We start from the raw sequence: 110,770 nt of genomic DNA, 5'->3' as shown, positions 1-110,770 counted from the left end.
GGGCAGCCTCCAGACCCTGCGCCCCCGGCTGGGCGCTTCCCCTCCCGGGCTCCAGCTGCGCTTGGGAAGCGCCGGCCAGGGGCACAGGGTCTGGGGGCTGCCCGGCAAACCGTGAAGCCAGTAGTGCTCGGGCAGCCCTTTCCGCATGGCTGGGAGTGGGAGGGAGGAGGGGGCGGAGTTAGGGCCGAGTTGGGGTGGAGAAGGGGCGGGGCTGGGGTGGGAAAGGGGCGGGGCCATGACCCCGTGGAGGGTCCTCTTTTTTTATTTGTTAAGTATGGTAACCCTACCTACCTACCTACCTAATATAATCAGAGAAAGGCATCATTTAGTTTCACATTTGTGTGTTCAATCCTCTCAGTTTCACTTTCCTTACTTTCAACTCCCAGAAATTATCCTCGCCTCATCATTATTTTTCTCACATTCAGCAACACAGCTCTGGGACCACAGGACCTGTGCAGCACCCCCACACCTGAGTCATGTGGGCTTGGGGGGAAAAGACACTGCAGGAAGGAACCAGCTTGGAGAGAGGTGGGGAGAGGAAAGGGAGGAGGCTGAGAAATTCTTAAGCCTGCAAGAGCAGATGCAGAAGTAGCTGGAACAGGGACTTGTGGACATGGATGTCAGAATCCTTTCTGCTTTCGGACTCTGCCTTTCAACTGCTTACTCCAACAACTGCTGCCCTCATTCTGTCTCTTCCGCCTGCCCTGAATGCTCCCCTCCCTGCCTTCGCCTGCCCACTGTGTTTCCATTTAGCTAATCCCATAACAATTCCCCCAAAGAATTAAACAACAACCCATCAGATCCCCACAAAACAATCTTGACACCAGCATGACATTTGCAAACCATCATTCTGCTTGTGTGTTCTGTCTTTTCCCCTAACCTTTGCCTGTGCTGTCAATTTAAACTGAAAACCCTTCAGGGCAGGGACTGTCTATTACACTGTACAGTGCCTAGCACAATGGGACCTTGTTCTCGGTTGCTCCCCAGACAGTATCATAATGCAAATAATAAATAGTTACTCACCCAAACAGTCCCTTTTAACTTGGATAAATTATTGTAGTTAGTGTTAAACAAGTTCCTCTTGCCCCAAAAGAGAAGTTTCTGAATTCAAGACATTAAATGGAAAGAAAATTAGAAAAAGCCACAAGTTTACATTACTAATTCCCTGTCTCAAAACAGCTTACAATAATAGGACAAACCTATTCTTGCTTTTATTAAAATATATTTAAATACAAGAAGGTCCATCCAAAACTCCAGAAGACCTCTGTCCTGCAAGTTATTGGTCAAAATCATAAAACTGCCTATAACACTGTATAGATAAAATTGTACTTCCGTGAATATACAAATCAAAAGTCAGATCTAAAGCAAACTAAACTTTCTAAAAAGAAACAGGAGTACTTGTGGCACCTTAGGGTATGTCTACACTATGAAATTAGGTCGAACTTATAGAAGCTGGTTTTATAGAAATCGGTTTTATACAGTCGATTGTGTGTCCCCCCACATAAAATGCTCTAAGTGTATTAAGTCGGCAGACCATGTCCATAGTACCGAGGATAGCATCGACTTCCAGAGCGTTGCACTGTGGGTAGCTATCCCACAGTTCCCGCAGTCTCCGCCGCCCATTGGAATTCTGGGTTGAGATCCCAATGCCTGATGATGCAAAAACAGTGTTGCGGGGGGTTCTGGGTACATGTCGTCAGGCCCTTCCCTCTCCGTCAGAGCAACGGCAGACAATCGATTCGCGCCTTTTTACCTGGGTTACCTGTGCAGACAACATACCACGGCAAGCATGGATCCCGCTCAGCTCACCGTCACCATATGTCATCTGGGTGCTGGCAGACATGGTACTGCATTGCTACACAGCAGCAGCTAATTGCCTTTTGGCAGTAGATGGTGCAGTATGGCTGGTAGCCGTCATCGGCTATCTGGGTGCTGGCAGACGTGGGGCTGCATTGCTATACAGCAGCAGCTCCTTGCCTTTTGGCAGTGGATGGTGTATTATGACTGGTATCCGTCCTCCTCGTACTCCTCAGTGAGTTCGGTCAGAGGCACTTGGGCAGACATGTTTTGTCTCCTGGAGACTCAGTCCTGCCGGCAGTCCTATTGAACCGTCTTGATGATGATGGCTAGCAGTATCTTCTGCCAAGCACCCAGAAGATGCCGATGGCTAACAGTCATGCTGCACCATCTGCTGCCAGCTTAAGATGTAAAAAATAGATGGACCAGAATTGTTCTGTATTCATTTGCTTCCCCCTCCCTCCGTGAAATCAACGGCCTGCTAAACCCAGGGTTTTGACTTCAATCTTGGGGGGGCCATTCTCTGCGACCAGTTGTTTGTGTTTCTCCCTGATGCACAGCCACCTTTGTTGATTTTAATTCCCTGTAAGCCATGTCCTCACTCGCCCCTCCCTCTCTTCCTCCCTCCTCCGTTAGACAATAGTTTCGCACCTTTTTTCAGCCCAGACACCATAGCACTGGAATCATGGAGCCCGCTCAGATCACCACGGCAATTATGAGCACTATGAACACCACGCGCATTGTCCTGGAGTATATGCAGAGCCAGAACATGCCAAAGCAAAACCAGGCTAGGAAGCAATTGCAGCGATTGCAGCGTGGTGATGAGAGTGATGAGGAAACTGACATGGACATAGACCTCTCACAAAGTACAGGCCCCAGCAATGTGCAAATCATGATGTTACTGGGGCAGGTTCATGCCGTGGAACACCAATTCTGGGCCCGGGAAACAAGCACAGACTGGTGGGACCGCATCGTGTTGCAGGTGTGGGACGATTCCCAGTGGCTGCGAAACTTTCGCATGCGTAAGGGCACTTTCATGGAACTTTGTGACTTGCTTTCCCCTGCCCTGAAGTGCCAGAATACCAGGATGAGAGCAGCCCTCACAGTTGAGAAGCGAATGGCGATAGCCTGTGGAACCTTACAATGCCAGACAGCTACCGGTCAGTCGGGAATCAATTTGGAGTGGGCAAATCTGATTACACGCAGCCAGACACCAGGGCAGTTAGAAGAGTACAGCAGGGCGTCTTGCGCATCAGAGAAGCTTTGAAAACCAGTTTTGTGACTGGCCAGGCTACGGTGTGAAACTTCTGTTTGTTTCTCCTTGATGAACCCTCCTCCCACCCCCCGGTTCACTCTACTTCCCTGTAAACTAACCACCCTCCCCTCCCCACTTCGAGCACCGCTTGCAGAGGCAATAAAGTCATTGTTATTTCACATTCATGCATTCTTTATTAATTCATTACACAACTAGAGGGATAATTGCCAAGGTAGCCCAGGAGGGGTGGGGGAGGAGGGAAGGAAAAGCACACACTGCAGATTAAAACTTTAAAATTTTAACACTTATTGAAGGCCAGCCTTCTGATGCTTGGGCAATCACCTGGGGTGGAGTGGCTGGGTGGCCGGAGGCCCCCCCACCGTGTTCTTGAGCATCTGGGTGAGGAGGCTATGGAACTTGGGGAGGAGGGCTGTTGGTTAGACAGGGGCTATAGCGGCAGTCTCTGCTCCTGCTGCCTTTCCTGCAGCTCAACCATACGCTGGAGCATTTCAGTTTGATGCTCCAGCAGCTGGAGCATCAACTCTTGCCTTCTGTCAGCAAGCTGACGCCACCTATCCTCTTCAGCCCGCCACTTGCTCTCTTCAGCCCGCGATTTAGCCCGCCACCTCTCCTCTCATTCATATTGTGCTTTTTTGCAATCTGACATTGACTGCCTCCACACATTCTGCTGTGCTCTGTCAGTGTGGGAGGACATCTGGAGCTCTGAGAACATATCATCCCGAGTCCACCGTTTTCTTCTTCTAATCTTCACTAGCCTCTGCGAAGGAGGAACATTTGCAGCTGGTGGAGGAGAAGGGAGAGGTAGTTAAAAACGACACATTTTAGAGAACAATGGGTACACTCTTTCACGTTAAATTTTGCTGTTCGCATTACACAGCACATGTGCTTTCGTTACAAGGTCGCTTTTTTCCTCTTATATTGAGGACCTGCCGGTTTGGTGTGAGAGATCACTCATGCAGTGCCAGGCAACAGAATTCGGCTTGCAGGCAGCCATGGTAAGCCACAGTCTTTTGGCTTTTTTAACCTTCATAACATGTGGGAATGATTTCAAACAGCAGCGCCCTCATTTCCCATACCAAGCACCCATTGGGTTGGCCATTTAAAATGGGTTTGCAATGTAAAAGGAGGGGCTGCGGTTTCCGGGTTAACATGCAGCACAAACCCAACTACCCCCCGTCCCCCACACACCCAATTCTCTGGGATGATCACTTCACCTCCCGCCCCACCATGTGGCTAACGGCGGGGAACATTTCTGTTCAGCCGAGCAGGAACGGGCACCTCTGAATGTCCCCTTAATAAAATCACCCCATTTCAACCAGGTGACCGTGAATGATATCACTCTCCTGAGGATAACAAAGAGAGATAAGGAATGGATGTTGTCTGCATGCCAGCAAACACCGGGACCATACGCTGCCATGCTTTGTTATGCAATAATTCCAGACTACGTGCTACTGGCCTGGCGTGGTAAAGTGTCCTACCATGGCGGACGGGATAAGGCATCCCTCCCCAGAAACCTTTTGCAAAGGCTTTGGGAGTACATGAAGGAGAGCTTTCTGGAGATGTCCCTGGAGGATTTCCGCTCCATCCCCATACACGTTAACAGACTTTTCCAGTAGCTGTACTGGCCGCGATTGCCAGGGCAAATTAACCATTAATCATTAAACACGCTTGCTTTTAAACCATGTGTAATATTTACAAAGGTACACTCACCAGAGGTCCCTTGTGCGCTGTCAGGGTCTGGGAGCATGCCTTGGGTGAGTTCGGGGGTTACTGGTTCCAGGTCCAGGGTGATAAACATATCCTGGCTGTTGGGGAAACCAGTTTCTCCGCTTCCTTGCTGTGAGCTATCTTCATTGTCTTCATCATCATCTTCCTCGTACCCCGAACCCGCTTCCCTGTGGTGTGATTCTCCATTGATGGAGTCAAAGCACACAGTTGGGGTAGTGGTGGCTGCACCCCCTAGAATGGCATGCAGCGCCGCGTAGAAGCGGTATGTTTGTGGCTCTGCCCCGGACCTTCCGTTTGCCTCTCTGGCTTTGTGGTAGGCTTGCCTTAGCTCCTTAATTTTCACGCGGCACTGCTGTGTGTCCCTGTTATGGTCTCTGTCCTTCATGGCCTTTGAGACTTTTTCTAATATTTTGCCATTTTGTTTACTGCTACAGAGTTCAGCTAGCACTGATTCATCTCCCCATATGGCAAGCAGATCCCCTACCTCCCGTTTGGTCCATGATGGAGCTCTTTTGCGATCCTGGGACTCCATCATGGTTACCGGTGCTGATGAGCTCTGCATGGTGTGACGGAGCAGGGAGCAGGGCAGATTTGACCTGGGAATGTTGCAGGGGGGTTGCAGTGGGGATGTGGGACTTCCCTTGAAGGAAGCTACCTGAGCTGTAACCTGAGCCAGGAACGGGGGTGGGGAGAATTAACACCTTCTGCCCGGGAGACTGAACAAAGGGGAGGAGCAGCGGGAGGAGTTGGGAGTTTAGTTTCGGTTGGGGCTGGGTGGTGCAGCGCAGGGAACCCCAAGCTGGGGTCCAAGCTCCCTGAACCTCCCCGAGGGACCTAATTGAGGGGGTCTGGTCGTACCTACACGCTCTGCTTGAGACTGTGTTCCTGTCCTTAAATAAACCTTCTGCTTTACTGGCTGGCTGAGAGTCACAGTGAATCTCGGGAAGAGGGGTGCAGGGCCCTAACTCCCCCACAATCCGCAACACATGGTCACCTGTGAGCTCCACGCTGGGCAAACAGGAAATTAAATTCAAAAGTTTGTGGGGCTTTTCCTGTCTACCTGGTCAGTGCATCTGAGTTGAGAGTGCTGTCCAGAGCAGTCACAATGAAGCACTGTGGGATAGCTCCCGGAGGCCAATAACGTCGAATTCCGTCCACACTACCCCAAATCCAACCCGCAAAGGCCAATTTCAGCGCTAATCCCCTCTTCGGAGGTGGAGTAAAGAAACCAGTTTAAAGGGCCCTTTAAGTAAAAAAAAAAAGGGCTTCGTCATGTGGCCGTGTCCAGGCTTAATTCGATTTAACGCTGCTAAATTCGACCTAAACTCGTAGTGTAGACCAGGCCTTAGAGACTAACAAATTTATTTGAGCATAAGCTTTCATGGGCTACAGCCCACTTCATCGGATGCTGTAGCCCACGAAAGCTTATGCTCAAATAAATTTGTTAGTCTCTAAGGTGCCACAAATACTCCTGTTCTTTTTACAGATACAGACGAACACAGCTGCTACTCTGAAACCTAAACTTTCTAAGGAACTGTGAATAACACAGGGAATAAGAGCATACAGTACATGCAATGCAAAACAAAAAAGCAGATCAAACTTGCAAAGGCAAACCACATTATCTAGAGTGAATGTCCTTAATCCTGGAAAATGAGATTTTCCTCAAATCTTACATGTGCTGGTTCAGCATCATAGAGGTGCAGCACAGATAAAAACCAAGCCCCAATCTTGCAATTAGAGCCATGAAGAAGAGTCCTTGTGCTCACACAGAGCCCCATTGACTTTGAGACCTAAGTTTGTATACAGATCCTGAGTCTTTCCAGGCAGTGGCATAGCCAGGTTCTAACATCAGGGGGAATGAACACATAAAAAAGGCACCACCTGACATATCAAATTACTAATTACATACTTTTAAATTTGTTATACATATTTATTTGGTACTTAAAATAAAAACACAAGAATTATATTATTTTACAAGTACGTGAGCCCACTTGACAAGTTTTATTGTCCTTGGGTCTGGCTTCCATCCCCTTTCCAACTGTTGCAGCTGTCTGGAGGTGCTTGCCTTTCACGCCTTCCTCATTCATTCAACAGGGCAATTGATTAAGGGGTGGGGGGAAATGTTAGTCTATTCTTAGCAAAGAGACATTTTTCTTCTATCTTATTCTACCCTTAGGGGCTATAACATTATACCAAGGGCAATGCAAAGTTTCTACATGAGGCTTTGATACAAAGTTTTCATATACCTGGGCTCACCAGTACAAGGTTTCTATATGAGGCTTTGATACAAAGTTTCATGAAAACAGAGGTCACACGTGGGTAGACCCACTACAAGGTTATAGGAAGAGGCACAATGTAAAGTCATATGAAAATTATCAGAGATTTATCTTGGGGAATCATGGATGGGGGTAGGGGGTGGGGCGGGCTGGCTGGCCCTGCTGCTCTCTTGTTCTACAGGAACAGAGGTGACTCTAGGTACCAGAGCCATCAATCCATCACCTCTCTCCAGTGCGCCATTTAGTCAAAAAAACAAAACAAAACAAAACACTTTAAATATCCCAAAGCTTGTGTTAGTTCATATTCCTGCGGTTGCCTGGTGTTGTTGTGTATAAACTTCCCCCATAAACACTCTATTCACAGTTCCCCAAAACTTAAGTGTGGCGGACGAAGTTCATAGGCCTCAAGCCTCATCCTAACTGCTTAAGCGAATGTCTTACAGGATACAGTCCTGTAGGTTACTTGCATTATCGCTAAATAAAATAAAAGGTAAAGCTAGCTCTGTGGGCTACAATGGTTTGAACCATCTACAAAAAAAATTCTAGTTTTTTATTCTTAGTTATAAGTTTTTATAGCAATTTCTATAGAAATCTATTTAATGTCTTCCCTGTATTGGTTTAATCCCTATTAAATTCTGAGACTTTTCCATAAGGAAGGAAGCAAATAAATGTCCTTTCAGCAACCACCCACACACCTAGTTTTTTCACAAGCTAAGGAGATTTTTTGGGGAACCCCTGTTTTGAAGTATTGGTAGCAAATCATTGCCTTGTAGCTTGCCTTGACGTTATCGAAATTGTGATAGAGGGAACTCTGACCCAGTTTCTGCAAATACACACATACATAACTTTGAACTCAATGGGACTCCTTACCTGTGTAAAATTAAACTTGTGTGTAAGTGTTTGCAGGTTCAGATCCTCTGGTAGCAGGGGCAGACTTTATTACTATGGAATACGTGCCAACTTCTGAAAGCTATGACACAGAACAAAGGTTGTTTGTGGGAGAGAACAGTGATCCACCACACAACTCAAATTTTGACCCAAGATTAGATTTGTAAAAACAAGGCCAGAAGAGAGATTTGGGATGCATTTTTCTGAGCATTCCAATGGAAACAGTTTGGGTTTTCAAACAAATAAAGGTTACTCTGCAGTGTTTGCAACCCAAACTTCACAGCCCTGCGAACCTGACTGTAAACAAAGGTGGAACTGACTTTATTTATTTCCCTTGTCAGCATTGAGAGAAATGCAAAAACCAAACAACAAAAATAGTGACAGGTGAAATGGATTTTTAAAAGGCTTTATGTTTCTAATATTCAATGTTCTTTCCTACCAGATTTCTGTTTTGTTTCCACCCGGCCGCACCCCTCCCTGCCTCTATTGGACCCCTCTCAAAATCCCTGCCCCTCTGCCCCGCCCCGACTCCGCCCCCTCCCTGCCTCTATTGGACCCCTCCCCAAATCCTCACCCTGGCCCCGCCTCTTCCCCAGCACGCTGCGTTCCCTTTCCTCCCTCCCAGGCTTGCCGCGAATCAGCTGTTTCGCGGCACAAGAGCTGTGAGCCAGGGGGAGAAGCAGAAGGCAGGGGGCCCTCAGGGGAGGAGGCGGAGGTGAGCTGGGCAGGGGGGTGGGGACTGGGGAGCTGGGCTACTGGTGGGTGCTCAGCACCCACCAATTTTTCCCCATGGGTGCTCGAGCCCCAGAGCACCCAGAGAGTCGGTGCCTAAGGTGCCACTTTTGAAGAATGTGGTCAGTGGGGGAGCAGCCACTCCCCCTGCTCCCCCCCAGCTATGCTTCTGTTTCCAGGACAGAAGGCTTGTCTTTCTGGTAACACACATCAGCTTGTAATGTATTACCTTTTCAGGAAAAAAAAATAAAAGGATGATGTGACATCAGAGAGCATCCCCCAAACATTCTCTATTGTGACTCTTAGGCCATGTCTACACTATGGGTGCTACAGTGCTGCAACTACACCACTGTAGTGCCATAGTGTAGATGCTTCCTACAGCAATGCAAAGGGTTTTTCCATCAATGTAGATAATCCACTTCCCAGGGCAGTGGTAGCTAGATTGACAGAGAAATTCTTCTGTCAATCTAGCCATGTCTATATTGGTGGGTAGATTAGCTTAACTATGATGTTAAGGGTGTGAATTTTTCACACCTCTGAATATTCTACCTCTGTCGACTTACAAGTTAACTGTAGATCAGGCCTTACTCTTTTATACCCTCTGCAACAAAAGACTGAGGCCTGGGCTGCACTTAAAATTTAGGCTGGCAGAGCAAGGCTGCTCAGGGTCTGAAAAATCCACACTTCTGAGTACCGTAGCTATGCAGAGTGCACCCCCGGTGTAGATGCAGCTAGGGCAATGGAAGAATGCTTTCATCGACCTAGTTACCATTGCTCAGGGAGGTAAAAACAGTCTCCAATTTGTTCCATCTTCATCATGCCAGCGCAACCCGAGAACTGAATGTTTATCTCAATGGTCAAAAGGTGAAGCATGAAGTAGAACTGGTCTATCTAGGTGTGACCTTAGACCACACACTGAGTTACCATGCTCACCTGAAGAAGACAGCAGCTAAAGTTACAATGTTCTTAGCAAACTGCAGGTTCATCATGAGGTGCTCGTGCTCCAACTGTGCAGACGTCAGCTCTTGCCACCATGTAATCGGTGGTGGAGTACTGTGCACCAGTTTGGAGTCGATCATCACACACCAAACTGGTGGATACGCAGTTTCATGCTGCCATGCGTATCATCTCCGGCACCCTGCATCCAACTCCACTCCCATGGCTTCCAGTTCTGAGCAATATTACTCCTCCTCATAACAGACGAGAGGATAAGAGCCAGGCAGGAAGGTGTGGGGAGCCACGGCGGACTCTCTATCTGCCTGTGGTGCAAGGGACCCGAGCAGCCCCTGGCCCGTGTCCCTGCTCCCAGGGCTCCCCGCCCGCCCGGGGCAGATGGAGGATCTGCGACTCCATGGCTCCTCACAGCTGCCCACGTAACTCTTACCATGGCCAGGCTGCAGCTCCAAGGCCCGCCCCGCTGGCCGGAGCCAGGTTGGGGAGAGCTGCACGGGCAGCTGTTGGGAGCCAGCATGGAGTTGCAGACCCTCCTCCTGCCCCGGGTGGCCGGAGAGTGGGGACATGGGCCGGGGATTGCTTTCAGCCCCCCACTCCCTGGGCAGGTGGAGTGTCCACCACAGCTCCGCACAGCTGCCCAGGCTCCCCGGCCAGGCTCCACACTGGCTTGGCCGTGGGGTGGGGCCTCGAGGGGAAGAGGAGGAGAAGGGGGCGCGGTCTGCCTGGGCGAAAAGTGGGAGGACCAGGCCCTTCCACTTTCAACAAGTAGGAGGGCTATGACCTGCTGGTTTCTGGCACCACTGGCCCGGGGCCCCGGCCACAGGGGAAGGAAGAGCCGCAGCACAGTGCAGTGGGTAGCAGGAGAGAGCCTGGGGGTGGAGTGTGGGTGGGGCCATGCAGGCAGTTTGGGTAGGCTGAGCATTCCCCTGACTTTGATGCCTGCTGCCCTGCCCAAAACTGGCTATCGACTTTTCATTAATTTACTTGTACTAGAAGAGGTAGTAGTACAACAACATTCATTCATTCAGACAAACTGCTCTGCATGGCCCCCTCTTGCCTGTGTACATAGGGGTGGTTCCTTGAATCCTCCTGAGAGATTTCGTTGAAACATTCATGGAGGTACTCTGCAGTCCTCTCCTGAAGGTTTCTAGGGATGGCAGCATTATTTCTTCCTCAAAGGTAGGACACTTTCCCACGTTAGTCAGCTGTAACTTCGGCAGGCACCATTGTAGTACACAGGCTAGCAGTATATGGGCCCAGGCACCTTCGGGATGCCAGCAGCAGCTGTGTTCTCTATGCCTCTGTTACACTCAGGAGTGAGATATCAGCTAAAATGACCACTGCCTGTGGAAAATGGTGCCAGTATTCAGTACCATTGCTCAGTACTCATAGTTGCATGCAACCGAGCAATTCCGTCCTCATCTCCCTTACTCCTGGTAGGCTATACTCACCATGAGACTGGTGCTGTGAGTGGGGCCATGCACAAGCACTCTGAAGCAGAAGTGTCAATAAGCATGTCTTATTTAAATCTTTAGGGGAGCAAGAGAGGGAAGCTCTGAATCTTAACTTTTACTTTCTGTTGTGACTATATTGACAATGCTACCTCTGTGTGTTTTATCTGCAGCTGCTGCTGTTGCGGCCTTAAGGGGTTCCCATTCCACACCTGTGGGAAGGGGAGTCAGATAAGGAGAAAAAAGATGACGACTCAGGATGACATGTTCAGTGCGATCCTGCAAGCCGGTGCTGCATCAGACTTGAGCATAGTGCCTGGAGGGTGAACACTGCAAACAGCCTGGAGAAGGAAAGAGCAAACAGAAGGACTAAGAATTTCAGCAGTAATAGGAGAGGGAGATGCACCAGGATGTTATGGGGCTTCTCCGGCAGCAAACACAGATGCTGCAGACTCTTGTGGACCTACATGTTCAACAGTTATAGGCTCGCTTCCCATAGCAGTCCATGGAGAACTTTATTACATCATCTCCCTAAAGCGCCCTCAACATTCATCGTGATATCAGGGGCCACATCTCTACCCCACCATTCCACCCCATGGGACATTAAGGACAATCACAGCTTCACAGGCACTGACCTGTGAAAGCCAGGGTTGCTATATGTGTAGGTAAAATGGCATGAATGTTTTTTCCCTTTGTTAAGGTCCGTCCCATTAATGTATTAAGTTTTTAATGTATTTGTTTTTAAACGGCACAAAGTTTTCTTTGCACTGGTATTGTTACTGAATACAATTCTATTATTTGGAAATTAATCTTTATTAGTTCACAGCATATGCTGTGGAGTGCCGAGCAGTTCTGAAAGCACCCACTTGTTACTTTACAGGTATGACACAACTCATATGACCAGTAACAGTGTAAAAATCCTAAATGTACAGCAAGCATCGAAAAATGCATAGGTGAATTAACAGCACTATATTTATAAGCGTACACCACATAATTCCTAACAGGCCCTAAAACAGCAGGGCCAGGTAGAGCACAGTACAACACAATACATTACTATGGCTTACCATTAAAGAGCTCTTTCAAAGCCTCGCTGAGCCGTATAGATCTGCGTTGAGCTTTTCTAATAGCCCTTGTGTCTGGCTGTTCAAACTCAGCAGTGAGCCGCTCTACCTCAACCATCCACCCTGGTGGCAACTTTTTCCCCTTTGCTTCACAAATATGCAGGACACAGCAGGAAGCTATAACCATTGGGATTTTTTTTTTAACTGAGATCCGTTCTTGTGAGTAAACAACATCAGTGTCCCTCCAATCCACAAAAGCACATTCAACTGTCATTCTGCACCTCCTGAGCTGGTAGTCGACTCTTTCCTTGGTGCTATTGAGGTGGTTGGTTTACAGCTTCATGAGCCGGGGGCAAGGGGTAGGCTGGGTCCTCCAGGATCACTACTAGCAATTCAACATCACCATAGCTAATTTGCCAGTTGGGCAAGAAAGTCTCTGTTTGTAGCTTTCTGAACAGTCCTGTGTTCTTAAAGATGCAAGCATCATTGACCTTCCCTGACCAGCCAAAATTGATGTCAGTGAAGTATCCCCAGCAATCCACCAATGCTTGCATAACCATACAAAAGTAGCCGTTTCTATTGATATACTCTGTGGCAAGGTGGTCTGGTACCAAAATAGGGATGTGTTTGCTGTCTATTGCTCCACCGCAGTTTGGGAACCCCACTGCTGAAAATCCATCCACTATGTCCTGCACATTGCTGAGTGTCACAGTCCTGCATAGCAGGAGATGATTAATGGCCCTGCACACTTGCATGACAACAGACTCCACAGTGGATTTTCCATCTCCAAAATGACTTCCCAATGATTGGTAGCAATCCGGCTCTGCGAGTTTCCACAGTGCAATTGCCACTAGCTTCTCTACTGCCAGTGCAACTCTCATTTTGGTGTCCCTGCACTGGAGGTCTGGGGCGCGCTCGGCACACACATCCAGAAATGGGACCTTGTACATTTGAAAGTTCTACAGCCAATGCTCCTCATCCCAAGCCTGTATTATGATGCAATCCCATGCAGATGCAGTGCTCCACCATCAGTAGCTGCTCTGTGAATGCCATCAACAACCTTGAATTGCTTCTTTCTATGTCCCTCAGCAATTTGTCCTCCAATAACTCATCATGTTCCCTGCTCATTCCGTTCTTCTTACAGCTCTGCCAATACTGGAGGAATGCGTGTCCTGTGCTTGTAATGCTTATGACAATAGTGGAGAGCTCCATGCAACTGTCAGAGATGACTGATAGTGAGGATGGCTACGTGGGTTTGTGGGATTTTTAAAAAAGGTCTGAAAAGTATGGGATATAAGTGACATTATGGGACGGAGACAGTTGCACGATGGGAGGTTAACCCCATGCTCCCAGTCACCCCTACACAACCCCTTTCTGCCCCACAATGCATTGCCAAAACTTTCCAAAAGACAGTGTGCTGGATGGTGTCAGGTTGCACACCGGGATACCTACCCATGGTGTACTGCACTGTGCATTGACACAAGCACTCCTGGTGAGTATGTGAAGCGCTGACACAAGAAGCCAAGTATGCATGAGTACAAGTGCTATACTAACTGTGGCAGTTTTATGCCAACATCACTTCATGTGGATCAAAGTTTGTAGTGTAAACATGGCCCCACTCCTACATATTTAAAAAGTTTAAGGTCAGGTCTACACAAAGTTAAGTCAACCCAGCTACGTCGCTCAGGGGTGTGAAAAATCCACACCACTGAGTGTTGCAGTTAAGCAGACCTAACCACCGGAGTAGACCAGTGCTAAGGGTACGTCTTCACTTAGACGGCAGGCAATTGATGTTCTGGGATCGATCCCGGAAGTGCTCGCCGTCGACGCCGGTACTCCAGCTCGCCGAGAGGGGTACGCGGCATCGACGGGGGAGCCTTCCTGCCGCGTCTGGACCCGCGGTAAGTTCGGACTAAGGTACTTAGAATTCAGCTACGTTATTAACGTAGCTGAATTTGCGTACCTTAGTCCGAAGTGGGGGCTTAGTGGGGACCAGGCCAAAGTCAATTGAAAGATTCTTCCGTTGACCTGGCAACCATCTCCTGAGGGAAGTGGATTAACTATAGTGATGGGAGAACCTCTCCTGTTGCAGAAGTGAGTGTCTACACTGAAGCGCTGCAGCTGTGCCACTGTAGCGTTTCAAATGTAGTTGAGCTCTAAGTTTATCGGATGCTGTTTATCATCCTCCACAGTTACTGTTGAAATAGAAAATATTTCTTTAATATTGTAAGACATGAATATGCCATGCCGCTTCTTTACAAATACAGGACAGAAATATTTATTGAACACTTGTCCATTTTACCATCCCTGCCTAGTACTGGGCCTAGATCATTGCGGGGTTCCTCTAGTCCTGTTAATTATCTGATCACACATTATTCCTCATCCCTTCTTCCTCTAACCCCCCCCTCCAACCCCCCCCTCCCATTATCCCCTGCCCCATTCCTGCCAACCCTTCCCCAAACCCCATCAACCCCTATAACTCCTCCTGCTTGTTCATCCTCTCCCCAAACTCTTCCATCCCCCCAACCCCCACCCAAGCCTTTCCATCCCTCCCACAATCCTCTCCCCAACCTCCTCCATTCCCCCATAAATAACCCCCTCCCCAACCCTCCTATCGCCCATAAATAACCCCCTCCCCAAAGTCCCTCCAAACACCCCCTCCCCATCCCCCTCTATCCTCCCCTAGACCCTTCTCCCCAAACCCCCGTGCCCCTCCCCAAATCCCTCTATCCCCCCAGACCACTCCCCAGCCCCTCACAACCCCTCCCCCAGCTCCTTCCCTCCTCTGGCGGCCCTCTCGGTCCCCTCAGGCGCGCTGCTCTCGGCACGGCACCCCGACAGCTCCCCGACCCCTCGTAGCCGGGCTATTCTCTCGGCGAATCCCCCTCCCGCCGCAGGCTATTCCCCTCCATCGCCCCCTCCCCCCGCCGCAGCGCTCCGGACCCAAGATGGCCGCCGTGTCAGTTTGGGGCTTCGCCGCCGTCCGGCCTCCGGCTCGCGGTTTGCGTCTCTCGCAGGCCCCGGTAAGTGGCGTCGTCTCGGCCGCTCTTGGCTCCGGTGCCCGGCGCCGAGGGGGCCGAGGGCAGGCGGCTGGCCGGGCCCTGCCGCCCCAGGGAGCGGGAGGCCCGTCGGGTGCTCCAGGCCCCGCGGCCTGTTCCGGCCCCGCCGCCGCTCTGCGCCAAGCCCGGGCCCGGCCGCCCCGGTCCCCTGCAGCGCGCTCGAGCCCAGCAACCGAGGAGGCGGCGCCCACGGGAGGCCGCGGATGAGGCCGGCGGCGCGGGCCGCGGCGCTCGGGCTGAGTCGGCCTCCGACTGCGGCTCCTGGTAGCGCGGCTCAGGCGGGCCCGGCGATGCGGGAACACCGGTCCGGGCCGGGCTGCCTATTCCCAGGGAGAGGCAGCGCGCTGCCCACTGGGGTGCCCTCTGCCGCTGGGGCCGGTGCCCCGATTCCCCGGGAGCGGAGTCCGTGCGCCCGAGCAGGGTCCAGGGGGTCCGGCCGGGGGCGCCATCCCGTGAGCTCTTCTGTGCTGTGGGCTATCCTATAGCACGGGTGGGGACCGGCTGTGACAGGTGCAGGGGTACTTGTCATGCAGCTGGAGAATGAGTGAGGGGCCATCACCCCAGTGTGACACCAGCCTCAGCCTGGCCTCGCTATTAAGAATGTTCTAGGACAGTGAAATGCCCTGATGGGAGATCGCAGGGTCCCCTTCCCCGGGGTCCAGGTATGGGGTGCCTCAGAGGCATTCCCTGTCGGTTATAGTTTAAATAGAAAGGTGCAGACAGATGTATGTGCGGTCATACCTACCCTTACGTCTGTTATAGTGGTAATACAACCCCTGTTTAAATACTGTTTTCCTTCTGTGTAGATTTTGTTTTAAGCAGAGGTTCTAAACTTCTACCTAATTATTAAACTTAAACCTGTATGTGGGGGACAGTGTAGATGATCTAAATTTCATGTTTTAAAATCCTTTGTTATTGGCAGATTCTCTAACAGTTACTAGAAAGCAGGATACCGGATGGAAGAGCTAGCGGTACTAGGTTAACTAACTTGGAACTTACAAAATTTCTCCTATAAAAATGGTGAAGATTTCAATAAACTGTCTACAACTCTTTGAATGTAAATGCAAGAGGCAAAATGTATCATCTGCCTGTGGCATTGGGAATCCTTTAGTTACTTTGTATTGAAGTTTCAGGCTAAGGCTATGTCTTCACTGCCAAATTAGGTGTGTTTATTGCATCAGGATAGCTGTCATGATGTAAAATTGTAATGGAGATAAGGCACCATGTAGTTTTTACCTTGATGTAGCTAACTGAGGTCAACCCTGTATCTCCCACCTGGGAGTTATGTTGGCTAGCTACATCCAGGCAGAAACTACAGTGCTTTGTCTCCAGTAGGATTTTACATTGTTAGCTGTCTCGATGTAAAATCCAAACTTTGTTTTTAAGTGAAGACATAGCATAAGTGTTACTTCAGCATTGTTACAAAATGTGCTTCAAAACTTCAGTGATAGATTAGAAGAACTTACAATATTCTTGTATATTTGTGACTATACAAACTAGAATGGGACACTTGTGACTTTCTTTGTGGGCGTGACTATTTTCTGATTTTCTTTCAGATTTAATGTTCCAGTTTTCCTGATGTGAGATTGGAAATCCAAAGTTGAGGTGAGATGTGCTGAGTTCTTTACAACTTTGTGAAAACCTTTCTCTGGAGCTGTTGATGGATTTATTGAAAGCATGAAGAAATTCCTAACAGAATATATCATTTTTCTACTTTCAGTTTAAAAATATTAATGTTTGAGAAACAGAGAGTAATTCAGCTCCAAAAACGTGTATGCTATGGTTAACTGGTTCCCATCCTCCAAAAATCTGTTTTCCCATGGTGTGAAGCTTATTCAGCATCGGGATAAAGGATAACGACTCTATGGATATACAGAATTCTTCACCATGGTAAAACTCGCTAACCCGCTGTATACGGAGTGGATTTTGGAGGCAATCAAAAAGGTGAAGAAGCAAAAACAACGCCCTTCAGAGGAGAGGATATGCAATGCAGTGTCTTCATCCCATGGTTTGGACCGTAAAACTGTTCTGGAACAACTAGAATTGAGTGTTAAAGATGGAACTATATTAAAAGTCTCCAACAAAGGTCTCAATTCCTACAAGGATCCTGATAATCCTGGGAGAATAGCACTTCCTAAACCTCGAAACCATGGAAAGTTGGATGGTAAACCAAACGTGGACTGGAATAAACTGATCAAACGGGCAATTGAGGGCTTGGCAGAGTCCAGTGGTTCATCCTTGAAGAATATTGAACGCTTTTTGAAAGGTCAGAAGGATGTGTCTGCATTGTTTGGAGGTAGTGGCACTTCCATCTTTCACCAGCAATTGCGACTGGCTGTCAAGCGTGCTGTTGGCCATGGCAGACTCCTTAAAGATGGACCTTTGTACCAACTCAACACTAAAGCAGCCATCAATGCTGATGGGAAAGAGAGTTGTGAGTCTCTTTCCTGTCTGCCTCCAGTGTCGCTCCTTCCTCATGAAAAGGATAAGGTAAGAGCCAAGTATACACCAACATTTCCTTGGAGCTGATGAAACATGGTGATACAGGCTCAAAATTTGAGGTCACTCTCTTTAATATGTAACTGGTAAGTTGAAAATGGGCAGGAGGCTTTGAGAAGTCTGCAGCAAATGAATAGTTCTGTTTCTTCCCAGTTTCTGAGCATAAGCAGAGAAAACCTCATGGTTGGTAATTTGTGCCTGCTGCTTGGAAACTGCAAATGACAAACTTCCCTCCCCAACATTCATGGTGTTGAATCAAGGGGTTGGTTGGAGACTCTCCAGAATATAAGGTTGTGTTTGTCTGATATGTTTAACTCCATTTATATCAACAGGAAAAACAGGGAATTATCCTCACATGCATTCAAATTGGATGGATTATAAAAAAGAAAAAAAAGTTCAAAGTTTTATTTTTTTCATTTAGCTACCAGCCCAATTCACTATTTCGGACCTATTATTTTATTATTTATGTGTATTCTGATAGCATCTAGAAGTCCTAATCAGCTATCTGAGCCCTATTGTGCTAAGTGTTTTCAACGCACGCACATAATGAATGACAGTTCTTGCCTCAAATAATTAAGTTTTAGCTTCTGAAAAGTCAACAGATGGATAGAGCAAATGGGGGAAGGGATGGACTACATGGAAGGTAATAGTGGAGTGAACACTTTTAATGTATCTTAATGAAACCAAGTTATTTATATTGTATCATAAAGAAACTCAGGTATAGACTCATTGTAAAATGAAACACTTATTTTCTGTGTTTTAGTGTCTCCTATTCTGTGCACATTTTTGGCCTGTTTCTTTCTATCCCTCTCCCTGTATAAGATTTTTGACCTCTCCAACTTCAAGTTGGAGTTGGCAGAGTGAAATTGACACCCAGTTCAGTTCTTTCTTGCCCCTGTTTTACCTCTGGGGATGTTATGTCAATGAGTTTGTTTTCAAGTAAAGACAAAAGTTGCCAACAAAGGGTCCCTTTGCACTGCAAGTCTCTAATGCCTTCTGCAACAGTGCTGAAAGTGACTTTGTCCCATCCACGCTACTGGCTAAATTTATTTTCAACTCTGATGGGGGGGAAGAGGGGGTCTTGTTGCTGACATCCTTTTGTTACTGATGAGAGCTCAGTGCCTCTCTAACCAGCTTCACACTCCAGGCAGGGTTCTTTCCTATGGTCTTTACAAGCTTTGAGGCATTGATGGCATTAGGAAGTTTCTTTTCTAAAATTTCCAACTACTGCTACCACTAGTAAAAATCCATCAATGACTGTACAGGTGAGAGCACTATTGTAAACAGAGCCCTGTTACTTTCAGCACTGTAGGACATAGACCTGCACTGAGTAGAATTAGAGAACAGTATACTTAATCCCTGTGGTTTCCTGGAGCTCTGGCTAGTCTAGTCTAAGCTAATGTTCTTACCACTAGTAAAGACTGGTCTACATTTTTTTTGTACTACTTTAACAATATCGGTTACTAAACCAAAATAGTTTCAGGAGTATGGAAACTGTGTGTACACAAGCAGTAAAACCAGTAGCAGCTGAACCGATAGTAGTAACAGTGGGGAAACTGTAGCACATCTTAGTGTCAACTGTCTGAGAGAGAATGTCTGGGCTCTGAAGCTGGTTGCGTATTAATACTGTGGCATCAGTATGATTCTTCAGTGGAATTATTCCATGGCAGTGTCTTAAAATGAGGTTGTCTAAATGCAGTGAAGGAAAATATGGAATACCACAAATCCTGTGTCTTATTTCTTATTTTTTTTTTGTCCCCCAAGTATATCCCCCAGTAAAACGTTAATGAAAATTTCAATAACGATGTTTAAAAATGCCCAACCCCCGCTAGAATTACAAACATGCACTTCCTTGTAACTGCTCAGATCTGGGATTTCTTCTGTAACCTTTGCATTGGAGCTATGACAGAAAGTTCATCTGGCCATGTACTGAAGAAAACTATAATGACTAATCCTGCTGACTTTAACCATGCTCCTTCTTGAACTCCACGATGTTTCTCTTCGAATACTCTTGGTGTACACTGCATAACTCATGCTGAGTTTCTAACTGGCTTCACTAGGGTCATTACTGCCTGTCAAGGTGTGTTGTCTTGTTAGCATGCCTTCAAAGTTCTGCCAGTTCTAATTGGTCTGCAAGTCATGACATAGTTAAAGCCACAGGCATTTGGGTAACTGGGAGGGATGTACTTGTGATGTGACAAAGGCAGGGCATCCAACTTTTTGTCTGATATAGTAACAGTTACAGTAGATGCCAGCATGGCAAACCTTAAATAAATGTATTTGAATGTTAAAGGTTGAGAAAGATACTCTTTGTTTCTGTTGCCCTTCTGTTTTAATTAATCTGATGTTTATTGTCAGCACTGGAGACTTTAGTTCCTTTATCCACAGAACAAATACAGTACGAGTAATGGTAGTGCAGCGTTCACCTCATAGCCTTTAACTTTGACATAGTGAGACCACTCAGGTTGAGAAGAGAGCTCAGTCTACATACCCAATTCAGGCCATGGATTTGCTGCTGAAACTATCAACAAGGTAGTTAATTACCCAGAGACCATAACTGAGACTATGTCGATGCTGCAATTAAAAACCCACGGCTGACCTGTGTCAGCTGACTTGGACTTGGACTCTGGGGCCATTTATTTGTGTGTAGATGTTTGGGCTCAGGCTGGAGCCTAAGCTCAGGGGTCCTGCGAGGGAGCATGGTCTCAGGGCCCAGGTTCCAACCCAAGCCCGAATATCTACGCTGCAATGTAGAATGGCTCCATAGCCCGAGCCTGAGTCAACTGACATGGGCCAGTCGTGGGTGTTTAATTTCAATGTATTCATACCCTTTGAGTGTGAAGAACTGTCTAGTAGGAAATGACCTGAGACACAGTTTATTTCCTTTGTAGACCATGTGTGGAATAGCCATTAGTTGGTGATAACTTTCACCCACTGCTGTTCTGGGCTGGATTTGAACTAGCAATCCAGATGTGAAAGGCTCAATATACTATAATTAATCCCCTGAGCTGTTCATCCCACCTATGTTTTTAGAAGAGTGATAATTGTATAATTCTAACATTTATTTGCAACAGATGAACCTCAGTCAGTCTAGAAAAACTATGAATAAAAGAGATCATTTGGGTTTCCCCACTACCACTTTCTCTTAACAGTTCATTGTATTTAAATAACTGTTAAAGGGGTGTTGCCAGTTTAAAGAATCATATGGTTCAAATTTAGGATCCTAAAGTAATGTTTAGTCATCTAAATAACGCTGGCCTGACTTCCAGAGATGCTGAGCAATAAGAGCTTCCTCTGAAGTCAGTAAACGCTGCAGGTACTCAGCATCTTTGATGAATGTGCCATACTTATTTAGTTGCTTAAATGTGGATTTAGGAGCCAAGTGTAGGCACTTGATTTAGAAAATTTTACCCAGGAATTTTTCAGTTAACTTCTTTGCTATACTATTGATAATGCTTTAAGTTAAAAACAGAACACTTGACAAATCTAATTTACATCTTATGCAATTTAGTATATGCATTTCTCTTAGCTTGAACAATGAAACTGAAAACCAAGTATCAATTGTCTAGAACTAGTTTCTATTCAATTTCACCTTCCGGTTTTCATGTTAAGTGCACAGTTATGTTTGGGTGGCAAACGCTCCGGGGGAATGTTTATTTAAAAATGTTTCTATTGACATGTAACGAAAACCTCTTTTTATAAAATATAATTTTTATGCCAAATTTTAGCAGTGTGTACTTTTAATACCACATGACAGCATTCAATGCAAGGAAAAATCCAAAACACAAACTTTGGCTTCAGAGATTAATGCAATAGAAACACCCTTCTAACTGCTAAGTCTGAAGTCTCCCAGAAACATTACCTAGATTTTGAAATGGGTTTTCGGTGCAGAATTCACCATTGAAGTTTGGTTATCTGTATATGATGATAGTTAATGATAGACACCTTTAAGTTCTAAAGTTCTGTGCTTGCCCTCATTTCTGTTCTCTGGTAGATGGAAAGAATTGTCTTTTTTGTTATTGTTCACTTCTCTATGCTTTAATCTGTAGCTTCTATTGGCCCTATTTTCTGTTGGGGTAGGCTTGTACGGTAAAGTGCAGAGAAAGGAATTTGGAGAGCAACAGGCTGAAATATTCTGGGATAACTGGAGCTTGGTTGAAATGGCAGTTTTAAGATTGTTTTAGTTATTACATTATGAGTTTCTGTCCTACCTGCTATTTCTTTACCTCATATCTGTGCAGTAATACTTTTATTTAGAATCATAGACTATCAGGGTTGGAAGGGACCTCAAGAGGTCATCTAGTCCAACCCCCTGCTCAAAGCAGGACCAATCCCAGACAGATTTTTGCCCCAATCCCTAAATGGCCCCCTCAAGGATTGAGTTTACAACCCTGGGTTTAGTAGGCCAATGCTCAAACCACTGAGCTATCCCTCCCCTTTGCTTAACTTCAGGTACAAAAGTTTGCAGTTGTCTAGCAATAAAGGTTAATTTCTCATAAGATTACTTGTGTTTGAACTCTGTGGTTTGTTTGATTGAATTGTGAAACGTAAACAGTAATTCATATCTAAGTAAGTTTGCATATATGAAGTATGTGTTATGTACAGTGTTTAATTCTGGGAAATTTCCTAGAGATGCACTAGCTTTTGGATGTTTGAAGAGGGAATTGCAGTATTTCAAAAGAGAGTCTTCCCTGGGTATTGAAAATCTGAAAATAAGCAACTTTGCATCAAAAAGTAGGGATTTCTAATTTTTCTTGCCAAGATACTGCATTGTATTCTAACAACCTGTTAAATCTGCACATCTGACTACAGGTTTCTGGTTTAAAGGCCCTTCATCAACTGATAACGTTTGTCACAGGAGACTGCTTATTATTAATTATTTATAGTGTGGTAGCTCCTGCAGGCCCAAGATTCACTGTGCTAGGCACTGTAAAAACACATAAATAAGGTCCCTTCTCCAAAAAGCTTACAATTTAAGCATAGAACAGTTGGTTACAACAAATATGGGGGGAAGCACAAGGTATCAGTAAGATTGTTCTGATCTATGTGATAAGCATCCTTCACAGCACACTAGCTACCTAGTCATAGCTGATAGACACTACTCTGTCCTAGCAACAGTGGGAGCAAAACGCTACATCCATAGTTCCAAGATCTCAAAACACATAGCAGACATATACTATCATGATTGAGCCTAACAGAAAGTGAAGCCTAGGCCTCTGTGAGGGCTGTTTGGGTACGTCTATACTTACCCACTGCTTCGGCGGCCAGAAATCGATCTTCTGGGATTGATTTATCGCGTCTTGTTTAGACACGATAAATCGATCCCGGAAGTGCTCGCCGGTAATCCTGCTCTGCGAGAGGAGTAGGTGGAGTCGACGGGGGAGCCTGCCTGCTGCGTGTGGACCCGCGGTAAGTACCTTTAAGTTCGAACTAAGATACTTAGACTTCAGCTACGTTATTCACGTAGCTGAAGTTGCGTATCTTAGTTCGAACTGGGGGCTTAGTGTGGACCAGGCCTTTGGCATGATCTGTAAGTTGCCTACTGTGTGATTGAGGGATTTGGGAGTAAGGATGGAGGTTGAACTAGTGCAGTGGTTTTCAACCCTTTTTCATTTGCAGACCCCTAAAAATTTCAAATGGAGATGCGGACCCTTCTGGAAATCTTAGACACAGTCTGCGGACTACCAGGGTCCATGGGCCACAGGTTGAAAACCACTGAGCTAGAGGGAATAATTGAACTATAGCTCAAACACAGTACCTGGTCTGCACAAGACTGCAGTCAGAAGCTAATAAGGGTGAGGGGAGAACAGTATATTGTGTATTGCATTACTTTATTAATGCAGTGTTAAGGATGCATAGTTTAAAAAAAGTCAAATGCAGAAGATAATCTTATTACAGCAACTATGAGTTGGCCACATAGCAAATGTTGCTTATTTTATTGTATTTACTAAACATAACAGAAATGTTTAACAAGCAACAGGAATCAAATGTACTCATCTCATATGCAACATGTCAGTTATTTTTGCTGTATGACCCTGATTTTAACTGTAACTTTAAGATTCTATTAATGTAGTTTTTTTTTCATTAATAAGATACAATATTCTACCCTAATGGTGCAAAATGTTGCAATACAATTGTAGGTGGTGCTGTGGACTGTTACTGTAAGTCTCTTTATGATCCAGTAGGTGTTATCCCTATTTTATAGACAGGTGAACTGATGCCCAGGGTTACACTGCACATTAGTGGCAAAGTTCCTATAGAACCCCGAAGTCCTGATTCCCAAAATTAAGGATTCTTCAAAAGTCATAAAGAAATCGCAGGCTGCCTTATTTTCAACCAGCATTACTATTCGACTTGACTGAATAATGTTTTCAAGGTTAACTTTTAACTTGTCCTGATGAATGATATTGCTTAGTGGAGGGAGTGTGTCCCCTGTCCTGATGGCCTGTGTTCAGGAATTAAACTGTACTATGAAATCACAGAATCATAGAAATGTAGGGGTAGAAGGGACCTTGAGAAGTCATCAAGTCCAGCCTCCTGTGCTATTGTAGGACCAAGAAAACCTAGACTGTTCTTGACAGTATTGTCCAATTGTCTTATAGTTAGAAAGGTCTGACCCAGTATGGCTGTCCTTATGTTCTTATGAGCAGTTAGAATGTAAGAATGGCCATACTGGGTCAGACCAATGGTCCGTCTAGCATAGTATCCTGTCTTCCAACAGTGGCCAATGCCAGATGCTTCAAAGGGAACAGGACAGTTATCAAGTGATTCATCCCCTATCTTCGGGTAGGTCTACACTTACCCGGTAGTTCGGCGGCGAGCGATCGAACTTCTGGGTTCAACTTATCGCATCTTGTCTGGACTCGATAAGTCGAACCCGGAAGTGCTCGCCGTCGACTGCGGTACTCCAGCTAGACGAGAGGAGTACCATGGAGTCGAGGGGGGAGCCTGCCTGCCGCGTGTGGACCAAGGTAAGTTCGAACTAAGGTACGCAACTTCAGCTACGTGAATAACGTAGCTGAAGTTCGAAGTACCTTTGTTCGAATTAGGGGGTTAGTGTAGACCTGGCCTTCCAGTCCCAGCATCTGGCAGTCATAGGCTTGGGGCACCCAGAGCATACAGTTACATACATCCCTGACCATCTTGACTAATAGCCATTGATGGACCTATCCTCCATGAATTTATCTAAATCTTTTTTGAGTCCAGTTATAGTTCTGGCCTTCACAACATCCCCTGGCAATGTGTTCCACAGGTTGACTGTGCGTTGTGTAAAGAGGTACTTCCTTTTGTTTGTCTTAAACCTGCTGCATGTTGTTTGCATTGGGCAACTTCTGGTTCTTGTGTTATGTAAAGGGGTAGATAGCACTTCCTTATTCACTTTCTCCACACCATTCATGATTTTATAGACCTCTATCATATCCCACCTTAATTGTGTGTTTTCCAAGCTGAACAGTCCCAGTCATATGGAAGCTATTCCATACCCTTAATAATTTTTGTTGCCCTTCTCTGTACCTCTTCCATTTCTAATATATGTTTTTGAGATGGGGTGACGAGAACCCACACAGTATTCAAAGTGTGGGCGTACCACGGATTTATATAGTGGCATTATATTTACTGTCTTATTATCTACCCCTTTCCTAATGGTTCCTAACATCATGTTACCTTTTTTGACTGCCACTGCACATTGAGCAGATGTTTGCAGAGACTTATTCACAATGACTCCAACATCTCTTTTTTAAGTCGTAACAGTTAATTTAGACCCCATAATGTTGTATATGTAATTGGGATTGTTTCCCAATATGTATTACTTTGAATTTATCAACCTATTAGTGAGAAAGCTTGGCATTTCCATCATGAATGAGAGTGGGACAGTCTTTTTAAAATAATCTGGAAGGATCTGTACCCCTTGTGTTAATTGATTCTCATTTCTACTTTCCTTGGAATTTTTATTATGTTAGTTAAAAGTAGAGAGGGCTGTGTTATTCTGCAAATATTTAAACACTGTCCTGCAGGAGATCTCCCTATAATCACAGAACTATTCAGAAGCAATTCTGGCACTGAAGAGTAGGAGAGTTTCTATCACCGAATAGTGTCATCGGAGAAGTGTTTACTTTAGTGCTGTAGTTATCTGTTTGCCATAAGGAACATAGCTGATATGGCTGTGCAAAATGTCTATATTTATTGCACTATAGGATTGTCACTTGATTGGAGAATATAATGGACACAGCATCCTTAAGGTCTTGTTCTTGTGGCTCTCCTGCCCCATCGCAAACAGCACAGAGGCAGCTCTAGGCCACTGTACTATGATTGTCAAAATTGAAGCTAAACTTCATTTATTCAAGAAGAAAATTCTCTTGTCAAAGACAGATATGCACGGTGGATGGTCTTGGGGGAGAGGGGACTTCATTAACATGATAACTAATGTTGCCCTTGCTGTACTGTAGAACCTTTTAAAATAAATGCCTAATCTGGGTCTTGAGGCACAAGTCCATTGCTAGTAAGTAAAGTTGTTTGTGGCTTGGTTTTCTGCTGGAGTCTGTGCACAAAGGATCTGCAGCAGCTAGAGTGATGTAATTAGACTCAGAGTCTAGTTGTGCTGGCATTGGCTCCCAGCTGGAGCAGGATTAGGATTTGCTCTGTTCCAGCTTGTTCCTTGGAAAGGGGAGACCGTTCTCCTCTGACAGGAAAGTCATGGCTTCTAACAGATGGCCTCCATCTGCACTATGTGTAATTCTGGAAATTCAAGTGTCATAAAATTACTCTGAACTTGATTTGCTTGATTTAATGAACAGGTGAAGCAGTTTCTAATAGCAAATGTGTCAGAAATGGACTCCGTTTTGGGGTTTCCTTGATAGTAACAGGAGACAATGCACTATGAGTGTAGCATAGTCTATGTGGGACTTTGTCAAAGGAAGTAGCTAACTCTAGAATATTGGTACTAAAAAAAACCACCAAAAGTTGGTGAGCCTGTGGAAAGACATTGGAGTGTTGTGGTGATACGGTTGTCTCAGCTGTGCACGTTAGAAAAACTGGGTTCTAAACAGAATATTCTGACACAATTTCAATAGGAGTTGAATACATGATACCGGTCTTTAATTAAATGAAATTGGTCCAGCATGTTGGCTGGAACCCTAGTGTTAGTACTTTCTGTCCAGGAGACTGTTGGCGGATGTGGAATGACACATCCCTGAAGTGCAGTTAATAAAGGAACCTTATTTATCAGAGAGCTTTAAAATATGGACAGACTGGGAGGGTGCATGCTGGAGTACGTTGCTAAGTACACAAGAGTTTGATTCTGGTGTTAAAGCTCTGTTATGTAAGGAGAACAAACAGCAGTGAGAATGACAGCAGGTCACTGACTCTCCTCCAGTTTCCTGGCTGAATTGGTGCACTGCTTTTGTTTTTCCACTCCCTGAATGTCGCTGCTGTGGTTGAAATAGCTGGTTAAGAATGGTTTAAACTTTGGATAAAATAATTGCCTACTAACCAAAAGAAAATTCTGAATTCCTATTAAAAAGAAATACTTGATATGCTAGCAATAGAAAATCTGGCAATACAAATCCTGTGTGTGACAGAAGACTGCTGATTCCTTTGACCTCTGCTCTCTCTGCAGAGACGGTAGGTGGGTGTGTATTGCTATTTGCATTTCCAAAGGATCATGAACTAAATTTGACCTGGAGAGCTGTTATAAGTAGTGTTAATCTCCATTCTGTTTTATTTAGCAGAGCGCTTTGTCCCTTTATTTTCCAAATCTGAGGACTACAGTGAGAATCCTATTCTCCTAAGGCAGGGGTCAGCAACCTTTCAGAAGTGCTGTGCCGAGTCTTCATTTATTCACTCTAATTTAAGGTTTCGCATGCCAGTAATACATTTTAACATTTTTAGAAGGTCTCTTTCTATAAGTCTTTAATATATAACTAAATTATTGTTGTATGTAAAGTAAATAAGGTTTTTAAAATGTTTAAGAAGCTTCATTTAAAATTAAATTAAAATGCACAGCCCGCGGACCGACGGCCAGGATCCAGGCAGGGTGTGCGCCACTGAAAATCAGCTCGTGTGCCACCTTCGGCATGCGTGCCATAGGTTGCCTACCCCTGTCCTAAGGGATCTTACAGAAAGGTGTTCACATATTCTGCGGAGCAGATGCCAGTACTGCTTCCCATATCAGGTGGGATACTGTAGGAATGGTGTTAGTTATGAAGCCTGTTCATTATCCAGAGATCCAGCAGTATTTAGGGACCCCTACCTCCATAATACAATAAAGCCTGTAGACTGCTTAAGAAGTTTCACTGTAGGTAGTGTAGGCAGTGTTAGATTACTACACATGTTGGAATTCTTCTGAATCACCTATGCTTTCTTAACTGTCCATACTCCCTTATCAGTTCAGCACATTTTTAAGAATTAATTGGACAGAACAAATTCCATATCTCATCGTACTGCTACGTACATAGAGTATTGTTACTTAAACGTGGGACTGGGAGTTTGGACTCTCCTGACTTGTTAGTTCCCTTGCTGAACCCTGGGCAATTTAATCCACCACTCTGTTTACTTATCTATAAATGGATATTGCTGAAAATTGCAGAGGTGCTACAAATCATAGGAAGGGTCACCCATTCTAACTCTTTGCCCTTGCTTTCTAGTGTTTGGTCTAGTCTGGTTTTAAAAGTCTCAAGTCTTTTGCACAGCACCAAGTGTTGAGGGTTGTGAACTTGTTTGTTGTGGGATTTTTTTCTTTTTTTCTGTGTTGGACATATTCATGAGGACTATGGCTCAAGGACATGAGACTCTGTTAAATCTTGCTGTGAAGGGAGGCCTTAGAAAGCTGTTTGTAGTGGCTTTTGGTAGAGAAGGGGTATATGCAGAGTTAGTTCATAGCATTGCATAATTAGGTAAACAGAGCTTAACTATAGTTGTGACGCTGGATCACATAGTTTCACCTGTGTGGTAGGGCTGAGTAAATTGGAAATAGAATTCTTGAGTTCAAATTTTTCACCAGGCAGTGAATTCTAATGTCTTTTTAATCCCTTTATAACCACTCTGTCTTTATGTCAGGCAGTGTTTTTGTGTAGGGCTCTGTATCATATTGGATGCTCCTGTGTTAATGGCAGTTCAGATTCAGACTCTGATCAAGGTGTTGTTTCTTACCTGTGACAGGAATGACTAATCATGGTGTGAAGCTCTAATAGTACCCAAAGCTAGAAAGAGTCACTTTGCTTGTGGAAATTATTTGTATAATGACTAGAAAAAAACTTGTTATTGTTAGAAACGATAAAAAGACATTTATTTACTGGTGTTCAGCAGGGATTGGGATTTGGAACCAACATAATTCTGCTGGTTTGGTTGGTGTATATCCCTATTATTGTTTGTATAAGGCTATGGACTCTTGGCGAAAAATCTCACTATCTGAAAAGGAGTGTTATGACCAGCTACAATTTTCAGACTCCTCGCACGTAAAGATGACACAATAGCTTTCCTGAAAAATTGGGAAAGTACCTGCAACAAGAGCAAGGCAGGGGATATTTGCAGAATGCTGCTTTGGGTAGAGAGAAACTTCATATCATTATCAGTAACTAGTATTGTTAGAGTCCTGAATCAAAGGGCCAGATATGATCTGCAGATTGGGCAACTCCATACTTCATTGGCTGATAACTTGAAGATGGAAAATTCTCCCAGGTGAATCTGACCTCTGCAAACAAAATGCCAGATTCTCAGAATTGAATCAAGGACATGCTGGTCCTGGGAGAAGTTCTGCTTGCATAAGCCTGGAATTTTCTCTTCTGTTAGGCATACTACTCTACAAGATTGTCAGCATTTGAGCAGATGTTTTATTGGTTCTGGAATGGTTCAAGAGATGTATCCAGAGCTATATAGTGCTGATGGTAATTTAGGAGTCCCAGTCATATGAGACAAAGGCCTATTATTAACAAGCGCTCCAAGCACCCTGCTTCATGTCGTGGGTTTAGAATTGGTGTGTTTCAAAGGTGAATTGCAAATGAAAAAAGATTTTCTATTTATTTAGATATTTATTTTGTCCCCATCATTATAGCATCTGAATATCTTTCATGCTATAAAGTTCCTTTGTGATGACTATCTAATAATTTTTTAATTTCAAAATAAAAATTTGTTTCTCTTTGTTATATGTTTGAAATTTCATCCCAACACCTTTTTTGCCATTTTTTCAGTTGGCTTTTCATATGATGACATAGCTGCCATGAGTTCAGCCTCAATGTACCGTGCTAAAATCTGAGCAATTAACTTCCCCATGTCACCTCAGCCCCACAAATATGGCAATCTTTCAGGTGTCCCCTCCAGTGTGACGTAAGCCCCTCTTCATAAAAATAAAAAGAGCAGATATTTGTATTTGTATTGTTCATCCTTTTAGCTTCAGATGCCTCTTACATTTCCATTAGGAGAAGGGATAAATTAAAAGAGCTTGTGTGACCATTGTTTTATTTTTCTATCGTCCTCTCTCCTTTTTCTTGTATGTAATCCCTGTCCTTGCTTCCTGCCTCTAAATTATTTTCGTTGTCCTTCTTTGGACCTCTACTTTTTCTGATGTAGCTCTTGAGATGAGGTGACCAAACTGTATTCAAGTTCAGGATGTGTTGTCTATTTGTATAATGCCATAAAGATAAATGTTGTATTTTCTTTTATCTTCTTTGTAGTGCAGTGTAATAATTTGTCCTCCATAAGAATGTCTGCGCTGCAGCTGGGAGAGTGCTTCCCAGGCCACGTAGACATATATGCGCTAGCTTTGCTCAAGTTTCTGTGCTGCTGCTTTTAGTATACTTTGTGGCATGGCTAGCTGCCTGAATGCAAGCCTGCCCAATACCCTAGAACCCTAGGTCTGTGCTCAGGTGACTAGGCTGTGTCATCACTAGGGCCCTATCAAATTCACGGCCATGAAAAACATGTCACGGACCGTGAAATCTGGTTTCCTCCCATTAAATCTGGTCTTTTTGTGTGCTTTTACCCTATACTATACAGATTTCATGGGGGAGACCAGCGTTTCTCAAATTGGGGGTCCTGACCCAAAAGGGAGTTGCAGTGGGGTAGTGGTATTGCCAGCCTTCTCCGCTGCCTTCAGAGTTGAGTGTCTGGAGAGCAGCGGTTGTTGGCTGGGCACCCAGCTCTGAAGGCGGCACCCTGCCAGCAGCAGCGCAGAAGTAAGGGTGGCAATACCATACCATGCCACGCTTACTTCTGTGCTGCTGCCTTCAGAGCTGGCCGGCCAGAGAGTGGCGGCTTCTGACTGAGGGCCCACCTCCGCAGGCAGCAGTGCAGAAGGTAAGGGTGGCATGGTATGGTATTACCACCCTTACTTCTGCACTGCTGCTGGCATTGGCTCTGCTTTCAGAGCTCGACTCCCCGCCAGCTGCCCAGCTCTGAAGGCAGCCCCACCGCCAACAGCAGCGCAGAAATAAGGATAGCAGTACTGCAATCCCCCCCCCCAAATAACAATGTGGAACCCCCCAACTCCTTTTTGGGTCAGGACCCCTACAATTGCAACGCTGTGAAATTTCAGATTTAAATAGCTGGAATCATGAATTTACTTCTCTGGTTCTAGTCTTTCCCCTCTTCTTGCAGTTGCTGTCACATGAGGCAGATTTTGGGTCAATTTGAGCAGCAAGTACCTTTTGAAATAGCTTTGAGTATTTTGAACCAGAATAAATGGGTTGTGGCTTAGTCCTATCTGGTAAATTTAATATAGCTGTTGCAGTTCTCTTAATAGTCACTATGTGGTATATTATACATTCTCTTACAAGAGCAATGTAAACACCTAAATGTATGTTTGTACAATGTGATTTCAGTACTTCTATTTCCCAACCACATGACTATGTTGGTCCTTCTTCTCCAAAGCAGCATTGTGTTCTAAACCTTCTGGTGTATGTGGACGTATATGCAGTAGAGGTGGTGCTGATATCTGATGAGCATCTGACAGCACTGAAATAGCCGTAGGAAGCATAGCACATTCAAGTTGTTGACCATGACTTGCACTGATCTTATGAGTCACTGATGTAACCCAGGTTTTTCTGTGGGGTTAGAGGATATATATTTTTTTTCTCCAAGAATTATGCGAGTTGCAAAACTGAGCAACTGGCAGAATGCAGTGTTTTTGTAGCCGTATTGGTCCCAGGATATTAGAGAAACAAAGTGGGGGAGGTAACACCTTCTTCAGGTCTGGAGAAGAGCTCTGTGTAAGCTCAAAAGCTTGTCTCTCTCATCAACAGAAGTTGTTCCAATAAAAGATGTTACCTTGCCCACCTTGTCTCACTGGCTGAAAACAGTCTTTTTAATTAAAGGCTTTTCTCCTTTCCATAGGCAGTTCTCTTCCTGCAGATGTTTTTAGAGGGGGTGCAGTCTCTGAATCTGTACAGCACATTGATTTTCTAGACATCCTTTGTATAGTAACAGCGTGTGCTGAGAGGTTGGCAGCCTATAAAACACTGTCACTCTCTCTCTCTCTGCCTCCCTCCCTCTCTGGATCTGATGACATTACACAGATAGATGTGCTTGCAAGAAAAACAGCAGAAGGAGTTGAATGTCTGCCAAAAATCTACAGCACTAAGCTGGCTGCTTCTCATCTTGTTTTCCCGGATCTCTTATTGTGTGCTTGTATTCTTCACTTGCCAGGATTTTCTTTGCTGAGCAAACAGACCAGCAGTGAGATCTCTCCATTCTTACAATTTTGCTTTCTCTGATACACGGATTCTCTCCCGAGGATCCCATCTCCATTCAGCCTTATTATAATTATCCTAATAATAAAAATGTTTGATAGGGTGGGATATTAAATACAAAATTGGAGCTGATTGGACATGTAAAAGTGTTTGCTTTTAGTGTCTTGTTTGAGTCTCAGAATTGATGAAAACAGGAAGTCTTCTAGTTGTGAAGGAAAAGATTTTTCTTTCTGTTCTCTTTGAAAGAGTGCTACATCTACAAAATCCCTTACAAGACTGCACAAGAAAGTGAAAGAATCAGTGATAAGAACAGCACAGAAGATCAAGTAAGAGATAACTCAGGTTTTTAATTGTACTGAGATTTCTTAAAATTCTCTTAGGATAAGTGAGTTCTGTGCGAACTCTCTGCAGGCATCAGCTGCATGAAATAGACCAATGCTTATTCCCAAAGGAAGTACCATAACGCTTTCGCCTGCTGTACTAGTGGGTTGCTTTAATAAATGGCATGGCATGGTTGCCAAATTGGATTATTCACAAAGGGCAGTGGCTGCTGCTTGAGCACAACTATCCTGAGTGAACTTGTTTTCAGTGGAGGGATATACACTTAGTTCCTCCACTTTAGGCTGCAGAAAAAAAATTGTATTTAAGGACAAAAAAATCCAACAATTTGCAAGCTAGTTAGTGCAACCAACTCTTAAGCTTTGCCAGTTCTCCTCCTGCCCTGTCCCAAACATGCGAGGAAGAGAGAGAGAAGGAAAGAGGAAAAACACATGTGACAGAAGCTTCATGTCACTTCATGCACCACTGGAAAGCATGCAGATACCCCTTGATAGGCATGGTATAAGAACTTGAATAGAGTAGCTGGAAATCTGACATGCATATTTTTATATGAAACAGAAACTGTTAATGAGACTGTCTGACACCATTCAAAAGTGAACTGCAAAACTAAATGAAAATTTAGTTAATATTTTAGGTTAGTTGTTGTGGAATGCCCCTTAAAATCTGATTAGTTGTATTTAGTACACATCTGGGATTCAATTTTTATTTTAGTTTTGCAGTTCATCTTTAATAACATGCTGGGTTGCTTCAGGCTGTCACCTTACACTATGTTTCATCTGTCTGAGAGTTCTTGTAGGAGATAAACAGAAGCATGTTGCATATGCACATTTTAATGGTAATGAGTGGTTTTAGATTCAGTTGTAATATAGGGGATAGCAAGATACTGTAGGAGAAAAGTTTGTCCTCTACATGAGGTTTGGCCCTTTTCAGCTTCTCAGGAAACTCCCGTTGTCTCTGCTCTCTGACAGAAAGTTTCACCTATATTTCATCCATGGATGAAATCCTCATTGAGGTCAATGGCAAAACTCCCGTTGACTGCAGTAGGGGCAGGATTTCACCCCAAAACTTCAGTATTCTGAAATATTTTAAAACAAAGTGGCTTCCTTGGCAGAGATAAAGGCAGGGTTACCAATCACTGAGAAGTGATCTCTGTAGATGGGTAAAGTATGAGAAAAGCACATGTAAAGTGGGAGTTCTCTTCTGTGGAGGTGATCTTGGAAGTTAGTTCCTTGGGAGGAGGATGCTGGGATAAACAATGTAAAGAAGTACACTCACTGCAACATGCCTCTCACATCCACCTGTTTAGTTAATTGGACCCTTGCTCATTAGATTGTACCTATCTTGTTTGCTCCTGCTTGCTTAGTGCGATAGTGTAGCCTGCTGACTCTAAATTCTTCAGTAACCACCCTCAATTTCTTATGGTCAACTGCACTAGATATCATGACATTTTGATAACTTCAAGTAAATTCAGAAACCGGTTTTTATTTAAAAATGAAAACAAATACTACAATCAATTTAGTATTCCATGTGTTTATTTTAATGTTAAATTAATCTCCGATCAGTTTTTATAATGTTTTTATGAATGTTTCCACCGTTGCCTCCAATATTCACTTGATGATGTGCCACTGGACTTCTATTGGCAACGTTCCTGGTAGGGGAAAGCAGTCAGGAAACACAGGAATTTGTCCGACGAAAGATGTAGCTTTTGGCTACTTGATAAAGTGCTAGTTGGGGACACTTTGAGAAGTGGCTTGGGATTTTAGCACTTAGAATGTGCTGGAGCTTCTTACACTGGAGAGGACATGCATATCCATCTTTCCTTGCCCTGGAGTAGGAGCATAGAGGACTAGAAACTTGAGTGGTGGCTTGAGCTATCTGCTCCTGAAACCCTTGGCATAAACCAACTATCCCCATGCCACTGTTGCATTCAGCAATGGTGGATAAACATTAACTGCTTGTTTCTGCTAAAATGATTGAACAGTGAAATAGCAATGATGGCCTTTAAACTGTCAATAGGTTTCAGCATAAAAACTATACTGAAATGAATTGGCACATTTCACCTGTCAGTGATTGCTTCAGACAGACTGTTTGCATACTTAGACTATGTCTACAGTTCAGCTTATGTCAGCAGAACTTATGTCATGCAGGGGTGTGAATAACCCCCCCCCCAAGTGACATAAGTTACACCGACATAAACACCCTGGTGTGGGCAGCGCTATGTCAGTGAGAGAGCCTCTCCTGCCGACATAGCTGCTGCCTCTCATGGAGGTGGTTTTATTATGCCAACAGGAGAACTCTCCTATTGGGATAGAGTGTCTTCACCAGATGCACTGTATGGGTAGAGCCCTTAGAAAAGAAATTTTGCCTTAGGTCAGAGATTCAGATTTTAGTCTTTTGTCTCAACCATGACGGCTACAAAAATTTAGGTTCTAGACATGGGTGGCGAGTGAACCCCAGGCTCGGGGAGGCTTGCCCCCTGGTCCAGCTTGCCCCTTCTGCCCGAGGCCCCTCCCCTCCCACTGAAGCCAAGGGGTACCCCCTTCCCCGTGCAGCCACCAGGCCTCCCCCGCCCTGGGCCGCTCGAGCACATCCCACCCCCAGTACGCTGGCTGGGCAGCATGGCCCCTGTCTTCCAGCCCTGGAGCACCGGGTGGGTGGTGGTGCAGAGGAATGAGTACAGTTCTCTCCTATGTAGGATTTTAAAATTACAGAAAGGTAGGACTTCCACAAGCCCTTGCTGATTTTAAATATTGCCTCCCCAGATGCCTTACGAAAAAAGCAATATGCATAATGTGAAATTTTAAGGTAACATTTTTCATACCTAGATAAAACAAGAGTTATGAGGTGGAAATGTGATTCTGTGAACGAAAATACTATTGGGCATAGGGCCCTTGACAAGGAAATATTTTCCATGTTGTGTTAGATATTAGTCATCACACTGTGTAAGGAGGTATAAGGCACAGCATCTGAATGGTGTTAATGTAATATACATCACAGGAGTTTTGGAATACTGTATTATCATTAATACATAAATGTTGAATGGGGAGAGGCCACTTAGTCAGATATACTTATCCATGGAAATTTACAATAACAACAAAATTTGTTGGAAAAGGAGAACTTTTCAGATGCTTCAAAGGGAATGAATAGAACATGGCAGTTATCAAGTGATCCAGTCCCAGCATCTAGCAGTCATAGGCTTAGGGACACCCAGAGCATGGTTGTATCCTTGACCTTCTTGGCTAATAACTACTGATGGATCGATCATCCATGAACTTATCTAAATATTTTTTGAGCCCAGCTATAGTTTTGGCTTTCACAACATCCCCTGGCAACGTGTTCCACAGATTGTGCATTGTGTGAATAGTACTTCCTTTTGTTTGTCTTAAATCTGCTACATATTAATTTAATTGGGCAACCTCTGGTTCTTGTGCTATGTGAAGGAGTAAATAACACTTCCTTTTTCAGTTTTTTCACGCCATTCATGATTTTATAGACCTCTATCATATCTCACCTTAGTTGTATGTTTTCCAAGCTGAACAGTCTGACTTTTTAATCTCTTCTTACACGGAAGCTGTTCCATACCCTTAATAATTTTTGTTGCCCTTCTCTGTACCTTTTCCATTTCTAATGTATGTTTTTTGAGATGGGGTGACCGGAACTGCGCACAGTATTCAAACTGTGGGCGTACCATGGATTTATATAATGGCATTATGATATTTACTGTCTTATTATCTACCCCTTTCCTAATAGTTCCAAACACTGTTAGCTTTTTTGACTGCCACTGCACATTGAGCAGATTTTTGCAGAGACCTCTTCACAATAACACCAACATCTTTGAGTGATAACAGCTAATTTAGACCCCATCATTTTGTACATGTAATTGGGATTGTTTACCAATATGCATTACTTTGCATTTATCAGCATTGAATTTCAGCTGTCATTTTGTTGCCTTGTCACCCAGTTTTGTCAGTCACCCAGTTTTGTGAATTACCCCGCAATGAATTACATGCATGGCTGAGGCATCCATCATCCTAGTAACTGTGGGCTTGATTTTCAGAGGTGTTTGATTTTCAGTGCCTGTAGCTCACATTGCCTTTAGTTGGAGTACTGGGTGCTCAGCTTTTCTAAAAATCTGGACCTTGTGTTCTTTATATCATAAAAGTGTCATATTTAACAATCAAAAAGATAGACACACAAGGTGGGTAAGGTAATATCTTTTATTGGCTCAACTTCTGTTGGTGAGAGAGACAAGCTTTTGAGTTTACACACTACTCTAATCTAAAATGTCGTAACACAGTAAGTCTGGACAATTGCTGAAGAATGCTGCACATTTTTATGGTAAGTGTTATCCCCATTTTATGTATTAATAAACTGAACCAGAGACTAGTGAAATTACTTGCCATCTTTCCCATTAGTAAGTAGGAGGGAATTCACTTTCTGTTCCAGAAAAACGGTGCATGTCTTCTGGGAGTGTACTCTAGGGATTTGAGCACTTACCGTTAAAGAGAATCACTCTTTATTCTGTTATTTTGCTTACCTGTTTTGGGTTCTGGCAGACCTCTTGCAGGGATGAGTTCTAGAATGCACTGCTGCTGACTTCTTGTATTAAAATATGTGAGGGATTTTTATTTAAAACAAGGCTTTAATTTCAACTTAAAAAAAAAATACTGTGTGCTTTTTGCATTTTCTGTATGCTTTGGCTCTCTTCCTGGCTGTCAGCATGTTTTTGTGGGAGGTGAGAGGACAGAGAAATAAAGGAGCAGGAAATACACACATCCCTTTGGTATGAAGTGGTAAAGCTGCCAGCTAAAATAGCCAGTCTCATTAAAATCAGCTACAATACTGAAGGATTGGAGAGTAGCAGCTGTTGTACCTATATTTAAAAAAGACAGTAGGGGTGACCCAGGGATTATACAAGTAAATCTTACTGCTGTACCTGATAAACCAGTTGAATGTACAATTAAAAATAGAATTATAAAGTACTTAAATCATGATATGATAGGGTCTAACCAGCACAGATTCTGCGGTGGAAAATCATACCTCACTAATCTACTAGAATTCTTTCAATGTGTCAAGATATTGGTGGATAGATGGGAACTATTTGACATTTATTTAGATTTTAAAAAGACCTCGGAAAAAGTCTTTTACAAGGGATTCCTAAAGAAACTAAGGGGTCAGGTGAGAGGCAAAGTACTGTATGGATCAGAAACTTGACTGAGACAAAAACCAAAAAATAGGACTAAATGTTTAGTTTTCACCAGGCAGAAAGTTAATAGTGGCGTGATGTTAAATATATTTATTAATGATATGAAAAGGGAGATGAGCTGTCAGGTGGCAAAATGTGCAGGTGACACAAGTATTGAGGTTAGTTAAGACCGGAGAAGATTGAAGAACTTCAAAAAAGATCTAACTAAGCTAAGTAAAATGGTTGCACAATGACATACGAAAGTCAGTATGGATAAATGCAAAATAATACATATTGGAGGGAATTATTTGATCTTCTCTTCACCAAATCCCATAATACAAAAACAAAGAGACATTCAATGAAATTGAAAGGTTACAAATCCAAGACTGATAAAGGGAAACTCTTCTTCACACAACACTATTAGCCTGTGGAATTCCTGGCCATTAAAATATCACTGAGACGAAGATCTTAGCAGAATTAAAAAAGGAGTGTGCGTGCACGCGCGCACACACACACACACACACACACACACACACACACACAGGTAACATGAATATCCAAAATTATTGGAGGGGGTGGGGCAGGGAACTATTTAAAAGGGTTATGAACCCTCCTGTTTCAGGGCATGCACCAACCTCTAGCTATTGTGGATTAGGAGGAAATTTTCCTGGTGTCAGATTGTCCCATAACTACCCCACTTCAGAGCTCCTGCACCTTCCTCTGTAGTAACTGGTACTGTCCGCTGTCAATGACAAGATTTTGGACTAAATGGGTTATGGGTCTGATTCACTATCTTAATTCCTTGTGTTCCTAATTGAACTCCTTTCCGTTTAGCTTTACTCTTACAGACTAACTCCGTTTTTGGCCACATGATTACATATATTTGTTCGGACTTAAATAAAAAAATGCCTCCCACCAGCTACAGTTGTTGAGGAAGTATCCTATGCAGGTGACCGTCATTTTCAGTTAATCTATTTGCAGGGTATGTTAATGTTCTTTTAGCCTCCTTGTTCCTGTGGGTTTGGTGTGATTCCATTCACATGGCTGAATTAAGAGAACACTTTTCAATGTTCCTACCATACTAAATTTTCACTTTTATCTCCTTACATCAGCCTAGTAATGAAGTGCAGAATACAGTTTGGGAAATCCCAATTCCAAATATCTACTGATGGCTTCTATAGAGATTTTTATTTTAACACAGGAATTTTTCTTTTTTCAAAAAAAACTATTTAGCCTCCAGATGACTCAGAGATAGCATGTATGTAGAGGACCTTCGGCTACATCTGCTACTGCTAGCAGAGGGGAGGATGTTTAGGTTACATACCTTTCCACATGGCAGATCCTCTGTCCTTAACTCAGGCTGTCTGGACTCCCTACATGTACAGTGTTGTGAGCTCCGCCAGTTAAGTTCCTCTAAGAGAATGCCACTGTCATGGCATGTGCAGAAGGGTGGGCTCCATTATGCAATATCACACATTTAGGAGAGATGACAGTTCAGCGTAGACCAGTGGTGTCTAACTTGTTCTTCAGATACATCAAATTACATTTTAAATTATTTTCTGTGAGCTACAAATATAAAGCATATATACCACCCTTGGCCTGTGGTGGATCTCCTGCTTTGCATTACAATATGGCCCTTATCTGAAAACTAAACTTTTAGGTAAATTACTGTTGCGTTGTGCATTACTTAGTCAGAAGATGATGCAAAAAATCTTTAAGACACTTTTTACTGGGATTTGCAGTTACTTATTTTAAGGGCATAGCTATGGTAACATTGTAAATTAGGTGCTTAAATGCACACCTAAATTATTGGAAAGTCTGGCTTTTTGAGTGTCATCATTAGCCTTAAGATTTAACACCCCATTGAGATGAATGGAGGAAGTTCATTTATTAATGCTTATTATTTTATTATTTGTATGACAGTAGTGTCCAGCTTAGGTCCCCACAAACACTTAACATCAAGATAGTCCCTTCTGACAGAGAACTTGAATATAAGATAAAATAAAAGGCGAATGAAACAAACAGAGAAGGAAACAGAGAGAAACAATGAGACAATAAAAGTTCATACCTCTCAGCTCTCTTTTCAGGTTTTCTGTGGGCTTTGGAGAACAACTCTGTGTTGGTTTTACATTGGTCACATTCATTTTTGGAAGGTTCAAACTGCAACAAGAAGAGCTAGAAATATACCTTATTATTTTTAAAATAAATTTGGTATTAAAAATGATTTTTTAATTTTTAAATTAAAGGTTGGATCTGGCCTGTGGGGTTGGTGTTTGACACCAGTGATCTAGGCTATTTCACAACCGTATATTCAACTCCCCCTTGTTATTTTAGTTAGAGCTGATTGCTTTAGAAAGAATGGAAAGCTGAAGATTCCCTTGCTACAAGCTTTTCCTGCCAGAAAGGGTCATTGTTTCTAGCAAATTGGCATTTATTCTCCAGTGACTATTAAACTTGCTTGTAGCAGAACTTACATGATCCACGACTGCGTTCAGAACCTGTTATCTTCATCAGAGAGTGAAATAGTATTTTTGTGTTTGGGAGATATCTACATATTAAGAGTATGAAACCCATGGCAATTGCCATGAGCTCCTTTTCCACATAGTTTAGAATCATGCGATTCCTGGCCCACAAAGTTTTTTGTCCTTCTGTCTTTGCACTGCTAAATGAAAACTGTCTGCCTCCCCTCTACCCGATACACAAACAAGATTGGACTCCAGGGTCAAGATTGTTTATTGCTAATTTAGTAGATAGGTTAATAGGGTCATCATACTTCAGGTATTCAATTCAAAGATGACTTTTCTTGCATAATCTTCAGTGTTTATATTGTGTGCAGCATCCCAGAAACTCTACTCTTTCTGTCCAAGTGGTGCACACCTTTATGGTACCCAGATTCTTCACTCCTTGAATCCCTGAGAGTGGCAGCCAAAAATGCTCCCCTCACCCTCAAAATTGAGAACTCCTTAGGGATGGTCTACACTGAAAACTTACATAGCTGTGTCTCTCAGGGATGTGATAAATCCACACCCCTGAGTGAAGAAGCTACACTGACCTAATCCCGGCTGTAGACGGTGCTAGGTCGATAGAAGAACTCTTCCATGGACCTAGTTACCATCTCTTAGGGAGTGGATCAACTACAGTGATAGGACAGTCACTCCCATTGCTGTAGTGAGTGTCTACACTGAAGTGCTACAGCCGAGCAGCTGCAGCTGTGCCACTGTAGCATTTTAAGCATAGATGTAGCCTTAGTCAAATGAGGTGGTAGCCATGATGATAAGCTTCTGTCACCTCCAGAATGTATTGTCTACCTGAGAGCTTTCCTAAAGGACTTTTCACCACCGTATCTAGTCTCTTACTGTTGTGACATATCATACCAGGGGCTGGTCTTAAAGGTCTCCCAAACGTTAAAGCTCATGCAGCATGCTTACTAACCGATACAATGAAAGGTGGGTCTGGTGATATATTTTATTGGACCAATAAACAATATTATCTAACCTACCTTTTCTCTCTCATTTCCTGGGACCAACACAGCTACAACAACACTGCATACTAATCAATACAATCAACTGAATGTATCACACTGATCTTTTGTGATCTAGATGGGCTGCATATCCAGCTCTGAGCCAGTCTTACCATGTTAAGAGCAAATTGCAAGATGTCGCTTTAGTTCAGTTTTTTTTCAGTGGAAGAGCAGGCTCACTTGCTCTACAGAATCTGGTCCTTCTGACAGGAGCCTGTTGAAGAGATCTGGTAGGAGAGCTATGCTTCTGTTGGTGAGCAACCCATATACAAACAAGACGTATGGGAGGGTGGGGGGGGGAGAAGAGACCAGATACCATGATTAAACAATGTTTTAGAAATGCAAATAACTTAAAGCAAGCAGGAGAAACCTACAGGAGATTGTGTGCTGCTGTCACACATAGCATTTCCCCAATGTTGCTAGCAGCAACCCTATAAAACTGATTCTCCTCAGTTTCCCTCTGCCATTCCTGCTGGCACAGGTTGAACCTTCACTGTGGGGTGCTCATCAAACAGGATCACAAGGTGGAAGGGAGGACAAAAATGGAAGGAAATTGGTTTGGTACTTTAGAGGCAACATATCAAAGATTAGGCTTGAGTGCTTCATGTTGCCCTTTGGCTGTATGAAAGACCACCATTGATGAGCTGTTGTGGGAGCCATATCTAGAGGAGGAGGTAATCTTTCCAATACAAACAGAATGTAAACCAGTGCAATGCTATCTTCCTAAGTCTGTAGACAAATTTTCTCAGGGCTTGTCTACACTGGCAATTAAAAGCGCTGCAACTTCCTTGCTTAGAGGTGTGAAAAAAAAAACCCCCTAAGTGCAGCAAGTTGCAGCGCTGTAAGGTGCCAGTGTAAACAGTGCCCCAGCGCTGGGAGCCATGCCCCTTGTTGAAGTGGGTTTTTTTAGAGCTCTCTCCCAGCACTGCGCCGCGACGACACAAGGTACATTAAAGTGCTGCTGTGGTAGCGCTTTAGCGTTGCCAGTGTAAACTAGCCCTCAGTTTCTGTGCTATTTTTGAGTTTTCCCAAGCTGCAGTAGAGGGTAAACTGATCTAATCTTGCCAGTATCACTGTCACCTACAGGTTTCTAAGTAGTTGGTATGGAAACTGACAAGAATGAAGTCAGTTTCAAAACTTGTGTAGCTTGAGAAAATTGAGCAGCAGCAGAGACTGACCCTGGAGCTGTTCACTTTGGAGAAGTATTGTAGCAATGACATGTACACCAGATGTACACTGGCCTCCCACCAGGAGGCTCTAGAATGGGGTAAAGTGAGAAAGGCAGGGACTGTTCTTCCTTTCGTCTAACTTATTATGTGCTATAGGCAGAGAATAGGAGGGACTACAATGCAAAGTGCTCAAGGCCCTGCAATGGCAGGGAAATTAAGTGAGATATACCCACCCAGATAATCTTCGCAAGTGAGCCACACCCACATGCTGCAGAGGAAGGTGACCCAACTCAAAATTTTTTGTTTCAATTTTGGGCAATTTGACAAAAACAAAGGAGAACTAGATTCAAAAAATGGCAGGGGGAAGGAGAAAGAAGACTCCCTATAACCTTTAGCCCAGTAGTTAGGGAGCATATCCAGGATGTGGGTACCCTGATTCAATTCCTCTGCATGATGAGGAGAAGGGATTTGAACAGGGGTTTCCTACCTCTCAGGTGAGAGCCCTAGCTACTGAAATTATGGGTTACAGTGGAGTTGCATCATAGATGCATTTAACTTAAATTTAACTTCAGCAGGGCGAGCTGAAGCTGCGGGGGAGGGGGAACAGCTGGGGACTAGACTCCCCAGCCGGGAGCTCAGGGGCCGGGCAGGATGGTCTCGTGGGCCACCGGAGTGGGTGCCCACCCGCCCCACCCCTAAGAGCCAGAGGGACCTGCCGGGGGGCGAGGTGGGGAGTCCCGGCAGTGCTTACCTGGGGCGGCTCCTGGGAAGCATCCGGCAGGTCCCGCTGGCTCCTAGGGGCGGGTAAGCATAGCTGGGGGGGGGAGCAGGTGGAGCACAGGGCCGCCCGGGTGGGGGGCAAGTGGGGCAATTTGCCCTGGGCCCCACATGGGCCCCCATGAGAATATAGTATTCTATAGTATTGCAACTTTTTTTTATGGAAGGGGGGCCCCCAAAATTGCTTTGCCCCCTGAATCCTCTGGGCGGCCTGGGGGAGCAGCCGCTTCCCCTGCTCCCCTCCTAGCTACGCTCCTGTCACTTCAACTTACCGGTTGTTAAATTTAGAGGCCCTTTTAGAACCAGTGTCCCATGCGGGACAACCGGTTCTAAAAGGGCTTCTAAATTTAACAACCGGTTCCCGCGAACTGGCTCCAGCTCACCACTGCTTACATTCTCTTTGAGCTTCACCAGAGGTGCTTCAAAATTCTTGAAACTAATGTATGTGCACTTAACTAGTTGTGCATATGCAGTGGATCTGTTTAAATGTGCCACATGTAGGTTTAAGGTGGTTTTCTGCTGTATAGGCTGAGTTTGTAGTTTTCAAATAGCCATACCTTGATTAAAACAAAATCAATCCAGATTGCTGGTTTTCATTGCGGATTATCTCCTTAGTTTCATGTTTCAAATTTAGCTATTTGGCTGAAGACCTATCTTAAGTGTGATGAGAATTTTTTTGAAATGGGATTTTTTTTTTCATGGTGAAAGTTTGAAGGGATATTGCTCAAACCTGCAGCAGCAGCAGCAAAAAAGTGCAGTTTTAGGCCGAGATCAAGTACAGAAAATTTGATTCAAGGTTACAGTATTAAGAAGTTTTTTGTGTATGAAAGCAGCAGAGGTCTTTATTTGAAACGGTTTTGCAACCAGTCATCAGTACAATGAAGCAATAGCAGTAAATTTTTAGTCCACTTCTGAGCATAGTGTTATAATACATGGGAAAGAGTGAACTAACATAGATTTCAGTTCTGCAGTTAGCTTTGTGTACCAGGACCTTTGTGCATATGCTAAGCCTGATTTGACTTGAGTGAGGCATTGCACATATGCAGGAGTTCATGCTGGTGTATCTGATATCAGAGCTATGGCATGATGTGTCACTCCATCACCTGTTTGTTGCTTCTGTTCCCTTGTCTATGTTGTCTCTTTAGAGAGTAATTTCTTCAGGCTGGAATTCTCTTTTTTTGTCTGTAAATCACTTAGCACTCTTGGTGCTGTATTATTTGTAAAAATACCTATCTCTCAAACTATTGTATATACATATGAATTAAAAGCTAATATTCCAGTTGTATAATATAATTTATCTCTCTGATCAAAGTGATTGAATCATTCCATTGTAAATTTATGGAAATAGGACAAATTAGAACTGAGGAGAAAATAAGATTATTATTACTAGTGAAACTTTTTGGATATTGCTTTAACAATATATTGTGAGTATAGTTCTTTAAATTCATAGATCTCAGATTTCAGAGTAGCAGCCGTGTTAGTCTGTATCCGCAAAAAGAACAGGAGTACTTGTGGCACCTTAGAGATTAACAAATTTATTAGAGCATNAAAATCTATGTACTTCCCCTGACATTCAAGAGTTACATCAGGGATGTATTTGGCCCAGACTCTAAAGTGGTGATCTAATGGACTAAACACCTGGCTGAGTCTCAGAAGACCTGTGTTGTATTCCCATCTTTGCTACCAACCCATAGTACGACCTCAAACAAGTCATTTAACCCGCTGGTAATATTAGTTAGCCCATCTGTAAAATTGGGATGCCACCACTCACTTTTAGAAAGAACTCTGAGATCTATAAAAAGAACAGGAGTACTTGTGGCACCTTAGAGATTAACAAATTTATTAGAGCATAAGCTTTCGTGGACTACAGCCCACTTCTTCGGATGCATCCGAAGAAGTGGGCTGTAGTCCACGAAAGCTTATGCTCTAATAAATTTGTTAGTCTCTAAAGTGCCACAAGTACTCCTGTTCTTTTTATAGATCTCAGAGTTCTTTCTAAAAGTGAGTGGTGGCATCCCAATTTTACAGATGGGCTAACTAATATTACCAGCGGGTTAAATGACTTGTTTGAGGTCGTACTATGGGTTGGTAGCAAAGATGGGAATACAACACAGGTCTTCTGAGACTCAGCCAGGTGTTTAGTCCATTAGATCACCACTTTAGAGTCTGGGCCAAATACATCCCTGATGTAACTCTTGAATGTCAGGGGAAGTACATAGATTTTTACTGTAATCACCAGAACTGTGCACAGTGTTCCAGTTGTGATTTCCTGTTTCTTTATCTTGTGTGTGCTGGGTACTGGTGTGATGTATGTACCTGCAGTCTTCTGGTGCCTCTGTGACGCACATATACGCACATATACATACGAGTGGGAGAGCAGGCTGCTAGTAATTTAATTACAGCTCTGCATTCTTTTGACATTGTATATGTAGTGGTGACTTCTTTCTGTGTAATTTGCATTAGCAATTCATATTTCCAGATGACAGCTTAGTGTGAGACTTGAACACTCATGTGGCTTTGAAGAGTAGATCAGAAATCCTTCAGGCTTATTTGAATGTATGGAGTAATTTTATCATCCTACAGTCCTTTAAAGATGATGAGGCTTCACTAAACAGTAGCCTGTAAAGTTTTTCTTGAGATATGTGAGTGACTGAGATTAGAATCTGACACAGAATTCAGTCCTAAAACAATGAAGTTTATTGTTTATATTGAGTTATTCTGTTCTAACAGAACAGAGCTTTTATGTCCAAAGCAAATATGTAAGTACCTTTAATTGCTTAAATTCTACTTTCTGAGTTGGTGGTGTTTTGCCACCTTTGAAACAAGGTAGCATAATATAAAATCACAACTTGGATGTCATTGTAGAGCTCTCTTCTGATTACATTGCTTCTGTCAAATAGAACTTAACCAAAGGAACATTAGCATCTTGTTAGCCCTTAATTCTGACTGAATTGGAGATCTATACAATTTCAGATGTTAGCATAAAGATATCATTATTTATTGTCTAATGGTCAGTTATGTTAAATAATTTTCTGTTAGCAACAGCATTTATTGTTTCATATACTAACTTGTATCTGAAAGATTCTGATATAGTTCAGATTCATTATGCAAATGGACTATAGGACTTCAGTCTGAAACAAAATCTCGCTTTGGAATGGAGATGAGAGAAGGGGCACAATGAAATCCAAGATGTGAGATGGTCTTATTTAGTGAGCAGGTTGCTGGCAGAATTAGACAGGCAGAATTCAAAACAAAGTAACATACTAGGTTTAAAAGAAGTTCATGAATGAGAAATATTTTCTGATTAAAAAAATGTTAATGATTGATCTAATCTATCACTGATTATAAATAATGAATTAAAAATGTCAGTAATGATTGTTCTGAGTTTGAGTTTAAACCCTAAAATGATTGTACTGCATGTACCATTGCTTGAAAGAGGAGGACAGCTGTTCTTGTTGGGATTCTTATTGAGTAGGAGCTGCAGTGGCCCAGAGGATAGAGTACAAGACTAGGACTGGAGGGATGGGGGTTCTGTTTCCAGCTCTGCCACTGGCCTTGAGCAAGTCATTTCACCTCTCTGTGCCTATGTATCCCCATTTGTAAAATGCAGATAATGATACTTTGCCTCCTCTGTAAAGTGCTATGAGATCTGATGAAAATAAGTATGTAAGAGAGAGGTGGTAATGTTATGGCAGAGATCATGTTTGTTTAATAATAAGGTAATTTGCACTTAGCGGAATAAGTGCTGCATAGAAAGAGGACACTGCAGCTAAGGAGAGGCAGTGGGATAAAAACACCTGACAAGAGAATACAAAACGAAGAGAGTAAAGGCAATTTCCTAAAATATCTCAATTCACATAACATAACATCAATGCACCAGCAGATCACATAGTTCCCAGAACTAACCTTGAACAACTAACTGTCTGGTTCCTAAGCCTAACCAGGAATGAAAAGATAAGGTTTGTGGGAGCTTAGTATTATCTTCTCCTCTCCCAATTTTAAACGAAGACAAGGGATCCATGCACATCACCATCCTAACTGTGGAGGGAGATATTTACACCTGGGTCATACTACCTGGTTTTCCCTTCCAACAAGAAACATGTCAGATCCTGCCTAGTTTCTTCCTTCAAACAAGAGAAGAAAGTGTCTGTGTGTTGTGTCCATCTATTCTTGTGTAGTTTGATCTCTTATCCAGAATTCTAACTGGAAATGGAAGGGAATCCCTTAGCTAATTCATACCAGGGATATAATTAGATACAGAACCAGTGGGATAAGCACTTGGAGATTTATCAGTAGGTTATTCTTAAAATCTCCTTAATCTGAGGGTGCGGGTTAAAACGTCTGATCTTATCCATACTTTTGTTGTTGTTGTTTTTTCCCAAGTAATCATGCCTTTCCAGGTCCTGCTGTGCAGTTAGCATCTAGCCCCAAGATACACACTGTAGTAATTTTCTATAACATTTGTCTTGAGTGTTTCCATCTTGTGGACACTGTAGAAAACACAGCTCAGTCTCTATCTGGTGTGTGGTGTGCACTGAAGTCTGCACTGGTAGAGAGAAGTGACATAGCAACTGAATCCTCCAGGTTGTATTACTGCTACATAAAATCAGTCTTTTGCTTGCAATAAGACCACTGTTGGATTGGTCCAGCCACATTGAAGCATCTTGTATATAAATGAGATCTGTGCATCTCTTTCTGGCATAGAGTTGCATCCAGTAGTTAGATGTGATGAACATCTAAGATTGTATAATATATTGGAGCACTTAGTGTGTCATTGTGTAATTAAAAACTGTATCATAATGCAGATGTACAAAGGGGGGCATACTGAAAGTACAGAATTAAAGTTGGGAAATGCCAAAATTAAGGTTGAGTGCTTAACCTGCAACCTTAGTGTTCTCTTGATACAGTTTTTTAATGGTTTTTGTGTGTGTGTTAATTTGCTCTTAAAGCTACAATTCCCAGACACATCCATATAATGTATGTTGTATCATGGGGTTAGCACTAAGTTGAATATAATTCTATGTAATTTTTCCTCTGCATGCTATGTAAGTTGTATAATTAGTTGAAAATTTGTTCAACGGGTTATAGATTGATTAATGGTTGAGCACTTTGATCTCTGCTTTTCCCTCACAGCCAGTTGCTGAACCAATCCCAATCTGCAGTTTCTGCCTTGGTACAAAAGAACAGAATCGTGAGAAAAAACCTGAGGAGCTCATCTCATGTGCGGATTGTGGCAACAGTGGTAGGTGACCACTTATAGTGCTCCTGGAAACAACTGTATCTCTCAAATGCGGCCACCAGGGGCCTTTCTTGCGGCCACAGCCTCCTGGGCTGTGATGGGGAGGTGGGGGTGGGAGGGAGGGAGAGCGGGCAAAGTCGCACCCGTTTCCCCTCCCTGTTGATCCTGGATGCACCACCTTGGTGTTGATTGCTGGGGCTACCAGTAGGGATTGGGCCCTGCCCCCCTCTGGAGTCACCTGGGGCACAATGCTGTAGAAGCAGGCAGCCAATGAGTTCCCCGCCTTCTCAGGAGTGTTGGGGCTCAGACTTTGGGCTTCAGCCTTGGGGTGGCGCGGTGGCAGTCTCTGGACATGAGGCTTCAGGCTCCAGCCCCCTGCTACCTCCCTCAACCCCCATCTCCCCCGACCCTCCCATCCAGGGATTAATTTGTCTCCAGGCTTGCCAGGGCTGAGTAAGTCTGCTGTGAAAAGTGATACCTGTATGTTTAAGATCACTTTTCACAACAGACTTACTAGCTATCAGTAAATATATACACATCCAGATCATTATAATTTGTGCATATTTATTTGGTTTTCCTAAAGCTAATTAAGTATTTTAGGAAAAAGCGTGAGAGCAGCCACCAGCAAGAGTTGGTGGCCATATTCTGAGGCCACCAAAAATTTTGTCCTGAGAACCTCTCTAATCTAGTATGATGTCCCCACATAACTGTCTGGATGGGGAACAATAGGGTTTGGCTAGCTGATCTTTATGCGCCTTCAGTTTGGGGGACAGTTGCATTTAACTGCCACATAACTAGTTCAGTAAGCCCTTAGTAAAATTTTTAGAAAGCTGTCTTCTGTATGGCCAATTTTGTCATCTCTTTGACCCCAGTTCAACAAAGCACTTAGGCATTTAAGTAGGTACTTAAGTGCTTTGCTAACTGAGGCATTTATACCACACTTATCCAAGACCTCCTGAAGGTGTAAATTTTTAACGATGAGAGTAATTAACTAGTGGAACAATTTACCAAGACTCATGGTGGATTCTCCATCACTGGCAATTTTTAAATCAAGACCTGGATATTTTTTAAAAGATCTGCTCTGGGAATTATTTTGGGGAAGTTCTATGGCCAGTGTTACACAGGAAGTCTGCCTAGATGATCACAGTGGTCTCTTTATCAATTCCAGGACCAGAAGGGACCATTGTGATCATCTGGTCCAACCTCCTGTATAACAACATGCTGTAGGACTTCTCCAAAATCTGTCTCTGTCTCTCATCTTAGTATCCCACAGTCATCCTCTGTGTCTTTGTTCTATGCTGATGACTCACTTGATCCTTTAGCTGCTCATCTCCTTGCCCTCACCTCATTTTACCTGCAGCACTGGATCAGCTCTCTCATTGACCATAATGGCCACTCTAAATCTTGCCACTTTTTCTTGCATAACTTCTCTAAGATCCAACCTTTCCTCTCCATCCACACAGTAAAAATTCTTATCCAAGTTCTCCTCATCTCGTATCTTGTCTATAGCAACCTCCTCCTCTCTGAGTTTGACTAATCCTATCTTGCCTCATATATATCCATTCAGAACGCTTGCTGCAAACATCAATTTTCAGACTCACTGCTATTTCTTCTCTACACGACATCAAATGCAAACTACTTATCTTCACTTCACCGCCTATAGTCTATTTCCTCTACCACCAGTGATGCCAGCATTCATTGTCCATTTGTTAACCCAGCTTATTTGACATTTTTTCTTTCATGCTGCACCATATGCCTGGGAGAACTTCCCAATAAACATCTACAAAGCCACCTCATTGTCCCCTTGCCAATCCCTCCTTAAAACTGTTCTGCCATGATGCCTGCAAAAAACTTGACAGTGGCTAGGTAGCTGATGTACTGTGACCACTGCTTAACTTAGCAACCATTACTATCTCATTTTTTCCTTGTGCTCCCTCTCTCTTTGTATCCGTCTGTTGTACCTTGTCCTATAATTAGATTGTAAATTGTTGGTGGTAGGGACAGCCTTTTTGTTATGTAGTTATAACGTGCCTGCAGTCTGGCTCTGATCTAAAATTAGTTACAAACGACTACAAAAAATATCAAGTTAGAAGTTCACTTTAGACAGAAACCTCACAAGAGAGTCATCTGCTCATGTGTTCAAAATGATATACAAAGGACAATTTAGCTTTAAAAAAGATAGAGTAAATCAATGCACAAAAATTTCTTCAGTTAAGTCCAAATGTATTCAACTAGGAATGGGGCTGCTAAATTTCATGCAATGTATCTGATTTTGAGCTGTAAGTAAGTATGAGCTGGAGTACCAAGTCCTGGTGAGATCTGTGTTGAAATAGAAGGAGCTTCTGGGTATCTGAAACTGTATGTGAAAGATATGACTAATTAGACCTCCTTATGTATGTCCCAGAGCAGTGACAGCAGCAGAATTGCTTCCTTGGGGTTATCTATTCTTTTTTCATAGGTCATCCGTCCTGTTTGAAGTTCTCTCCAGAGCTAACAGTTCGAGTGAAGGCCTTACGATGGCAGTGCATTGAGTGCAAAACTTGCAGTTCCTGTCGAGATCAGGGCAAAAATGCAGTGAGTACTTCTGGAACCAAACATTTACAGCTTCTGTTTGGCTTATCTTTGGTTACCTAGTGAGACTCCGAACTAACCAGTACTGTATACATTTATGGTTGGGAACTTGACATAGCCTGTCTGGGATCAGTGGTAACTGAGAGCTGGACCTGATGCAGTCCTCTGGTGTGAAGCTAACCAGATCTGTCTCTTCCACAGGATAATATGCTATTTTGTGACTCATGTGACCGAGGTTTTCACATGGAGTGCTGTGACCCACCTCTCACCAGGATGCCGAAAGGTGAGGACTCTGTGTAACAAATAGGGGAATTAAAAGAGATGTTGGGGGAGAGGTGAATTGAATGTATTGGCATATCAGAAAATAAGAGAATTCCCCTCTCCTCCTTACCCATCTTTATCTCACTCATTGCACCACTTTTCAGGTATTAAAAGCCATAGCACAAGGAGAATCTGTACTTCATGTAACCTGCAGATGAGAATCCTTTATTCTCTTCCTCTCCTGCTTTCAATAGAAAGAATCAGAATGTTAAATCCTGGTTTAAAAGTTTTCAGAGGTCTGAGGGGATGGAGGTTATGGTAGCAGATTATCATTATCAACTTCTTTGGGTGAGTGAGTAGCTTTGTGTAGAAGAAAGAAACTGATATGCGGTCCTTGAAGTGGCAGCAGATATTTCTGTTTGTGTAGTTAGTAGCTCCTGGAGCATAAGCTCAATTTATTCTGTTCTTCTCATAACTCAAAAGCCATGTATAAGGGAAGTCTGTCGAAGTCTTCCCACGTGGTGTGGTGATGTCTCCACCTAGTTTGGAGGCACTATCCTTAAGTACAGTAGGAACTCATTAAATGGATGTCCTTCTGTACTATTTTTCTAATAATCTGATGCCTGGGCTCCTCTGTACTTGCAGGAAGCATGCTTAAAAACTTACCTATAGAGCCTTTCTGGAGTGAGTGCTTCCACCAAGACAGGATTTGAGTTTAGGTTGCTAGGACAGAAAGTTTTCTTACAATCTTATAGTAATGGGGATCTGTCAGATTGTTCTTCCCTCCAGCTGGAAGGGACCTGTACTCTTTCTTGCCTCAATTTTTTCCTTCCATCCGTGATGAAGCTTTGTGTCTTACAGGTATGTGGATATGTCAGATATGCCGGCCACGGAAGAAAGGAAGAAAACTTCTACACAAGAAGGCAGCACAGATAAAACGACGCTATGCCAACCCAATAGGACGTCCCAAAAACAGGTTAAAGAACCAAAACACAACGTAAGTTGCTTTAAGGAGAAAAGGAAAGTGAGTGCAGGGGAGGGGGAATAAATGGGCCTTCTGTGGGGGGCTTAGTGTCCTACCTAGGGTGAATATCTCTTAGCCCTGGTCTACACTAGGAACTTATATTGGTATAGCTATGTCTCAGGGGTGTGAAAAATCCATACTCCTGAGAGATGTAGTTATTCCAACCTAACCCCTGCGCTAAATTGATGGAAGAATTCTTCTGTCAAACTAGCTACAACCTCTCAGGGAGGTGAATTACCTACATTGACAGGAGAATCCCTCCCATCCGTGTAGGTAGTGTCTACACTGAAGCAGTTGTGCCACGGTAACATTTTAAGTGTAGACATACCCTTAGTACATAATTTTTCCACAGTACTAATATTAACTGTTTTACACAGAATTTAATTTCTCAGACTACTGTGTACAGTCAAGGAGTGTTGGGGCATTTGTTCAGTTCTTCTTTCTCCCTTTGCCGTAACTAGATGTTTAGATTTAAAGTATTTAGATTGTTACTTCAGACTAGCTTTGCTGGTTTACAGCAGGATTCTATTGCAGCATGGCACTGCTCCTGTCAACGTAGGCTAGCTGCACTCTATAGTCCTCTGGAAATATTGCTGGGAGTTAGAAAAGTTGTAGGTTACATACATTGCCACAATTAATGAGAAATCTGAAACAGAAGCGGATGAATATGAGCATCCCATCGAGGTGATATTTTGTGAGGGTCTTAAAGGGGCACTGATGCTTAGGTCAGTGGAGGGAGCATTCTCTTTTGTTCCTTCATTGTAGTGGGAAGTCCTACAACATAATGGGCTTAGATGAGACCACTCTAAAACCTAATAGAGTACCAGAAAGGCAGGTCATGTGTATTTCACAATTTCATGACTGCAAACTTAGCTGCAAAATTCAGATATCAAGCTTGCATTTAAAAAACCATGTCTTTAGCCTCTATGGGTATGTCCACACAGCAAAGAAAAACCTGCGGTTGACCCATGCCAGCCACCTCTGGCTTGGGCTGCGGGGATGTTTCATAGCTGTGTAGGCTTCCAGGCTTGGGCTGGAACCCAGGTTCTGAGACCTTGGAGGAGGGGACAGGATGGAGGGGGGGGTGGTTAAATGAAATAGCCCTGCAGCCAGAGTCCCGTGAGCCTGAGTTTTTCTTTGCTGTGTAGACATAACATTAGGTTGCAAAGTAAACCTGTGAAGAAAATAGCAGTTGTTTCATTGATGTCTGCCTGAGTCAACAGACATTCTGAAGCAATAGCTCTGAGAAGCATGAACTGCCTTATCCATTTCAATGGGTTTTTAAGTCTAAAACCTAAAAGATGACAGTTTAAATCTCAACACTCTTAATTTTTTCACTGGTGATTGTTTTAGCAGAAACAGCCAGCTAATGTGCATATCCCACAGTTCTTAATTGTTTGCTCAGCTGTCAAAGCCTTCAGCTTCTTCCTGATGCTTTCTACAATGCAGTTGTGCTGGCAATATAAAATCTTTGGCATATCAAAATATGAAGATGTGGGGACAGCATAAATAAACTGACTTTAACATGAACAATACTTGCATCTGAAGAAGTGAGGTTCTTACCCACGAAAACTTATGCTCCCAATACTTCTGTTTGTCCTAAAGGTGCCACAGGACCCTCTGTTGCTTTTTACAGATTCAGACTAACACGGCTACCCCTCTGATACATGAACAATACTAATACTGTGGCTGCTGTACAGATTGTATAATTCAATTTCATTTTTCATTCAGTAAAAACCTACATTTTTATATTTAAATGAATCAGCTAGAGAATTTCCAGTAAGCAGGAATAGTCTAGGAATTTTGCTGTGCAACTTAGGCCTAGACTGTCATGCAGTAAACAGGCCTGTGATTACCACTTATTGAATTGTGCAGTTGATGTCTATATACCATGGTGATTGGTATGGTACATAGATGTTAAACCAGTTTATTACCTTACCTAAATCTCTCTCTCTCTCTGCCACATCTACTGACTGGCCCTTTTTTCGCCTACTGGTTCTTTAGATCGAAAGGCACCTTCAGTAAAGTTCGAACTGGCCCTGGTCGGGGCCGGAAGCGCAAGATCACTCTATCCAGCCAGTCAGCGTCATCAGCAGAAGGAGGATACCTGGAACGGATAGAGGCCCTGGACTTCTGCAGAGACGGCAGTACCACCTTGAAATTTAACAAGAAAACCAAAGGGCTCATTGATGGCCTTACCAAATTCTTCACCCCCTCCCCTGATGGGCGGAAAGCTCGCGGGGAAATGGTGGACTATTCTCAGCAATATAGGATCAGGAAAAAGGGCACCAGAAGATCTAGCACTTCAGACTGGCCCACAGGTAAAGGATCTGTCCCCTTGCCAGTGAAGGCAGCCTCTTTTAAGCCAGGAAAAGGTTCACGGAGGTAGAAGATATTGAACAGATAAGAGCTGGTAGATGGTGGAAATTTGATCTAGAGAGTAACAGATTCAAGTGCAAAAATCAATTAGACATCATAATAGAGTGACAAGGTAGGTGAGGTAATATCTTTTATTGGACCAGTTTCTGTTGGTGAGAGAGACAAGCTTTTGAGCTTACACAGAGCTCTTCTTCGGGTTTGGGAAATGTACTCTGTGTCACAGCTAAATACAAGATGGAACAGATTGTTTAGCATATGTAGTTAAGACATATTTAAAGGGACTGTTCAAGGCAAAGTGGCCAGTTAACACCTTTCCAGTCATAGAGGGAACGGGGGAGGAAGTGGGGAGGGGGGGTTAAGTGGGTTATAGATTGTTGTAGTAAACCATAAATCCAGTGTCTCTGTTCAGTCCATTATTTTTAGTATCTAGCAATGTTATGAATTTAAGCTCCCAGGCTTGTCTTTTGAAGGTGTTACGCAGGTTCCCCCAGTTTTTTTGTTTGCTTTTTGTTTTTGTTTTCCTTTCCCTCCTATGATTGGAGAGGTATTAATGGGTCACTTCACCTTGAATGGTCCCTTGGAGTGTTTGTTAACTGCTTATGCTAAAAAAAACAACAAGGAGTCCGGTGGCACCTTAAAGACTAACAGATTATCTGTTAGTCTTTAAGGTGCCACCGGACTCCTTGTTGTTTTTGTGGATACAGACTAACACGGCTACCCCTGATATTTGCTTATGCTAAACAATCTGTTCCACCTTGTATTTAGCTGTGAGACCAAGTCCATTTCCCAAACCTGAAGAAGAGCTCTGTATAAGCTTGAAAGCTTGCCTCTCTCACCAACAGGGGTTGGTCCAATAAAATATATTACCTTACCTATCTTCTGTCTCTAATATCCTGAGGCCAACACGCTACAACAACACTGCATAGATGTCATGATTGAATAGGAGAATGGAAGTGAGCTGGAGACCTTGGCTTCCTATATATATAAGCAAAGAAGTACTTAAATAGATAGATACAGTTCCAGTCCAAAAGGAAGAGGCTAAGGGTGGCCTGAGAAATCTGTAAAGTAATGTCAAATATTGTTTGGGAAGAGTGAGTGATTCGGAGGCAGGGACTAACTTAATAGAAGTTTTCTTATAAATAGGGAGGTGGAAGTATGAAACAGAGTAACTAAAAACAAACCTGTATGATAGAAAGAACCCTTGTGAGTTTCTTTTGTGTGGCATAGGCCACCTGTAGAAGGTCTGTACTGTTCTGGAATGTGAGAGATCCTGCTTTGAGCAGTCCTGAACACATTATATGCCACTAGATGGCACTCTGGAGAACATTAACTCCGCTCACTCTGTCTCCAAGTTTCAAGCACTTTTTTCAGCTAAAGAATGCAGTCTGGATTGCAAATCAAGTGACAGTTTTTATGCTCTTTTCAGTCTTGTGTAATTTCCTATATTATATGTCAAGTAATATCCCCTTTTCCAAAGCACCAGAAACCAATAAGATGATTAATCACTTAGTCATAGATTACTTTAACTACCCTTTTACAACCAGTAGATAATATTCAGCAATGCCATGCAGGAAATCTCTCTTTAGCAATAATTATTAATATGGATACAGTTTTGTCACAGTAAAATTAAGCAAAATTCACAGAACAATCATGGGGGGGAGGGGGGGAAAAGGACAAAATCAGGGTATGGTCCCAACAGGGCTGAAGATGAAGCCAGAGCCTCACTATGCACGGGGCTGACAGCCAGAGCTGAAAAAGTTATGGAAATCTGTTAAAGTCATGGAATTCGTGACCTCTGTGACCAAATTGTATCCTTAATTATGAACATCAGACTGGTTGTCTTTGGAAGTGTAAAATGGGCACTTGATGGTTGTGGGATGGGATGAGTGCAGTAATCTGCACCACTCTCAAATAATCCCCAGCAAGCAGATTTAAATTGCTGATGTGGCTGCAGAGACGGTTACTTGAATATTGAACCAAGAATGTTGTGGCTCTTTGGAGTTCAAATGCCTTCTCTGGTGCTGGTGAAAAGATGGGAAAAGGTGCTTTATGCAAAATGCAAGCCTTACAGCTTTCACTCAGATTTTTCATGTAGTGAAATATTGAGGGGTGTATAGCTCAGTCTGTTTTGGGAGGCGCAGAGAAAGCCCATGTTTGGCTGACTGGATCCCTGCTTACCAGAAATAGGCAGTAAGCCATATGTAATTTCCTTTGTTTCTAAATTCTCATTGTGTGCACGTCACTATAATAACATGAAAGCTTAAGAGACCAGCTATTTAACCAGGTCCAGTATGTTTGCATTATCTCTTTCAGGGCCATCAATCCAGAACTATCTATTCTGGTATGGTCTCAAACAAAAACATACCCATCAGAAATGTGGCAAAGAGACTAAGGCTATGTCTACACTAGAAACCTTACAGCAGCACAGCTGTACCGCTGCAGCTGCGCCACTGTAAAGTCTCCCGTGTAACCACCCTAAGCTAACCGGAGAGAGCTCTCTGGTCGGCATAATTAAACCACCCCCAACGAGCGGCGGTAACTATATCAGCGGGAGAGCATCTCCTGTCAACTTAGCTCTGCCCACGTCAGTGCTTCTGTCAGTGTAACTTATGTTGGTCAGGGGTGTCTTTTTTCACACCCCTGAGCGACATAAGTTTTACTGACAAAAGTGCTAGTGTAGACATAGCCTAAATGCAGTTGTCTCTTCTTACTAGAGGAAAAGAATGCACTTATAGCTTTGCTAATGATCAGTGAGAAATTTCTCTCTTATTCACAGACAATCAGGATGGCTGGGATGGAAAACAGGAAAATGAGGAGCGGCTTCTTGGGAGCCAGGATGTCATGACCGAAAAAGATATGGAGTTGTTCCGAGATATTCAGGAGCAAGCGCTGCAGGTAAAGTCAAATTATTAGTGTCTGGGAAATCTTAAACCTGTGCTATAAATAAAAACATGGAGAAAAAGAATTCCTACTGCTGAATCAGTCTGTCAGAGCAGCTAATTGCCCTTTTCTGAGAGGATGTATAGTAATGGGTAGTTGATTCAAGGAGGATGAAAGCTGTGGCTGATTAGCTTCACAAACTGCAAAAAATTCATGAGAAGAAGAGGTTTATGTTCTAAAATAATGTATGTTATAGTTATACTATTGTTTATCATGCACCTTTGACCATCTTACTTGTCCTCTGTCCAGTCACTAATGCACCCCCCCGAGACTTATTCTAACATTCTAAGATCCAGCAATCATTTAAAAAAAAACCAACAATCACCTGCAAGGTAAATGTTCTCTTCCGCAAATAAGGAAGCCCTCCCTTCCACTCAAACACTCCTCCCCTCCCCCCCCAAGCAAACAACAAAACACCCACAGAAAACAAAACAAAAAAGCCTCTGCCTGAAGCCCAACATGGTCAGGATTCAGCTGTAGTCCAGTGACCACATTTTTGATAAAATCTGATATTTCAGATTTTGCAATGCAGGAATCTGAAATATTTTGGCATTGAAAAGGAGAGATCATCATAGCTTTTGGCTTTGGAAGATTTTGAGATATTGGACTTAAAAGTCATTACATTTTTATTGTTGTATGTAGTGTAGGTGTAGCCATGTTGATCTCAGGATATGAGAGAGACAAGGTGGATGAGATAATGTCTTTTATTGGACCGACTTTTGTTAGTGAGAGAGCCAAGCTTTCGTGCTTACACAGAGCTTCTGAAGAAAAGTTTGTGTGTAAGCTCAAAAGCTTGTTCTTCTCACCATCAGAAGTTGGTCCAATAAAAGATATTACCTCACCCACCTTGTCTCTCCAATTATATTTTTAGGTATTTTTGGTCAAACTGGGAAAGATCCCTTGCAGAGTGAGTGAGAGACTGATCTAAAAAAATATAAACAATGTCTGTTTTACTCTGTAAAACTATCTTTGTGTGGAATATCTGTGAACATTTTAGTAGTATTTTTTTCCTGCATGTCTCCTTAATCATTCTTTGCAAAGTTTCAGAGATCTGGGCCTAAGGAAATAGAAAATTTATACTTAAGTGCTTTGGGGGTTTGTATCTGTCTGGCACTGCCCTGCCCCATCTGATTAGTTCAGTACCTCTGTCCATATATGCTGTTTGTCTGTAACTGAATGTAGTGCAGTTATTCCTATAGCATCATTAGTAAGGCTATGTTTTAGTCATGGGTATTTTTAGTAAAAGTCATGGACAGGTCACGGGCAGTAAACAAAAATTCATAGCCCGTGACCTGTCCATGACTTGTACTATATACCCCTGACTAAATCTTGAGTACTCTCGGGATGAGCGGCCTGGGGGTACTCTTATTGGGGGTGGGGTGGGTGGGGAGAAAGGAGGTTGGCAGGGACGGCAGGCTCCCTACCTGGCTCCGCACGGCTCCCTGGAAGTAGCGTCATGCCCCTCAGCTCCAAGGTGGAGGCGTGGCCAGGGGGCCTCAGCACATTGCCCCCACCCTGAGTGCCGGCTCCGCAGCTTCCATTGGCCGTGGTTCCTGGGAGTGCTGCGGGGATGGCACCTGCGGACGTAGGCAGCACACGGAGCCGCCTGGCTGCCCCTCTGCCTAGGAGCCGAGGGACATGTTGCCACTTCCGGGGAGCCCCCCCGAGGTAAGCGCCGTCTGGAGCCCTCATCCCCTCCTGTGCCCCAATCCACTGACCCAGCCCTGAGCCCCCTCCCACAGCCAAACTCCTGCTGCTGCTCGGGGAGCGTGGCCCAAGACTGCCCCAGCAGCGGCCAGTGCGTCTGGCCCAGGGTGATGATAGAATCATAGAACTGAAGGGCTGAAAGGGACCTTGAGAAGTCAACAAATCTAGCCCCTTGCGCTGAGGCAGGACCAAGTACACCTACACCATCCGTGCCAGGTGTTTGTCCAACTTGTTCTTAAAAACCCTCCAATGATGGGGATTCTGCAACCTTTTTTGGAAACCTGTTCCAGAGATTAACTATCCTTACAGTTAGAAAGTGTTGCCTAATATCTAACCTAAATCACCCTCGCTGCAGATTCAGCCCATTAGTTCTTGTCCTACCTTCAGTGGACATGGAGAACAATTGATCCCCACTCTCTTATAACAGCCCTTAACATACCTATAGACTGTTATCAGGTCCACCTCAGTCATCTTTTCTCAAGAATAAATATGGCTAATTTTTTTTAACCTTTCCTTATAGGTCAGGTTTTCTAAGCCTTTTATAGTTTTTGTTGCTCTCCTCTGGACTCTCTCCAGTTTGTCCATATCTTTCCTAAAGTGTGGTGCCTGGTATTGGACCCAGTACTCCAACTGAGGCCTCACCAGTGCCAAGTAGAGCAGGACAATTACCTCCTGTGTCTTATGTTTATCCCTGTTAATGCTTCCCAAAATATTAGCCTTTTTCACAACTGCATCACATTAACTTATATTCACTGTAACCGCCTGATCCTTTTCAGTAGTACTGTCATGCCAGTTATTCCCCATTTTGTAGTTGTGCATATGATTTTTCCTTCCTAAGTGAAGTACTTTGAACTTGTCTGTATTGAATTTCATCTTGTTGATTTCAGATCAATTCTCCAATTTGTCAAGGTTGTTTTGAATTCTAATCCTGTCTTTCAAACTGCTTGCAACCCCTCCCATCTTATCTGAAAATGTTATAAGCATACTCTCCATTCCATTATCCCACTAATTAATTAATAGATTGAATAATATTGGACCCAGGACTTACCCTTGTGGTGGGACTCCACTAAATACGCCCTCCCAGTTTGACAGTGAATAGTTGATAACTACTTTTTCAGTACAGTCTTTAAACCAGTTGTGTATCCACTTTCTAGTAATTTCATCTAGACTACATTTCCCTAGTTTACTTATGAGAATGTCATGTGGGACTGTGTCAAAAACCTTACTAAAATCAAGATGTATCACATCTACTGCTTTCCCCGCTATTCAGTGGGCCAGTAACCTTGTCAAAGAAGGAAATTAAGTTGATTTGACATGATTTGCTCTAGCCAAGTCCATGCTGGCTATTCCTTATAACCTTGATATCCTCCAGGTGCTTACAAATTGATTGTTTAATAATTTGTTCCAGTAACTTTCCAGTTATCGAAGTTATGCTGACTGTTATATAATTCCCTGGGTCCTCTTTGTTCCCCTTTTTAAAGATACTTACTATGTTTGCCCGTCTCCCGTCCTCTTAGCCGTCATCCATCCTCCATGGATTCTTGAACAGTTCTAAAATTGCTTCAGCTAGTTCCTTAAGTATCCTATGATGAATTTTATCAGGCCTTACCAACTTGAATACATCTATCTTATCTAAATATTATTTAACCTGTTATTTTCCTACTTTGGCTTTTATTCCTTCCCCCTGTTGTTAATATTGATTGTGTTAAGTATGTGGTCATCATTCACTTTTTTAGTGAAGACTGAAGCAAAATAGACAGTAAACACCTCAGCCTTCCTAATGTCATAGGTTATTAGCTCTCCTTCCTTGTTAAGCAGAGGATCTGTACTTTCCTTTGTCTTTCTCCTGCTCTTAATGTATTTAAAGAACCTCTTCGTATTGCCTTTTATCTCTCTTGTTTAGGTATAACTCATTTTGTGCTTTAATCTTTCTGATTTTCTCTCTACATACTTTTGCTATCCTTTTGTGCTCTTCCTTAGCAGTTCATCCATGTTTCCACTTTTTGTAGGATTCCTTTTTGATTTTCAGGTCATTAAAAAGCTCCTAATGGAGCCATATTGGCTTCTTACTATTCTTTCTAGTTTTCCTTTGCATGGGGTTAGTTTGTACTTGTGCTTTCAATATTGTCTCGTTGAGAAATTGCCAGCTCTCTGAACTCTGTTTTCCTATATAAAAATTGCATTAGCCTATATAAAATCACCATCTGGCTGGGGCCTCTGTGTTATTCTGTCCATTTTTATAGGTTTCACAGTCTTGAATGATCTGTTCCTTCTAAAACGACAAGTTTTGCTCTTTCCTTAAGTATAACTATCCTTATGCAGGTTGTTCCTCTTACTCCAGATATTTGGGCTTCTGTTTGTTTATCTTTTGTTATTCCATAGTAATTGGAATGAACCCAACCTAAATATAGTCACTACATACAAAGAGCGTTAATGAATAATGAGTTGTGATAAGTCTGCACTAAACCACAGCAGTGAGATAAACCAAACTAATATGAGAGCCATTAACCCTTCAGATCCCAGCACAAATGCAGTAGTACTGTACAGAATTGCTTGTTTCTGATACTATTACATGGGTGACTTTAAAAAACAAAACAAAAAATCCAACCCCATAATAAAGTGCCATAAGGACTAGCTTTTTCAGTCAGAGAATTTTGGCTTAGAAAAGTAAATGAAAATCTGAAACTAATCTTCCAGGAGTTTGGACAGAAATTTAGTAAATAGATGCCATTGTCAAACAGTTGCTGGCCAGAAAAGGAACAAGTTTTGGAAAAACAAACTTTAGATGTAATGTATTTGATATTGCAAATAATCTGGTGAAGGCAAATGTAATTTTAAAGTGAAGTAGCTTGTGGATTGGTTTTGGCAGGGATTGGGTTAAACAGTGGTTGAGATGCAGTTGATGCGAGTGCCTGTGTAGAGCTGAGCTAAATGCTGCACCTGAGCAAACGGAAATGCACAAGCTGAATAAAGTAGCACAGGGAAGAGACTGAATCTGTAAGTGCGTGAGGCGGAAGTAGTGTAGGGGCAGACCGCAGCAAACCTGCGAGTTGTTCAGTACGTCTCTTGGTGGGAGCTTTCTCCTGACCACTGCAATGTGCAAGCAGCTGTACTGGAGCTGGGTCTCCACATTTACACTGGGCATTCATTTGGAGGAGAGGTTGATTGCTGATGCGAGGGCACAGACGCAGGAGACATTGCCACAGGTGCACATTACTCTTTGTTCTTCTTCCTTGAAATATGCCTGGTGATGCCTGGGATGATTGTGTTGGGACTGACTGCCAACTCTGCATTGTTGCTCTCAGGAGCAGTGAACGAGGAGTATGCAGTACTGTTCGACTAGACAAGAATAGAGATTCTTATCAGAATACAGTGTTTGGAGATTCTTCACTGGATTTGAATAGATATAAAAAGCTCCCTACTCCTTTCTTCATAAATTAGCTTTTGTCAACAGGTGTAATTCTCACGTTGCATATATCCCATTCTGAAATGTGTTGGGTGATTGCACTTTCATTTCACCATGGGATCCAAATACTAGCCTAGCACTAGAGTTAGCTTTTAGCACCAAAGGTTGTTTTAATCCAGCTAGCGCAGGTTTTTTTGTCTTTCAGTAAAATCTTTTTACTGTCCACAAGAAGGTAAAGTCATTCCTTCATTTAGCTCCCTTTCTATTAGGGACAACCCCCCAGGGCTTTTCCTAAAAGGGAAGGGCCTATGGAATCAATAAGCTGAGGGGAAAAGGCATTTTTTCAAGTAGAGGAACTTTTGATCATACACAGATACCAAACTGTAATTTTTGAAATTTTTTTGGTCGACCTCTGAAAAAACTTAGACTTGGTAAGAATGGAAGGAACTATGAACCGAGTACCTCCATTACTGGTTAACCCATGTGGTGCTTTTAGATAAAACTCTAGGACAGAAGGCTTTTGCTCTTTTCTGTATCTTGAGGTATTTTGTTCAAATGTGTATGCCTAGGGGAGCTGAATGAATAATAATCTGAGCTTCCTTCCTTCTGCATTAGTCCTGAACAGATAGAGTTATACTAAATAGAAAAATCTGGATTTGGGATGGTAGCATCTCATGCCATAACCCAATTGCCAAGGATCTTTTTAGCTATTTCATTCTACTGGAAGACATTTATTTATAGGCATTTCACTGACACTCTTCACATTAATATCTGACAACCTACTGGTAAGAGGTCTCATTTATTAATAACTATGCAGTCCAGGCTGAGACATGTGACAATGCAAAGTCACTGAAAACCTTTGGATTTTAACCATGTGAGTGTTGGAGCTTTTTGAAGTAATGTGGCCATGGACTGACAAGTTGAAAAAAAATGGAGAGGGTGTGCAATTCCCGGATTCCAAGGCTTATATCCTGGAGAATGTTTACCAGCAAACTCAGACAAGGAACTGCAAATAGGAGTTTGGGTAACATCCTAAACCAGTGACCACACCCTAAATAGAGATTTGTTTGCCACTGTTGTAACTCTCAGCAGTGCATGTGGTGTGTGTGGGTATACCTTATCACTGGATATATGTATGTGTATGTCCGAACACCATCACCAGTTATCTATTTCTCTGCTTAGATATTGCGGTGATGGGAACACAGAAGCACCTAGACTGAAAGAAGATTAGATTGAGTGATTTATAAGAGTGTTTGTTGTGTGCTGGCTATATCTGGGGCTGTGACCTGCAGCAAATGTGGGTAATATTAAACACATCTGATTGGCATGAAGATGTTTGCTAGCCCTCCCGTCTCTGAATTGGGTGCCATACATAAAGAGTAAGTGGTATTGCTGCTGGCTTTAAAAGCAGATGTCAGCATCTTTCTGTTTCTCTATGGAGCCATGTAGAGGAAGACAGACTAGATGGATATAAACATATTTCTCCCCCCCCTTCGCCCCCCCATCACCACTGTATTCCTGAAACTGATGAGTATTTGATTTGCTAATGTACAAAAATATTTTTTCTTGAACAGAAAGTAGGGGTGACGGGGCCCCCCGATCCACAAGTCCGCTGCCCTTCGGTTATCGAGTTTGGGAAGTATGAAATCCACACCTGGTACTCCTCCCCATACCCACAGGAATACTCAAGGTACAGTGTGCAAACTCTTCACTGTCATTGGTGTTTACAAATTGTGTGATATTTACTCTGGCAGGTGCAGAAATCCCAGGCTGGTGAACTGGAATTTTAGCATATAAAGAGTATTTAAATATATGTGGTTTATAATAAATAATGAAACGAGTGTCTTGGGGTCTGTTTAGGCCTAATCAAAAAATTGATAAATTCTCTCACATCCCTATGTACTGCAAGTATTAGAAATGCATTTGAAAGATATCATAAGATGGATATGCAGAGAGTTGAGATGCTGTGTTCCCAGGGGAGAGAGCACTCCCAAGCTAAGTGATCTGGCAATACATTGTTACTTAAACATGTAGATGACTGGAGAAGCTGGGTTTGAGGTCTCATCAGTTCTTTAGTTTTAGTTTTACATTACAATATAAACTGTTAAAGTTTGTGCTGAGATAAATTTTGAAATAATCTGATTTAGAGCTGCAAAATAGTATGTATATATTCTTGAAGGAGATGGGAAAAGAAATAAGCAGAAAAGTTGTTAAGAATAATTTGTTTAAAATTACACTGTATGAACTATAGCTAAATTATTTTTGCTTCTAGATATTTATTTACAGTTATCAGCATAATGCCTCACATTTATCAAACACAAATATGGTAAATCTCTCTGTTTCCTGACCTAGGAGACTACCAAGTAGGAGACAGTAAAATTTATTTGGTCGCTTTTATATTGTTTTCTATTCGGTGAAAACTTTGCAAACTGTCTAAACCACAAGCTGTCCAACCTTCAGAAAAAAGTCAGTTCAGAATGTGGGCCAGCTTTAAATAAGACTGTAGAGGGGAAAGATTGAAACCACAAAACACCCTCTCTCACCCAGTCATGCGGCTCGGGGATCACTATAAAAAATCATTCTGACTCTTCCAAATGCTGAGGGATTAGTTAAAATAACTGTAATTAACGCTGTCGCTGGAGAGAGTAATTGGAGTCAAGTCAATAATAGCAGGCTCACCATCGACCCCATCACAGTGAATGACTTGAACAGAGAAAAGCTTCATAGAAATTAGAGATTGAAAGGAAAGAAAATTACAAAGCCCTCATCTAGCACCCCCACCCACCTCCTGATGCTGAACTGTTCCTTACAGTACAGTATTTCTCCAGAGTTTTAGCTGACACATACAGTGGGACCTTCACCACTTCTATTGGATACTGTTTCATACTTTAGCAGAGCTCAGTACGTGGAACACTGAATATATGTAAAATATGTATTCAATAGAATAAGGAAATGGGGTGGCTTGAGGTATATTTTATATTTTTGGCTGAAACAGATATTGGTTATGTTGTTTGGTTAGTGAGACTGCTTTTATCATTTTCTTTTCCCTCAAGTTCTGTATTAGCAGGACTGAGGAATTTAGTACTTTTGTTATAGTTAATAAGCAAAAGCATACAATGTATTTATAGATTTTGATTTTCTTTACCTTTACTTACAGGCTACCTAAATTGTACCTTTGTGAATTCTGTCTAAAGTATATGAAAAGTAGAACTATCCTCCAGCAGCACATGAAGAAATGTGGCTGGTTTCATCCTCCAGCCAATGAAATTTACAGAAAGAACAATATTTCAGTCTTTGAGGTAAGTTAGGAAAATGAGTGATAACTGCTGCTTTCCTGTGTCATTTAAAATGTGACACTGATGCCTTTACAACGTTCATATAGATCATGTGGGTTTCATATACCCTTAAAAATCTTGCCCTCTCTTTGTCCTTAAATCATTCAGCTCTATAAAGAATGAAGAAGTGAATGATAGCCCTGAGTGTCATAGTGCTAAATTCATGGGTAGATCAGTAACCTCAAAATATGTTAAAAGCCATAAATGGGGTTTAATTTATCCTTCAAGCTGATATATTAATATAACAGAGTGATCAGTGCCCCCAAAGTGTACCCTACCACTTTGAGAATCATCTGAGCCACTATGCATTATCTGGAAATCCTTTCATTAATGTTTGAGGGTTAGAATAAATTGAGATATCCAACAGAATCAGATAATTGTATGATGATAAGTGTAATGACTTCATTTGTTCTCTATTTCTGTAAGGTTGATGGCAATGTCAGTACCATTTACTGCCAGAACCTGTGCTTGCTGGCAAAACTCTTCCTGGACCATAAGACACTCTATTATGATGTGGAGCCATTTCTTTTTTATGTGCTGACACAGAATGATGTCAAGGGCTGCCATCTTGTAGGCTATTTCTCAAAAGTAAGTATTTTAGCATGGAGTAATTTTGGACTTGGACTTGGAGCTGGACCTGTTCTGAGTCAGTTTGAGATATAGTGTTGTCAAAGCATCTTTCGTTAGTTGTGGCAGTCCTGGCCTTAGACTGTGTATGAAGAATTCAGGGACATGTAGCAACTAATAAAGCCAAATTTCCTCTTAATATTGTTGAACAGAGCATATCCTCAAAGGAACTAGTACAGCACTTAGCAGCTCAAAGGGAGAAGTTTTTAAATGACTTCCTATTCCCTTGATGGTGATAGGTAGAACGGCTTGTGAAGTAAACATTGTTACCCACATAAAGCTATCTAAGCTCTTCCTCAGCAGATAAAGTCTTTTCTTGGTCTGCAATTTGAACCTCATTTCAAACCATTTATTTTGTATGCTGGGAATGCGGAGACTCCACTGATGCTGAAAATGTCTTCGTGTTTCCCATATAGAAGCCAAGCATAGGAAGCCAAACATAAGATTTCAAATAGCTACATTTTCAAATCTCTTTGTCCCAGCAGTAGTTGTTTTGCTTGCAATCCTAGCCATCAGAGCAACAAAGCAAAAACCAAACAGAAAAACCCCAGTGACTGTAATCAATGGTCATCTTTCAACTTCTAGACCAGCACACGATGACTTGGATTTTGATTTCAGTTACAGTGGTGTGAATCTTGGGTTGGTTTAGATTTACACCAATGTTACTTGGATATTAGAATCTATCTCAATGTGTTTAGCACCTCCATTTTGGTGCTTTTGAGTGACTGGTGGGGACTTAAATTCCTACACTGACCGTCACTTTTATCTTTGTTTCTAAGCTGAAGAAAGTAGCAGATGTCACTGTCTCAGTCTTTTCACCCTCTTGGGGTGGTTGTTTCAGTAGTAATGACAATGACTTGGTACTGTTCCATCTTAACTCATTGGGGACTATGCTTTGCTGATGCGCATTGCTGTCCCCAAGGAGCTGTGACTGGGGCTTTCATTCTTAGCCTTTAGCTCAGGATTAATTACTAGCTCACACACCGCAGCTTCTTTTCTATCTCACTAAACCATTGTTTTTCAAGTTTCTTTCTCTTTTCTCTATCAGGAGAAGCACTGCCAACAGAAGTACAATGTTTCCTGTATAATGATTCTTCCCCAGTACCAGCGTAAGGGCTATGGCAGATTCCTCATTGACTTCAGTAAGGATCACTTTCACATTCATATTTTTTTCATCTTTTCATATTTGTTTGGCCTTTCATATTTTTAGACGGGACTAGACGGGGCAGATGTACAGGTATCCAGGAACTTTCTTGGGTGAAATACCTTCTCCAGAATTAGCTCTGTTCTGAGAGCACAAAAAAACATTCAGACTTCTGGGCTCTGCTCTTTAAACTGGTGGAAAGCTAAATGCTGAAAACAAATACATCATTCTCCCTTTGATTCCCATGTTTACCACATAAGTGCCTTATGCCAAAAGCTGTAGAGATGCTCAGTGGAGAGTTTCTGGCAAAAGCTTACCCTACTTCAGTAGTTCTTTCTGAAATAAAGTAAACCCTAAAACTACATTGCTTGTTGAAACTGTCAGCAGCTAAACTAAGTGACTTATAGTTTCTCAAGCAGATGCTAATAATAGTTTGTTTATTTTATCTTTTGATTTAGAGTAATCAAAACCACCTATACACAGGCTCTGAGCATTCTGTCAATTATATAAAATTATGAACTCAAAACATATTTCATTCAGCTCCTCTTACTGACCAGCGGCTCTAAATACAAACAATAACATCCCATTACATTGGTCAGTTCCTCAGTCTCCACTGTCAGCTTGTCTGCTCTTACCAGCACAACGATACTGGTATAATTATACCACTCTAGTTCTACTGAGGTAACTCCGTGTATGGCCACTCTTATTCTAGAATTAGTGTCCACACAGGTTGTTATAGTGGTACAACTATACTGGAATAGTTCTGCCAATAAATTTCCCTGGGTAGACCAGTCCTAACTCTCTTCAAGGACCAGGTGAAACACATGGGCCATACAAAATGCCCTGAAAGTCAACAAATCTGGGTTATTTCAGACTAGGAGTGGGAGCCCCTGGCTCTGGTAGGGAATGACTTGTCTGCCAGCCACTGCCTTTGTTATATCTAGCATCCTCGCCTCCTCTGATCACAACTATGGCAGTATATCACAGGAAGATAGGCAGTTTTAGGCCCATTAGAGCTCTCTAGGTCAGTACCAGAATATGAGACGCTCAGGGCTCTAACTGAAGTTTCCCAACATAATATTTTTAAGAAAAATTTTGGATTTTTTTTAGTTCAGCCAAGTGGTGGAAATACGTGCTTCCCCTTGAAATCCCCAGTCATCATTTTAATCAAGTTTTGTGCCTGAATATTCAATTTTACAAGCACAAAAATATTTGGGTGTGCTCTGAGGAGAAGGTTGCTATTGTTTTAGGCTGAAGTCAGTTATGAAATATTTCTTTTCCCTCTTGTCTTTCATTAATGATTAAAAACAATAGAGTAACAGTTCACTGTTTTGTAATTGCTATATTAGTGTACTCTAAAATAAATTTGAAAAGGATATTTAGAAGGCTTTCTGCACTTTAACTGCATGCTCAATATCCAGAGACCAGTTCCAAGGCACTTTCTCATTATATTCTTCTTGACCTGAAGAAGAGTTCAGCGTAAGCTCAAAAGCTTGTCTCTCACACCAACAGAAGTTAGTCCAATAAAAGATATCTCACCCATCATGTCTCTCTAGGTTCAAAATAGGCAGATTGTGCCATCTAGTGGTAATAGCTTATAAATAAATATACGGAGATATACCTATCTCATAGAACTGGAAGGGACCCTGAAAGGTCATCAAGACCAGCCCCCTGCCTTCACTAACAGGACCAAGTACTGATTTTGCCCCAGATCCCTAAGTGGCTCCCTCAAGGATTGAACTCACAACCCTGGGTTTAGCAGGCCAGTGCGCAAACCACTGAGCTATCCCTCCCCCCATAATCTGTAATCAAAGCAGGATGCAGTTTATAAATCTCTGAATGCACTATAGAATAATGGAGGTTAGAGATGGAAAAGATCTGACAGAGTATTCGGTGTCTCCTGTAGATGCAGGATATAGTCTTGGTTTTCAAACACTTTCCATCCCTTTTTTGGAAGAATGCCACTGTACAAACTTCAGTATAATGTTGGCATTGGGATAGGATGTAATAGTTGGTATCTACGTATGCCAGTATTTGTGAGAAGTTGCTTTGTGTTTCCTTAGGCTATCTGCTATCAAAGCGTGAGGGCCAAGCAGGATCCCCAGAGAAGCCATTGTCTGATCTGGGCCGTCTCTCATACATGGCTTATTGGAAAAGTGTAATATTGGAGTGCCTTTATCATCAAAACGACAAGCAAATCAGCATCAAAAAGTTAAGCAAACTCACTGGAATCTGCCCTCAAGACATCACTTCCACTCTGCATCACCTGCGAATGCTTGACTTCCGCAAGGACCAGTGAGTATAGCAATCCCACTGGTTCCCAGCTGGGATCCAGATACAGCTGTATAGAGTTGTGGGAGGGATCACATTCATAGACTTGGGTGGTGTAACATCTCTCCTGCTCCCCAGGGGCCAGCTCTGACTGCTCAGACAGCATTAACAGGAGAGATCACACAGTAATATGCCAATAATCTGGGTGAATGTTGAGAAGGGCAAATATATAATCTGAACATCAAAGCCAAGTAAAATACCATCAGCTCTTACACAATAGCAGTGATGTGTTTTGTTGTTTTTTTTTTACTTTTCCTATTTCTTTGGGGAGGTGGTATGGTACGATGTCATTCAAAATCACATGAGCAAAGGTACTCTTTGTCCCGCAACAAAGGTCTTGTTTACATTATAAAAGTGACCAGGTCAGGTTATAACACTCATGTCCCCGAACACAGTTAAAGCATATTTTTGTAGTTGGGACTTAACCTTTTGACTGTGTTCTTGAGTAACATTAAGTCTTTGATATGTACCCTAAGTAATGAGTGTCTCTCTCTCACCCTTTCCTTCCCTTCATTTTAGGCTGCCTCTCCCCCAGTTTATATACACCCAATCCCACAGTCTTAAAACCCTCATCTAAGAACATAAGAATGGCCATACTGGGTCAGACCAATGGTCCATTTAGCCCAGTATCCTGTCTTGCAACAGTGGCCAGGGTCAGATGCTTTAGAGGTAATGAACAGAAAAGGGCAATTATCAAGTGATCCATCTAGTCATCCAGTTCCAACTTCTGGCAGTCAGAGGCTTTGGGACACCCAGAGCATGGAGTTGCATCCCTGACCATCTTGGCTAATAGCCATTGATGCACCTATCTTCCATAAACTTATCTAATATTTTTTTTAACCCAGTTATATTTTTAGCCTTCACAACATCCCCTGGCAACAAGTTCCATAGGTTGACTGTGCATTGTGTGATGTGCATCCTTTTCTTTGTTTTAAACCTGCTGACTATTAATTTCATTGGATGACCCCTGGTTCTTGTGTTAAGTGAAGGAATAAATAGCACTTCCTTATTCACTTTTTCCTCACATTCATGATTTTACAGACCTCTATCATATCTTAGCTCAGTTGTCTCTTTTCTAAGATTAACAGTCCAAGTCATTTTAGTCTCTCCTCCTATGGATGCTGTTCTGTACTCCTAATCATTGTTGCCCTTCTCTTTACTTTTTTCCAATTATAATATATATTTTTTGAGATGGGGCAACAAGAACTGCAAGCAGCATTCAAGGTGTGGGCATACCATGGATTTATATAGTATCATATGATATTTTGTGTCTTATTATCTATCCCTTTCCTAATGGTTCCTAACGTTTTGTTAGCTTTTCTTTCTGTCGCTGCACATTGAGCAGATGTTTTCAGAGGACTATCCACGATGACTCCAAGATCTGTTTCCTGAGTGGAAACAGCTAACTTAGACCCCCATAATTTTGTGTGTATAGTTGGGATTATGTTTTCCAATGTGCATTCCTTTGTATTTATCACCATTGAATTTCACCTGCCATTTTGTTGTCTGGTCACCCAGTTTTGTGAAATCCCTTTGTAACTCTTTGCAGTCAGCTTTGGACTTGACTATTTTAAGTAATTTTGTATCATCTGCAAACTTTGCCACCTCACTATTTACCCCTAAAATCAAATGAGGTTGTAATGTTCAACTTGCAGTTTGCTCTGTAGCTAACAATATCATTGTTACCAGTGGCAAGGAATGGAAAGACATTAGTGCTGTCTCTCTAAAGCAGCTGCTTTGAACATGTGGCCCAATTAGCACATAGCAGCAGCCCAACTCAAGTGTGTGCTAAAGGCTCCGGGCTGCCCTGCTGTGCAGCGGGGTCCATGTTCCGTGCTGCCCTGCCTCAGGGCGAGCTCTGGGCAGCCCTACTGCGGGACGGGCTCCAGGCAATCCTGCCGTGGGGTGGGCTCTGGGGTCCAGGCAGCCAAGTGCCCCATGCAGCAGGGTCTGGGGTCAGAGTGGGCCAGCTCTCTGCCCACTCTGTGGAGGGGTCTCTGAGCATAGGGGGTTAGGTGGGCGGGGGAGTTAGCTGGGGGGCACTGTGGTTCTCAGCCTGCAGCCCAGCTAATACTTTGTGGGCCACATATGCGGCCCACAATGATAAATAAATTGAGAACCACTGCTCTAAAGACTGAAGATGCCCTCCCTCCCAGTCTTAGGATATCTCAGATGATAAAATATTGTCCTGTCAGACTGTCCTCTGTTACCTTTCCTTCCTGAATCCTGACATGATGGGCATCGATTGAGGGTACAGAGTCCTTCTTGCTTTGCGTCGGTTTCTCTCTGTCTGTGTCTACAGCGTGCACCACATGTATGGCAGACTGAAGGATTTTTCTCTATTCCCAGATTTGTTATTGTTCGTCGGGAGAAACTTATCCAGGATCATATGGCAAAGCTCCAGGTGAATCTCCGGCCTGTAGATGTAGATCCAGAATGTCTGCGTTGGACACCTGTTATAGTTTCCAACACTGTTGTCTCTGAGGATGAAGAGGAAGAGACTGAGGAAGGAGAAAATGAAGAGCAGCACCAGAAGGAAAGAGAGGTCAGTGTAAAAGTGAATCTGTTCTCTTTATGTAGACCATAGCCATTTGAGTCCTACTCAGTCAGCTCTTGTACCTCCCCAGACAATACAGGTGTTTTGTTTCAAGTCTAGAAGTTTAAATAGGAAGCTATGGGGTTTTATTTAATGGTAGAAGACATCAGAATTTTGGTTAGGTTGCTTGTCTATTTTCAGATCAGAAAAGTGAAATCCAAAGGGGGCATAGTCTGGAGGGAAGTAGCACCCATCCTGGTGCAGTGTGGTTGGAAATTACAAAGGGACTGCTGTCACTAAACAATTACTAATTTTTTTTTAACCTACAGAAATGCCCAGACCAAACCCTGTAAAAATGGAACCAAGGTTGTTGTAATTTAGAAATTTTCCTATGGATTTTTTTTTCCTTAAATAATATTTGGTTTTTGAAAAACATTAGAGAACCTAGATATATTCAAAGTTAAGTTTACACTTAAAAATGCAGAAGACATTAGCCAGTATGAAAATACACAGTGAAGAGCACCAAACCAGTATAACTCTGTCCTTGTATCATTGCCCACAAAGCAATGGGAAACTAGGAGGGCATCATATCCTCAAGCAGTGCACTTTGTCACGTCAGTAACAGCACTGAGGAGTGACCCAAATAGATTACCTTACTCTTGTTGACAAGCTGATTGCACACTGCTATAGCATTTAAACTATGAAATGCACTTGACTCTATATTGCTATAGAAAATTACTTCTGTTGTCTTTGATCATATACCATAGCTGGAAAAAGGGCTTTTAAATCCCACTTCCTCCAAGGTTTAACAGATACTAGGCTTTGGTGTAAGATTATTATATTTTCATTCCAGCAAGTATCAGTAAACTAATGGCCACTGGTGGTAGAAATAAGCTGTCAGGCAGCTTGTGGGAGAACATTATCAAACTGGGATTTTGGAACCCCTTTGAGAGCTATCCATTTACCATTCTGCAGCTCCCAGGAGTCATCCCTGGTACCTTGTTCTGAGTCCTTCAGTTTCCAGGACGTCGCCTTGTCTTGTCAAGAGCCTTTTTAGGGTGGGGTTCAGGATGGAAACATAATTTAAATAAAATATGTGAAATTTATTTGTTTTTATTTAATTCAGGTGGTAAAATCTGTATTGTGGGAGAAGAAGGAGCAAGAGCCTTATTCTCCTACAGAGAGTGAAAAAAAGCCAAACGTAATTCCAGACAATTCTGCACGGCCAAATAAACAAGTTCTTCCCCTGGATAGTCTTCCTGCAAACAGCCAGACATCACGGAGAGGCCGATGGAGCCGAAAAGGCAAAAAGCTGCAGGAGCCCTTTAGTGAGAAGGAACAAAAACTGCTCATGGAGGAAAAGTCAGCAGTCCCCAGTGGACGATGTAGTGAATGCGAGGAGAAGTCAGCAGCCTCGCGGGGGCGATGTGGTGAATGCGAGGAGAAGTCGGCAGTCTCCCAGGGGCGATGTGGAGAATGTGAGGAGAAATCTCCAGCCGCACGGGGGCGCTATGGTGAAGATGAGGAAAAGTCTGCAGTCCCTCAGGGACAGTATAGCAAAGCTGAAAAGTCATCTGCCCCCCGGAGGCGATACAGCGAAGGCATGGAAATGTGGAGGGGGCAGCTAAAGAACAGCACCGAGCCCCTGAAATGCAGATTCACAGAGGAGTGTGACAGATTACCCCGGCGCTATAGTGATGGGGATAGGACTCTCCTGAGGTGCTTTAGTGAGAGTAGCGAAGAGGAGGAGGATGAGCCTGTGAGTCCTCGTTCAAACTCTCCACCTGTTCTCACCAAGCCAACATTAAAACGAAAGGTACGTGCTTCTTGTGCTCCTTCATCTCTGGCTGCATGCTGCAATATGTGTTCTCCCTGGATTGGTACCATCTTGGGGTCCATTGCTGAAGAAACTTGGTTTAAAGCTACACAAGTTACAATATAGCATCTGATCTGCCTCTTTTCAAAGAATCTGAGAGACTGTCCTTGTTTCTCGAATGTGTAGAGAAGGCAATGTGTGGAGAACACTTTTGCTAATTCTTTTAGTAGACACCGTCTATTGTATCAGGAAGTTACACTTTCCCATGTTCCCCTAAGCTTTTTATTTTTAACGCCCTTCTGTTATAAAATACATCTATGTCATGTCATATACAATGCAATAAACATGGAAATAGCATTAATTGGAAAAGAAGCTTCACAAAACAACGTTAACTAATCAGCAAGTTTAAAATAAATTGCAATGTGAGGGCTTCACCATGCCTGACTTTGGAAATATGAATTCTATAAACATGACCAAGAAAACCTTGTGTTTAGTGGCAGGATGCTGCAAACAAAAAGTAGAAATCATCTTTTCTGCATGATCTGTGTAGTTGGTTTTAATTCACATACACATATGCTGAAATGATGTTAGTTAGCTGTGATCCTGTTGGACAGTAAACCTGCCGAACAGTTAAATAGCAGGTCATGGATGGATTGTTGATCCTCAGCTCTTACAAACAGTTTCTGTTCTGTTACACTGGTGTAAATCTAGTTAACTTCATAGAAGTGTGGCCGAATGAATAAAACACTGGACAGGAACTCAGAATAGCTGGGTTCTAGCCTCATCTCTGCTACTAGCCTATAGGGTAAGCTTGGGCAACTAAGTCACTGCTCTGTGCCTCAGTTTCCCCATCTGTAAAATGGTGATAATGACTCTGCTCTCTTTTGCAAAGTGCTTTGAGATCTACTGACAAAATTGCTATACAAGAGCAGGGCAGTAGTAGTAGTAGTAGTAGTATTCCTCTGTATTTTCATCTGAATCACTGAGGGCAGAATCTGGGCCATGGTTTCAGTAGTGTCTAGATCAGGGGTAGGCAACCTATGGCATGCGTGCCGAAGGCAGCACATGAGCTGATTTTCAGTGGCACTCACACTGCCCGGTCCTGGCCACCAGTCTGGGGGGCTCTGCATTTTAATTTAATTTTAAATGAAGCTTCTTAAACATTTAAAAACCTTATTTACTTTACATACAACAATAGTTTAGTTACATATTATAGACTTATAGAAAGAGACCTTCTAAAAACGTTAAAATGTATTACTGGCACGCGAAACCTTACATTAGAGTGAATAAATGAAGACTCGGCACACCACTTCTGAAAGGTGGCCGACCCCTGGTCTAGATTCTGGAGGGGAGGCTATCCTGAGCCCACGCGGACTGTTGAGTTCAGAAGTTTGTTTTTTCCATTTTTCAGTGGTTTATTTTTGCTGTATGTGATCAAATGCCTTTTTTCCCCCCTCCACCCAGAAACCAATTCTCCATCGGAAGAGGCGAGTCCGTAAGCGCAAACACCACAACAGCAGTGTTGTCACTGAAACAATCTCTGAGACCACAGAGGTACTGGATGAACCTTTTGAGGACTCGGACTCTGAGAGACCAATGCCCCGATTAGAGCCTACCTTTGAGATCGAGGAGGAAGAGGAAGAGGATGAGAGTGAACTGTTCACCCGGGGCTACTTTCGCCACTTACCCCCCCAGGATACCCTCAGGCGCAGACCCTCCTCTAAGAGGAAGTCCAAAGATGAAGAGGAGTCTGATGACACTAACGGTATGTTTCATGAGCAAGCTGTGAATTGGCACCTTGATATAGTTAAGGGTGTTGAGTGAGTGATAGCCTTAATCCCTCAGGAAGTGGTATACACTGCCCTGTAATTTCCAGACAAAATATCTAACTAGGCACAGATTACCAATCAAACCAACCTCTGATATTTATAACTCATATGAGAAATGTATTTTTATATTTAAATATCATCTCAGCATGTGAAGAGATAACAGGTCATCTTCACATTTCATCTGTTCCACTTCCTTAGTGAAGGAAATATATGTGGCTGCAGTAATGGTTACGCAAAGGTGTCTCTTAGAGAAATAAAAGCAAAGCAAATCCCAGCGACCTCTTACTCAGCATCCCCTTAGAGTGACTAAATATTGGGTATACTTGCCCTCAATTTCTCATCCTTCCCCAAAGTGCTCTGGTCCTAAACCTTTAATACAGACAAGAAAAATAAATTTGGTCTGAACTGTGGCATTTAGTGTGCTGTAACACTATAGACGTAGCATCTCTCATTCAAGTATTTCACTAATAACCTAATTCACAGTTGTTATATGCTCCATTATTGCCTAATACATTGCATGTACCCTGTGGGAGCTCTTTGATTGCCTACATTGTATAAGGGCAAACAGCCAAATAAAAATAAAGGACCATAAGAAAGAGATGTTTGCTGTTCTCATCCCACCTTCAGTGATTCTTACTGGAACTTCCTAAGTAATTCATAGTACTCAACTGGCCTCTCATTAGCAGAGGAGAATCATCCCTAAAAGTACTTAAATGCTGAAGAGGTAATGATGCAATTCTGTCTATCTTTGCTATTTATATAGCACCAATCACCATTGTGTTCCTATGGTGTTAATCCCCACTTACATTAACATTTAATTTTAATGTAACATGGATTGGGCAGAAAGAATAACAAAATGTCATAACATGCAATAATTAAGATTGAAAAAAATAACTTGAGCATGTTTCACATCACATATGTTTTAGGGAATTCATTTTACAGCTTGAACATTGTTTTGTGATGGTAGAAATTAGAGATGAGAAAAGACCTATCCGGTCCATTTTAAGCTATGAGACTTCCAGTACTTTCCCTGGGAAACTATTATATAAACTAATACATCACATTTCCAGGTTTTCCCTGATGTTTGACCTACATTTTTTTTCTCTTAATTTTATCACGTCTCCTAGTTATGGAAAATTTAAGTTCTTCTTAGAGCGGTTGCTCATGTCCATTCCATGTTAGGGGTGTGTGCTCACCACATGCACTGGTGCAAGAAGTTTTTCCCTCAGTGGTATCTGTAGGGGACCGGCTCTGGCGCCTTTTGGAGTGGTGCGCATATGCGCCGGTACAAGGTATGCCACTGGCTCCCCCCTCCCTCAGCTCTTTCTTACCACCAGTGATGGTGCTGGAGGGTCTCCTTGCTTTGGGAAGTGTTTTTTTTCCCTATCACTCATTGTGTAAATAATTCTTAGATAAGTAGTTTTCATTCTTCTCTTAATAGTTAGCTAAATAATACTGTAAATAAGTTAGATAATCCCCTAAGGGACTTAGCTCAGGGATGTGGCATGCCCCGGTCCCCGGGCTTCAAGCCTTGTGATCACCACAAAAAGCCGATGCTGGTCAATGACCCCCATCAAAGCTGCTTGATGCGTTTGGGGGAAACTCACATTACTGAAAAGTGTCGCATCAGCAGAAGTTTCAAGCCAAGAACTAAAATGGAGTGGAACATAAGACTAAGAGCGCTCCTCATGGAGTTGACCCTTGCACTGGTCTCTGAGCCACCAAGATTGGACTCCTCACCAAGCACCGTGGCATCCATGCGAAGTGCGCTGCCAGCGCCGGTCCCCGGTACCTGCTAAAAAGCAGAGAAAGCACCCCAGGAGAGGGCGCTCCTCGACATCCCGTACTGGAGCTGAAACGCAGATTGCCAGACTTTCTGCACCAATCTCCGGAGTCGAGACTTTGTTCTCTGTTGCCCGATTGTCGATCGCCAGACTCCTGGTGTCGTTCCCAGAGCACAAGGCGTCAATCACTAGTGTACCGTTGCCGATCCACCGAGCTCTGCCACCAGTCCCTGGACAGGCAGCACTGGGACCCTGAGCCCCAGAACTTCTCCTCCAGCCACAGATGCCGGGATGGTAGGCACGGAGGGGACATGGACGTGGTGTCAGTGCTGCCCGGTCCCCAAGGGAGTACCTTTCTTCCTCAGGCTCGGAAGCTGAGGAGATGGCAAGTTCCTCAAGCCAGGCACACCCAGCCATATCTGGGGGGGGGGTTCCAACAGGGCTACCAGCTGGTGCATGGCCCCAGGGCCAGTGGCCTACCTCATGGCTCTTTTAGAACCCATGGCATTGTGGGGGAAGAACAGCTCAGTGGTTTGACATTGGCCTGCTAAACCCAGGGTTGTGAGTTCAATCCTTGAGGGGGCCATTTAGGGATGGGAGGGATGGAATCTGTCAGGGACAGTACTTGGTCCTGCTAGTGAAGGCAGGGGACTGGACTCAATGACCTTTCAAGGTCCCTTCCAGTTCTATGAGATAGGAATATCTCCATATATTTATTTATTTAAACCCAGATGCACCGTTCAGTGTCGGGGGCATCAGAGAGGAGGTCAGTGGCAGTCTCCCACCACCCTCCGGACTCAGAGGAAGGGTCTGAGCAAGGTGCCCAGGAGCATCCTCCGACCTTGGTGGAGGCCACCCATGCAGTGTGGGGGACGCTGAGCCAGCCCCTCCTCCCACCGTCGCTCGACAAGGCAGTGGTGGGACTGTCCCAAACAGTGCCACAGGACAATGCCAAGGCACACCAGGAGCTGCTAAAACAGGTGGCCGCAAACCTGGAATGGGAAGCAGAGGAGCAGGCAGAACCCTCTGATACTTTATTTGACATTTTGGCCCTGGTGGCCCTATCTAGGGTGGCATTCCCAATCCACGAAGGAGTGGTAAAGCTGGTAAAAGCTTTATGGCAGACCCTGTCCTCTCTCCTGCCTATCTCCAAACGGGCAGAGAGGAAGTATTATGTCCTTGCGAAGGGCTTTGAGTATTTATATTCCCATCCGGCTCCGAACTCTCTAATGGTCTTTGCGGCCAACGAGAGAGACAGGCAGGGACAACCTGGGACAACTCCTAAAAACAAAGACGGCAAGAGGCTAGACTTACTTGGCAGAAAAGTTTATTCATCTGCCAGCCTCCAATTACGAGTGGCAAACCATCAGGCCTTACTCGGTAGATATGATTTTGATGTGTGGCAGTCTATGGCCAGCTTCACAGACTCACTGCCAGAGGACTCCAGGCAGGAGTCCCTGGCCATTTTAGATGAAGGGAGAAATGTGGCAAAGTCCTCCCTTCAGGCCGCCTCTGATACGGTGGACTCAGCGACCAGGTCCATCACTACAGCTGTCGACAGAGGCTCAACAATCAATTCAAGACCTCCCTTTCGATGGCCTAGCCCTATTTGCAGAACAAACAGATATGGTTACATGGGCTTAAGGACTCATGGTCTACTCTACGTTCCCTTGGTCTCTATACACCGGCCTCTGTTAGAAAGAGGTTTAAGCCACAGCAACCTCAAAGACCAAGTGGTCAGGCCTGACCGGAGCCCTACGGTAAGAAGGGCAAGGGCTACAAGCGCCGCCAAGGCCAACAATTAGCTCCTTCCTCCCACATGGGCTCTTCCCCACTACCCGCCAGAAGCAAGCGGGTATTTTAAGGGTGTGCCTAACGGCAATCTCATCCCTCTTCAGGGACCCTTCTCACAAGCAACTTCTTACTCAAGAGGTGCAAGCCCTCCTGTGAGTAGGGGCCGTAGAGGAAGACCCCAGGCATCTAAGAAGGAAAAGTTTCTACTTTCAGTACTTTCTGATACCGAAGGCCAAAAGGGGTCTGTGTCCCATATTGGACCTGTGAGGCCTCAACAAATATCTCAAAAAGTTGAAGTTCTGCATGGTCTCCTTGGCCTCCATTCTCCCCTCCGTGGATCCTGGAGACTGGTACTCCGCCCTCGACTTGAAGGACACGTATTTTCATATTTCAGTTTTCCACGGACACAGAAGGTTCCTGTGGTTTGTAGTGGGACGAGCTCACTACCAGTTGGTAGTGCTTCCATTTGGCCTGGCTACAGTGCCAATGGTGGTCACAAAATGCATGGGTGGTCGCAGCTTATCTGAGGCGCCAGAGCGTTCAGATCTACCCTTACCTCGACAGTTGGCTCATCAAGGGTCGTTCGAGGGTACAAGTTCATCGCAGCATCGAGTTGGTCCAAGTCACTTGCTGAGCCTTGGGTCTATTGATAAACGAACAAAAATCCACATTGATTCCAGTGCAGAGAATAGATTTCATTGGGGCAGTTCTGGACTTTATCTGAGCCAGAGCCTTTCTCCCAGAACCCAGATTCAAGGCAATGTCCGGCCTAATCACTCAACCCACCAGTCACGCAATCACCACGGCCAGGGTATGCATCAGGTTGCTAGGGCACATGGCGGCATGCATGTATGTAATTCGACATGCACAACTACATCTCAGACCCCTCCAGATGTGGCTGGCGTCAGTCTACACCCCAGCCAGGCACCACCTGGACAGAGTCCTCACAATTTCACAATGAGTACTTACTGCTGTGGAATGGTGGTCCAACCCAGTAAATATGCCCAAAGAAGTACCCTTCGCGAGCCCGAAACCCACAATGGTGCTAGTGTTGGACACATGGGAAGCCAATTTGGATCACTAAAGACCCAGAGGTTGTGATCCCAGGAAGAGCTGGTATTGCACATCAGTGTCAGGGAGTTCAGGGCCATCCATTTGGCTTGCAAATTGTTTCTTCCCCAATTATCCCATCAGGTGGCACATGTGTTGACGGACAATATGGCCTCCATGTTGTATGTCAACAGGCAAGGAGGAGCTCGGTCCTCTGTCAAGAAGCCCTCCGGCTGTGGGATTTCTTTATCTGGCACCCCATATAAATCAAGGCTCTACATCTCCTGGTGTCCAAAACATGCTGGCTGGTTGCCTTAGCAGGTCATTTTTTTCTCACCACGAGTGGTCCCTCCACTCAGAGGTCATCAGAATGATTTTACAGAGCTGGGGAACTCCCCAAGTGGACCTGTTTGCCACCAGGCGGAACAGGAAGTCCCACCAGTTCTGCTCTCTTCAAGGGCTTGACAGCGGATCACTCTCAGACGCTTTCCTCCTGTCTTGGAAAAATGACCTGATGTACACCTTCCCACTGATCCCACTTCTCAGCAGGACTCTTTTGACAATCAAGAGGACCGAGCCAAGGTCATCATGATGGCCCCAGCATTGGTTCGGCATGCTCGTGGATTTGACAACAGAGTCCCATGGAAGTTTCCCAACTGCTCAGACCTTCTCTCAGGATCACGGGAGGTTGCTGCACCCGAACCTCACCTCTCTCCACCTCACAGTATGGATGCTGTGTGGCTGAACCCAAAGGAGCAGGCCTGCTCTAGTCAAGTCCAGCACATTCTGTTGGAGAGTAGAAAACCCTTCACTAGAGCGACTTACCTGGCATAGTGGAAGTGCTTCTCCTGCTGGCCGTCGGCGCAGAGGATCTCCCTGATCCAGTCTTCTCTGCAGTCCATTCTGAACTATCTGCTTCACCTAAAACATCAAGGCCCCGCCTTCTCCTTGAGCAAGGTGTACCTGGCAGCCATTTTGGCTTTCCATCCCCACATCTGAGGCAGATCGGTATTATCACATGAAATGACGATCAGGTTCCTTAAGGGCCTTGAAAGGCTTTTTCCCCCAGTCCGGGACCTGGTGCCCCAATGGAACCTCAACCTAGTCTCACTCTCTAGGCTCACTGGCCCTCTCTTCGAACCTCTAGCCTCCTGTTCTCTTGCGCATCTGTTGTGGAAGGTTGCTTTCCTTGTGGCTATCACTTCAGCGAGGTGAGTCTCCGAGTTTAAAGCCCTCACCTTGGAGCCCCTATACACTGTTCTACAAAAACAAGGTTCAGTTGCGTCCCCATCCTACTTTCCTTCCAAAGGTGGTGTTGCCTTTTCATGTTAACCAGGACATTTTCCTCCCGATGTTCTGCCCAAAGCCTCACGTGTCCAACGAGGAGAGGCATTTGCACACTCTAGATGTCAGGCGGGCTCTGGCTTTCTACTTAGAGCATACCAACCCCTTCTGTAGATCGACTCAACTCTGTTGCGGTGGCTGGCAGGATGAAAGGCCTCCCAGTGTCTTCTTAAAGGCTTTCGTCTTGGATTACTACCTGCATCTGTACTTGCTACGATTTGGCGCAGGTTGTACCTCCACCGATAGTGACGGCACATTCAGTGAGAGCTCAGGCATCGTCAACAGCCTTCCTAGCACAAGTCCCTATCAAGGATATCTGCAGGGCCGCAACGTGGTATTTGGTGCACACCTTCACAATCCACTACACCATCGCCCAGCAGGCCAGAGATGACACTGGCTTTGCCAGAGCTGTGTTGCAATCAACACGTCTATGAACTCCTACCCACCTCCACAGATACTGCTTGGGAGTCATCTAACATGGAATGGACATGAGCAAGCATTTGAAGAAGAAGAAAAAACGGTTACTCATCACCGTGACTGTTGTTCTTCGAGATGTGTTGCTCATGTCCATTCCATGAACTGCCCTCCTTCTCCTCTGTCAGAGTTTCGGCAAGAAGGAACTGAGGAAGGGGAGAGCCGGCGGTGCCCCTTATATCAGCGCATAGGCACGCCATTCCTGAGGGCACCAGAGCCAGTCCCCTATGGATACCACTACAGGAAAAACTTCTGGCACCAGTGCATGTGGCAAGCACACACACCTAACATGGAATGGACATGAACAACACATCTCGAAGAACAACAGTTATGGAATGTTAGTAACCGTTTTTTTTAAAGAACCAAATGGGGCAGCATGACTAAATGTCAATTGAATGGGAAGTAGGACAACACCTTTCAAATAATTTTGTATTATTTAACACTAAAGAGAGAGAGAGAAATATTGTTTAGAATGACTCCATTGGTTTAAACTCAAAGTATGAAAACATATAGGAACTAATAATTTTTCAACGATTTACTGCGGGTAGGACTGAGTCCTACACGGTGCTGAGAGACTAATAGAAGTGTCAAAAACTTCCAACTTCCCCTTGACTTCACAAACTCTACTTGACAGTGCTCAGCATCTTGTGGGAACAGGTCCATAAAGAGCAAGAATGTCTGTGGTAAACGATGAAGACTACAGGCTACTGATACAGAGCAATCTAGATCTTTGGGTTAGCTGCGTTTAAGCTAACAATATGTGTGCTAATACAGCCAAATATAAAATTACGCTTTAGGAACAAAAAATGTAGGCCATACTTCCAGCATGGGGAAGTCTGTTGTGGAAAGCTGTGACTGAAAAGTACTTCAGGTAGATAATCACCTGAACATGAGCTCCCAGTGTGATGCTGTGGCAAAAAGAGCTAATGTGATTCTGGTATGTATAGACAGGGGAGTCTTAAGTAGGAATAGGCAGGTTACATTACCTCTGTATTTGGTACTGCGACCACTACTGGAGTATTCTGTTCAGGTCTGATGTCCACAAGATTTATAGACTTTAATGTCAGAAGGGACCATCATGATCATCTAGTGTGACCACCTGCACATTGCAAGCCACAGAACCTCACCCACCCACTCCTGTATTAGACCCCTAACCTCTGGCTGAGTTACTGAAGTCCTCAAATCATGGTTTAAAGACTTCAAGTTACAGATAATTCACCATTTGCTCTAGTTAAAACCTTCAAGTGATTCGTGCCCCATGCTGCAGAGGCAGGCAAAAAAACCCCAAGGTCTCCGCCAATCTGACCCGGGGGAAAATTCCTTCCCGACCTCAAATATGGTGATCAGTTAGACAAGAATTATTAAAGGATTGGAAATCATGCCTCATGGTGAGACTCAAGGAGCTTAGTCTGTTTAAGTTAATAAAGAGAAGGTTAAGAGTGACTTGATCACAATTTATAAGTACCAACATGGGGAGCAGAAATAGAGGGCTCTTCAGTCTAGCAGAGAAAGGTATAATGCGATCCAGTAGCTGGAAGTTGAAGCTTGATACAGTCAAACTAGAAATAAGATGCAAATTTGTAACTATTGGAACAATTTATTAAGGGCTGTGTTGGATTCTTCATCACTCAAAACTTTAAATCGGGATTGGATATTTTTGTAAGAGAAATGCTCTAGTTCAAACAGGAATTAATTCAAAGAAGTCCTAGGGCCTGTGCTATACCAGTGGTCAGATTAGATGATCACAATGGTCCTTTCTGGCTTTATATCTATGAATCTATAATAACATTTGGAATATAGCTTAAATGTGAAAATTGATCCACCAAAAAATAGACAAAGAGAAAAAATTGGCTTCCTTTTATTATTTATGCAGAAACAAAGTGTTCTTCACCTGCCAAATTAAATTACAGTAGAATCTCAGAATTCTCACCTTGGGAATGGAGGTTGTTTGTAACTCAGAAAAAATGTTATGGTTGTTTTTTCAAAAGTTTACAACTGAACATTGACTTAATACAGCTCTTAAATTTTATTTTGCAGAAGAAAAATGCTGCTTTTTTAACCATCTTAATTTAAATGAAACAAGCACAGAAACAGTTTCCTTACCTTGTCAAATCTTTTTTTTTTTTTTTTTTTTAGACTTTCCCTTTATTTTTTTTAGTACTTTGTTTAACATAGTACTGTACTCTATAGGGCATTTGCTTTTTTTGTCTCTGCTGCCTGATTGCTGACTTCCGGTTCCAAATGAGGTGTGTGGTTGACTGGTGAATTCGTAACTCTGATGTTCTACTGGATCTATATAATTACTTGGATTTTTAATCAATTTCAGCAATGACTGGAAAGGGAAATAGTTCTGGATCTTAGATCTCTTTTGAAGAACAGAACTAAATGTAAACACATGTGCAATGTATGTTCATAGGTGTGGGAAGTATCTTGCTTAAGTGGAATATTTTCCTATTAAAAACACATTCCATTAATTGTACTTGCAAAGTTATGGTGGTCCTTTCTAGTTCTTCCAATGTATAGTATGTCATTGAATTTGGATTATATATTAAAGGCTCAAAACTCTAAAAATATGTTCTTTGCAAATGCAATTCATTTCATGTGTTATTAATGAGCAAATATTGAAGTGAAGGAAAGGGTTAAAAATTATCTGTTCTGTTTTATTGTTCATAAACATTGAATTAATAAATGGGGTGGAATGCTTGGGACTTTGAAATGCGGGGAGGATTCCTTTGAAGGCAGGGAGAAGGAAACATTGAAGTAATTATGAAAAGTTTAAGCGATATTTTTGTTTTGTGTTTCCAGGCACCCCTACCTTGAAGCCAGTATCTGTGCTCAGAAAATGTGAAGCAAAGGTTTCTCCATTTGAGCCAGATACTTCCACACCCATGAAAAAGAAAAAGGGATGGCCAAAAGGCAAAAGTCGCAAACCAATCCACTGGAAGAAAAGACCTGGTAGAAAACCAGGGTTTAAACTGAACCGGGAAAAGGTGCCAGTGTCTGCTCAGGATGAGGGAGTTGATGCCATGGTAACTAATTCAAAACCAGGGCGTAAACCCAAAATGCAGGAGAAAGAAGAGCCTCTTGAGAAGAAAGAAGAGCAGCCCCTCGCTGAGGAAAAGAAGGAGGAAGATGTGCAAATGGAAACAGAGGAGGTGGGAGATGGAGAAGAGGAAGATACAACCAGCAGTGAAGTGAGAGCAGTTTCTCCTATGGACAGCAGCAGCAGTCCAGCAGCAGATGTTAAGGAGCCTGAGGTAGAGGAGGAAGTAGAGGAGAAGCCACGGGTATTAGAAGAGCAAAGGCAATCAGAAGAAGAACCGCAAGAATTAGAGGAACCTGAGCATGACCATGAGGAAGAAGAGGATGAGGTTGCAGTAGTTATAAACCAAAATGAAGACCGTGATGCAGATGATGAAGATGATGGCCATCTGGAATCTGCAAAGAAGAAAGAATTGGAGGAACTGCCAATTAGAGAAGAAGTAAAGGAGGAGCCTGATGTCCAGGAGTCTTTTTTAGAAACAAGTATACAAAGCAGTAGAGAAGAAGTAAAGGGCAAAAATGAAGCAGAGGCAGATTCTGAGGAAGAGCAGGCTTCCCATGAAACATCAGTGGGCTCAGAACATGTCCCTGGCTCTGAAGACGATCATGAAGAAGAGCAAAATACTAAAGAAAGGTTAATTGAATTAAAAGAAGAGGAAGAGATTCCTCATAGTGAACTAGATCTAGAAACTGTCCAAGCAGTCCAGTCCTTGACGCAGGAGGAAAGTAATGAACATGATGTAGCGTACCAGGACTGTGAGGAAACTCTTGCAGCTTGTCAGACTCTGCAGAGTTACACTCAAGCTGATGAGGACCCTCAAATATCAATGGTTGAAGATTGCCATGCCTCAGAACACAACAGTCCAATATCCTCTGTTCAGTCCCATCCTAGCCAATCTGTGCGTTCTGTCAGCAGTCCCAACGTGCCTGCTCTGGAGAGTGGTTACACCCAGATAAGCCCTGAACAAGGATCCCTGTCCGCACCTTCTATGCAGAACATGGAGACCAGCCCCATGATGGATGTGCCTTCTGTATCAGACCACTCTCAGCAGGTGGTGGATAGTGGCTTCAGTGACCTTGGCAGCATTGAGAGCACCACAGAGAACTACGAAAACCCCAGCAGTTATGACTCCACTATGGGAGGCAGCATTTGTGGAAATAACTCTTCCCAGAGCAGCTGTTCCTATGGGGGATTGTCCTCCTCTAGTAGCCTAACTCAGAACAGTTGTGTTGTCACTCAGCAAATGGCAAACATTGGCAACAGCTGCAGCATGATGCAACAGAGCACTGTCCAGCCTGCTGCAAACTGCAACATTAAGTCACCTCAGAGCTGTGTGGTAGAAAGGCCTCCAAGCAACCAGCAACCAGCAACACAGCCGCAGCAGCAGCAGCAACAGCAGCAGCCTCAGTCACAACAGCCTCAACCCCCACCTCCACCCCAGCAGCAACCTCCACTGTCTCAGTGTAGCATGAATAATAGTTTCACCCCAGCACCTATGATCATGGAAATACCTGAATCAGGAGGCACTGGCAACATAAGTATCTATGAGAGGATTCCAGGAGATTTTGGTGCTGGGAGCTACTCTCAGCCATCAGCCACATTCAGTTTAGCCAAGTTGCAGCAGCTGACAAACACCATTATGGACCCTCATGCCATGCCTTATAGCCATTCTCCTGCTGTGACATCCTATGCAACCAGTGTTTCTCTGTCCAACACAGGATTGGCTCAGCTAGCTCCATCTCATCCATTAGCTGGGACACCGCAAGCACAAGCCACCATGACACCTCCACCAAACTTGGCATCCACCACCATGAACCTCACATCACCTCTGCTTCAGTGTAACATGTCTGCTACCAACATTGGTATCCCCCACACACAAAGGTTGCAGGGGCAAATGCCCGTTAAGGGGCATATTTCCATTCGTTCTAAATCAGCACCACTGCCCTCTGCAACTGCACACCAGCAGCAGCTCTATGGCCGCAGCCCACCGGCAGTTGCCATGCAGGCTGGCCCTCGTGCACTAGCTGTTCAGCGAGGTATGAACATGGGGGTTAACTTGATGCCAACTCCCCCCTACAATGTCAATTCCATGAATATGAACACCCTGAATGCCATGAACAGCTACAGAATGACACAGCCCATGATGAACAGCAGTTACCATAGTAACCCTGCGTACATGAACCAGACAGCACAGTATCCTATGCAGATGCAGATGGGAATGATGGGGAGCCAGGCCTATACCCAGCAGCCTATGCAGCCAAACCCTCATGGAAACATGATGTATACTGGCCCCTCCCATCACAGTTACATGAATGCTGCTGGGGTGCCCAAGCAGTCGCTCAACGGACCGTACATGAGAAGATGAGCGAGATGAACTTGCAACCTAAAAACTTAAATATATATAAATAAAGGAACCTTTTATACTGACGAACCAGAGAAAATGGACCTTTTTCCAGTTAAAAATATTGCTGTAGATTTAGAGGATTTTTCTTTGGTTTATTTTATTTTTTAGGAAGCCTGGTCTTTATTCTTCTTTCGTTCGTTCATTTTGGGTTTTTGTTTCCTTCAGAATCCTGAAACATTTTACAGCTGAAGTCATTTTAAAATGGTTTTAGGGGGAAAACGTGCACAAAAATCTTTTCATAATTTAAAAAGAGCCTTACTTTGCTGACCACACAGACAGAATATCTGTAACAATGAATCATCTTTTTAAATTTTATTTTCAAGTGTATGTTCCCCACCCCTTCCTCTTCCTCCCGTATGTCCCTCTGTGTGCAGCTCCCAATGCTGCAGTCATTAAAATGTCAGACATCTCAAAGAGCAACAAAACCCATCCCTCTAGTCCCCACCTTGCATTTCCTACTTAAGTCCAGCAGGAGGCACTTATGGGAGACTCAGAACGGGACATGGAGGACAAACTAACTCTTTATTCCAATGAGGCAGGAAAATTTCTCCTCTTAACCCTTTCTGACCCTCTCACTCCTCAGTACAATTCGGAATTATATGTAAACATAAATTCTTCTCACACTGATGTCTTCATAGATGAATTAATTGAAATACAGTCTATGTTTCATTCTGAAAGTATAATGTCACTTTAAAATGTTCTCCAGCATACACACACACTGTCAGTCTGAACTAGCATTAGCATCTCAAAGGAGAACTGTACGGAACCCTAATGCAGCCACTAGAAGGATAAGAGATGGTTACTGTGCATCAGAAAGAGAAGAAAATGGCTATAGGGTCTTGTTTTGACAACCTGCAAATCAGCCATAACTCTGAGATCCCAAACTCATTTTTAATATCTGCTTTGAAATGCTAAGGGTCTTGGTTCTGAGCCTTGGAGTCTGACTGAGCTCAAGAGCAGCCATTGCCAGTGATCTGCCTCTGTTCCTTTACTCACATAATCTTGGAAGATGAAGCGTACGTTTAAGTGACTTGACAAGAAACCTACAGAGTCTTTGTCACTATTCCTGCATGTGGGGGGAAACTGCTGGGTGTGTCCTTCTTCCAGGGGAGTCATGGTGTTAAAACAGGCACATTCCTGCTTTCCCAGTTTCTTTTGAGATCATTGCCTAAGAAATTCATCACATTTGAGTCTGTGTGTGGGAATGAAGGGAATTTCAGCTCCTCTCAAGGGAGGAAATGGGAGTGGGACAGTCAGCAACAGCAGTGGGACCTAGTCAGCAGGATTTTATAGTGTGCTTGTTCCACGCTATTCCCACTGTTCCTATTCTCTTTCTGCTACTCAACTGTGTATCATAAAAGAGAGTGACTGCACCTGTTGGCATGCCATCAAATATACAAAGAAGGGCCATTATTTACCCGTTAGTGTAAAACTCTCTCTTTTATTGTATATTCTGTAGAGATACAGACAATAATAAAAACAATTAGTTGTAAACAAAACAAACATCCAAATGAAGATTTGAGGTTTCTTCAGATGCACTAAAACGGACCTTTCTTCAATAACTGCCAAATATAAAAAGGCAGAATTCCAAGGACTTCCACTCCTTATTTCTTTGTTTTGAGCATGTGCGAGGCTGTGTAGGATCCCGTTTCTCTGTATATACTATTCCGGTTTTAACTCATCCATGTAGAAAGCGCACTGTGCTGCCCTCTCCTTCCTAGATCTTCAGCTGTGTCATTGCTTCGTGGTTGCGGGAGGGAGGGCAGGGGAGCAGGGAAAGAGAGGGTTAAAGACAGGAGGAGAAACTGTTGAAATGAGGGCTGTGAATTTAGTTTGTTTGCTGTTATGTTTGGTTTGGTTTTTGTATGTTTTTTTAATCAATTGGGCAGCTCCCTTTTCCACAAGCCTTTGTGACTGTAGAACTATTGTAGAAAAAAAAGTTCTTTTCTATATTATAAAAAGAAATTATCCAACACAAGTAATATTGGTACCTACCATTTTTTCACTTCTGTTTAAAAAAAAATGTATTTTTAGCAAGATAACTTGGGTAATCTTCTAAAAGAAATTTAAAAAAATCACTGTTAGTGACTTTGATGCCTTTTAAAATAAGAGCTTTTTCATTTCATTCCATCTTTAAAATTTTTTATCTTTGTTGTAGAATATTAAAAACTATTTTAAGAAAGATAAAAATTCTCTTTAAAGAGATCTCTAGAGTGTGTGAATAGAGCTCCAGATGCCTCTAAAAGCCGCATGTACAAATGAAGCTAAGTCTATTCCTGTCTGTTTATATTTGCTTTTCCTGTTTTGTAACCTCTTTGTACTTTGTTCATGGTGACTTGTAAGCTAAGGGGAAGGGGGGCCTAGATGCCTTTGTAATTCTCCATGTCATGCGCTCCTGGCCGGCTGGCCTCCCTTCCTCTCCTTGTATGTAATATCACTTTTTTTTCCCTTTCTAGCAAGTACTTTCAAAAGAACTCTGTACATTTTAACATAAAAAAATAAATTATGTTGAGCCATTTTGGATGTCTGTTGTGCATGTGGAATTTTTCTTCCTCCAGAGCATTTGAGAATTTAATCCTGTAACTGTTGCCAGGGGTCTGTAGATTTAATTCCCTCTTGTATGACTGTTGATCCAGAAGAGGTACAGTACCTTAGGGAGACTGTGTACCTAAATCCAAGAACAATCTCTGCCCATAATGTTACCTCCTCTGAGTAGAAGCTGCACACCAAAGAAAACTGAACCTTTCTCTCAAGAGTGTAAGGCCTGCTCTAGAAAATCATTTGACGAAATGGTCAGCTTCTTTCTTCCTGCCCAAAGGGATGGTTAGGAGTAGGGGTGACCAGATAGCAAGCATGAAAAATCAGGAGAGGGGTGGGGAGTAATTGCTGCCTATATAGGACAAAGCCCTGAATATCGGGACTGTCCTTATAAAATCAGGATGTCTGGTCACCCTAGTTTAGATGTATGAGGAGTTCATCCCAGCTGCCTATCTGCACAGGCATTTGCATCCCAAAAAAGCAAAAACCAGAACAATAGGCAACTTCATTTTATTTGGAGAAATATTTGTTGTCAGCCACAATCACTTGATTCACTACGGATGATAAAATTGAGAACAAAACTGCCAGTTGGTTCCCTGGTATTGCAAGCTGCCTGGTATTGGTATGTCTCAGCTACAAAATACCAATGATTACACACAGTTTGAAAATATGGGTGTGGCCCCTCTGAGTTACAACATGTTTTCTGTTGCCTGTGTGAACAGAAAAAACGATGTTGGAAACCACATGTCCTGATTTTATAGGGACAGCCCTGATATATGGGGCTTTATCATATATAGGCGCCTATCACCCTGTCCCAATTTTTCACACTAGCTATCTGATCACCCTGTGGTGTCTTAGCCATAAGGCTATACTCTTCTGCCACTTGACCATGTTTTTACAAGTGTATTAAATGACTCTCTTGTGCAGACCGGGCCTAGTGCTCCCTCTTCAGGAAGGTTATCTGGAGAGAACAACCTCCTGACCGACACTTTGCCAGTTTTTGTACTTTGTGTTTAGACCTTTTTACAGCTTGGGGAATGCTTTCTGTCTCTGGTCAGCACTGCAGTGAGACCTTGATAAACTCTGGAAAGATGGGGAAGGTACCTCCATTATAATGGTGGCCTCTGGGATTTTCAGACCATTACTAAAAGTTAACAAGTTAAAAATTAGTGTATCAGTAGGAACCCAGTTTCTGGCCTGAGCTGGCTCGTAACGCAATATTCAATTAACAGTCCCTGGTTCTTGACTGACTCTCCCCTCAGCTCCCTGGGTACTGTTGATTTTAAACTCAGAGCTTTGTTGGGGTTTTGTAAGAACAAGCAGATTTTGTTGAGGATACAAACAAGCTTGCATATAATGGATTTAAAAATGAGGTCAAGAATCAGTTTTCAATGGTAAAATCATCTTGAGGGGTTTGATTTGTGCTTAAAGAAAAGAGGAAAAAAGAAAAATAGTCTCAGTATAGTGAGAAATAATTCAATACCTGTGATCCAAGCTTTTCATGAAGTTCCAAGTTTCCTTTGGTAATTAAAAACAGACAATAATTTGGATATGAAAACCAGAAATCCTGTCCAAGCAATCACTGGCACTGTACATGTGCTGTGCAAAAGACCCTAACACATTAAGACAGAATTAGATCAGTTCAAGAGTGCTGAGCCTTCAACAAGTGTCTGTTCCTGCTTGTCTATTACTAGATTTGGTGGCTATATAAGAAGAGCTCTGGGCATGAGCATCCTGCAGACCTAAAGAGCTTTTAAAGCACTAGATCAGGGGTCTCAAACACCCAGCCCAGGGGCCATGTGCAGCCCTGTAACCTCCTCAATGTGGCCCACGGGGCTCCAGCAATTTTGGGGCTGGGTTTCTCCCTTGGCCCTGCCTGCCGCCCCCCGTGCATCCCCCGGGTGATTTAAAATGGCCCGGGGCCCTGCCCACCACTGGCAGCGCAGCAGAGCTGAGCGGCTTCCTGCTTGCTCGCTAAATGTGGCTGCCGGCCCCTCCCTTCGGCCCCGGGACAGGGCTGTGCCTCTGCGCGCTGCCCCGACCCTGAGGGCCCCTGTGGCCAATGGGAAGCTGTGGGGGTGGTGCTTGGGGGCAGAAGCGCATGGAGGCGCCTTGGAGCCCCAGGTAAGCGCCTCACCCTCCAACCCCTTCCTAGAGACTGCACCCCCATCCCCTCCCCACATACCCCTTCCCACCCCCAAACTCCTGCCCCCACCTCCCAGAGTCTGTATCCCCTCCCTCTTCACCCACACCCACTCCCACCCCCAAACTCCCTCCGAGAGCCTGCACCCCTCCCCTTCCTTCCTCCCAAAGCCCTCCTTCTCCTGCACTCCCACCTTCTGCCGCAGCCCAGAGCCTGCACCCAGCACCCAAACTCCATCCCAGAGTCTGCACCCCAGACCCCCTCCCCCACCCAAACTCTCCCAGAGCCCAACCTCTCACCCCTTCTGCATCCAAACTCCCTCCCAGAGCCTGCCCCCCAATCCTCTACCCCAGACCTCCTCCCCCACCCAAACCCAGAGCCTTAGGCAGGTGGGGGGCAGAGTTTGGGGGGGGGCGGGTTCTGGGTACCATAAGTGACATTATTGGCCCACTGGGAGGATTTGAAGACTGGCACTGGCCCTAAGATAAATTGAGTTTGAGACCCCTACACTAGATGGAGGCAAAGTTTCAATAACCGTCTTTGTGATTATAATGAAAATTTCACCCAGGTGCAAATTATGTAGAAAATAATTTTATTAATTTAGGCCTCTTTTTATGTTTGTTAATTTTATCCACAAACTTTTATTCATTACTCCAAATTGTTGGAACATCCTATGTGAACAGATTTCTGATGAGTTGTTCGCTATTTACAGTACTGCAGTGCTCTGCTATTAATTACTTGTGTGACTGGTCACATATGGCATGATTTATGGATTCTGTGCCCTAATTGGATGCCAATCTTTCATAAATAGGAAGTAGAGGGAAATCTGAAAGTTCAGACACTTCTACCCCCAACCTTTCCACAGACACATTTGCACAAGTATTTGAATGATTTTTCCACAACCCAAAACAAAAAACAAAACCTCTTGTGAATATTTGTGGAACATTAACAAAAAGGACTTGGAGGGTCAGTAAAGTGATTTTGTGAGTTTTATTCAAACTGTTCAAATAAAACTTTCCAGTGTCTGCAAAGATCTGATAAGAACAAACACTGAATTACACAGGGTGCTGCTAGCCCCTGAAGTCACAGACTGTCTCCTTAAACTTGTTACTATGATTGTAAGATACACATTAATAAAGATATAGATTAAAAATTAATTTTACAGGACACAGATTTGTTCAACTTTTTTCCGACTGTTTTTAGGTTAGTCAAACATGAAGTAGATTTGAGAGAAATAGGCTAACCTGAGTTAAAGGTTCTCACTGCAACTTTCAGTAACTGCTTGTACTTAGCAAGGTGCTCCAGTAATTGTGTGTGCGCCTATATAGCTATATATTTAGTGTTCCAGTATCAATGCAAGCGTTCAGGTTGAAAGAGCCGATGTAGAGATGCATAGCTCCCGAATCGCCAGCTCGTGGGCGCGGCAAACTGCTCCCATAGCTACGAAGCAAGAGTGACCTTCAATCCAGCGTTTGTGTTTGGGAAACTTATTTGGCTAATTTGATTGTACCCTCGCAGCTAGTGTTCACGCGCTCAAGAAATGGGTTCGTTATCTTATGTGCATGTATACTGCCTGGCTTTTCTATGCGCAAAATTTGTACCAATAAAAAGCGTTGTAAGCAAAAAAGTATAAAAAATAAAAGCCCCAAAAAAAGTTCCTAGAAGTAGAGGGGCTTTTCAGCTACCACAGACCTGGTGTTCTGTTTCCTTTCCTGCGTCGTCACCACAAGCCATTATATTATAAAGCAATCTTTTCTGTCTTTCATCACTTTCTCAAAAAATGTTCCTTATAGAAAACTTCTCGGTCTTTGTCTCAGCTCCATTTTTTAAACAAAACTGGTTCAGGGCCTTTTGAGTGAAGCACACAAGACTGTTTTTAAAAATGTTTGTTTATTTGGTTGCATGTTTTTGCATTGTGTACCAAGCATCATGTGAATTCATAGGGTTTATAATTTGACCATTAAAATGTGCTTTGGGTTGAACGGTTGTTTGCAAATAACTCTGCCTGGGAGCTCTTTTATTTATCAATTTTCAAAGCCATCATTCATTTTAAAGGTACAATATAAAATCTAAAAATAAAATAATTATCAATTGAGGACACTTATCTGCCCTCCAGCGACTCTCACTGGCTTTTCTTCAATAATTAAATATGATGAGCGATTAGGCCAAAACATGGTCCAATTGCTGTGGGTATTTTAAATTAAAATGGCCAAGATTAGCATCTCCTTTGTAAAATCATCACTTTTTGCAAGTCAGATGTGCAGTTATTTTTAAGTAACAAGTTTGTAACAAAAAACGATAAGCGTAAAGACATTCCAAGTCCTTCCCTACTTTCCTTGTGTCTAGGTGTATTACTACATGCACTGGTACATAACACCTCTCACCTCATTTTATGAGATCCGTTCAGTACTTAATCAGAAACAGGTCAGGAATGAGTAGAGTCACTGCTAATGGTGAATTTAAATTCAGCTGTTTCTGGGTATTCCCAGTTTTCCAGGTGGTTCAATCAATTCTAAAAAGAAAAGCAAATCTCTGTGTTTGACATAATAGTTTGTAATAACTTCCCCTCCAGATTTGTGGCCCCCCACAAAATAAGTGTTTATGGATATCTTTGTATTGGATTATAGAAATTTGTATTTCCAGAGTTAATGAGCTGATAACAATAACTCCTACTTCGAAATGTTTTAAAAGGGCATTCTTTGCTCCAATAGGCTGCAGTGGCTTCTTTCTATAAACAGCTGTGTCAGTTGTTATAATAAAAACGAGGAGTCCTTGTGGCACCTTAGAGACTAACAAATTTATTTGGGCATAAGCTTTCATGGGCTACAGCCCACTTCATCAGATGCATGGAGTGGAAAATACAAGAGCAGGTATAAATACATGGAAAGATGGGAGTTGCCTTACCAAGTATGAAGTCAGTCTAATGAGACAATTAAATTAAGACAATTCAGTAGGATCCCAAGAGAGGAAAAATCACTTTTGTAGTGGTAATGAGAGTGGACCATTTCAAACAGTTGACAAGAAGGCGTAAGTAGCAGTAGGGGGAAATTAGTATGGGGGAAATTAGGTTTTGTAATGACCCATCCACTCCCAATCTTTATTTAGGCCTAATTTGATGGTGTCCAGTTTGTAAATTAATTTCAGTTCTGCAGTTTCATGTTGGAGTCTGTTTTTGAAGGTTTTCTGTTGAAGAATTGCCACTTCTAGGTCTGTTATTGAGTGACCAGGGAGACTGAAATGTTCTACTGGTTTTTGAATGTTATAATTCCTGAGGTCAGATTTGTGTCCATTTATTCTTTTGCGTGGAGACTGTCCAGTTTGGCCAATGTACACGGCAGAGGGGCAATGCCGGCACATGATGGCATATATCACATTGGTAGATTTGCAGGTGAACGAGCCCCTGATGGTGTGGCGGATGTGGTTAGGTCCTATGATGGTGCCCCTTGAATAGATATGCGGACAGAGTTGGCACTGGGGTTTGTTGCAGGGTTTGGTTCCTGGGTTGGTGTTTTTCTTGTGTGGTATGTAGTTGCTGGTGCGTATTTGCTTCAGGTTGGGGGCCTGTCTGTAAGCAAGGACTGGCCTGTCTCCCACGGTCTGTGAGAGTGAGGGATCGTCCTTCAGGATAGGTTGTAGATCCTTGATGATGCGCTGGAGAGGTTTTAGTTGGGAGCTGTAGGTGACGGCTAGTGGCGTTCTGTTACTTCCTTTGTTGGGCCTGTCTTGTAGTAGGTGACTTCTGGGTACCCTTCTGGCTCTGTCAATCTGTTGTTATAATGGATCCTCAGTTGAGGGGCTGCTTCTTGTTAACTTGATGATTACCACATTCAGGGCATGGGAGTGGGTGATCCTGGGAGCAAGGACTGGAGGCTTCCCAAGGCTTTTGATATTGTCTTCATGGAATCCTATCATATTGTAGGACTGGAAGGAACCTCGAGAGATCATCTAGTCCAGTCCCCTGCACCCATGGCAGGCCTAAGTATTATCTAGTCTAACAGGACCTCATAAGCAAACTAGGGAAATATACCCTAGATGAGCCTACTATAAGGTAGGTTGGAAAACCATATTCATAGAGTAGTCACCAATGGTTCACAGTCAAGCTGGAAGGGCATAGTGAATGAGTCCCACAAGGATCTGGCCTGGGTCCAATTTTATTAAATATCTTCATACATTTATTGGATAATGGCATAGAGATTACACCTATAAAGTGTATGGACAATACCAAACTGGGAGGGGTTGCAAGCCTTTGGAGGACAGGATTAGAATTCAAAATTATCTTAAACTGGAGAACTGGTCTGAAATAAACAAGAGGAAATTCAATAAGGACAAATGCAAAATACTACACCTGGGAAGGAATAATCAGCTGCACAAATACAAAATGGGAAATGACTGCCTAGGAAGGAGTACTGCATCAAAGGATGTGAGGGTTTAGTGAATCACAAACTAAATATGAGTCAACAAAATAAACCTGCTGCAAAAAGAGCGAACATCATTCTGGGATGTATTAGCAGGAATGTTGTAAGCAAGACATGAGAAATAATTCTTCCACTCGACACAGCACTGATGAGGCCTCAGTTCTGGGCACCATACTTCAGGGAAGATGTGGACAAATTGGAGAATGTCAACAGGAGAGCAACAAACTTTATTAAAGGTCTAGAAAACGACCTATGTGGAAAGATTGAAAAAAAAACGGGGTTTGTTTAGTTTGAAGGAGAGAAGACTAAGGGGAGGACATAAGTCTTCAAGTACATAAAAGATTGTTACAGAGAGGACAGTGATGAATTGTTCTCTTTAATCTCTGAGGCCAGGACAAGAAGCAATGGGCTTAAATTGCAGCTAGGGAGATTTAGGTGAGACGTTAGGAAAAACTTCCTAACTGTCAGGGTGGCTAAGCACTGGAACAGATTGAAGTGTTGTAGGGATGCTGTGGAATCTCCATCATTGGGGATTTTTAAGAACAGGTTAGACAAACACCTGTCAGGGATGATCTAGATCAGTGCTTCTCAAAGTGGTGGTCCGCAGTCCGGTGCCGGTCCGCGAGCCATCGGCTCCCGGTCCGTGGTGAGTTTTCCTCATAAGAGTGTCTAATAGGATAATAATATGGCACCGGTCCCTGGCACATTGGAAAAAAAAATTGCCGGTCCCCCACATCAGATAGCTTGAGAAGCACTGGTCTAGATAACACTTAGTCCTGCCTCACTGCAGGGGACTGGCCTAGCTGACCTACTGAGGTACCTTCCAATCCCACATTTCTATGATTCTATCAGGTGACCTTTTCTTTTAGAATGTTATTGTACAAACTATTATCAAACCTTTCAGTGAGAGCAAGATCAAGGAGCCTTTTCAGAACTGCACCCAGGACCCAGAGCTGCACTGGAGCTGAAACTGGACAGCAATAAAGTAAGACTGTAAGTCTCTTGCAGCATTGGCCTGATCAGCTGCCACTGCAGTCTGTGTATTGCTGTGTGTTTAAAACATGCACTCTGTAGGGGGGGTCTTTGATGTCAGCAGGTTTTCTCTCAATCACTTTGATACATGGACCAAAACCATCACCACTCAACTCTTTCAATATGCAGGGAGGAGCTGCAGTGCAACCCGGCAGCAATATATGAACTTCCACCCAGGATATCAATAGTGTGGCTTTGAAAGAGGCTAATAGAAAGGAAGAATGATCTTAAAGGGGGCTGACAGCTCTCAAATCTCATCAGTGAGATAATTATGGAAAGGCTAAAAAGAATAGAACCATCTTAATTAGGTTCCCAACTCAGGGAGAGAGTTCCTCACCAAGGTCCTGCCACTGCAGTAATTGGGCAATGCAGACAGACCGAGGCCGGCTAAGCCTACAGCAGCTAAGGTTTGGCCTGCAGCATCTTTTATCTTCAGAACATGTCAGCCAGAATAATTTAGGCTAAAAATAACACCTTGAAATTTAGCTTTAGACTTTAAAAGCCTCTTGCCCTGACACAGGGCACCCTAGCAATTTAATTGAATGAGCTAGCTCCCTCCTGGGTAGGGCAGGGCTAAGGCTACAGCTTCCCTCTCACAAGTTGTAAAATTAATTAAATATTTGCACAGCACCTTGAACACACAAAGCACAATTTCCTCCTCCTCTCCCTCTTCTAGTAGAGGAGCTCTTGTCCACAGAGAAGATCAGTGTATGTGGCAGCACACGTTGGGCTTTCTCATTTTTGTTTGTGTTTCTTTGTACTCCCTTGTCTGACTATTTCCATTCAAGGCCATCCATCCCAGGCTGGCTGGCTCTTTAAGGGAAGATGCCCTCAGCCTTGCCTGTGACTCTGCAGCTAAACCCTGTTGATCCTGATCTGCACTCAGTTACAGTTACAGTTCCCAGCTGTGAAAGGGTCAGAAAGATCAGTAGGGAGAAGCGAGAACTCTGTGAGGGGGAGACGCAAGAGAGTGGGACAAGGTGAGTTTCTGCTCTCTGAGAAGGGCCGGTGCTGAGGCAGGCTGGAGAGAACCACAGGGAATAGGTTAGGCTCCTGTGGGAGGCTCTGGGATAGAGGCTGTAAGAAGCAGGGAGGCAGTGCTGAGCAGAAAGGGCAAAGAAGGAATGCTACAGTCCCTGGGAGTAGTGGTGAAGAGCAGGGAATTTCCATGTAGCTCCCCAGGGGCAGAAGGATCTTCTGTTTGGACGTTGGTGTGGATTCTTTAGTTGGAATCGTTACTCCAAAAGGGGACTGAACAAAAAGGGAGACCTGGATGAAGGGCTGGGCCACACAAGATGTAGCTAGAGAGAGGTTTAGCACAGGGCACAGAAGTGCTACAGGAGTGAGTGGAGCTGCTTACACCATTGTCTTGTCTTTGTCCCGGGCCTGGCACACTGAGATCCTGGTGACCTCTGATTAGGGTCCCTAGGTGTCACTGCAATACAAATCCTAAAACTTTGTATTTTTGGGGGGAAACGGTAAAAGTTTTTTATTCTGAATTAGAGCCCAAAATGTTCCTGTAAAATAACAATTTCCTACTGCCACCCACAGGTTGCTTTTTTTGCACTTTGTGTGTTTGGGCCAGGGAGAGAAGCACATTTGCCTCATTTCTCCGAACTCCCCTCCCTCCAGCCTGCACTTTAGCCTGCTCTTATCTCTGCTCACTAGGAAACAGGTGTGATGGGTCTCAGGGTACCCAGGACGGTGAGAACTGTTACCTCCTACCTCCAGCAAGAGAGATTCATTCTTGTAGTGGCTGGGTGCCAACTCCCAGACACTGCCACCCCTTTGGCCACTCAAACAATCTCCTCTTATGCCTTGTAGGTTAACAGTAGGTGCACCCTGATCCTTTAGCTCCCTGCCTGTGGTATCCAGCCCCTGGCACTGCTTCTCACAACATTTCCAGATCCTCTGCACCCAAAAGTGCAGTGTACCCCAACTTACCAATTCTACCGTAAACTCCACAGCACTTTGTGAGCACTTATGATACAGCAAAAATAGGTTTATTTAAGAAAGAAAAATGACTGACTAGAAGAGCGAGAGTGGTGGAAGCAAATGGTTATATACAAAAGAAAATCTAACATGCAAACCTGGGTGGACACTTATTGATGGTTACTTTTCTTGTCTAATGGAGTAGATCTTTTTCACCAAAAGTTCAGTCTCTTGAAGCGCTGGTTGGGTTCAGACTAACTAGGATCCAAGCATTCATGAATGCTCCCCTGCTCCTCCTGGGGTCTCCTCTGTGACTGGGCGCAGGGCCGGCTCCAGGCACCAGCCCACCAAGCTTGTGCTTGGGGTGGCACCTGGAGGGGGGTGGCACGGTGCTCTTGCTCCGGGGAGAGCGGGGCCCCGGCCGGGGCTCACCGCCCTCCCCCCGGCGCTCTGGCCGCTGGGGAGAGCGGAGCCCCGGCTGGGGCTCGCCGCCCTCCCCCCGGCGCTCTGGCCGCTGGGGAGAGCGGAGCCCCGGCCGTGGCTTGCTGCCCTCCCCCCGGGGCTCCGGCCGCCCTCCCCTGCGGCGCGGGGCAGGGGGCGGCCGGAGGCTTTTTTGCCTGGGGCGGCAAAAAAGCCAGAGCCGGCCCTGACTGGGAGCAGCATCGTTCCCCACACTGTTACACTGAAAACAGTCTTTGGTTTTGATTATAGATGAGGCAAACAACTGTCCTGTTGTACACTTTGTGGTTTTGACTGTTTGTTGTTGCCTCTGTTGGTTTCCCGTTCAAAGTTTTTGGAGTGTCCCAGGCCAAACAACTGTGCCCTGCTCTGCATCACAGGCCCGACAGGGCCGAGTGACAACTCCCATTGCCTGAATGTCCCATTATTGAGACCTCCTGCTGACTAATCTTTACTTTTTACTTCCAAATCCATGTAGCGTACTCTCAATGTAAATACATTATTCCTGAGATATTACCTGTACATACATCTCGCAATGATTGTCAAGCTTGACAAGTGATTAGCTTTCTGTAGATATACTTACATGGTATTCTTTGAGGTGAGAGTTGTTTGCAAAGAACAGGGGGTCCTTTGCCAAGGGGTCTCTGTGTCACAGCAAGCAGCAAAAAGCTATGAGCCATCCACTGCCTAAGTCCTGACTCCACCCTGATTTTCATCAGTATAAATACCTTCTGAGCAGAGGAGTCACTGGGGCAGGGCAGGGCAGAGGAGGGTGAGCTGACTGACAAACAGAACTCTTAGGAAGCACACTTTGCAAGTCCTACCCCCTTTCACTCCTCAATCCTTGCCATGCTGTTGTAGTAAGGACTGCGGAGGTTTCTTTTCCCTTACATACAGCAGCCCCTGTGGCCCACTTCTCCCAGACCAGGAGGCCGGAGCACAAAAGAAACCCAATTTCAGTTATCCACTACTTCATGTCTGGGGTGTTGCATTTCATAAAACCTCAGCATCAGAGAGTCTGGAAATGCCCTGTCCAGTGACATGGAGAGATACACCTAACAACAGACACTTGAGTCTTGGTGTGAAAATGCAAACCTGATGTTCCAGAAACACACTTCAGTGTCTGTGACCCAAAAGAGCCATCAGCAAATGCATCATTGGCCTCCAAGCTCCACAGCACAGGCCTGTTGGACCCAGAGCGCTATGGGGGCACGTGCACGGGCTTGTTGAACCTGGATCCCTGTGGGCCTGTGTGTGGGCCCAGAGTGCTGTGGGGACGTGGATGTGCGGGCCTGTTGGACCTGGAGCACTGCAGGGGCACACGTGGGTGTGGGCCAGTTGGACCTGGAGCACTGCAGGCACGTGCGTGCACAGGCCTGCTGGACCTGGAGCATTGGGGGGGGTGTGTGCGTGGGCCTCTTGGACCCGGAGTATTGTGGAGACGCGCACATACCCTGGCCAGTTGGACCTGTAGTGCTGGGGGGGGGTGTGTGCAGGCCCGCTGGACTCAGAGCACCCGGGCGGGGTCGCATGTGTGGACCCAGAGCGTTGGGGAGGAGGAGGGGGCGTGCGTGGGCCATTGGAACCAGAGCGTTGGAGGGGAGGAGGGCACCTGCGTGGGCCCGTTGGACTCAGAGCACTGGGAGGGGTGGGGCATGTGCGTGGGCCCGTTGGCCCCAGAGCGCTGCAGGTGTGCCTACTTGAAACCCTGCTCAGCTCTACCTGAGAGGGGCTAAGCTATGAACACTCGGCCGATTTCCTCACCTGGAGCTCCAGCCCACTGTGCCCGCGAGGGGCCGGTTCCCCAGCAGAACGGCTGTTCCAAGCCACCGTGGATTCACCGGTGGATACAGGCGTCTCTGGCATGGGCTGAGCCTCACTGTCCTGGGGCTTGTGTGAGGGAATGCCAGACGGCCCATTTCCAAGCCCAGCTACCCCCTGTGGGAGCAGGACTGTGGCAGCAGGGGAACAGGGCTGATGGGACAGAAAGTGTCGCCCGTCACCTGTTGCCTGCCACTTTGCAGCCTCTTAGCTTCACAGTTTGTTTCCTGACACTGAGCCAGGCCCCATTGACATCCGGGGGTGGGGCGGGAGGGGGCACAAGCCCGACCACATCTCAGGGCCCCTCCCCCAGCTAAACGGGAGGAGCTACTGGATCTGCAGCTCAAGCGAGTTCAAGGGACAACAGAGGAAGAACAGGGACGGGCATGAGGTCAGAGGCCAAATCAGGGGCCCCGATGGGGACAGCGAGCAGAGAACCCCGGCTGCGCCCACTGCTGCTGCAAGGTGTCTAGGGAGCCAGCGGCCGTGGCCTAGAGGCGCTCAGCCCGGCCGCGTGAGCAAAGGGAGCAGCAAAATGGGCCCACAATAGCAGAGCACCTCCCCGTCCAGCCTCTCTCCTGTGCAATGGCCGGCCACCTTAGCCAGCGCCAGGAGGGGGTTGGCAAGGAGGTCTCGTGGCTGCATGGGGCCACAGATCCTGAGCCCCGAGGTGAGCTGGTTACCGCAGCGACCGTCCCCCCAGGGCCTTGTGCTTGTGTCAGGGATCGCTTAGGATCACGGAGAACGCGGCCTCCAGGAAGCGCCTTGAGAGAGAGGGCAGAGCCCGTGGGGGGAGGAACGAAGCCAGCGCTGCACTGTCAGGACAGTATCTCTGCTCTCGCATGCAAGGCCGGGCATGTCGCACAAGGGAAGGACACGGTCCCTGCCCCCAGAGCAGGTGAGGCTCAGGGAGGGAGACAGGCTGCCTAGATGGCCTCATAGTCCCTATACCCACAGCTTCGATCCAGCAGGGGTATGAGGTCAATACTCTGTCCTCAGCGCTGACAAACCAGCATGCAAGGGGGATGCTGGGCCTTGAGATATTTCTCCTCTTAATTTAACAGTGAAGGGCCTGACTGGATCTGTGCCCCCCGGGGGGACTCTGGTGGGAGGGGTTTGAGTGTGGTCCTGGGCTCAGCTGTAGAGTGGGTCCCTTTGGGGAGGAGCCTGACTGGGCTGGGTGGAGGTGGGGGGAATCCTTTGGGGGAGGGGCCAAACTGGACCAGGCCCCAGAGGCAGGAGGTCTTTGTAGGAGCACGAGGAGCCCCTCTTGCTCACATTTTGCACATGCCACACAAGGACCAGGCACAACAGCTGTCTCTGTGCCCAGGGAGTGAAGCCTCCTGGGGCTCATGAGGGGAGTCCTGTCCAAGGCGCAGGAGGTACCATGGCCCTGTAGAGACAGCCAGATCAGGGAGAGCCAGCTTGCACCTTCCCAGAATCCCCCAATAGTGCAGGGCCAGTGCGAGAGTCTGTGCACTGCCATCAGCTGGTGCATTCTCTGTCTCTACCTGGGGCCTCACTAGATGCTAGCTCAGGCTTGGCTCCATGGGAGTCTTGACACCTGCTGGGCAGGCCGGGAGAGGGGTGGTTTGTCATTTTTATTCCAGCAGTGCCCTAGGCTCAATCAGGTACCACATGGCACTAATGCACAGGGAGACGTGGCTCCAGCCTGGAGGAACCTACAATTTAAATGTGCTGGCCAGACAGACGGCACATCTGCAAGGTCAGATCTTTGCAACTGACCTCATATGCCCCCTTGTGCCCTACCCCCCTCCCTCATTTCATCAGCACCAGCGAGCGTGTTGATCCCTGTTACCTCCCTCTTCTGCACTGCATGCGCCCAGGCTGCTGCTCCCAATCCCCCAGGCCAGGTCGCTATTGGGTGCAGTTAACAGTTCCACTGACATCATGGTTCTGAGAGCGTGGGCTTCTCCGGCTGCTGGTTCCACTGCTCTCTCTCTCTGGCTCCCCCAGGGAGCAGGCGTCTGAAGGAGAGTGCTGTGCAGTGCAAAAGCTCCTCTCGCCCACCAGCAGAGGTGGGTGCAATGCATGATATTGCCTCACCCACCTGGTCTCTCTCCTATGGGAAATGACAGGCGCTTGGCTGATCCAGTGTCACCCTGCAGGCCACGTCTCTGAATGCTCATAAGCAAATAGCTGGCTGCTGTAGTGTGCAAGCCCCTGGTTTCCTAGTGTGGGTCACACAGACCTTCATAAGGAACCGTGCAATGCTAATGGCTTTTACAGTCAAGTGCCACCAGAGGAATCTGCCCTCTCTTGGTCGTGCCTGGTTTGCTGGGGTGAATCTGGACACACTGATTTTCCTCCCCTCAAATTAGTTGAATATGTTCTTGGTTGGTGGCTTTGGGTGTCAGAGACCTTGGAGCTGGTAAGGAAGAAGACTCCTCTCACAGTCAGTGGTCATCCGCCTTGCATTAGAGTAATCCGCCTTCTACATGAGCTCAGCTGGGGACCTACCAGTCTCAAGGGGTCCCTCTGGGACAATAATTAACCATAAATACGTCACCCTTTGCTAACCTTGCCCCCGTGAGGAGCAAGCCCAAAGCACTTTACAAACATCTAATAAATATGTATCCAATCCCCCTCTCCCTGCCACCTCAGTGGGGTGGACCAGTGCTGTTACCAGTTCACAGATGAGAAACTGAGGCACAGAAAGGGGAAAGTGAGTTAGCCCATGTCATAACTACAAATGGAAGGGTAACAGCCCTCCTGTGTACAATGCTATAAAATCCCTCCTGGCCAGAGACTCCAAAATCCTTTTACCTTAAAGGATTAAGAAGCTCAGGTAACCTGGCTGACACCTGACCCAAAGGACCAATAAGGGGACAAGATACTTTCAAATCTTGGTGGGGGGAAGGCTTTTGTTTGTGCTCTTTGTTTTGGGGGTTGATCGCTCTTGGGACTAAGGGACCAGACATCAATCCAGGCTCTCCAAATCTTTCTGAACAAGTCTCTCATATTTCAAACTTGTAAGTAAACAGCCAGGCAAGGCGCGTTAGTTTTATCTTTAAAAAGCAACAGAGGGTCCTGTGGCACCTTTGAGACTAACAGAAGTATTGGGAGCATAAGCTTTCGTGGGTAAGAACCTCACTTCTTCAGATGCAAGTTTTATCTTTGTTTTCTCAACTTGTAAATGTACCTTTTTGCTAGACTGTTTATCTCTGTTTGCTGTAACTTTGAACCTAAGGCTAGAGGGGGGTCCTCTGGGTTCTTTAAGTTTGATTACCCTGTAAAGTTATTTTCCATCCTAATTTTACAGAGATGATTTTTACCTTTTTCTTTAATTAAAAGCTTCTTTTTAAGAACCTGATTGATTTTCCTTGTTTTTAGATCCAAGGGGGTTGGATCTTGATCCACCAGGAGTTGGTGGGAGAAAGGAGGGGGATGGTTAATTTCTCCTTGTTTTAACATCCAAGGGGTTTGGATCTGTATTCACCAGGGAATTGGTGAAGGGTCTCTCAAGGCTACCCAGGGAAGGGAATTAGCACATTTGGGAGTGGTGGCAGCGGACCAGATCTAAGCTGGTAGTTAAGCTTAGAAGTTTCATGCAGGCCCCCACATTTGTACCCTAAAGTTCAGAGTGGGGAAACAGCCTTGACAGCCCAGATCACATAGCGCAATCAAGAGCCGAGAAACCTGATCTCACAACTTCTGCTCCAGCATTCTAAGGCTAGGTCTACAATACCCGCCTGAATCGGCGGGTAGAAATCGATCTCTTGGGGATCCAATTATCGTGTCTCGTCAGGACATGACAATCGATCCCCGAATCGACGCTCTTACTCCACCAGCGGAGGTGGGAGTAAGCGCCGTCGACAGGGAGCCGCGGAGGTTGATTTTGCCGCTGTCCTCACAGCGGGGTAAGTTGGCTCCGATAGGTCGAATTCAGCTACGTGAATTTGCGTATCTTAAATCAACCCCCCCCCCCCCCCCCCCCCGTAGTGAAGACCTGCCCTAACTCTCACCCACTCTGTCCCCATGGTGCACACTCAGGAAGATTTCTATAATGCTTCCCTACGTGTGGCACCTTCTCTTTCATATTCAGGTTAATCAGTGATGTTGAAAAGCACCCAGCAGGGCCCCTGAGTCTCTCTCCTTCCCAGCAGGGACTGTCAGGATCTGGACAGGGAGCAAATGAAATGCTCTAGCTGCTTCGCTCTTTTGCTAGCAATGGCTTGGCTGGTGCTAATTGCTGATCCAAGTGCACCCTACCACTGCAGCTGGGGGAGGGCACTGGCTACAACATGGCTGACGCCAGGACAAAGGCAAGGACAGCGTGGTTGAAATGCACAGTGGATGGAAACCCTGCCGTGGATATGTCTCCCTGCAAAAGAGGTGTGTTCCCAACTCAGCTTAGCTAGCTCAGGTTAAGGTATCAAGGAAGACACAGCAGCTCAGCTTTTGACTTGAGTTAGGGGCTCCAGTTAAGGCCTACTTGGGCCTGGGGTTGAACTGAAGGGGCTAACCCAAAGTAAAAGCTGAGCTGCTGTGTCTTCACTGCCATTTATGACCCAAGTTATGAGCACCCCTCTTTCTGCAGTGTAGATGTACGCGGTGGTTTGTGCATTCACATGCTTGGTCATGCCCAAGGCTTCAGCCCATTGACAGAAGTAGGTAGGGTTCTGATGACATTGCTGGTGACTGGTCAGGGGACAACTCCTTAACCTGCGCCCCTTGCTCAGCTGCCAGGGTGCGGGGTGGTGCCCTGCGAGGTGCGGCTGTATTCCTGTACCTCCTCAGTCAAGCTTCCATCTGCTCCATTGCTACTTTCTCCCCTTTTCATGCCTGTTTTTCCCATTTATTTTTATTATCCTTTGCCTTTCAGTACGTTATCTCATATTGGCTTATAGGCCTCATCCTATGTGTACCCATGTGTTAGCCCCTTACGTGTGTGTGGGGGGGTGAGGGGGGGTTTCCCCTTGCCTGGCTCTATTTTAACTCTCTTTTAATTTGTTTAATTCTTTCCTGTTTTCTATTTTGGTTAATGTTTTATTCTCCTTTGGACAGTGTGATGGAAGCTGAGCCTCGAAGGAAGAGGTGGCCGGCGGCCTCTGCAGGTGAAACACTGGAGAAAGGGCAGAGGTGCACAAAAATATAGGAGCTGCTATCCCAGTCAGACCAGGGATGCATCCAGGCCGGTCTTGTCTCTAACCGTGGCCAGGAGCAGGTGAAAGATGCCCCACGCTCTGAATGCTGGTGGAACCTGCCCATAAGGTCAGTAGCCCATGTCACTTAGTGATTTAATCCTGCCCTGAAGCAAGAGGCTTTTTAATCTGTTCTATAAAATATCCTATGTCATGTCCCCCCAGGGTGATCTCATTGTCCATATGAACATCCAATCCGCTCTTGAACCTACAGAGCTCTGGGCCTCCATGGTATTTTGTGGCAATGAGTTCCACAGAGTAACTGCTGTGTTTAAAATGCTTCCTTTAATCTGTTTTAAATGTGTTGCCTTTGAAGTTTAGTGTTAAGTGCATTAGCTGTCCCTGTTGTTCGTCTGTCATGAGACCTTCCCTGGCCCAGTGCCTATTCTCTGTCACATTGATGCACCGAACCGCCCCACTCGTCTCAGGCTGGGCTGAGAGGCAGGGTTTGATGTTCGCTACACAAAGCCGGTTGCTGGTGCCCGAGCCATGCATAAAGCTGCCAAGGCAGAGAGTGAAGAGGGAAGGGGCTCTGAGCGAGGGGAGGTGAGGAGCCCCTCAGGAAGAAGACAGCATGGTGGGGGTGAGAATCAGGAGCTCCTGGAGTCATGGGAATTGGGGAGGAGACCTGTCAGCACTGAATACAGCAGGGGGAGTGGGAAGAACAGGGCTGGAGAAGAAGCTGTGGGCTGTGCTGGGAGAGGGTGGCTGGCACCTTAGGCAGGCAGTAGGATGCCAAGAACAGGAAGAGAGGGAGGCTAAGAGCTGTCTCTAACAGGCCAATTGGCAGAGAGGCAGGCTGGTGATGGGGTGGGGGCAGTATGAAGGGGCAGGGAATCAAGAGCCGGAGTTCTGGTGGGACAGAGAAGAGAGAGAGGCAGGTTTACCGGAGCTGAGCCTTGGGGCTGGGAAGGTGTAACAGAGCGCCAGGTGCTCAGCACCTCTCGGGTCATGCTGGGTTGCTATAACACTAATTGCAATACCGTGAGCGTTCTGGATCCTGCAGCGAGCGTGGTGTGACTGCTGAGCGGGGAGCAGAGCAGCGGACTGGCTGAGGAGCAGGGTGGCTTTCCCATACAAACATCTCTTGTGACACAGACTGAGGAAGCAAGATAGTTCTGGTGCCCCAGGGACGAGGTGCAAGAGCCAGCCAGGGGCCAGCAGACTTACAAAACGCAAACATAAAAAATGTTTCAGGACATTTCCAGTCTCAGCAAACGGCTTGTGACCAGGATTGTTCTCAGCTCTCCTGCTGCAACTTTTTCTGAGGCTCGGCCTGTCGGCCATCTCGCTGTGGCAGGAGGATCAAGCTGAGCCCGGCTTGCTTTGATCCCATTCTCACTGTTGTACAGAGCCTGCAGCCCATGTCTGGAGCTGGGGGCCTCCTTCCCATTCTGTCCCAAGTTAAGCTCTTCTTCACTGGGCTTTTCCTCTGGAGCAGCCCAGGGAGCACATCACAAGACAGGGGAGCCAGTTCTGCAGCTGTTGGGATGTGATGAGTGTGCATAATGAGCCAGCCCCAGGAGAGGCTCTGAGTGTGAACGAGGCAGCAGCAGGCAGGCCGCACATCATTTGTTGGCTATTTGCCAGTTAAGGAAAAACCTAGGGCAAGCACTACAGAGAACAAATCTTGAGTTTCAGGCTTCTGACCTCAGCAGTTTGAGCCCTGACGCCTGCTGAGTCTCCAAAATTCTATTTCTGTCCTTGTCCAGTCTCAACTCACCACTGCCCCGATTCACCCGGCCACCTCTGAACGTGCAAAGAGCCCAGCCCCCAGTGCCAGCATTCAGAGGTTTCCACCTGAACTGGCCTCAGGTGACTTTCTCTTTCTGTTATTGTGGAATGATGCATTGTGGGATTGTTCTGTAACCAATGCAACCCTCCGAATTGCAGCTTGCGTTTGATGGGGAGAGGGACTGTGGAATTCAGCCTTGCAGGTGCCTCACTGGGGCCATTTGTCCTCTTGCAGCCACGCTGTTAACATCTGTCTGCCCAGGGAGTCCTGTCCTGGGCTCTGTATAGGCTAACGGCAGGTGCTGCAGGAGATGGGAGCAAGTGAGAATGCAGCTAAATGGTGCAGCTGCTGCTCCAGCTTCACGCTGCAGGGCCTAGGGGATGGTGACTGCTGCAGCGGCAATTTCACATTCTCTCTCACTAAAACAGTTATCAGAAAGCGGCCGCTGCTAATGCAGGGACAGTGCCAGAGCCCATTTGCAGCACGCACGGAGGCTGTGAATCAGTCTGGGATTGATCAGCTCTGCTTTGCCTTCTTCAGAAGGCTCCTAAATCATCCTTTGCAGCATCCTGCTCCTGCAGCTGCTAGTAGCTACAGTCACATGCAGATGCTTCCCCGCTCTGAGCTTGAGCCCTGCATGGTGATTTCACTGGTGCTATGGAGGCTCCACTCTACCCATCCTGGTGAATGGGTTCCTGGCTTGCAGAGGCCAGGACTGCACTGGGGTAGGGTGACCAGATTTCCCGTTTTTAAAGGGACAGTCCTGTTTTGGGGGGAGGGTCTTATATAGGCGCCTATTAACCCCCACCCCTGTCCCATTTTTTCCACAGTTGCTGTCTGGTAACCCAACTCCATGGGCAGTGGCTGTGAGGTTGCAGACAAGTGACCTGTGCCCTGATGGTAGGAAAAGGCGCCAGGCAACACTAGGGTTACCATACGTCCTCTTTTTCCCGGACATGTCCGGCTTTTCTGCAGTCAAACCCCCGTCCGGGGGGAATTGCCGAAAAGCGGAACATGTCCGGGAAAATGGCGGCTCTGTTTAAGAGCCGGGCTGCCTGAACGCTACCGGCTTCGGGCAGCCCCGTGCCTCCAGACCCTGCGCC

At 44.4% G+C, this 110,770-nt stretch overlaps 2 protein-coding genes and 1 long non-coding RNA gene across 5 annotated transcripts in view; 2 read left to right on the top strand and 1 right to left on the bottom strand.

Annotated features, from left to right (window-relative positions):
* The window catches only part of LOC117873050, a 24,818-nt gene extending 14,854 nt beyond the window's left edge, over positions 1-9,964 (bottom strand). The window contains exons 1-3 of one of the 2 annotated variants that reach the window (XR_004644628.1): positions 9,631-9,964; positions 7,948-8,047; positions 1,024-1,101 (exon numbers count right to left, since the gene is read on the bottom strand). This is a non-coding gene — a long non-coding RNA (uncharacterized LOC117873050). Of the gene's footprint in view, positions 1-1,023; positions 1,102-7,947; positions 8,441-9,630 lie in introns of those variants that run through there. The other variant, XR_004644627.1, reaches the window with a different exon arrangement.
* Positions 9,965-15,093: 5,129 nt separating this feature from the next.
* KAT6A (lysine acetyltransferase 6A) lies at positions 15,094-90,950 on the top strand. 2 transcript variants are annotated; one of them, XM_034762046.1, is made up of 18 exons: positions 15,100-15,186; positions 16,779-16,827; positions 16,943-17,712; positions 48,523-48,631; positions 51,087-51,202; positions 51,401-51,482; positions 52,322-52,457; positions 54,489-54,805; positions 57,640-57,758; positions 64,491-64,606; positions 66,074-66,215; positions 66,678-66,839; positions 67,927-68,020; positions 70,086-70,317; positions 72,703-72,898; positions 74,016-74,705; positions 76,170-76,470; positions 85,786-90,950. In XM_034762046.1, the coding sequence occupies exons 3-18, from the start codon at positions 17,110-17,112 to the stop codon at positions 88,386-88,388; spliced, it is 6,018 nt and encodes a 2,005-aa protein (XP_034617937.1). In that variant the 5' UTR covers positions 15,100-15,186; positions 16,779-16,827; positions 16,943-17,109; the 3' UTR covers positions 88,389-90,950. The 2 variants fall into 2 exon arrangements, with proteins under 2 accessions (XP_034617936.1, XP_034617937.1); XM_034762045.1 differs by having other exon boundaries at positions 15,094-15,186; positions 16,779-17,712.
* Positions 90,951-107,963: 17,013 nt separating this feature from the next.
* Positions 107,964-110,770, top strand: part of ANK1 (ankyrin 1) — a 146,117-nt gene continuing 143,310 nt past the window's right edge. The window contains exon 1 of the mRNA XM_034762038.1: positions 107,964-108,002. Within this exon, the coding sequence (XP_034617929.1) occupies positions 107,979-108,002 (24 nt within the window). The 5' untranslated portion in view covers positions 107,964-107,978. The remainder of the gene's footprint in view (positions 108,003-110,770) is intronic.

The sequence above is a fragment of the Trachemys scripta genome, chromosome 2, assembly GCF_013100865.1.
Source record: "Trachemys scripta elegans isolate TJP31775 chromosome 2, CAS_Tse_1.0, whole genome shotgun sequence".
Lineage (NCBI taxonomy): Eukaryota > Metazoa > Chordata > Testudines > Emydidae > Trachemys > Trachemys scripta.
Note: the sequence above shows the minus strand (reverse complement) of the source record. Positions and strands in the feature narration are given on the sequence as shown.

Excerpts from the sequence above, each read along its gene's own strand:
- KAT6A (XM_034762045.1), top strand. The coding sequence starts at position 17,110 with ATGGTAAAACTCGCTAACCCGCTGTATACGGAGTGGATTTTGGAGGCA. Across the intron at positions 51,203-51,400 it reads GAGATCAGGGCAAAAATGCA|GATAATATGCTATTTTGTGA; the intron begins GTGAGTACTTCT and ends TCTCTTCCACAG. Across the intron at positions 54,806-57,639 it reads CACTTCAGACTGGCCCACAG|ACAATCAGGATGGCTGGGAT; the intron begins GTAAAGGATCTG and ends TCTTATTCACAG.